General features: G+C 41.6%; 3 protein-coding genes across 6 annotated transcripts in view; 1 reads left to right on the top strand and 2 right to left on the bottom strand.

The window, feature by feature from the left end:
- Positions 1–2735: 2735 nt before the first annotated feature.
- cnsta (consortin, connexin sorting protein a) lies at positions 2736–64886 on the bottom strand. 3 transcript variants are annotated; one of them, XM_041175663.1, is made up of 11 exons: positions 64810–64886; positions 42450–42914; positions 39792–39991; positions 35565–35595; positions 31543–31629; positions 28733–28844; positions 23787–23808; positions 21716–21812; positions 18246–19189; positions 8308–8437; positions 2736–5890 (listed from the first exon to the last, which is right to left on the bottom strand). In XM_041175663.1, exons 2-11 carry the CDS (start codon positions 42844–42846, stop codon positions 5685–5687), a joined length of 2226 nt encoding a protein of 741 aa, XP_041031597.1. In that variant the 5' UTR covers positions 42847–42914; positions 64810–64886; the 3' UTR covers positions 2736–5684. The 3 variants fall into 3 exon arrangements, with proteins under 3 accessions (XP_041031597.1, XP_041031592.1, XP_041031607.1); XM_041175658.1 differs by lacking the exon at positions 64810–64886 and adding an exon at positions 64612–64741; XM_041175673.1 differs by lacking the exons at positions 21716–21812; positions 23787–23808; positions 64810–64886 and adding an exon at positions 64612–64741 and having other exon boundaries at positions 28737–28844.
- A 10324-nt stretch (positions 64887–75210) lies between these two features.
- Positions 75211–97212, bottom strand: tfb2m (transcription factor B2, mitochondrial). The gene is made up of 9 exons (XM_041183019.1): positions 97194–97212; positions 89272–89707; positions 89096–89187; positions 87398–87551; positions 84626–84774; positions 84434–84523; positions 81430–81492; positions 80586–80734; positions 75211–75869 (listed from the first exon to the last, which is right to left on the bottom strand). Exons 2-9 carry the CDS (start codon positions 89693–89695, stop codon positions 75677–75679), a joined length of 1314 nt encoding a protein of 437 aa, XP_041038953.1. The 5' UTR covers positions 89696–89707; positions 97194–97212; the 3' UTR covers positions 75211–75676.
- Positions 97213–109137: 11925 nt separating this feature from the next.
- smyd3 (SET and MYND domain containing 3) overlaps positions 109138–144179 on the top strand; it is a 921006-nt gene continuing 885964 nt past the window's right edge. For both annotated transcript variants that reach the window (XM_041182999.1, XM_041183000.1), the window contains exon 1: positions 109138–109317. In XM_041182999.1, the coding sequence (XP_041038933.1) occupies positions 109157–109317 (161 nt within the window). In that variant the 5' untranslated portion in view covers positions 109138–109156. The remainder of the gene's footprint in view (positions 109318–144179) is intronic.

Consider the following 144179-nt stretch of genomic DNA (forward strand, 5'->3'; position numbering starts at 1 on the left):
TAGATACCATTAAAATCATGGAGCTATGTAATTAAGTCTCTAATCCAGTCCTCGAATGTGTATGTAGTAGAGAACATCTGTGTGATCTCTAGCAGAACAACATTTTTCTCAAAAAGATTCTCATACCACACTGCTTGAGAGGGCAACAAGCAACATGTCTCTAAAATAGTGCGTAGAACAGCCATAAAGAGATTGTACAACAGCAGCTTGGAGTGAATCAGCTACTTATGTTTTCTCTCTGGTGTAATTCACCTTCCCACTGTGCAGCTGATGATTGCAGACATATTTGAATTGCAACATTTTGTATCGAAGCAACATTGCACTTTCACTCCAGAACAGAATTCCTACCCTGAAAGGTGGAAGAATCTGCAGCTGAAGTTCATTTCTAACTTTAAGTATCATCCCCTGCACCCAGCCCACACAAGCAGAAAATGTTGCAGACTCAAGCCAAGCAAGATGAAATTACAGGGTTGGCCTTGGATCTGTACCAACCCCCTTATGAGAAAAGCGAATTGTGCGTGTTTCAGATGGAGAAGCATAAACTTGTACATCTTGTGACACCTTAAAGACTGCAAACTAAACTTCTATATGCTTGCACACTATTTCCTTACCAAGGCCAGAAACACAGGTGGTGGGGCCAGCTAGCAGAAAGTACTTCTCTGCAGTCACAAGGATCAATGGATGGTGTTTCACTAATCTGAACCTCAAATTACTCAGGATGGTGTTTGGGGTCAAGTGATCACATCAGCAATGATTGATGTGATCAATGAGAACAAAATCATGGTAAAATTATTTCTTGGATTGAGGAAAACCGGCAAATTAAATAGGAAAACCATGAGGCAGTAATCGAAATACTATCAGTGTCGGATCATGAAGTTGCACACATACAGGGTGGAATTTAATGGGGCCCTTGGGAGGAGTTAGGGAGGCAAGTGGTGCTGGAGAATTGGGAGCTTGGAGTACCTGTTAGAGTGCTAGCGTATGTAGCGGTGGGAAGGTGGATGATGACCTTCCTGCCTGGAGGCCAGTTGAGGCCCTTACGTGCCAATTAGGGGCCTATGGTCCCTGCTGCTGACATTTTACCAGTGGCAGAGGGGGGACCCTTTGCCACATGGGGAAGATCACTAAGTAAGGCCTGATGCCCTCCTATACAGTCTCCAGTGTGGGATTTCCTGATCCAGCACCCATTGGCAAAGAGTGGCACCGCCGCCCTCCCCTCCCCCCCACCCCCCCGCAACAAGTCACCCCCACTTGTCCTCACAAACTGCCTCCACCCTGCCTGCCCTCACGGGTGCCTGTAACCCAAACCCCACTTATGTTGGTCTGAGGGTGGTGTCCATGCTTGGCCAGCAGCTCTGGAGGTGGGCTCCCATCCCTTAAAAGGATGAGAGTCCCAACAACAGCCCTTTAGCTGCCTGATTGCCCAGAATCTGCTCAGGGCTCCCCAAAACGGCCAAGATGAGGCCCAGCGCTGTCCCAAAAAGATTCATCCTGCAGTTTCTCAGCTCCAGTTGATCAGTGTTGCTGTGGAAGTTAAAAGGGAGAAAATATTTAAAATTAGTTTAAAAAAAAATTTCTCAAATTGAAAAATGGGCAACAAAACATAATCTACATATCTACAAAGAACAATTTTGCTTTTACTTGTTGATTGCAGTATCTGAGGGACTTACTAGGAAACCGAGACCAGCAGCTGTGTATAGCCAGCTATCCATGATGTATTAAAATACTTGCATTTAGTATGCAATTCCTATGTAATGATTTTCCCATTCTTGTCCATGTTTGAGCCTCACATCTGAATATTAATCCTAACTGTAAAATATTATACACCTGCAAATGGGTATGTTTTTCATTAGTTAGCTTTTATTCCTCCCAATGTTATGTGGTGTGGCGGCAATTCCAAAACCTATTTCCGAGGTTTTTTTTTTACTGTGCTAGATGGCAAGTTGCCTTTCCCAGGTCCACCAATGAACCTGCAGGCAAGATTTTAATTTTTAAGTCCCAGATTTGAACTAATTCTTCCTTCAGTTTAGAACCTCTGCACATCCCACCACAGATATTCCTTGCTGCCGCCATAGTTCCCAGGTCACTGCTGCTTCTCTTGCCCTTGGGCCTTCTCCTTTTACCACTCCAATCCCTTTGAGTCTGCAGCCTGTTTTTTGGCTCCCCTCCTCTATCTAAACTTTCAAGAGGGAAGCAGCACTTTTTTTTAAACCACTATTTTAGGTCTTGTGCCAGCCACCTGCTCTACCAAGCATGCTCTTTGCATCTGGCTCCTAAAGGAACCAACACCCTACTACCACTGTTTCAGGCCCCAGGCATCTGCCTGGCCACCTTCAATTCTTCCTCTCTACCTCACCATGTCCTATTCTGCCAATATCCTAACAAGAACAGGGAAGACAGAGACTTGACAAGATAATATTGAACTGGATTAGGTTGCAATTGGACATCACACTTGAACAGCCTATTGACATGCATTGTCTACTTGGGCAAAGTACGAGAGAGGGTGGTTGGTGCCCATGGAATCATATCCCAGCTGGAGTCATCACCATCAGGAGGTTTAGAGACAAATAGGAAAATTAAAAAATAAGTCCATTGCCAGTTTATCGAAGCTTGTGACCTATTCAGTTGCATATTTGTTTTTAAACAGTTGCAATTAAAACAATTTAAAGATGATTCTGTAAATAAACACACTTAAAAACAATTACCTTAAAAGAGGGCAAATTCAAACAAAAAGGTTTAACTCATGACTTTCTATTTAAGAACAATGTAAATCACAAGTTGCAAACGCAAATACATGGCTAGTGATGGAAATTACATGATTCACTTTACAACAGATAATTCCATCTTCAAGTCACAATTTTGTGTACAGGTTTTACATTTTAAACCAATACTAATAAAATTACTATACAGTGTATTCCATGACATTATGGTGGACATGTTAAAATATTTCTGGTGAAGAATGCAATAAGTATGACATGATACAAAATGAGTAAAAACATTTAACAATTCATACATTAAGCACTCAACTCAAAAGAGGTTTAGTTACCTCTAATACAAGAGCACAATCTTACAGATTTCTAAAACGTTAACATGCCAATCATTTGAATTTACAAAAGCAGAAGGAAAATAAAGCCGAAATGATTTGCTCTACATACAGCATAATTTACATTAAATAAATTAAATTTCCAAATCATTAACTTTTTATAATCGTGTACTGATCCAGCCAGTAACACACAGCTAATGTATTGCGCCCTCTATAATATAATCATGCGCCATGATACAGCTCAGGTTAAAAGCTGGCAACTTTATAGATATATATTACTTAAAAGTTGCTATGCTAAAATTTAAGGCCCTTTTACAGAAATTTTTAAACTGATGACATCATTCAGCCTGAGGGATAAACTTACTGGGAAATCCCCTAATCCAACACGCCAGAGCATTTTTACAATATTCAACACAAAACAGTAATATCAAAGGAGGATAACTGTGATTGCTCACTCCTATTGAGATAGACAACTTGTTAAATACAGAACTAATGCCCACAAAGAAAAACAAAAACTGAAAGCTTGAAATAAAAACTCAATACAGCACAGCAAAACAGGTCCCTGCACCTTAAAGTTTAACCTCTCTTTTTCTGATATGCTGAGCAATCACCTGCATAATTGTAGCTTTTTTTTTTACAAGAATCAATTACACACAATATTTGCAGCTGCCTACAAATTAGAAAATAGAGGTCTGTTATAGAAGCAAGGCTTAAAAGTGCTATGCAATGACATTAAGGAGGTGGTAAGGTAATGACTCAATTTTCTGCAACCAATTTGAGTAGAGACCTGCTCTTTTCTTAACAAAATGTTTTGCAGTTTTCTCAAAAAAATAATTATATAGGCTTGAATTAATAATTTCTCTTAAGATCAATATTTCACATCTCAAAGTCAAAATTGATACACATTTGTAAAATGTAAAAGCACATGCATTTTGCAATGTTGTGTGCGCTTTGTGACGCAGAAATCAGAAATCAATTCCTTTACAGTGTACATAGCATTCTCCTGCATCCGTGTATCCCAGTAGTAATATATCACTAACTTCTTAAACACATTATGCTATAATGTCAGTTTACCTCAAACTTGCAAAGAACTAAGCAGCAGAACCTTAGAACACAATATACAAACAGCTGCTGGCAGCAAAAGCAGAAGCCTGAGCGTAGATCAGGCTTCCAGCTTTTGCCCTTCTCAGCTGGGGTACCTAGAGGGAACAGCAAAAAGAAAACAAAACTCAAGATAACATCAATTTTTAAACCTCAAAAATGCCAGCTTGAAAGATAACATTTTACATAACAAGGACAGAAATGTTCAGCATACTTTATAAACAGTTGAAAGTAATTATAAGGCTGTAAGTAACCAAAGGCTTCAACAGCATGTACCCTACTGCTGATCTGTGAGGTGGCAGACAAACTAATTGCAAGTGCTGGAAAATGTTGCTCAAAAGGGTGCAAAGAATGCTCAGGGGGATTTGACCAAGTTCCCTTCTCTAGATAAAATTAGCCTTTATTTAGAGACTGTCCCTCACTTCCAAACACCTTTTTTCCTAACAGAACCTAGATAGGGGTAAAAAATCACAGACGTTAACCTAGATCTTAACTCTGCATAATATTATGCTACAAACCAACAGCCACACTAAGAAACACTAATGCATTACAAAGTAGGACCAGCACTTAGATTTTTAAATAATTGTTTTGACAAATAATCTAAAATGAATAAAAATGAAACTTAATTGAACCAAACAAACTCAATAACAAGGAGGAACAATCGGTGAAATTGTCTCACTGCCTGATAAAGTCATCTTGCTCACTAAGACACCTTCAGTTAACAGTAAATCATTGATTTGCAGTGAATTACCCTCAGATATGTGATACTCAAAAATAGCACTGATAATATATACATTTGAATATTAAATCAAAAATAGAAAGTTTTACCCTTACAGTAACAATCTGCTCAAAAACATTCATTTGTGTGCTTACACTTTTTTTTAGACTGAGCCGCAAAGATAAAGAGTTGGAACAAGATAAAAAGGTTGACGGCGATAAAACCAGACTAATTTTTAAACACCCCAGTATCACTGCCAAATTTGAGGTCTGTTGTAAGTTATCAATGAAAAACAAAGACCTGTGGCAGCAAAGGAACCTGAACACAATTGTAATGGTTTTGAAAGAAAAACTATGTAGAATATGACATGCCATGATTTTTAAAAGAAATGATGGCAAAACTGACAAGTAAAAACTATTAGAAAATCAATGTAAAAATTGTCTGTTCACATTTAAATGATGAATTATTCCATGACCTATTATAAATTCAAATTATGTGCAGATTGCCCTAAAAGGTAAATTATACAAAAGCCATTTTTCTCAAGAAGTGATTGGCAAGCTTGCTGTCCTCCCACAATCTGCAAACAGTATTAGTGGAGTTGCATATTTATCCTTCTTTGTCTTGTCAAGCTATGATTTGTTTTGTTGAGGTCTGAAACTCCAGCTCTGAAGTTCCTGTGTTGTGGCCTACTGACAGTTGTATTCCACAGCAGTTGCTGCATTGCAGCAGGAACAGTAAGACAATCAACTGTTCAATGTGGTCCTTCTGAACGCTGTCTTACACAATGACGTCAATTCTATTTTTGCAGATATAGATGTTATTTTAAGAAAATAACAGCCAGTGCTTTGCTTTCTCAATGCCCTGTTGGAACTGAGCATAGTAAAAGTTCATTTGTGTTGTGAAGTCTCTGCATACACTGGACTCCAGATCACCAAATGCGCAATAAAGTGCTGTCCCTCCGACACTCAAAAGTACTGTGACAATGCACAGCAGGACTAAGAGGAGGCAGGAGTTTCCATTTACTTCATCTAAGGGAAAATAATAAAAATCGAGTCAGTGTAATGAAATGTGACAACAATGAAGTAAGATGTATTAACAAAGCCAGTCCTACTAACTCACTTGATATAAAAAAGACAAGACAAATTGAATTTGCATATGTTTCTAATTGACCTATTGCTCATACTGTCTATAGATTTGGTATTTCAAACCATCAGCTAATATTATTTCAGTGTCATTCATAACAGTTTATTTTTGAGGAAAAGATCCATTCACCTTCCAAAGTTGTGTAAAACCACAACAAACAAGGCAGCTGAGTGACCAGCTCCCAGGCCTGCACAGGAACACATGAAACAGGAGGAGGAAGAAATGCAGCCCCTCAAACCTGTTTCACTATTCATTAAGATCATGGCTTGGTATTCTACCTCAATTCCACTTTCCTGCCCTACTCCCATATCCCACAAATGAGTTTCCTTCAATTTCCTTTGCTGTTTGATGGACCTGACTTCTACTCTGTATGAGGAATATTTACTGAACCAAGCACAGAGTAAAACTAGAAACAGTGCTAAATGTAGAGTACAACAATTTTGATCTTTTCATGATGCATCTCTACCAAGGAATTGAACCTTGGTCCATGTGATACAGTGCATCAGTTAAGTATCCTAACAAAATAACTCAACTGAAAATGTTATATTCATATTATGTTGAAGGATGGAACAAAGACATTTGATTCAACCTATTTCAGGTTGATCTCAGATTCCTACACCATATGAAAAATTTGGGAAAACCTATGTCACAACTGTCATATTTTCTCTATTATAAAGTTTCCAGCTGCACAACTGGAGCTACTTATGTTCACTGTGTATACATTAAGAATTTAGTACTAAATTTTGCCCAATTATCTTCCTGCAAAGCAACAGGGTATTTTAATGTTAAAGGCAGTATTGAAATGCAAGTGCTTGTTGGTTGCGAGCTGAGAGGGAAGGGTGTCAAATTTGCATATGAGATCAAATTTCTTTAGAAGACCAGTGGGATATTGATAAGATGATGAAATAGAGTAAAAGTGGCAGATGGAATTGTGAAAAAATTGCAGCATTAATGCTATGGAAGAACAAAGGGACTTGTGGTTACAGGTTCACAGCTTATTATGGGCAGCAACTTTAAGGCTTTAGAAGAAAAACTTTAGGAATTCTAGGAATTACCAGAAGAGATAAAAAGATATAAAAACCAAGAAGTAATGACCAGCCATAATATGAATAAAAAATGGGAATAGAGGTTTGAAGAGAGGGTTCACCAGGATTACCTGTTATGAGGAAAGATAGACTCGAAAATTACTTACATTAGATTAAGGAGCAGCACGTGTTTAAAATTATGTACAAGTGGGACGGACAAGAAACACAATCAGTAGTTGAGGATGTAAAATGAAGTGGGTGGGATGAGCCATAGATACAAACTTTGAAAGCAAGAAACTAAACTTTCAAAGGGTAAGAAAACTTCTATGTATAGGGAGTAGTGAGGCTGTGGAATTCACTCCCAGAGTTGGTCAATTAACAGAAATTACATCACCATTCAAGATTTGATCGCTAGGTGGTTAAAAGAAAAGGAAGAAGGGGATATGGAACAGGGTGAGCAAATGTAATTACAACTATGGAGGCTAAACAAACCAAATGGCCGGTTTCTGTGTTGTAACTGCATATCAAATCCCTAGTCTGTTAAATTTAGTTCCAAAAATATACTGGATGACCAATGAAACAACAAGGCTTTCTCAGTTATGATCAGATCAACAAGGTCCGTTTGTAACTATTCTGTTTCTAGCAAGCAAATATGTTTATAACCACAGCACACCTCCTTACACCAATGGCCCTAAAATGCACAAGCTGGCAGGACAGACAATACCTGTTACCTGTTATATTATTATCTAATTGGGTGTTACATTACTACTACTTTCAAGACGACCAGATGACTTATGAAAGCAACTGCCAAGCAGAGTGCAAAGATGGACAACAATTACTTATCAGTTAATTTGTGCATTGTTTCTGAAGGATGCTTGATTTTAATAACAAAAGTACAAGAAATTCCTAAAAGAATAGATGGATAAGTGGCAAACATTTTCTGGTAACATGGGAAGGGGGCAGGAAGAGGACAGGTACATTTACATATTGGAAAAATACAGGCTTACCAATTAACCTATATTTTTTTGCAGTCTGGTTCTAGGTACTTCATTATTGCACTGATCAAAATAGTACTTTAAATTCTGCTATTCTGCAATGCACGCAGTTTTTGACCTTTATTTAGTTTTTATATCAATCCTGTAATCATTAAAGTCCTGTAGCAATTAACACAATTAATTCATTTTATTTAGAGTTTGAGGTCTTACAACCCAGTCTTTTAATGTTTACATCAAAAATGTGTACAGGAAGCACCCAGGAATGCTAAGTCACCATCTTACCCTGCTCCAGTGTGTCTTGGGGTTCCTGAAATCTTACTCTCCTCTTTGACTGCTTCTGTTGCACCCGTGAGACGACTTTGTTTGGACTTCCTTTTTTCAGAATGGATACAAGACCCTCTATTTGGGTGTTCTGTATGAAAAGGAGCAGAATAATTTACATAATAAGATATTTGTCTATATATCCCAGAGCAATCTCTATTCTAGAATAAACGATGTGCACTCCAAACCAATGGTCCTCACTTTGTCACTGCATAAAGTTGAAAATAATTGTTAATATGTTTGGCAACCACGGTATCAGATTTTAGTCCCTTAATCTATTTTCTATGACATTAGTGTAGTACTGAGGGAGTATGGCACTATTGGAGATGTCATCATCCAGATCAGACGTCAAACCGCCAGTCCTGTCCATCTGCTCAAATGGGCGCAAAATATGGCATTGCATTGAAGATTAGGGACATTCTCCAGGTGTCCTGGCTAAGTTATCTTTTAAGCATCATATAGAGATGATTTGTCGTTCACTTTATTGCTGCTAATGGGACATTGATTTGCATAAACTGGTTACTCAGTGGCTCAAGTACAGCAACCACACTTCAAAAGTAATTTGTTATGAAGTACTTTGGGATATAAAAGGTAGTGGATAAATGAAGACTTCTGTTATCCTTCAAGACCCATGCAGAGTTTGGCAACATGACCAAAGTGGAAAATTTACAAATGTAATAATGGAAGTCAGTTAATTTTATACCAAATATTAAGAATTAAGATAGTAGCTTTTAATCCCGTTGTACAAAGGCACTAGGAGGAACCCATTTATTAACGTAAATGCTATTGGAACACAAGGTGTTTTATAATGTCTTGATTACCTGAGCCAGGTGTAAATTGGCATTGGGGAAATAAGATTAGAGACACAAATGCGTGACTCAAAGACTGATGTGAAGAGAAGTGGGTTCTAGTTCATGGGGCACAGGCACCACAGTACTGGGGAAAGTGGTGGCTGTACCGTTGGACAGTTTACACTTGAAGCATACTGGGACCAGTGTTCTACTGAGCTGCATAACTTGAAAAGTGTTTTCAACTAAATAGAGGGGGCAAGGGATCAAATTTGGGAAGATGTGGTAAATCAAGAGTAGAGACAAGGCAGGAGAGAAAGGTATTAATATAGGAAATGATAAACAGACTGTGACAGGAAGGGACAGAGTATAAATTTGAAAATATATCAGCAGATAAGGCTAGAGGTTACAAAAATAATAAAAAGGACAAAACTTAAAGCTCTGTATCGGAATGCACGTAGCATTTGAAACAAAACGGATGAACTGATAGCACAGAGATAAATAAGCACGATCTGATAGCCATTAGAGAGACATGAAAGTAGGATGACAGATTGGGACCTGAACATTGAAGGGTACATGACATTTAGGAAGGACAGGAAGCTAGGAAAAGGTGAACGGGTGACTTTGTTAATTAAAGATGATAATAGCTCAATAGAGAGGGATGACCTAAGTTCAGAAAGCCAGGATATAGAGGTAGTTTGGGTAGAGATGAGAAATGATAAAGGCAAGAAGTCACTTGTGAGAGTGGTGTTCCTGCACCCTAACAGTAACCACATGGTAGGACTGGGTATAAAAGAAGAAATAACGGGAACTCATCAGAAAGGTACATCAAATAACATGGGGATTTTAATCTACATATTGACTGGAAAAATCAGATTGGCAAAGGTAGCTTAGATGAGGAATTCATTGAATATTCTCGAGATAGTTTCTTAGAACAGCACGTTCTGGAGCCAACCAGGGAGCAGGCTATACTAGACCTGGAATTTTGCAATGAGATAGGAATAATTAATGACGTCATAGTGAAGGCACCTTTGAGTGACAGTGATCATAATAGGATTGAGTTTTACATCGTTTGAGGAAAAGAGGAAATCCAAGACTAGTATGTTAAACTTAAATAAAGGCAATTATGAGGGCATGAAAGCAGAGCTAGCTAAAGTGGACTGGCAAAATAGGTTAAGCAATAGGTCAATAGAGATGCAGTGGCAGGCATTTCAGGAGATATTCCAGAATATGTAGAATAGATATATTCCAACAAGAAAGAAAAATTCCAATGAAAGGACCCACCATTTGTGGTTAACTAAAAAAAAATAGTATCAAACTTAAAAGAAAAAGCAAATAATTGCACAAAGATGGGTGGCAGAAGATTGGACAGAATATTTTAAAAAAGCAAAGTATTACCAAAAATTAAGGAAAGAAAAGTTAAGAGTACGAGAGAGCTAGCTAGAAATATAAAGTCAGATCATAAGAGTTTCTATAGAGTTAACAAAGTGAGCATTGGTCCTATAGAAAGTGAGTCTGGGAATTAATAATGGAAAATAAGGAGATGGCAGATGAATTGAACAGGTATTTTGCATCCGTCTTCACTATGGAGGATACAAGTAACATCCCAGAAATAGCTGTAAATCAGGAAAGGAGGGAGGATCTCAAGAAAATTACAATCACCAGGGAAATAGTACTTAGCAAATTGTTGGAACTGCAGGCTGACAAGTGCCAGGGTCCTGATGGACTTCATTCTAGAGTCTTAAAAGAAGTGGCTAGTGAGATAGTTTTAGTTTTCCAAAATTCATTAGATTTGGGGAAGGTTCCATTAGATTGGAAAATAGGAAACATAACTCCTTTATTTAAAAAGGGGGCTGGAAACTAGAGGCCAGTTAGCTTAACACCTGTCATAGGGAAAATGTTAGAAGCTATCAATAAAGATTTAACAGCAGGGCACTTAGATAAATTCAAGGTAATCAGGCAGAGTCATGGCTTTGTGAAATGGAAATCATGTTTAACCAATTTTTGGAGTTCTTTGACAAAGTAACATGTGCTGTGGATAAAGGGGAGCTGGTAAATTTCCAGAAAGCATTTGATAAGGTGCAACATCAAGGGTTATTGCTGAAAATAAAAGCTCATGGTATAGGAGGTAACATATTGGCATGGAGAGAAGATTGTCTAGCTAACAGGAAACAGAATAGGCATAAATGGGTCATTATCTGGTTGGCAAGATGTAACGAGTAGTGTGCCACAGGGATCAGTGCTGGGGCCGCAAATTTTTACCATTTATATAAATGATGTAGATGAAAGGACTGAAGGTATGGTTGCTAAATTTGCTGATGAAACAAAGATAGGTAGGAAAATAAGTTGTGAAGAGGACACAAAGAGTCTACAAGGGGATATAGATAGGTTAGGTGAGTGGGCAAAGGATCTGGAAAATGGAGTATAATGTGGGAAAATGTGAAATTGTCAATTTTGGCAGAACGAACAAAAAAGCACATTATCTCAATAGCAGAATTGTTACAGCACAGGAGGCCAGTCAGCCCATCGTGTCTGCACTGGTTCTCCAAATGAGCATTGACCCAGTGCCATTCTCCTTCCTTTTCTTCTTAACCCTACACATTATTTCTATTTAAATAATCAGCTAAAGGCCCCCTGAATGCCTCGATTAAACCTGCCTCCACTACACTTCCAGGTAGTGCATTCTAGACTTGAACCACTCACTGAGAGATAAAGTTTTTTCTCACTGCATTTGCTTCTTTTGCAGATCACTTCAAATCTGTGCCCTCTCGTTCTCGATCCTTTTACAAGTGGGAACAGCTTCTCCCTATCTACTCTGCCCTGCCCCCTCATGATTTTGAGCAGCTCTATCAAATCTCCTCTTCAAGGAGAACAGCCCCAATTTCTCCAACCCATTTTCATATCTGAAGTTTTCATCCCTGGAACCATTTTTATAAACCTCTTCTGCACTCTCTCCAATGCGTCCACAGGGTGCCCAGAACTGTGCACAATGCTGCAACTGAGGTCTAACTAGTTCCTATACAAATTCAGCTCTTGTACTCTTTGCCCCTATTAATAAAGCCCAGGATACTGCATGCTTTATTAACTGCTCTGCACCTGTCCTGCCACTTTTAATGACTTATGCACATGTATACCCAGGTCCCTCAGCTCCTGCACACCCTTCATAGTTGTACCCTTTATTTTATATTAGCTCTCCATGTTCTTCCTACCAAAATAAATCACCTCACATTTCTTTGCACTGAACTTCATCTGTCACTTATCTGCCCATTCCACCAACTTGCCTATATCCTTTTGAAGTTCTACGCTATCCTCCTCACAGTTTACAATGCTTCCAAGTTTTTTTTAATCATCCGCAAACTTTGAAATTATCCCCTGCACACCAAGATCTAGATCATTAATATATACGAGGAAAAGCAAGGTTCCCAATACCGACCCCTGGGGAACTCCACTACAAATCTTCCTCCAGCCCGAAAAATATCCATTAACCATTACTCACTGTTTCATTTTACTCAGCCAATTTCATATCAAAGTTGCTACTGCCCCTTTTATTCCATGAATAAATGGTGCGAGATTGCAGAGCACTAAGCTGCAGAGAGATCTGGGTGTTCTAGTGCATGAATCAGTTAGTATGCAGGTACAGCAAGTAATTAGGAAAGCTAATAGAATGTTATTGTTTATTGCGAGGGGAATTGAATACAAAAGTAGGGAGGTTATGCTTCAGTTAATCAAGGCACTGGTTTCCGAAGAATACTGTGTACAGTACTGGTTTCCTTATTTAAGGAAGGATATGAAGGCATTGGAAGCATTCAGAGAAGGTTTACCCGACTAACACCTGGAATGCGTGGGTTGTCTTACGAGGAAAGGTTGGACACGTTAGGCTTGTATCCAGTGGAGTTTAGAAGTGTAAGAGGCAACTTGATTAAAACGTATAAGATCCACAGGGGTCTCGACAGGGTGGATGTGAAAAGGATATTTCCTCTTGTGGAAAGAACTAGGGGTCACTGTTTAAAAACAAGGGGTCACCCATTTAAGACAGAGCTCTGGAGAAATGTTTTCTCAGAGGGTTGAGTGTCTTTGGAACTTTCTTCCTCAAAAGTCAGTGGAAGCAGGGTCTTTGAATATCTTTTAAGGCAGAGGTAAATAGATTCTTGATAAGCAAGGGGGTAAAAGGTAATCGGGGTAGGCAGGAGTGTGGAGTTGAGGTTAAAACCAGATCAGCCATGATAATATTGAATAGTGGAGCATGCTCAAGGGGCTGAGACCCCTATTCCTGCTCCTAATTCATATGTTTGTATTAGCCTGCCACTTACAGGAAACCCAGCTATCCCAATTGTTTCATTGGATACAGGTTGTCACAGATAGAGTTGAAGTGGATTTGCTGTATATTTATAGAATATTTCTTACTGTGGAAACCATCAAACTATCATTATAGCCCTTTTGTTATTGGTATATCTACCTGGGGAAAATCACATTACCAGCATGGGAATATTGAACTGCACAGTGCTCTAACAACCAACACCATGTTCCACTTGGCTGCACAATCAACACTGGTGTGCAATGATACAGCAAGTGACTTTTGAAAAATAAACTCGTCTTGGTGTACAATAAAATCAACAGATTTCTTTTTTACTTTTATTACACAGAATGAAATATATATATTTTGTGTCAACACTGTATGGCTTAACCTTGTACTTTCAGGAAAATGTGTGTTCAATGCATCAGTTTATATAATTAAGTGAACAAGGGAACCACGCACTTTTAGATATTCAGAGTAATTCAATGGCATTCCTCAGGTTTGGACAAATTAGTCAGAGTGACAGAGAGGGGTGTCTGCATTTCTGGTCATTGTTCCATATAAAGAGTGAGGATCCATTACATTGGTGCAGTGCTGATGGAACAGAATTTGCCCACTCAGGTGGCCATAAAAGATTCCATGACACTATTTCAAGGTGTTCTGCCCAGACTTGCTCCGCGGATGGCCGGACTGTCTTATGAACAGAAATTGGGCAAACTGGGCTGTATTCTCTACAGGTTCAAAGATGAGAGGTGATCTCATTGAGACCTACAAAATACTTAAAGGAATAGACAAGTTAAATGCAGGTAAGATGTTTCCCTTGGCTGAGGAGTCTAGAACCAGGAGACACAATTTCAAAATAAGGGGGAAGCCACTTAGGACCATGATGAGGAGAAGTTTCTTCACTCAGAGGGTTGTGAATCTTTGGAATTCTCTACTCCAGAGGGCTCTGGAAGCTGTCATCGAGTGTGTTTAAGGTAGAGATTGATAGATTTCTGATTAACAATAATGTAAAGGGTTATGGGGATAGTGTAGGTAAAAGGCATTGAAGTGTTCGATCAGCCATGATTGTATTGAATGGCAGAGCAGGTTCAATGGGCTGAATGGCTTTCACCTGTTCCTATGTTCCTCATTACCTGGCCAATATTTTTTCCTCAACTGACATCACTAAAACAGATTACCTGGTCATTATCTCATTGTTGTTTGTGGATGACTGGAAGAGTTTCACTAAAATAAGCACCCTACAGTGAATCAGCAGTTGTCAAGTTTTATAACGTTGCTTTGGTAAAAGTAATGTGTCTCCCTCATACCTGGTAGGGATGGAGAATGGCAAGATGCCAGGGAGCTGAAGAACATCTGAACAAAGATGTAACATCATTGAGTTCACTGACCAGTATTTCTTCAGCAACCTAAACTCAGTGCTAAATATTAACTTTTGAGTCGGCTGTTGGTTGATAACACAAGTTAAAATGTACAAAACAAAAGTACATGTAGTTGCATTAGTTTATTATCACTTGCATTGTTCAGCACATTATTTCACAGGTCAGATAGCAGCCATGCTTCAATGATGCAGAAAAAGGCTTTAAATGCAGTTTAATCTTTTGCTTCATTTTTAATGTCCAACCAATTCTACAGTAAAACAAAAACACCACCGTCAACACAAACTCAACTAGCCAAAAGGATAGTAATAACAAGTCTAAATTTAGTTTGGTTTACAAGAAATGTCTGAGCAGTTTAGAATTGGCTTGACTGCAACATTTCCACCAGTAAATTACAAGTTGGCAAAGGTTCTAGTTATTGTGAAGGTAGTTCTGACGACTTTTCCATTTTGCAATTTGGCTTATTACTGACATGCATCCTGTTTATATATATTTCTTCCAAAGAATACTACATTTGGTACAGTTTTATTTTATTGTTTAAACATGTAAGGACTGAAATATAATGTTCATAAAATCCAGAGTGCAACTGGTTTAAATGAAAATATAGGTTAGGGCTAATGTTCAAGTTATATATCTTCTGATGTATGTTTTCAATATTTTAATCTTGCTACATTTTAAAGGAACTACTTTTTATGATGGACCATCAGATAGGACAACAGCATTTACTGCAATTTTCAAGGTCCTTTCTTTTGCAAATCAGTAGCGGTCCAATACTTCCGACATCCGAGAAAATAAAAATAAACCAATACGTTCATTATATCTGAGATCAGACTCCATCTCCCCACTTACTCAATGCTAAAAGCAGGTGATGCAACTCACGTAAACTTATGACACTCGTACTGATCTTCGAACATGCCCCATAATGCTAGTAAAGGGAAAAGAGGAGTGTGGTATTTGGTGATAGGGTGATCCCCATTTCAAAGATTTTCCCTTTGAAAACACTTTTATATTAACACTGAAGGTGCCAGAGTGCATACTAGCTAGCTCCATATTATTGTTTTTTGCATTCTGGATCTTCCAAACTGCTGGTTTTACATTTTGTAGAATGTGAATCTCCACTCAGATGCATTTACAAATATTTTGCCACTTGGTGAACACGTGCCTTCTTGGGATCAATGTGAATTAGTCACTTTCTCCCCTATGTTTTTCAAAGTACTTCTTTTGCCCCCATCATAGATTTATTTCACATAACATCTGTTCATTTTATAATCTGTTCCATCACCTCATCCCAACTATCCCATCTTCTCTGGACAATCCTCATTGTGCCTCAGTTCCGCTGGTGTCAGCAGCCTCCTGGTATTTTTCCCCAAGAAACCATTGATCTGCTCACCATCATGGGTAGGTTAATGGTCCATGCAATGCACCACAGCTAAATCCAATTCTGTCCTAGTCTGATGTCCACTTAAAGACTTTCCAGCAGAATAACAAGGAAGACCAGGAACACTTTTTTTTAAAAAAAGCCCTACCTACACAAACACTGAAGCCAATTAATGCAGCTTTCAAAAGATTGTGACCCAAAGGTAGGACATACTTAAAATCCTCAGAATTTAATGATGGTGACAGAGTCCCATAAATATGCTAGTGCCTCGTCAAGCATATCACACCTACCCTTTTATCAATGTTATTAACTGGTAAGGTGGTACCAATGGTAAAGTTGGTACATACAAGAGACTTAAATGAAATAGAGAGATTAAAAACTTCAGTCCAATTTTGGTACTTGGTGTCAGCTCATGCAAATAATAGTGTAGGCTCATTGTGACATTACTCTCCACACTCTTACAATCTGGTGAATAGGTTTGGTGTAGGCCAAGGCTGTTGTGCTGCTGCCAGTTCAATTCTTGATAGGAGGTGGTGTCCACCTGGCACTTCATTGCATAGTAAACCATCATTAAAGCACTTAACATAAGACTTATTTAAAATTTTTCAAAAGTTAACATTTTCTATTTTTACCAATAAAGGTCTCTTCTGTGTTTCTACTTCATTGACCAGTGATTTCTAAACTTCCTTTTGAAATACCATTAAATGTTTTTCCTGTATTCCCAAAGGGATCAGTCTTTTGAGTACTCTGTACAGTTTTGGTTGTCGTACCTTAGGAAGGATATACTTACCTTAGAGATGGTACAGCAAAGGTTCACAACTATGGTTCCTGGGATAAGAAGGTTATCCTATGAGGAGGGATTGAGGCATTTACAAGAACACAAACATAAGATTCTGATGGGGCTTTATAGAATAGATACTGACACGCTGCTCCCCTGCCAAGTAAGCCTAGAATTAGGGGGCATAGACTCACGATAAGGGGACAGCCATTTCAGATAGATGTGAGGAGAAATTTCTTCACTTAGGTTTGAGAATCTTTGGTAGTCCCTACCCCAGAGGTCTGTGGATACTCAATTGGAGAGTATATTCAAAGCTGAGATCAATAGATATTTGGACACTAAGGGAATTGAGGGATGGGAGCAGAGGCTTAATGGGCCATATGGCCTATTGCTGCTTATGTTTCAGATCAAGTGCCCTAGCAGCTGTTTCAGTGCATCTTTAATTTTAAAAATAATTCCAAAGAAATCATTTCTGCTGCAAGCACTAATAAGCTGTTAATTGCAATGACTACACTATCTATTTTTTAGTAGCCATCGATACAACACTCTCAGAATATCTGTCGTTTAAAAAATACAACTATTCAACTATCCAAGATCTTGCTTCTTTTTATCAACTTTTAAAACACAAGCTTGGCATTTCCCAACCACATCATCTAGTTCATTTTTGCTCTTTTAAACCTCGATTATATATATTTTTGGACAATGCTATTGGTGCTTCTCTTCTCAAAGAGGAGCTTGAATTCATATTCTTAATCATGTATCGTATTATGAAATGCCCACAAGTTTTTAAATGAGCTATATATTTCAAGTCACTTTTCTGTTGCATTTTAATAATTTAATGTCACTGCTTTTCCTTAAAATAATTTAGTAATGGCGGTGACTGGCAGCAGTTTGGTATAACCAATGTGAGGATAACCAGTGTGAGCTGTACTACAGAATGACAGGGTATGGGAATATATTAGCTTTGGACTATAGTCGTGGTCAGTGGGTTTAAACTGTTTGCCTTTTATTTCAAATATATATCAGCTTTGTCTGGAGAGTTGTTTTACAAACCAAAGCAAGCAGTTCAGAACTACAAATAAAAGTGGGCAGAATTCATCTCATCTGCATAGTAATGCTAGAAGAAAGGTAGAACTATATCTGTAATGAAAACACACTCCATTTGTGTTTTGATTTTGAACTTGAGTGCAAATTATGCGAAAAGTGTCATTACCATATATAACCTCATCAAAAATAAAATAAAACAAACATGATCCTGTGAATAGTTCAAAATAAACATTACCTCTTCTATCTGTATCCTTTTTGCAAGTTCATCCAAGGAAAGTGAACTGTCATTGAACTGCATTGAAAACTCATCAGCATCATTCTTCTGTCTGGATGAGACAGCATCCCGTATAGAGCTGCAGAGCGCTTCAACATTCTCATCCTCCTCCTCCTGTGTTTCCGAAATTTCATTTGACATCTGATTCTCATTAAACTTCTCACTGCTCTGAACTTCCTCCTCCACTTTTGAACCTACTTTTTCTGACATCTGTTCACATCCATTTATTTCATTCAAAAGACCTGTCTGGTTTTGCTCTGTTGCTTGGTCATCTATCCTCATACTTGCTTCTGAATGATCTGTATTCTGTCTAGACATGGCCTCCTTATTTACACAATCATTAGAATCACTTTTAACATGTTTTTGAAATGCACGATTGCTTTGTTTGGACGCAGCTTGGCCATCTGTAATGAATTGGATAGTTTTGTTACATTCCAACAAATGTGTTTGCATATTTTCCTCGGTTTTGCCAGCAAACTTCAAATCATGATGTAGGTTTTCAGTTTCCTCTGCATGAAATAATGAAGTAGTCTTTATAACAACTTCTATCTCATTAGAGAAATCCTCTGTCTCAATTGTTTTTGCAGCAGTTAGCATGCCCTGACAAGGCGTTGTGGCATGTGGTTGAAAGCAAATTTCATCTGTTACAGTGTTTTCAGAATACAAATGTTCTCTCTCAACATCAAAGTGCATCATGCCCTTTGCTCTTGCTGCTTTTACTCGTCCCTCCAGCGATGATTCAGCATCATACATTGCAGACTCTCCCTTAAAGCTTTTATCAACCGTTAATGCAATCTGTACAGATTCAGTAGGATCTTTTTTTCTCTCCTCGGTGACTTCCAATGATGCATCATCACATTTTGCACTTTGTAGTCTTGTTGTAGCTAGAGGCTGGTCTGTAAAACCTAACAATAGAGCACAGGAATATACTTTTCATGAGCAATTTAAGATATTTGCTGCAGAGCGCTTTAAAAATTGATATGCTTTGACTTTGGATCTCCACTGCTGAGTGAAATCCCATCTGCCAATCCTGGCTCTGTTCCACTCAGTAAGCAGACATAAGTGACATTAAATTTTAATGGATTTTTATACATTATCCATTCAGGATCAGGCGGGCAGTCACATGATGACCAAGGCTGATGTACACTTACTGATAATTACCTACTCACAGTGAATCCGACTCACCAAAAACCTACAATTAATTAGATGAAAACAGAAATTTCACCACACTTTATGAACCTTGAATGGAATAAACAAGTTTCAGAGTTCTGTTCAGCTAGAATTGCAAGGTCAGGACATAGCATTTTAAATAACCAAAACTAAAAAAAAATTCCATACAAATGACAGTTTTTCCTGTCTTTACTTATTAAAAACAGCAAAATACTTGTTCTGACAAGCAGTAAGAAATAAAAATCATATTCAATGTTTAAAATTGACAAGTGCATAAAGAATGGGATTTTCCGTAGTAAATTAAAACTTGAGCAAAAACGTGTGTGTTTGGCAGTTGTCCCTTTCCATCCTTTAATTTCTCACTGCTATTTCCAGTTAAAGCTGCGCAAATCCTTGCAATCCTTTGTGGCCGAAGGGTGGCACAGTTCAGGCTACAATTTACTGGAAATAAAATATTAAAAAACAGAATATGAAGGTCATAACTGCAATATTACAATAACAAAGCTAATCTCCATATTTACATATATTGCTGTGAGACTTGTTTTGTTTAAATTCTATAATGAGTTGAAAGCTTAAAATATCTTGTCGTTTCCCTGGATCTGCAAACAGTCTAAAAGTTAAACATTTTTACTGGTATTGTCCCATTTTTTCATATTACATTATCGGCATATTAGAATAGCGTTCGCCACAATTGTACTGTTCATCTAAAAAAAAAAGCTGATCTTTGCATAATTCGCTTGAGCCATATATGAATGCTTTCCTTTTTGGTTACTGATTTTACTCGTAGTTAAACTGCTCCTGCTGACCTGATGGTTTTGTGAATAGGTGACTGACCTGCAGCAGCTATTAAACTAAGTTACTGAAAGTGAAACTGAATAAGAGACATCTGACTCAGCATGCAAGAACCTCCAAACATTAGTCATGATTTGGTAAACAAATTTAATGTTTAGTCTCAGAATACACCTTTTCAAAAAGTGACATACCCTACTTTCCTCAGTTTGTTGTTTTATAATAAAGATTTCAGAAAATTGAGGCTGTTGTGTGCACTTCATAGAAAATCAAGATAAATGTTTACAAAATTAAAGCTCATATGATGAAAGGGACAGTGGCAGTATGGATACAAAATTGGCTAAGGGACAGAAAGCCCAGAGCAATAGTGATCAGTTGTTTTTCAGACTGGATAAAAGTATACTGTGGTGTTCCCTAGGGGTCAGTATTAGGGCCTCTGCTCTATTTGATATGTATTAATGACCTGGTCTTACATATACAGAGCATAATTTCAAAATTTACAGATGACATGAAACAAATGAGGAGTATCTCCAGAAGGACATGGAGTAATGAAATGGGCAGACACATGGTGCATACATACCTGTAAAATATGCTTTAACTGCTTGATTTAAGAATAAGAAAGGGGGCTCTGCCATTTAAGGTAAAAACTGCTTATAAAGATAAGTTTTTAGTTATTAGTGTTTTAGCCATTTGTTACAGTAAATGTCTTAAAACATGAAATCTCGACATGCCATTCTTTCAGCTATTAACTGGAAGTTCGATGTTTTTTTAAAAGTTATCAATGTCTACAGGGATTGTAACACTTTTCTTGACTTGAGAATCCAGCTCTGCACTATTAATTTCTCAAATAAAGGTACTTATAGCTTACTGAGGGAATCTTGCCTATTAGAAATTATGGAGTGGTGTGAAGGAAGCTCAGATCACAAGCAAAGTAAGCTAACTGACAGCATAAAAATAAACGTATAATAACATTTCCTTAACTCTGCATGCTAAAATTATGCAATAGAGTGGATACCATTACCAAAACTTCTGCTTGAAATCTCAGTCTCCTCTGGATATCACAGAAAGTGTGAATTTTGTTAAGGATATAATTGATAGTTTACAACCACAACAAAGTTGCAGTCACACTGGAGGTTAGAATAGGGGGGAAATTTTTAAAATTCAACTCTAGTTAGTGAGACTGCCTGTCGTCAAATGCAAAGTATTGTGACTTCTGCATGTCCATAATGATCTATTACGATCCAATGCAACACATTTTAACAATGGACTATATAACTCAACAATTCACAGAATACAATGAACATTAAACATTAGGCATTGAAAACAAGGTTTTCACAGGCTTAATGCAATTTGCTTCCTGCCCGTATTCAATAACAAAGGAGTGCTTGCATGATCTTGTTATAATCTTCAGTTCTTTGTTGAACAACGGTAATTTAAACAAACATGAACAGTTTCAATCATTCCACACTTACTTGAGTTGTACTCTGCAGTAATATCTGTACAAGCACCTCCTCCCTTTGAAGGAAGATGATATTCATTTTTGTAGAAGCACTCTGCTAATACAGAAATCTGAAACATTAAAGAATATTTAGGCTTGCAGAAGAATCACATTAATTTCTTATTATATACAAGACTTTCTCAACACTGTCCTTTCACCACCAAATTTTTGTGCAAACTGCAAATACTGCAGTTTGGTTCTTTGAAATATCAGTTTCCAGAGGCAAACACACCTCACTCCACAAAAATTCAACACAATGCCTTTTTGGCTATGCAAACCTCAGTGTAAAACAATGGGTCATATTAGGCAGTCACTTCAACAGGTTTTGAGCTACAGTTGCAATCAACATAGCAGCTGTTCGATCTCCCCCAACAATACAAATTTTCAAATTGTTTTTTTGAGTCTGCTGGAGCATGACAAACATGCTTAGTAATGTGTCTAAACCAAGCAACTGAAAGTCAGTATCTGAATAGATCTTTTATTTGCTTGATTTTTTTCCAAAAGGATATAATCCAATAATGGATATCCAGAGAGTTTAGGTACAATATTCTCCTGGGTACTGCTAAAAGACAGTGGTTGCTGGGTCCATGAAAGTTTGAAGGCTGAGGTTGATGGATTTGTGTTAGACAAAACTATCAAGGGATATGGAGCAATGAAGACTAAATGGGAAACAAAAATAAAAAATACCTGGAAAAACTCAGCAGGTCTGACAGCATCTGCGGAGAGGAACACAGTTAACATTTCGAGTCCGTATGACTCTTCAACAGAACTAAGGCAAAATAGAAGAGAGGTGAAATATAAGCTGGTTGGGGGTGGGGGTGTGTGTGTGTGTGTGTGTGTGTGTGTGTGTGGGGAAGTAGAGCTGGATAGAGGGCCGGTGGAGATTGCCAAAAGATGTCATAGACAAAAGGACAACCATGACCTAAGAGAACAGACTTGAAGGGCTGAATAACATATTCCTGATACTATTTTTTCCAAACACATTGAACAATTCACAGTGTTCAAACTTCCAACATCCACACCAGACACAGCAATTTGTATTAACATTAGAGCCAAGTTATGGGTTTAATACTAACACTTCAACTTGCTCCATTAGTGCTGTTCACATTAGTTAAAACTACAAAATAGTGTAACTAATAAATCTGGACTCGATTTAGGTCAAAGCCACGAGATTTCTCAAAACCTGATCCAGTGTCCACTGAATAAACTAAATAGATTATATAGCATCATACGACAGTGCATGTCTCAAACTGTGAAACAATGGAGTTTAACACCTTTGGCATTCCTACAGTACCTTCACATGCAATTGAATGATTCAAAGCACTTTACAAGGCAGTGGACAAAAGAATGTCAGAATGAGAAAGATAAGGGAGGGATACACAGGGATACAAGGCTGAAGGAAATCACGGAGTAAGGCTGGGGAAAGGTAATGGATGATTTGAAGTTGAGGACAAGGAGATGAAAATCCCTATTTACAAGATCATAAAAACTACAGCCTTCATATTATATCCAATGGTCAGTGCATGACACTGTAATTGGCTTCTAAGTTAGCAGATCTCAACAAACAAAAGAACGTGCATTGACCCACCATACTCTTTCAAATTTCCACTGTCCATAATTAATGACAACATAACATCCTTGCATTGGGATCTGTGTAGCTTTTAACATATCCTTTCAGAAAGTTAAACTCTTTCCTACCAAACAACGAAAACTGCACAGGATTAAAAATACACGCTGCATATTAGCTTGAAATATTAAATCTCATTGAAACATGATGTTAGTAGACAATCAAGCACTTCAGGTAGCTAACCTTCACAAACACTAATTCTGCAAATTGCTACTGCATAAGTTCCGAAGTTGTAGATAGCAACGTATCCCTGTGTGTACCCTCCACTTGTCCAACAGAGGCCAACTCCTTGTTCTCTGTTCCACCATCAGCAGCTGCTCGTTTTTTCATTGTGTTTTGCTGCTTTCTGCACTTGTCTCCTCACACAACTCCACTTTGCATTAGCTATCGTTTTTCAAAAAGATGTTAAAATTCTTACCTCATTTACTGGTACATTTGGTCTGAAAGAACAAAGAAAACCTCCATAAACATTGATTTCACAAGTAAAATTTGACTGAATTAAAATAAAAGTTAAGCCAGGCACCTGCGTTTTAACACCGGATTCTTAACAGTACCTTTCAAAATAATGAATGCAATCACTTTCCCAATATGATGCAAGTAACTACAGCAACATGTGTTGTGCTTGATGAGCAACTAGCTAAGTATTCCAATTAATGCATGCATTGTACTGGAGACAGATAAATTGGCACTGATGGCATTGTAAGACTAAGTATTTCTGGCAACAAGTTTTATTACAATGATTTTGATATGGGTCTAGTGGAAGTGGTGTTGAAATTCATGGACAATCCCAAATTAGGAGGAACTTTTAATTCTTTACAATAGCAAGGGAAGCTGTGAAGGGATATTCATAAAATGAGAAAACATACTAAAATGTAGTAGATGGAATTCAATGTCATTCGGAGTATAATTACTACCAAAGAGTAAGTGAGTTTGGTGTGATGGACAAGCAGAGATTTGGGGATACACATCCACAGGATATTAAAGGAAGCATCTGGGGTTAATAAGACCATTAAAAAAGTAAATAGATTTCTAGGTGTTAATACGAGGTACAAAATAAAAGTCAAGAAGCAATGATCAGCTTGCATAAAATTTTAGCGAGACCTCAGATGGGGTACTGTGTGCAGCAGTATTGGCTTCACATTGTGCAAAAGATATTGAAACTTGAGGGAACAACAGATTCACTGGGATCTGCCTCGTATTAAAAAATTATAAAAGATAAAGACACTTAGAACAAAAAAATCATGAAAGAATATGACAGGGTACTTTGCTTCCAGTCTAGGTTCTAGAACTTAGGGTCATAGATTAAAACTTTAAATGAAAAAGATTTAGGGCAGAAGACAGGAAAAACTTCTTTACACAAGCAGTTGAGAGACCAGGATCAGTTATTGAGGCAGAAACTATATCAACATTCAAGAATAAATTAGATAGCTGGATGATGAATAAAGGAACAAAAGGAACATGGGAGGCAAGTATGGTTAGGACTCACACATACAAGTTTTATTACTGACAATGAAATGAGCATCTTGACCAAGAATGTGTGTTAGCGGCCAAGTAATGATGTTCTCCAGGTGGCCGGCAGTGATGTTATCAAGCAGGAAAAGCAGGCAATCACTTCGAAGAATTTTCAGATTGGAAACCAGGAAGTAAAATACATCGATTATCCTTACTTTTTAGAAATTTTGCAGAGTGTGAAATAAAGATTGTGACATACACATTGGAGGCTGTAATATCATAAACGCTAAAAATATTAAAAAAACAATTATCATGATGGAAAAAACTGACAAATATAAAACTAATTTTCCAGCGCCAGAGAGGCTGCTCAAAAGTAATTATGACTTAGTACTCTTAAAAACCCAGCTATACCTCATTAACAGGACATAACATTTTCAGGATTTTTAACAGGACTATTACAGAGTAAAAAGGGAAGGTTCTCATTAGTTCAGTAATTTCTAAACATTGCCCTCCCTGGAGACTTCAACAGTGCAATCTGTGGAGGAACAGGAAATCAGTGACAGCAATTTCTGGATTTCTGTGTTTAACTGTATATGATTTTCCTAGGCAAACATCGACAGTTCCGCTGTTATTAGTCCGCAATTCCTTAGACAGCATCTTCCAAACCCACAATCATTGCCACCTAGAAGGACAAGAGCAGCAGACAGGTGGGAACACCACCACCTGGAGGTTCCCCTCCAAGTCACTCACCACCCTGACTTGGAAATATATCACCGTTCCTTCACTGTCGCTAGGTCAAAATCCTGGAATTCTCTTCCTAACAGCACAGTGGGTGAACCTACACCACATGGACTGCAGCGGTTCAAGAAGGCAACTCACCACCGCCTTCTCAAGGGCAACTAGGGATGGGCAATAAATGCTGGCCCAGCCAGTGAAGCCCACATCCCGTGAATGAATTTTAAAAACTTATAATCGCAAGTTTCAAGTCAATATATGCTAAGTGTCACAGCTTCCTGTTCACAAACTCCAAACAGCTGTAGTTACAAAGCTGCAAATGACAAACATTGTTGTCTTAAGTATCTACTCAAAATACAACATTCCCTCTCCCTTTCTTAACTGTTTGAACTATTTCATGCGCATGCGTTTAACCTGCCTTTGGATTTATATCTTGGAAATCTTTCACCTCAATTTTGCACTTTTATTTCAACTTATACTTCAATTAAATGTGTTTTTTCTTACACTATCCTTTGACTGTATTTTTCTTGTTCAACTTATTTGATTTCCATTCTTCTTTTTATAGCTTGCTAATCATGCTTCTTTTAGTATGTTTTTGATTCCATTTTTGTCCTCTTCTAAATTGCTTCTAAACCTCATTCTGTCTTTCCTGTAAAAGCCAAGGCGGCAGGCAGATGGAAGAAGTGCACTGAGGTGAACCTAAGGAACATAAGACAGCCAATATATTGGCTGATGAAAGGAGCGATTAGTGGTCAGTCTGAGACAGCTGCACGCTACTCAAATATCTAGTTCATATCTTTTTGAAGCCCACCAATCAAGTACGAAAACAAGAATAATACCATTATTTAATATTTGGCCACATCTATTTTTATGGCTAACCAACAAATAGCCTCAAACTTAAAATGATAATTTTTTGTAAGTGATTGAAAAGTATGGGTATTGCAACAATAACTTGACAATAACAGTCACACTCTCAATATTCCCATTACAAAGAATAATTGTTTTGCATATTGCTTGAATATTTGTTTGAAGGACAAGCTCAATGGGAAAAGAAATTGGCATCGGTCAGTTACTGAATCCTTCAAAAGTACAGATTTAGTGCACACTGTAACTGATACGCAATTTTGCTCAAGCATTTAAAGTTACAATGGATTTCCCACAGCTCATGGTGCAGCAGCAAACTTAAAGGCACATGTCAATTTAACGTCAAGAAAACTCTAGATCAGGAACCAAATGTGCAATTAATAACAGCAATAAATATCAGAATAAAGTTCAAATGTTGCAAACACTGTATGCAATAGATTCAAAAGTATCTGAGAGAAGACCGGTTAACATTTTGACTAAACTTTGATGAAAGTGCTCGATTTAGAATGTTTACCCATCTCTCCCTGATGAGAATTCTGGATCTTGTATTAATTTCCAGAATTTTTTTACATTTGAGATTACCGACCACACTTATTAATGCAAATGTTTTATTTTTATCTATGCTGGAGTTGCAATTTGCAGAAACGATTATCAAAAGGGAGAATGTGTGACAGGAACAAGACCACAAAAATCAGTTTTGGTAAAGGGTAACTCAGCATATATCACAAACCTGCCTCTTAAAAAGGGAAACTTCGTTCTCATTACTTAGAGCAATTTTGATAGAGCTGAATCAATCTGGCAAATAGAACTATTTCTTTGTTAAGATCAGATCTAAAGAGAAGAATCTGAATGAATCATGGCTGAAAAGCTTACCTTGGTTAGCTTAGTGCATGTAATTAAAACAGCACAGTCTCAAGTAAACTACTTAGACGAGGCTTGTCTGATCTGCGGGCCAGATGAAGGCATTCTACATGGCCCCTTGGGGTCACTGTTCAAAATGCCAGTAAGATGGTGAAGTTGAAGATTCTGCAAGGGACTGCTCCTCCAATTAGGGACTGTTTCTCTGCCATGTTTGCGACTAATAGGCATAGGTAGGCACGAGGGGGCATGGGCAGGCGATGCGAGGGAGTGGGTGCACGTGAGAGAGAGAGCATGCAAGAGTGGGTGTGCGTGGGCGTGAGAGACTGGGTGTGTGTCGGTGTCAGAGAGTGCGTGCCCGTGTGTCGGTGTCAGAGAGTGCGTGCCCGTGTGTCGGTGTCACAGAGTGGGTGCCCGTGTGTCGGTGTCAGAGAGTGGGTGCCCCTGTGTCGGTGTCAGAGAGTGGGTGCCCCTGTGTCGGTGTCAGAGAGTGCGTGCCCGTGTGTCGGTGTCAGAGAGTGCGTGCCCGTGTGTCGGTGTCAGAGAGTGCGTGCCCGTGTGTCGGTGTCAGAGAGTGCGTGCCCCTGTGTCGGTGTCAGAGTGCGTGCCCGTGTGTCGGTGTCAGAGAGTGGGTGCCCCTGTGTCGGTGTCAGAGAGTGGGTGCCCCTGTGTCGGTGTCAGAGAGTGGGTGCCCCTGTGTCGGTGTCAGAGAGTGGGTGCCCCTGTGTCGGTGTCAGAGAGTGGGTGCCCCTGTGTCGGTGTCAGAGAGTGGTGCCCCTGTGTCGGTGTCAGAGAGTGGGTGCCCCTGTGTCGGTGTCAGAGAGTGGGTGCCCCTGTGTCGGTGTCAGAGAGTGCGTGCCCCTGTGTCGGTGTCAGAGAGTGCGTGCCCGTGAGTCGGTGTCAGAGAGTGCTTGCCTCTGTGTCGGTGTCAGAGAGTGGGTGCCTCTGTGTCGGTGTCAGAGAGTGAGTGTCTGCGTCTGTTTTACTTCCACTCTCAGGTTTCTCACTCACCCTCACCCCCACACACCAGCACATACTTTCACCCACTCACACAGTGGGTGTGGATGAGTGAGTGAGCAGCCTATGACTACACGCTGACCCTCTCACACTCTATTGGTCATTTTTATGAATTACTCTCTTTTTACGATTAATTTATTACTTCGACTTTACTTTATTTGAGCTGAGCAAGTTGTTTCTTTTCTTCATTCGACCTTTTCTCATGAAATTCAGTTTAAAGTGTGCCAAACCTTATATTTCTGAAATTTACTCATCGGTCCCTTGAGTGAGAAAAAAATGGAAATGAAGCCCTCCAAGTGAAAAAGTTGGACAAGGCTGGTTTAAACCATGCCAATTTCCAAAAATGAGACAAGAGAAAGCTGCAGACTTGCATTGTTGAAGGATTTCAATATATTAAACTTACATATTGTTAATATAAATCAAAAATAATGAACTTACCTACAGTGTGATGTACAGAATTCTGTAAGCTTTACTATTTTGTCATCATCTAAAGTTTTAACAGGCCTCCCTTCTGAAGTTTCCCTTGTGTTTGCTGCCTTCTGTTTCACTTCTGCAAGAAAAAAAGTCAGCTGTGCAGTAATATTTCCCAATAAAATTAATGCTTCAAAGCCTTGGCTGTTAAAATCAGCCATTATGGTTTAACAGGCATATAATTAAGTGGGAATCAAATCTGTCAGTTATCCAGCCAGAACAGGTCACGCTCTAGTGGTACTTAATCCCATGTGTCCCCCCTTCAATATCACAGCAGTTAGTATTTGTTGAACATGTGTTTCAAATGTATGCTTTTTTGCATTACATCTCAGAAGACATGCACACATGATCTTGCAATGATTTTTAAGTCATTGGTTCTCCCATGTTCAAGCGTTTCTCACTCTTCTCTCACTGCCCTAAAGGGCAATTACCTGTTAACACCAATTCAGTGACGTCAATAAGCAGTGATCAACAAGAAAATTGAGAAGTCACCATTGACATAAGAGTATCAGATGACGTGAAGATGGCTCAAAGCACTTAGCATTGAAGAGGGAAAGGGCAAGGAAAAATATGAAACAAGCATGTGTATAGGTTTGCATGAACATCAAAATGTTGCAGGGAAATAAATGATTTTTTTGCTGCTGATTTCATCTGTCCTTGACTGTGCAAGGACAAAATTATGAAACTGTGCCTGGGTGTCCTTATTAATAATACCTTAAAATAGTACAGTTCTATCCAGAACCTCTAAATGTTACAATCCCATTAAAGCTGACACAATTTGGTGAGTAGTTTCCTACATTTGAATTTTGTTAATATTTTTAACCTCTAATTGTATTCTTTAACATAGAATTAAATAGGATGTACAGGACAGAACAGGCCATTTGGCTCAACGGATCCAAACCTGTGTTTAAGCTTCACATGAATTTCCTCCTACCCGACTTCATCTAATCCAATCACCATACTCTATTCCTTTCTCCCTTCTCATGTGTTTCTTTGGCATTTCCTTAAATGTATCAACACCAGTCACGTCAACTACTCTTTGTGATAGCGAATTCTACCTTCTAACCAATCTGGATATGCAAGTTTTGCCTGCATTCCTTATTGGATTTATTAGTTACCATCTTATATTTCTGATCCCCAGTATTGGTCTCGTCCACAAGTAGAAACATATTTTCCATGTTTCTTCTGTGTGGTGTAGTGGTAATGTAACTGGGGTGAGTAATCCAGAGGCCCAGGCCAATGCTCTTGGGACATGGGTTCAAATCCCACCAGGGCAGTTGATGAAATTTAAATTCAATTAATAAAATTAGAATCTGGAATATAAAACTAATGGTGCCCATGAAAGGATCATCAATGCCATAAAAACTCATCTGGCTCACTAATGACCTTGTAGACTAATGGTCGACAAATGACTCCAGACCCACAGAAATGTGGTTGACTCTTAACTGCCCTCTGAAATGGCCTAGCAAGCTACTCAGTTCAAGGGCTATTCAGGTTGGGCAACAAATGCTGGCCTTGCCAGTGATGCCTACAAACCATGAATGAATAAATAAAAAAGTACACTTCTAAGCTGTACTTAACAACTTACTGACTAATTAAATAAGTCCATGCTAACAGTTCGCAGGTCAAAAGGGATACTATTACACATAGGTACAACAAACCTCCTGAAACTTGTGCATGAAATTATTTGAATATTCTTAAGACATAAAGCCCAGCTCTTCTCCCTTCTCTCACTTCATTTCATAAAAAAAATAAAATGGTTACTTGCTGCTTACATAACAATACTCCCAGTTGGAGAACTGGGGGAGATGACAAGAGATTCCTTTAGTTACAGCTCTACACAACATTCATTTGGGCTAAAACAAAAACAGAATTACCTGGAAAGACTCAGCAGGTCTGGCAGCATCAGCGGAGAAGAAAAGAGTTGACGTTTCGAGTCCTCATGACCCTTCGACAGAACTTGAGTCTAGGCACTTTACAACCTTCAGGACTGAATATTGAATTCAACAACTTTAGGTCTTGAGCTCCCTCCTCCATCCCCACCCCCTTTCTGTTTCCCCCTTCCTTTTTTTTCCAATAAATTATATAGATTTTTCTTTTCCCACCTATTTCCATTATTTTTAAATATTTTAAAATCTTTTATGCTCCCTCAACCCCCACTAGAGCTCTACCTTGAGTGCCCTACCATCCATTCTTAATTAGCACATTCGTTTAGATAATATCACCAACTTTAACACCTAGGTGTTCTTTTGTTCTATTGTTGGTGACATCTTTTGATGATCTGCTTCTATCACTGCTTGTTTGTCCCTACAACCACACCGCCCCCCCCCACCTCCAATTCTCTCTCTCTCTCTCCGCCCCCCCCCCACACACCTTAAACCAGCTTATATTTCAATTCTTTCTTGGACTCGAACTCAAGTTCTGTCGAAAGATCATGAGGACTCGAAACGTCAACTCTTTTCTTCTCCGCCGATGCTGCCAGACCTGCTGAGTTTTTCCAGGTAATTCTGTTTTTGTTTTGGATTTCCAGCATCCGCAGTTTTTTTGTTTTTATTCATTTGGGCTAGCATTACTGAAACCCAAGTAAAAGAAAAAATGATTTAAAAAAAAATTAAACTGTAACTAAACCGTTGCTTGTTCCAACCCAACTTCAATACAAATTTAAAAACACTGAACTTTCAGTGAATTGCAGCTGGCAGATTTTTGGACCTCAAAGAATATCAAAAACATAGTTCATTAATGATGGTTTTCATTGTGGATATATATTCCATACATACCCCAGTGCTCCTGAATAGCAACAAGATTTGCCAGTAATTTTTGATGATACAGCTTTTCCAGCTGAATAAACTGTATTGCTTTCTCATCTAGGCACAATGTGAAGGAAAATCACTTAATACTCAATTATCAAACTAAATGCAAAATGTTGCTAATTCAAATTGTCATGTTAATAGCACAGTATGTACACAGAACAAAATCCATTCAGTAGTTGAGAGATTCCAGGATGCTACCTCAAATATTGCATTTTTTTTTTTAAGGATGCCAAAGTAGGATTCCGTAAACAAGATTTGTCCTAATGTTTCAGCTAATGTAAAAGTGAAATTAATTCAGTAGCAGTATTGGCAAACAAAATTTAGAGAACTACTTTATGACATTTAACTATAACGTATGGGCCAGTCAAGCGTGTATGACTCAGAGGCTGTGGGGTTCCAATCGAAGTGTTATTTCTGTTCTCCTTGGTAGTAGAGGTGCTGTCGAACCTCGAGTTATTGCAACACGTCCTGTAGGTCAAAAATATTGCAGTCATTGTGCACTGGCAATGGAATAGATTAATACGTTGTCCAATGGCAGTGGCACCAATTAAAGAACTAACAGAAGGAGGCTCCACAAATATCCCCAACCTTAATGACAAAGGAGCCCAGCACATCAGCACAAGTGACATAGCTGAAATATTCATAGCCATCTTCAGCTAGAAGTGATGATCCATCTCAGCCTCCTCCTGAGGTTCCCACCATCACAGATGCCAGTCTTCAGCCAATTTGATTCACTCCTTGTGATAAAGACACAGCTGAACCTATTGGATACAGCAAAGGCTAAGGGCCCTGACAACAATGCAGCAGTAGTACTGCAGACTTGTTCCAGAGCTAATCATGTCCCGAGCCAGGCTATTCCAGTTCAGCCACAGCACTAAAATCTACCCAACAATGTGGAAAATTGCCCAGGTATGTCTTGCCCACAAAAAAAGAGCAAATTCAATCTGAATGAATTGCCACCCATCAGTCTTGCTCTCAATCATCAGCAAAGTGACGGTAGCTGTCGTCAAACTTGCTCAACAACAACTTGCTTAATGAAGCTCAGTTCATGCTCCCCCAGGGCCACTTAGCTCCTGACCTCATTGCAGCCCTGATCCAAACATGGACAAAAGAGCAGAACTCCAGAGGTGAGGTGAGTGTGATTGCCCTTGACATCAAGGCAGCATTTGACCAAACGTGGCACCAAGATGCCCTAGCAAAATTGAAGTCAATGGGAATCAGAGAAAACGCTGTATTGGTTGGAGGCATAGTCAGCACAAAAGATGATGGTTGTGGATGCTGGAAACCAAACATCTCAGGCCCAGGACATCTGTGTAGGTGTTTCTCAGGATAGTGTCCCAGGCCCAATCATCTTCAGCTGCTTCATCAATGACCTTGCACCCATCATAAAGGTCACAAGGGGGGGTGTTTGATGATGATTGCACAGTACCATTCATAACTCCTCAGATATTGAAACAGTCCTGGGCTACATTTGGCAAGATCTGGACAACATTCAAGCTTGGCCTGATTAGTAACATTCACACTACACAAGTGCCAAAACCATCTCTAACAACAAAGAATCTAACCATCCCCCCATGACATTCAATGGCATTACCATCGCAGAATCCCCCACGCTGGACCAGAAAATGAACTGGACCAGCCAAATAAATACTGTGGTTTCAAAGGCAGTAAGAGGCTGGGAATTCTGCGGCAAGTAACTCAACTCCTGGCTCTGCAAAGTCTATCTGCCATCCACAAGGCACAAGTCAGGAATGTAATGGAATACTCTCCAGTTGCCTGGATGAATGCAGTTTCAACAACACTCGAAGTTAGACACCCATCTGGCTCACTGTCCTTTAGAGAAGGAAAGCTGCCATCCTTACCCGGTCTGGCCTACATGTTACTCCAGACCCACAGCAATGTGGTTGACTCTTAAATGCTCGCTGAACGAGGGCAATTGGGGATGGGCAATAAATGCTGGCCTAGCCAGCGACACCCACATCCCATGAATGAATTTTTAAAAACCACTCCGAACAAAGCAGCCCGCTTGATCAGCACCCTATCCACCACCTTAAACATTCACTGCCTCCATCATTGGCATATAATGGCAGCAGTGAGTACCATCTATAAGATGCACTTGGCTGAGTGGCAGGAAGCAGAGGATGATGGTCGAGGGGTGTTTTTGTGTCCAGTGGGGTTCCACAGGGATCAGTGCTGGGTCTCTTGCTGTTTGTGGTATATATAAACAATTTAGACTTGAATGTAGGAGGGTTGATCAGTAAGTTCGTGGATGACAGGAAACTTGGTGAGATGGTAAATAGTGAGGAGGATAGCTTTAGGTTACAGGAGAATACAGGCGGGCTGATCAGTGGCAAATGGAATTTAATCTGGATAAGTGTGGGGTGATGCACTTGGGCAGGACAAACAAGGCATGGGAATACACGATGAATGGTAGGACCCTGGGAAGTGCCGAGGATCAAAGAGACCTTGGTGTACATGTCCACCGGTCCCTTAAGGTAGAGGGACAGGTAGATAAGGTGGGTAGGAAGGCATATGGGATACTTGCCTTTATTAGCCGAGGCATAGAATAAAAGAACAGGGAGGTTATGCTGGAACTGTATAAAACATTGGTTAGGCTACAGCTAGAATATTGCATGCAGTTCTGGAATCCGCATTATAGGAAGGATGTGATTGCACTAGAGAGAGTGCAGAGGAGATTTACCAGGATGTTGCCTGGGCTAGAGAGTTTTAGTTATGAGGAGAGATTGGATAGACTGGGGTTATTTTCCCTGGAGCAGAGGAGATTGAGGGGGGACATGATTGAAGTGTATAAAATTCTGAGGGGCATAGATAGGGTAGGCAGGAAGGAACTTTTCCCCTTGGTGGAGGGATCAATAACTAGGGGGCATAGATTTAAGGTATGGGGCAGGAGGTATAGGTATGTGAGGAAGAATTTTTTCATCCAGAGGGTGGTGGGAATCTGGAACTCACTGCCTTAAAGGGTGGTAGAGGCAGAAACCCTCGTAACATTTAAGAAGTATTTGGATGTGCACTTGCGATGCTATGGCTATGGGCCTAGTGCTGGAAAATGGGATTAGAATAGCTAGGTACTTGTTTGACCGGCACAGACTCGATGGCCCGAAGGGCTGTAGACCTCTATGACTATGACACCGTAGCAACTTGTCAAGCTTCCTTCAACAGCACCTTTAAAACCCACAACCTCTAACACCTAGAAGGACAAGGGCAGCAGCGCACAGACACATCACCACCTGAAAGCTCACCTCCAAGCCACACACTATCCTAACTTGGAACAATATTATTCCTTCACTGGACTGCTGTGATTCAAAGCGGTGACTCACCATCACCTCCTCGAGGGCAATTGGGGATGGGCAACAAATGCTGACCTTGCTAGTGATGATAACATCCCAGAAACAAAGAGAAAAGAAAATCAAGTAAACTGCCCTACCCTAGATATTGCTGGGCTTCTTGAGTGCCGTTACAACTATATATATCCATTACAGTCCTGCTGTGCAGAGGCTGCAACAAGTCAAGAAGTGCGCCAAGCATAGCAGAGTACCTAGCCTTTGCTTTGCTTATAGTCAGGATGTTGATATGGCTGGACCACTTCAGTTTCAGTGTAGCTTATGATGCTGAAATTGGAAACTCAAAGCCAAGGGAAGATGGTTGGGATTTGTACAAAACTCTACAGGACTATTTCTTTCAGGTAAACTTGGGTTTCAAAAGGGCTTAGACCGACAGATTGAGGAGAGGAAAATTAATCTGGGTTCCCATGACTTATTATTCAGTGACTCTTGTTGATATTGTACATCTAAGTCACTGAGTGAGGAAAGGATAAAGTTCACTTGTGTTGGCCCCCATTGGTGCCCTGCAATATTTCAGATCTAGATTTGCACAAATAGCCATTTGGATCAGGTATCAGAGGACTAAAGCTAATGAAATTGTAGAAGGAGAGGGGAACTGCTTAAGAATGTAGAAAGATGAAAGGATACATTCTTCTTCTTCAAAATAGATTTCTGCAATCTGTAAATGAGAAAATAATAATCAATGACAGTCAGACTGCCACATTTATTGTACAGTTGTATGATAGAATATAGCAACTGGATTATAAAATGTTACATTGTATGAATTTGTTTTGAAGCCACTTCACAGCACTGTTAAAACATTGCAGAGAATTACCAGGATTAAATAGATTGAAACTGTACTCTTTACAAGAAATGCACACATAAAACAAAAAAAATCTCAATCTGAGGAGTTTTGGTCCCTTTATTGATTTTTAAAATTATTTGTTATTTAGTCACTTCTTACTCAGTGATTAACTAGTTGGCTGCAATTAACTTAACACATCATAAATTGTCCAGCATACAACTAATTTGATTGAAATGCTATTTGCAGTGCAGCTTTCGAGGAATTTCAGACACATATCCTATCATTCATTATCCCTTAACTGAAACGTTTGCCAATTTTACCTTTTTAATATTGAAGCCTTTGCCCAGCTAGAGTTAAGAACGTAACTTTTTTTAATAACTTTGGGATTATTCAAGTACAAAGTTTGTGGGTAGTGTGGGGAATGTACAGAGACTAAAAATAAGCAGACTTCACTCTATTTAGGTAATATAAGCAAAATCTTTTTACCCTGATGCACCCCTTTTATCTAACCTATGTAAATATGTAGGAAGCAGAAAAGACGATTTAGCTCATCCTAAAAATGCGCTGAACATCTGAAATAAAGAACAAAAAACACTAGAAAAACTCAGGACAGGCAGCATCTATGGAGAGAAACAGAGTTAATGTTTCAGGTCGATGACCTTTCATCAGAACTGAAGATAGAAAGACATGGAAGAGTTTTTAAGCCAGTGTAAGGGGGCTAGGGGGCAAAAAGAACAAAGGAAAAGGTCTGTGATAGGGCGGAGGCCAGGGGAGTTTAAATAACAAAAGAATTCATAATGCAACGGCCAAAGAAAGTGGTCATGGATAAAGTAAAGGAACAAAGGTTGTGTCCAAATGAAACTTGATTTGCTATATAAAAACCATCTGAACACAGCATGAAGGGCTAAAGAAAGAAACAAAATGAAGACTGATCCAGCAAAACAAAAAAAGTAAACACAGAACAAGATGGAGGCAGAGGTTATGATCTAAAGTTGTTGAACTGCCAATGTTGAGTCCAGAAAGCTGTAGAGTGCCGAGCTGAAAGATAAAATGCTTTCCTCGAGCTGGCATTGAGCTTCACTGGAAAACTGTAGCAGGCCAAGGACAGAAAGGTCAGAGTGGGAGCAAGGTGGAGAATTAAAGCAACCAGAAGCTCAGGGTCATGTTTGCGGACTGAATGGAGGTAATCTACAAAGCAGTCACCCAGTCTGCATTTGGTCTCCCAATATAGAGCAGACCACATTGTGAGCAACAAACACATTATACGAAATTGAAAGTAGTACATGTAAATTGCTGTTTCGCTTCGATGGAGTATTTCGGTGCAGCTTTGGACAGTGAGAAGGGAGGGGGTCAAGGGGAAGGTTTTGCAGCTCCTACATTTACACAGAAAAGTGCCGCAGGGAAGGGATGGGGTGTTAGGGGTGACTGAGGAGTGGAATAAGGTGTTGTGGCGGGAACAGTACCTATGAAATGCTGAAAGGAGGGAGATGAGATGATTATGTGTTTGGTGGTGGCATCATGCTGGTCCTGGCAGAAATGACAGAAGATGATCCATTGACCGGGGAGGCTGGTGGAGCGGAAGTGAGGGCAATGGGAACCCTATCATGGTTCCAGCAGGGAGGGGAAGGAGGTGACAGCAGAGATGTGTAAAATGGACTGGACACATTGGAAGGCCCTCTCAACCACGCTGGGTGGGAATCTTCGGTTGAGGTAAAAAGAAGACACGTCAGAAGAGTTGGTGTGGAAGGCTGCATTGTTGGAACAGATGTGATGGGGAAGAAAAATCCAGGAGAATGGAATCAGTCCTTACAAGAAGCAGGGTGTTAGGAAATGTAGTTGAGGTAGCTGTGGGAGTCTGGATTTGTAGTGAACTTTAGTAGATAGCCCATCTCCAGGAATGGAGGCAGACAAGTCGAGGAAGGCAAGAGTCAGAGATGGACCAGGTGAAGGCGAGGAAAGGGTGGAAAAAAGAAGTCAATGAAATTTTCCAGTTCATGGCACGGGCAGGAGGTGGCACTAATACAGTCTTCAATGCACTGGAAAAAGAGCTGAGGAAGTGGGCCTGAGTAGGACTGGAATATTAAATGTTCCACATCTCCCACAAAAAGGCAGGCATGTGGGTACCCATAGCAACACCTTTTATTTGGAGGAAGCGAGTGGGGTTGAAGGCAAAGGTGTTCAGAGTGAGACCAAGCTCAAGCAGGTGAAGGTGGGTGGTGATGGATGGGGATTGGTTGGGCCTCTGTTGAAGGAAGAAGCAGAGAGATCAGAGACCACACTGGTGGGGGATGGAGGTGTAGAGGCATTGGACATCCATAGTGAAGAGGAAGTGTTTAGGGCCAGGAAACTGCTGAAGTGATGTAGCACATCAGAAGGGTCATGGATGCAGGTAAGAAGAGACTGTACAAGGGGAAAAAATATGGAATCGAGATAGGAAGAAATAAGTTCAGTGGGGCAAGAACAGGCTGGAAAAAAAAAACTGGGTTGACCAGGCCAGCGTAGTTTATGGATCTTGGGAAGGAGGTAGAAGTGGGCTGCTCAGGGTTAGGGAACTGAGGTTCGAGGCAGTGAAGGGAATAGTTCCAGAGGTTATGAGGTCAGTGATGGTCCTAGACACAGCTTACTGTTGAGTAGTAAGAGGATCTGTCAGAGAGTTGGCATTCAGCCTCTGCTAGGTACAGGTCAGTATGTTGGACAACAGCAGCGTCACCCTTGTCAGTGGGTTTGATGACAATGTTAGACTTGGACTACAGAGAATGGAGTGCATCTAATTCAGAAAGAGACAGGTTAGAGTGAGCAAAAGGAGCAGAGAAATTGAGACACCCAATGTCACACCGGAAGTTCTCAATTAAGAAATCTAGAGAGGAAAGAAGGCCAGAAGGAGAGGTCCAGGTGGAGTGAGAATGTTGGAGTCAGATGAAGGGATCTGTTAAGTCGGGGGAAGACTCCTGGTCAAAGAATTGGGCACAGAGGTGACAGAAGAAAAACTCAGCATTGTGCTGAGCTCGAAATTAATTGAGGTGAGGACTAAACGGATTAGTTGAGGCCTTTGCTAGGGACAAAGCATTCAGAGTCAGAGGGGAACATCAAGAGGTATCGTGAATGCACGGCAAGGGGTGAGGCTCACGGAAGAGAGGGGGTTGGAAGGAAGGGAAGGGCACAAAGAATCCGGAAGGTTGTTGGTACCCATAAGTTGGTGAAGCTAGCGATTCTCCACACCTGAAAGGAAGATAAAAAGTTTTTTGTTAGTGTCAAATGAGCAAATGATTAAATCAAGCTGTGGACGAGAATAGCTTTAGGGTAGGGTGAGCTAATGTTGCTTAAGGGAGAGACCGAGTGTGTGCATGTGGCGGCGCATGGCATTGAAAGTGCATCTTAGGATGAGGTGAGAACAATTTGAGCAGTTTTGGATGTCTTGGAGATACTTGATCATGAAAAGGGTGGAATTTAATCTGGAATCCGTAAGGAATAAGGTGAAGCCAGAGACAGTTGCTGATGAAAGAAATGTGGCTGCAGAGGTGAGTTTTTTTCAATACCTGATCAAACACAAGAAGGGAAATAGAAAACAATGAAAATGGACAAGGTAGAAGAGCCAAACGGAAATAGCATCGGAGAGGAAAGCAGAACTGCTTCAAAGGTAGGCATTCCTGGAAGAGAAGTGATAGTGAATTAAACATTAATACAAAAGCAAAATATTTCAAATTTCCAGCATCTGTAGTAAGAGCAAAAAAACTAGAAAAACTCAGTAGGTCAGACAGCATCTGTAGAGAGAAATAGAGTTAATGTTCCAGGTCAATGAACTTTCATCAGAACTGAAGATAGAAAAAAATGGAACAGTTTTTAAGCCAGTGTAAGGGGGACGGCAGCAGGAAGAACAAAGGAAAAGGTCTGTGATATGGAGGACGCCAGGGGAGTTTAAATAACAAAAGATTACATGATGCAACAGCCAAAGGAAGAGGTAACTGATATAGTAAAGAAGCGAAGGTTGTGTCTAAATGAAACGTGAATTGCTACATTAAAACCACGTAAAAGCAAGATGGGGGTGGGGCAAAAAGTAGAATCTGTTGTACCTGATGAAGATAGTGTGGCAGGCTACTGGAATCATTCAACTCTGTTTCTCTCTGGATGTAGTTGAGCAGAATCTGAAGTCGTCCTTTCCTGTCAACATGCTGACTGCTTACTTTCGACACAGAACTTCTGTCATATACAACAGTGTTCAGTGACTTAGATAAAAATTCTGAAGAATCTTCTGTGGCTTCCTCTGAGGTCCCTGTAAACCCACAAGAAGTCTACTTGACATAAATTATATAATTCAGAAAAATAAAAACACAGAAGCTTTGAACATTCAAAGGATAAACAGCACCCATTAAAAATTAAACCAAACTGCGCGGTACATGGTATTAGCAGACTCTTCACTTCTGGGACGAGAGCTCAGGTTTTAGTAAACTGTCTTAAAAAAAAAGTTCAAAGATAGAAACTGAGGCTGAATCAGACTAATCACAAACTAGGTGTGTTTGACTCAGAGCTGAACTTCCGACCACATATCTGTACCATTCAGGCTGCCTACTTAAAACTCCAAAATCACCCTACTCCAGAGATAAAAACAAAAAACTGCAGATGCTGGAAATCCAAAACAAAAACAGAATTACCTGGAAAAACTCAGCAGGTCTGGCAGCATCGGCGGAGAAGAAAGAGTTGACGTTTTGAGTCCTCATGACCCTTCAAAACGTCAACTCTTTTCTTCTCCGCCGATGCTGCCAGACCTGCTGAGTTTTTCCAGGTAATTCTGTTTTTGTTTCACCCTACTCCAGTCCTGCCTCAGCTTATTTCCTACTGAAAATCTCATTGATGCCTTTGTTACCTCTAGACTTGGCTATTGCAAGACCTGGCTGGCCTCACATCCTTCATCTGTATAAAATTAAGCTCATCCAAAACTCTGCTGCCAAAATCCTAGCTCACACTAGTTCTGTTCAAACATCACCCTTGTTCTCGCTGACCTACATTGGCTCCCAGTTGAGAAATACCTTGGTTTTAAAATTCTCATCCTTGTTCTCAAATCTCTGCTGGACTTCAATCCTTCATAGCTCAATAGCATCCTCCAGTCCTACAACTCTTAGAGATATCTGCACTTTTCCAATTCTGGCCACTTGCATATCCCAAATTTTAACCATTTCCCCTTCAGCTGCCAGGGGCTTTAGCTCTGGAATTTCATTCCTAAACCTCCATCTCTAAAATGTTTCTTCATAAAGCCTACCTCCTTGACTTACCTTTTGATCATCTGCCCTGATATATATATTGTGGCTCAGTGTAAAATTTTATTCATTAACATTCCTGTGAAGCACCTTGGAACTTTTTATTACATCAAAGGCATTACATAAATGCAAGTTTTTGTTAAAGAGAGATCAACACACACTATCTGTACTTGTCTTCTTTTTCAAACAATCCTTCACCACCCCACTTGAAGTAATCAGTCTATTGTTTTCTACTCCTTGCTGGGTTATAGTTCCATGGGGCTGGCCCATGGAATTATCTCATCCAAACACCCAAACTTTATCCAGGGGAAAAGGCATTGAGTGTGCATGGGGTATTCAACTACTGAGAACATTATGCCTGAGTGAGATCCTATACTTGGCTCAGGTCCACACTTGATAGAAATCAAGAGCAGGATCTCACATTCATTCATTCAGAAATATAGAACTCAACAATAACTGAGATCAATCAATATTAAAGATGACAGGTTTGCATTTATATAGCACCTTTACAACTGTTGGGTTTTGCAAAGCAATTCAAAGCAAATTAAGTACTTCTGAAGTGAAGTCATTGCTGTCACGCAACAAATGCGGCAACCAATTTGCAGAGCAATGTGATAATGACCAGGCTTTGATCGAAAGATAAATATTGGCCAGGGCACTGGGATGCTTCTTTGAAATAGTGCCATGGGATCTTTTGTTTCCACCTGAAAGGGCACACAGTCTCGGTTTAACAACTCATCCAAAAGACAACACCTTCAACAGTGCACTTCCTCTGTACTGCACTGGACTATCAACCTTCATTTTTGTGCTGTGTTCCTAGGGTGGGACTTGAACTCTCAATCTGCTGACTCACAGGTGAAAGTGTGACTGAATGAGCTGTGGCTGGTTGTGGCACAGGTCATGGATTATATTTAGGATCTTTTGGTTTGAATAATTCAGGTACTCACTGCCTTAAACACCTAGATCACCAGGCAAGCTTTACTCTCTTTAAAAAAGGTGAAGAACATTAACTTGCTGTATATAATGATTTAAAATGCTTTTTAATATTGGGACAGTAAAGTGGTTATGGAGGTAGGGTTGCTAAGGGGGTGGGGATGGGGGTGGGTGCGATGAGCAAGAGCTTTACATTGCAGTTTACTGACCCATGTTGGTACAGTGGTTAAGGTTAGAATGCAACTAGAAGATGTATTCCACTGTCCAATCATTTGCGTTGGCTCACTGTATCAGACTCAAACATGATAAATGTCAACATGACAATAAAAGCTGACAGTTAAAGCTGGAACTGTACCTCCGCAAACGTTGCCATCTTTGGGAGAGGTGAGAATAGGGAGGAAAAAATGGCAAGTAAATTTACTACTTAAACACCAAGAGACTGAACCATTCTTTTTCAAGGTTGTTACTTGCACGCTTCTCAGTTTCAAGTTCTCATCTTTTTTGCCTTGCTTAGGCAGCAAAAGAGCCAAACTGAAAATTTACCAGAAGAGGCGGTTTCCATTTTTCTTTCCATTTCTGAATCCCAATTACTAACTGTTTTTACCCCCAGTTGCAGTTCGGCACTAGGGTTTGTAATGCTGTTCGAAACCTCAGATTCATCATCACAATTGGCTTTCATGCACTTATTTTGTGTAATCTCAAAGCCAGTTTTGTCATGGTTGTCTTCATTGTTATTGATTAAATCTTGCTTGCTCCACTCAAATCCTCCCATTCTATCATTACTGCACGGTGATATCTGTGCTTCACAAATCCGATTTTCATTCTCATCTGAAATTAACGGGGAGGGATGACTAATTGCATTGGGCTTTTCCACACTCTCGTTACAGCTATTTTTCTCTGTTGTACCAAGTTCAGTCGCAAGTGAGCCTCCTTCATCCATGAGAATCTTCTTCTACAGCCCAGGATGAGACCATCAATTTTCTTCAGTTTTTTAAAAATACAGTATACCTGGTAAAAATAAAGTTTAAAAAAGCCAATAAAGAAAAGGAATTATTAAATTTCAGATCAGTGCCATATTAGATTTGTAATGACAAAGTATTTTCAAGATATGACTGACATCCAATTATGCAGTTCAGATAAACTACAGCATTGAAAATGAGATTTACACATCACAAAGAACTGTCTTTTAAAAACTTCACATGGCTCTCATTTAATACTACTATACTAGATCCTGTCACATTATGTCATCTAAAAGCAGCCTTTTATACAGCACAATTTTTGTTTCCACATCCCAAAGGACACCAGCAGGATTTTGTAGAAAGTCAGAACAGTTTCATAGAATCTTACAGCATAAAAGTGCCTGTGTTAAAAGAATATAATAATGGATAACCTCATGAAACGTAGGAACAGACTACAAATTCAATTTTCACCTGCATCTAGTAAACCTATTGGCAATAGGAATACATGATGAATGGTTGGACCCTGGGAAATACCAAGGATCAGAGGGACCTTGGTGTGCATGTCCACTGATCCCTTAAGGTAGCGGGACAGGTAGATAAGGTGGTTAAGAAGGCATATGGATTAGCCGAGGCATGGAATATAAGAGCAGGGAGGTTATGCTGGAACTGTATAAAGCGCTGGTTAGGCCACAGCTGGAGTATTGTGTGCAGCTCTGGAATCCGCATTATAGGAAGGATATGATTGCACAAGAGAGTGTGCAGAGAAGATTTACCAGGATGTTGTCTGGCCTGGAGAGTTTTAGTTATGAGGAGAGATTGGATACATGGGTTATTTTCCCTGGAGTACAGGAGATTGAGGGGGTACATGGTTGAGGTATATAAAATTATGAGGGGCATAGATAGAGGGGCTGAGGGGAAGAATTTCTTCCCCCTAGAGGATGGTGGGAATCTGGAACTCACTGCCTGAAAGGATGGTAGAGGCAGAAACCCTCATAACATTTAAGAAGTATTTGGATGCGCATTTGCAATGCCATGGCATACAAGGCTATGGGCCTAGTGCTGGAAAATGGGATTAGAAAAGTTAGGAACTTGTTTGACAGGCGCAGACTCAATGCGCCGAAAGGCCTTTTTCTGTCCTGTAGACCTCTATGACTCTACAATAGCTTCAATATACAATTCACTTGTTGGAATGATACCCATTAACTTTAATTAGTTTTCTTAAGTGCAACATAAAATCATATTTAACATTGTAGCCACAGTAAAAGATGCCAAGATTGATGCAATTTCCTATAAGCAGCATGTTTCCGTGACATGAAAATAAAGTGGTTTTCTTGGTTGTCTGAACTGCAAATTCAGAAATTAATTTAAGAATTATACAAGAAATCTCAGAAGAAAATTTTTTTAAACATTGAAAACCTTAACTCAAGTGCCAATTCTTTTAAGTTCCTCCAGAATCACCAGTGATAGAATTCGTTAAATATACACTTAGTACCTATTCTGGAAAATTGGGACTATACCATTTAACAACTAAGATCACCAGCTCCCACCCTGTATCTTGGTCATCAACGATGGAATAGCAAATGAGTCATACTACCAAATTTCCCTCCACCTTTTGGGAAGAATTATGGCCTCTACTTAACATCAATTTTGAACATGGAAGCAAGGACTGATAATCTGGCTTCAGGAATTGTGTACATAATTCATTTTCCTTTCATACAGAGACGTGTAGCAGCATTAAGCAAACCTATTTTATGGCCAGAAGGTTGTTCTAGTGGCGTTCCACAGGGCTCACTACTGAGTCCCTTGCTTTTTGTAGCATATTTCAATTATTCAGATATAATGTAGGGGACATGATTAAGAAGTTTGTAGATGATACAAGAATACAGTGTGGTTGAGAGGGAAGAAGGAAGCTACCAATCGATTGGTCAAGTAGGCAGAAAAGCAGCATATGCAATTCAATCCACAGAAGTGAGGACAAAGCATTTTCCAATCACAGAGTTGAAGAGCGGTTATGCTGGAATTATATAAAACATCAGTAAGGCCACAGCTAGAGCACGGAATACAGGTCTGATCATTGTGTTACAGAGAGGATGTGACCACACTAGAAAAGGTTAGAGGCGATTTTCGGGTCAGGAATGGAGAATTTTAGCTACGAGGACAAATTCGATAGGCTGGGGTTGTTTTCTTTGGAAGTTAAGAAGCCTAAGGAAAAATTAGTTGAGGTATATAAAGTTATGAGGGACCCAGACAGACTGAATAGAAAGGACCTATTTCCCTTGTTAGAGGGATAATCAGGGGGAATAGATTTAAAGGAATTGACAGAAAGATTAGAGTGGAGCTAAAGGAGAAACTATTTTCCTACAGGGTGGTGGGGAATTGCAACTCACTGAAACACTTGGATCTGTACTTGAAGCGACCTATAGGGCTACAAACCAACAGCTGGAAAGTGGGATTAGGCTGAATAGCTGGTACAGACATGATGAGCTGAATGGCCTCTTCTGTGATATAAATTTCTATGTACCTATATGGCATGACTATGACTTTTACAACTACAAAATGACAAAACATTCCTATAGGTTTTTAAATGCTGAACAATTTGTCACCAGAATTATGATAAACATGAAAGTTTGCAGACGAGTGCAGGGAACCAGCATGGAAGTAAACCAAGTTAAGGGCATTAGTTCATAACATTGTTTACTCAATGTTTCCTATGTTAAACAGTGAACGCACTTCAAAAGTACTTCATTGGCTATAAAGTACTTTTAGACATCTGATGGTCTTCAATGAAATAGGCTCTGTGCTGATTCCATTGGTGAGGATAAGAGCTTGGATCTCATTGTGGAGTAGGTGAAGGATGGCGACAAATTTCTGGGAGCAGCCAAATTTGAGATGACGACCTCATAAGCCATGGCTGACAGGGTCAAAGGCTCCATTTCTCAATATTGTGTCAGGCTCAGTCTTGGCACACCCTGGACCTGAGCAAAGCCATTTGACATCTGAAAAGCAACAAAGCCTCTGAAGCAGATGGAATCTTTGCCAAAATTCTGAAGCATGGTGGAGATACGTTCCTGATATGGCTACACAACCTCATATCCCTCATCTGGGAAGGGGAGCATATGCCAGGGGATGTCAGTGATGCTGTGATCGTGATTGTATTACAAGAAGGGAGACAAGATAACTGCAGGAACTGGAGAGAAGTCTCTGCTGTCTGCTACAGGGAAGGCTATTGCAAGAATCCTCTTCAGTTGCCTCTCCACAGTCGCCAAAGAGCTCCTTCCAGGGATGCCGTGCAGTTTTTGCCCATCAAGAGGCACCAAAGACACAATCTTCACTATGCAGCAAATCCAAGAAAAATTTGAGGAACAGCATGGTCTTAGTTGACCTCACAACACGGTGTTCTGAAAACCTAAGTACTTTAGGTGAATTTGACTGTTGTTGTTCCATTTTTAATTTAAATTATGTCACCAAATGGTATAATCACAGATATAGCACAATCTCTGCTACAATTAGAAATGTCCAATTGCTTGAAAAAAAAAATGATCAGAAATATTCTCAATTATATTTCCAAAGGTAACTTTGATTGAAACATTAGATCTAATTTAAAAAATTGTGCACAAGGTTATTATTCAATAATATGCACATAATGAACTGAGAAAAATAGGAAAGAGTGATAGCCTTCTGTGGAACTGTAGCTCTAACGATATTCTTGCCAAAGTCCTAGGAGACAAAGCACTGTAAACAATTGTCGGTTTCTATTGCCTTATCAAACAGCGGCTGTCTTTCACAGGGCTTCTCCAACTCAAGTTAGCAGTATTGGGGGGTGGGGTGGGGTGGTGGGACGTGCAGCCGAGAAGTGGGTGGAAGGAAAGGGAGAAAAATAAGCCTGTGCCTTTTACTGCCATGTCTGTACACTGGTCCTTCAAAGCAGTATACTAGTTCCAAAAAAGCAATCACAATTCCTTTTCAGGATCATTCTGAAGTTAATAATTCAAGATCTCCTCCCTTTCAATAATTAGCTTTGTTTTTTATTCTCTGCATTCTACACAAAAATGTTTCTTCAATTTGTTGGTTTTGTAAGGAATGCCAGGAAACAAGAAGAAAATGCAATTGAAAACTTAAGTAAGCAGTGCTTGGCCAATATGTATGTCTCTGAATTTCTCAAAAGATAGTGTTTACCTGCTACAACACATTCATCACTGGAGGGGTAGACATGCAACAAAGCAAAAGGAAAAGAAAAACTAATTAAGACACATTTAAGTGTCTCTCTCAGAAACATCTCAAAAGTTTTTTTTTCCAAAAATAAGTGAATTGGAAAAGCAAATGGCTCATTTATGCAATGTAATAATTTTACTGACAGAAATTTCAACAAATAGAAGTGAGATGAATCATTAGGTAAGGTGATACTGGTCAGGGCAGAATGTTAGCTAAGATACTTTGAGAACTCAATAGTCTCCAGGGAGTGTTGTGGGAGCTTTGGAATCCTCCTGAATCACTGGGCCAAACAGACAGCCAAGAGCACGACCAACTTACTAAATCTAAACTCTAAATATGCCTTAACAAAAGCACCATGCACCTACATTTCGGTAATTATCTCTTTTTGTCTTCAAACGCAATCTTATTTCTAGCTTTTTATTACATTGTGATCTTTTTAATCATGCTTGTATTTGACAAGGAGCTATATTTAGGAGGGCTTTAACCTCTCCTTTCCGCCCCAAAGAACTGCAGTTTTGACTTTTTATATCTAATGGTTGTCACTCAACTACTTCATTAAAGATAGCGACTGTAAGGCACTTTCACATAAATTATGACTGAATTCCACAAAACCAATAACTGATCAGAACATGTTTTAAACAGAAAAATTCCAGGAATATTTACAGAAAAGGCATTAATAGACAACTAAGTATTACGGGTTTATGACAACGGCACCGTTGTGCAAAGATCTGACAACAGGCATGAGCTGACAATTATTTAACACAGAAATTGAGGGTTATTCTATCTACCAGAGTTAAGCGCTTTTGATCATTTGCACCAATGAAACTGAAGATATTTTTTCTGAAAACTGCTTTATATTCCAAACCATTGTGTGTAAAGTCATGAGAAAAGTGATGCATGAATGGAAAGATACACATATCAAATAAGATTTACCCCAAATTCCCTATGTGATCGAAGTACATTGATTCCTTGCATCCATACACCACCCATGCTGCCGCCTCGCCAGCCACTCCAGTAAAAGCAGAAGTTTTACCTCAAAGTGCAACAGATTCAAATTTCAACTACAATTTTGCACTGGTCCCAAATCTTCTACTCACCACTGTTTTTTTTTTACACAATTGCAAGGAATCATCCAACAAGACACCAAAAATTAGCATATCTAATTAAATATGTACACTCATTTGATGCATATTGATCACATCAATATCACGAAACATAAGTGACTGGAAGCTGGAGCTCAATGGTCGACAGTGCAATAGAGACAGGGCAAGGTCCAGGAACACAATATGTTGCCATCTGCCCTATGATTCAGATGCAAGATGACAATCCCTACAGTGACTTAAGTTCTTCCCTTCATATATTACTTTTGATCATCAACAAAGCATTGTAAGCGCATCAATAGTACTACTAAGCTGCACTTACACAGCAATAACCTGCTCAATGGCACCCAGTTTTTGGTTCTGGCAGAGTCACTCAGCTCCTGACCTCATTACAGCCTTGGTCCAAACATGGACAAAAAAGCTGAATTCAAGAGGTGAGATGAGTGTGACTGCCCTCGACATCAAGGCAGCATTTGATCAAGTGTGGCATCAAAGGGCCCTAGCAAAACTGGAGTGAATGGGAATCAGGGGGAACACTTTCCTCGAAGCTAAGTCATACCTAGCACAAAGGAAGATGATTGTGGATGTTGGAGGTCAATTACTTCAGTTCCAGGACATCAATGCAGGAGTTCTGCAATATAATGTTCTAGGTCCAACTATTTTCAGTAATGTCCTCTCCTCCATCACAAGGTCAGAAGTGGGGATGTTGACTGATGTTCAGCACCATTTGCAACTCCTCAGGTACTGAACTAGTCCATGTTCATATGCAGCAAGGCCTTGTAGATGGTGGAGAAGAGCAAAGTTGACGTTTCGAGTCCTCATAACCCTTCAGTGCTGTTGAAGGGTCATGAGGACTCGAAACTTCAACTTTGCTCTTCTCCACTGATGCTGCCAGACGTGCTGAGTTTTTCAAGGTATTTCTGTTTTTGTCTTGGATTTCCAGCATCTGCAGTTTTTTGTTTTTATCACCAGGATGTTGCCTGGGATGAAACATTTAAGTTATGAAGAGAGGTTGGATAGACTTGGGTTGTTTTTGACAGAGCAGGGAAGATTGAAGGGCGACCTGATCGAGGCATACAAGATTATGAGGGGCATTGACAGGGTGGATAGGGAGCAGTTGTTCCCCTTAGTTGAAGGGTCAGTCACAAGGGGACATAAGTTCAAGGTGAGGGGCAGGAGGTTTAAGGGGGATGTGAGGAAAAACTTTTTTACCCAGAGGTTGGTGATGGTCTGGAATGCATTGCCTGGGAGGGTGGTGGAGGATGGTTGCCTCACATCCTTTAAAAAGTACCCAGATGAGCACTTGGCACGTCATAACATTCAAGGCTATGGGCCAAGTGCTGGTAAATGGGGTTAGGTAGTTAGGTCAGGTGTTTCTCATATGTTGGTGCAGACTCGATGGGCCGAAGGGCCTCTTCTGCACTGTGATTGTGTGTGATTATCTGATGTGCCATCTTTCAAGGTCCAGCCAACTGTTTTGATGGACATAAAGGACCCCTTGACACGTTCATCTCATTGCTGTGTCCAAATCGGTTGCCATGTTTGCCTCCAATTCTATCGAGTACTTTAAAATTAATTTGTGGGCTGAAAAGAGCCTGGGATATACCGAGAACTTGAAGGGTACTAAACAAATGCAAGCTCTTTTGTTCGACAGTATACTAGCTAAAATATAACACAAGGAGCAGAAAACAAACATATTTAAGAGTGGAGATAACAAATTTATGAAAGAAAGGAAAGTGGTTATAATTAAATTTTAAAATACAGCTGATGGCTTATGGAAAATGTTACACCCAACAAGTTAGCAATGTTCCAGTTGTTGAACTTGTACCACCACACTCAAAGGAATCAGCTGAGAGTATAGGGTGGGGAAAATAAGGCAAATTTTATTCCATCTGTTCTGGTATTGTATTTTCCATTTCTCCACCAAAAATTTGTACCTTGTCTTTTCTCTCATTTAGGCATCGTCATTAGTACATGTATTCTTTTTGCAATCAATTGTTTTACAAAACCAGCAGACTCACCAAAGAGCTTTGTATGCTTTAGGCATGGAAGGAATTACAAAGCACAGCAAAGATATGTAATTCCAAAATCATACCCCCAAAGTTGATTAAGCAGCTGAAGAGTTATACAGATATTAACAGTGCGGCTTGTTTTTTGTTCCAGAGAGATGACATTGCTTATAAGTTGTTTTTAAGATTAGGTTTCTCGTGGTGTTTTTTTCTCATGCAGCCAACATCAACCCTGATGTAAGCTTGCCAAATCCAATAAAGCAGGGACCAAGACGACCCAGTAAAAACAAATTTTGCAGCCCTTAGCAAGCGGACCCCTAATTCAGAACTGTCACTAATTGAACGAGACCCTCCCACCTCCCCAGCAACCCTGACCCCACTAAACCAATATAAACGCTTTGACTGTTGACAGTGGGAGGATAGTCTAATAGAATAATCACACATGGACTCTGGATGGAGAGAATTTGATGGGCAGAAGACCTCTTGTCATTCCAGACTTTTGTAGTGATCGAATCTTTAATACTTTAAATAAAGCTACTACTCCTTTAAAGCCTTAGAAGAATTTGTACAGAACAAAATAAACCTCTCTAATTCCCCTGAAGCAAGCTCAAATTGTTACTGTTTAAAAATTATTGCTTTAGAAAGATTACAAAGAGAACTGGCAAACTTCACTTGCAGCTGAAACTACAAAATATGTAGAGCATACAACAGCTTCCAACTTGCAACAAAGTATTTAAATGAGATTTTCAATTATATACATATTAAGTTATGTAGCTGCATCCAAAGTACTTCATAAACGTACACCTGGGGGAAAAAAAGTGCAAAAATAGCACACACTAATACCTGTAATATAAGATCAAATTCAGTTATTTTTGAGTGCAATTGATACAAAATGCAATTTTCAAACAAAGAATAAAATTCACTAAAACTCAGGCAGAAACTACGATTGATGTCACTTCATTAAGACATTCCTTAGTCCATTATTTTAATAATAGTATTAACCTGATCATGTTTATTTAACATGACATGATGCCATCATTAAAATAGTGGAGAGGGAAGTGACAGGAACACAAGCAGTTGCAGTTACTATCATCAGTAATTTCACTTTATCATTTGTGCACAATACACCTTTACCACACAAAACCGCTTGCTTGTAATTAACAAGAATAACTTTTTTTTATCTTAGCTATCGAATTGAGATTCAGCAAATTTGGCTGAACAGAAATTTAGTTTCATATGAAAACCTATTATTAGACTTCAAAGGGTATTTTGGTTTATTACAGTAGAGCTTCAACAGTCAAAATAATTTCAAAAGGAGTTACAACACCTTAGCAACCTTCATGGATCTGTTCAAATGCAATGAACAAGCAAGTCTGATATTGTGCAAAACAAATGGTCCAGATTTTGTGGTTGCAGTGAAGGTGAAACTGCCAGTTTGCATTGTCATCACTCTGTGAAACTGATGGCAACTTCTGACACTCTGACACAACTAAGCGCAGAATGAGTCACTGCAGCTGCTTTTGTACACTTTTCTGAAGCTCCATCCACGAAGACAAGTTGTGGCAGGAACACACTATAAAATAACGGCGTCTTTGCTTTCTTAATATATTGTTCAGCAACTCCCAAAGGCATCCGCTACAATCACAACCTTCTCTGGCACAATTTTCAAGACAGTTTTTTTGTTTGACTCTCCCTTGCTCATTATGGATCTGGTCCACACCTTGGTCACTCACCTTTCCCAAATGAGCTAACTTGGTGCTGGTCCTCTCAATTCCCACTCATGGAACTGACAGGCTATGTGCTGCAATCTCACCACAGGGATATGTCCGCTTACCAGCTCTGTATTTGAGCACTAGCTCAGCGCTGTGTCTCCAAAACTTTTCTTTGCAGTCAGCACACTGTTTCCAATACACTCCAACCTGCGACTTTGTTGCGGTTTGACCAAAGCATTAAGGGTCGTCTCATGCCATGTGGCGCAATCTAAGGCTTATCACCATGTTGTAGCTGTACTTAAACTTGCTGCCAACTGTCTTCACCACAACTCATTAGCCAGCTATTATAATGATATATCTTGGGCTTCTTTACTGTACAGGACACCAATCACTCATAAGGGATTTGGTAAACTTGTTGTGGGTTAATTTATTTAGACTGGGCACATGAGAACAGTTATACACAGGTAAAAAGCTAAAGTCATCAGATCTATGTGCACCTGTGCTCTGCTCAAAGCAAAAGTGAAAATAAGACTGGATCACATGACATGTTGCCCTTCTAGTGGTGTCATGGAATTTTTTTTTTTATTTGTTCATGGGATGGCATTTATTGTCCATCCCCAAGTGCCCTTGAGAAGGTGGTGGTGAGCTGCCTTCTTGAACTGCTGCAGTCCATGTGGTATACGTACCCCCAAAATGCTGTTTAGGAATGAGTTCCAGGATTCTGACCCAGTGACAGTGAAGGAATGGCGATATATTTCCAAGTCAAGATGGCGAGTGGCTCGGAGGGGAACTTGCAGGTATTGGTTGCCCTCGTCTTACTAGATGGTAGTGGTCCTGGGTTTGGAAGGTGCTGTCGAAGGAGGCTTGGTGAGTTTCTGCTGTATATTTTGTTGATGTGCACACTGCTGTCACTGTGCATTGGTGGCGGAAAGAGTGAATATTTGTGGATGGAGTGCCAATCAAGCGGGCTGCTTTGTCCTGGAAGGTGTCAAGCTTCTCGAGTGTTGTTGCAACTGTATTACAACACCAGATTGTCTGGGGCTGTTTCTGGAGACCCACACAATACAAAGTACTGCCTTAGCATTGTATCCCATCCATTGGTCAAAACGGGCTGATTTTGTTTAGTCTATGTGATAGTAAGAATCTGTATTCTGCCACCATCACATTCACGTAACTTAGGTAAAAGCAATAGGGTAGCCAAGTAATTCTATTGTTATCAACGACTTCTATCCACAGTAAAAATTACAGACAGCTTTCAATGAAGTATAAAAGGTGAATTTCAATCATATGCTCCAATACCCATCAGTGACCGCAATCTGCTAACATACCAAAACAGAAATAAAGATCTGCAGACTGGGTGACTGCTTTGCAGAACACCTTCAGTCTGTCTGCAAGCATGACCCAGACCTCCCTGTCGCTTGCCATTTCAACACTCCACCCTGCTCTCATGCCCACATGTCCGTCCTTGGCTTGCTGCATTGTTCCAGTGAAGCTCAACGCAAACTGGAGGAACAGCACCTCATCTTCCGATTAGGCACTTTCCAGCCTTCCGGACTGAATATTGAGTTCACCAATTTTAGATCATGAACTCTCTCCTCCATCCCCACCCCTTTCCAATTTTCCCCCTCCTTTTTGTTTTTTCCAATAATTTATATAGACTTCTCTTTTCCCACCTATTTCCATTATTTTTAAATGTATTTCCATCCATTGTTTTATCTCTACCTTTTAGCCTTTTTTGATTCCTTCACCCCACCCCACCCCCACTAGGGCTATCTGTACCTTGCTTGTCCTGCTTTCTACCCTTAATCAGCACATTCCTTTAGATAATATCACCACCTTCAACACCTCTTTGTCCTTTTGTCTGTGATATCTTTTGGTTATGTCCACCTATCACTGGCCCTCTATCCAGCTCTTCTTGTCTCCCCCCCCCCCCAACCAGCTTATATTTCACCTCTTTTCTAGTTTTCCTTAGTTCTGTTGAAGAGTCATGCGGACTTGAAACGTTAACTGTGTTCCTCTCCACGGATGCTGCCAGACCTGCTGAGTTTTTCCAGGTATTTTTGTTTTGGATTTCCAGCATCCGCAGTTTTTTGCTTTTAATAAAGATGTCTCCTGGCTTCAAGAATCCACTACACATTGTGTTGTTGTGGATGGTGAATTTCTGGGGATACACGAAGTGCGATACGACCATTAGTCAGTGTCTGGGAGACACAAATTCCTCTGTCAATCCATGTATTCATCCAAATACTCTTTATTTCTGTGTTATGCATTTGTTTTAACCTGTTACTATATTCCAATATTCTGTACTGTTCCTGGGGCTGTTTCTAGAGGCCCACTCAACACAAAGTACCTCTTTAGCATAATATCCCACTCATTAGTCAAAATGATCAACAGTCGGCAGGACCTTGTCCTGCCAAAGGTCCTGCCACCCATAACACAAACACACACAATAACTAGGAGCCAAACAAATTGTCTTAATCCCCTAGCACAACTTTTTTATTTTAAAAATGCATCAAATTTTACGTAGCAGTGTGTTTTCAGTGTAGAATGTCTAACCCATCAGACAACTGAAGTCATATTATTTTCTTTGGCCTTCCTTGGGTCACCCTATTGCTCCACACCACCTTTAACTTGGAAGACATGTAGATCATCTGATCTATGGACCTCACGAAAGCCAACTCCGAAACTAGTTATCAATGCTAGCCTCTAATCACAACAGTGCTATTGGCATTAGCCTAAACAGCTTGCAGCACAAATGCCTAGATTAAGTCTCCATTTTATGGCCTGACTATATATAAGCTGACCCACAAGACAATGATGTCAGTGCTACATTACTGATCTGTAATGGCACTCCCCAACCTCAGGCAAGATATAGAGCCAGACAAGAAAATCACCCAATGTCATTTCGCACTATCTACACATTTCATAATGCTAATGACATGTTTGAGACTTTAGAGAAACTACATATGTTTGAATCTCAAAACCAGTTTCCCTGGTTAAGAATTCAAAAGTGTTGGTATAATTAGTGTAACAGGTCTGCAAATATAACGCTTGCTATGATTTCAATGCTGACTTTTATTCAGCAACTTCTTACAATCGCACGGCTGAGATCATATGGAGATCAAGAACATAAACCTAAATTGTTAAAACCAACCTGCAACACACTAGAACCACAGCATGTAATTCTGTTTTAAAAAGAGAATTCTAAGTCAGCAAGGCTGAAGCAAGAGTTAAATTTGGATATTTCTGCAGTCAATAAACAGACACATCCCTTCCTGCCGGTCTGGCAGAGACTATTACTTGCATTCTGGTCAAGTACCAAAACACCACATTAATCTACTGCAGCTGCAGGACAAAGAACACAATGTGTCTCCTCCCAGTAAATAAATCCCCTAAAGAGATGAAGGGCAAGGGAGATTACCACAAGAGGAAAGGGAAAATAAAAACATAAAAGGTACCCTGTGAGCAGTTTGCAGTGCATAAAGGAACTGGTACAAAAACTTTAAAAACTACAATTGCTATGCAAACTGTAACTGCTTAACAGTTAAATGGACACATTAATTCCATTTTCACAGCCCAATATTCTGGTTAAACAGCAGTATTAGATTAAGTTGCAATGAACGGCATGCTGCAGGTTAAAGCTCTACTGTAGCTTTATCCCAAAATGTGTAAAATAAAAATGTGTTAACCAGGATAATTCCAATAACTACAACCTTCATTGATTGCCTCAATCAGTAATACTCCTGCTTTTACATCAGAAGGCTGTAGTGCCAAACCTCACGATTGATTTAAACAATGAAAGGAAGATTGTAAGAGGTATTATCTTTTAGATGAATTGTTAATTTAAACCCAGTCTGCCTGTTCAAGTGGATGTAAAATCTCATTTTATTTGTGTTATGTATTTGTTTTAACTTGTTACTATATTTCAATATTCTGTATCTGTACCTGGGGTTGTTTCTAGAGACCCACTCAACACAAAGTATCTCTTTAGCATAATATCCCACTTGTTAGTCAAAATGATCAATGACCTTGTCCTGCCACCCGTGACACAAACACAATAATTAGGAGCCAAACAAATTGTCTTAATCCCCTAACACACTTTTTATTTCAAAAATGCACCGAATTTTATGTAGCAGTGTGATTTGTGTCTGTCTCACCAGAAAACTGAAGTCGTATTTTCTTTGCCCTTTCTTGGGTCACTCCTTTGCTTTATGCCACCCTTAACCTGGAAGACAGGTAGATCATCTGGTCTACGGACCTCACGAATTCCACTCTGAAGCTAGTTATCAATGCTAGCTTCTAATCGCAAGAGTGCTGTTGGCATTAGCCTAAACAGCTTGCAGCACGAACACCTAGATTAAGTCTCCATTTTATTTTTAAAAATTCATTTATGGGGTGTGGGCTTCGCTGACTGGTCAGGATTTATTACTCATCCCTAACTGCCCTTGAGAAGGTGGTGGTGAGCTGCCTTCTTGAACCGCTACAGTCCATGTGGTGTAGGTACACCCACAGTGCTGTTAGGAAAGGAATTCCAGGATTTTGACCCAGCGACAGTGAAGGAACGGTGATATATTTCCAAATCAGGATGGTGAGTGACTTGGAGGGAAACTTCCAGGTGGTGGCGTTCCCATCCTATCGGCTGCCCTTGTCCTTCTAGATGGTAATGATCGGGGGTTTGAAAGGTGCTGTCGAAGGAGTCTTGGTGAATCCCTGCAGTGCATCTTGTAGATGGTACACACTGTGGTACTATGCGTCGGTGGTGGAGGGAGCAAATGTTTCCAGATGTGGTGCCAATCAAGTGGGCTGCTTTGTCCTGGAAGATGTCAAGCTTCTTGAGTGTTGTGGGAGCTACACTCATCCAGGCAAGTGAGGAGTATTCCATCACACTCCTGATTTGCACCTTTGGGGAGTCAGGAAGTAAGTCACTTGTTGCACGATTCCTAGCCTCTGACCTGCTCTTGCAGCCAGAGTACTTACATGGCTAGTCCAGTTCAGCTCCTGGTTAATGGTAACCCCCAGGATGTTGATAGTGGGGGATTCAATGATGCCATTGAACATCAATGGGTGATGGTTGGATTCTCTGTTGTTGGAAATGGTCATTGCCTGGCACTTGTGTGGCGCAAATGTTACTTGCCAATTGTCAGCCCAAGCCTTGATATTGCGCAGGTCTTGCTGCATTTGAACATGGACTGCTTCCATATCTGAGGAGTCGCAAATGGCGAACATTGTGCAATCATCAGCGAACATCCCCACTTCTGACCTTATGATGGAAGGAAGGTCATTGATGAAGCAGCTGAAGATGGTTGGGCTGAGGACACTACCCTGAGGAACTCCTGCAGTGATGCCCTGGAGCTAAGATAACTGACTTCCAACAACCACAACCATCTTCCTTTGTGCTAGTTATGACTCTAACCAGCAGAATTTTCTCCCCCCAATTCCCATTGACTCCGGTTTTGCTAGGGCAGCCTTGGTGTCAAGGGCAGTCACTCTAACCTCACCTCAGGAGTTCAACTCTTTTGTCCATGTTTGAACGAAGGCTGTAATGATGTTAGGAGCTGAGTGGCCCTGACAGAACTCAAACTGGGTGTCAGTAAGCAGGTTATTGCTAAGCAAGTGCTACTTGATAGCACTGTTGATGACCCCTTCCATTATTTTACTGATGATTGAGAATAGACTGATGGGAAGGTAATTGGTTGGGTTGGATTTGTCCTGCTTTTTGTATCCAGGACATACCTGGGCAGTTTTCCACAGAGCCAGGTAGATGCCAGGTTTGTAGCTGCACTGGAACAGCTTGGCTGGCACAGCAAGCTCAGGAGCACAAGTATTCAGTACTGTTGCCAGAATATTGTCCAGGCCCATAGATTATGCACTATCGAGTGCCTTCAGCCATTTCTTGGTATCACGTGGAGTAAATCAAAAAGGCTGAAGACTGGCCCGTGATGCTGGGGACAGGACCTCCGGAGGAGGCCGAGATGGATCATTCACTCAGCACTTCTAGCTGAAGATTGTTGCAAATGCTTCAGTTTTATGTTTTGCAGTGAGGTGTTGGGCTCCTCCATCATTGAGGATGGGGATATTTGTGCAGCCTCCTCCTGCAGTGAGTTATTTAATTGTCCACCACAATTCTCAATTGGATGTGGTAGGACTGCAGAGCTTAGATCTGATCTGTTGGTTGTGGGATCGCTTAGCCCTGTCTATGTTTGCTGCTTGGCATTTTTAGGTGTACCTGGTACTGATCCTGGCATGCCCTCCTGCACTCTTCTTTGAACCAGGGTTGATCCCCTGGCTTGATGGTAATGGTAGAGTAGGGGATGTGCTGGGCCATGAGGTTACAGATTGTGTTTGAGTCCAATTCTGCTGCTGCTGATGGCCCACAGCACCTCACGGATGCCCGGTCTTGAGTTGCTAGATCTGTTCGAAATCTATCCTATTTAGCATTGGTGATAGTGCCGCACAACATGATGGAGAGTATCCTCAATGTGAAGGCGGGACTTCATCACCACAATGATTGTGCGGTGGTCACTCCTGCCGATACCGTCATGGACAGATGCACCTGCGGCAGGGAGGTTGGTGAGGATGAGGTCAAGTACGTTTTTCCTTCTTGTTCCCTCACCACCTGCCACAGACCCAGTCTAGCAGCTCCAGCAACTTGGCCAGCTCGGTCAGTCGTGGTGCTACTGAACTGCTCTTGGTGATGAACATTGAAGTCCCCCATCTAGAGTACATTCTTCTCCCTTGCCATCCTCAGTGCTTCCTCCAAGTGATGTTTAACCTAATTGCCATCACCTAATGCAGCTTATCCTGTACTTGGATGTAATTTTCTGTACTTATTTATCCAGACTTCAAAACAAAATTTAAGCCAGAGGTGTCAGCTTTCTTCATATTTTCAATATTTGTGTGATTTCACAGGTCTGTCCAGGTTGATAGGCCATCCCATTAGGGTAACTAATCCAACAAACCCAGTTCTCCATTATCTAATTTCTTATTGTGGTTCCATATCACCTCGTGGTAATCAGCAGGCGGTTTCCTTGCCCTTAACAAAAACAGAATTACCTGGAAAAACTCAGCAGGTCTGGCAGCATCGGCGGAGAAGAAAAGAGTTGACGTTTCGAGCCCATGTTTGACATGCCACAAGACTTCATAGGGTCCGGAGTTGATGTTGAGGACTCCCAGGGCAACTCCCTCCCACCTGTATACCACTGTGTCACCACCTCTGCTAGGCCTGTCCTGCCGACGGGACAAGACATACCCAGGGATGTTGATGGTGGTGTCTGGGACATTATCTGTAAGGTATGATTCCGTGACCATGTCAAGCTGTTGCTTGACTAGTCTGTGAAGCAGCTCTCCCGATTTCGGCCCTCGCCCCCAGTTGTTAGTAAGGAGGACTTTGCAGGGTCAACAGGGCTGATACTGCCATTGTCATTTCTGGTGCCTAGGTTGTTGCCGAGTGGTCCATCCACTGTGGGCCATTAGCAGCAGCAGAATTGTTTCATTTTTTGTGACTTTGTTTGTTACAACTGAGTTGCTTTTAAGAGTCAACCACATTGTGTGGGTATGGAGTCGCATGTAGGCCAGATCAGGTAAGGATGACAGATTAGTGAACCAGATGGGTCATCGTCAGACTTTTAATTCTAGATTTTAATCGAATTCATCTGCCGTGGCGGGATTCGAACCCGGGTCCTCAAAGCATGTGGAAGAATAAAATACATTATACTTATAAACTTCAAATCCATGTATAATGAAGTTACTGTAGAAAGTCCCCAAACAGTCACGCAGCCAGCACATAAATTAGCAAATCAAAGGGCCAGTGTTACCTTCCCAGACTAAGGGGCTCCGGATGTCAGATACAGTGGCAAAATCTAAGAGAAAAAACTATTGTGTGTGCATTGCCCAGGATATGTAACCATTAACACTACGTATTTGCTAAACCATTGACATTGTCTTGTCTACCTGCTAAACTATTGATAAAAACAAAAAAACTGCGGATGCTGGAAATCCAAAACAAAAACAGAATTACCTGGAAAAACTCAGCAGGTCTGGCAGCATCGGCGGAGAAGAAAAGAGTTGACGTTTCGAGTCCTCATGACCCTTCGACAGAATACTCAAGTTCTGTCGAAGGGTCATGAGGACTCGAAACGTCAACTCTTTTCTTCTCCGCCGATGCTGCCAGACCTGCTGAGTTTTTCCAGGTAATTCTGTTTTTGCTAAACTATTGACATTGTCCTGTCTAATTGTTAAATCATTAACACTGGTCACTATCCTTTGAAGCCATTTGAAACTATTGTAATTGCCCAAGTTTCTGTCACAAAACTTTTGCTATATCTATGTGTGTAAAGTGTTAGTCAGTGTCAGCTAGCTCCACTGTAAGCTGCTGGGCTCTCCGTGATATCACGATTTTAATAAAAGGCTTCCGAGACAAACCTCCTGGGTCTGAGTGTTCACTCCGATTTCCGCGACAGAGCATTACCCCGGATTGTTTCTGGAATACTAGTCCAACGACACCACCACTACACAATGGTCTGACTATAGGCTGACACACAAGACAATGATGTCAATGCTACATTACTGATCTGTGATGGCACTCCCCAACCTCAGGCAAGACACAGAGCCAGACGAGAAAATCACCAAATGTCATTTTGCACTATCTACACATTTAGTAATGTTAATGACATGTTTGAGACTTTAGAGAAACTACATACGTTTGAATCTCAAAAACAAACAAGCAAAGTATTCCAGTCAACATTCCCTTCAACCACAGATTCTTAAGGGGCTTGACAGGGTAGATGCTGATAGGTTATTTCCCCTTGTGGGAGAGTCTAGGACCAGAGGGCATAATTTCAGAATTCAGTGGTCACCTACTTAAGACAGAGATGAGGAAGAATTTCTTCTCAACATGGTAGTGAATCTGCGGAATTCTTTACCACAGGGGGCTGTGAAGGTTGGGTCATTAAGTATATTCAAGGCCGAGATAGACAGGTGTGTAATCAGCAAGGGAATCAAGGGTTATGGGGAAAAGGCAAGAAAGTGGAGTTGAGGATTATCAGATCAGCCATGATCTCATTGAATGGCGGAGAAGACTTGATGGGTCGAATGGCTTACTTCCACTCTTACGTCTTATGGTCTAAACAGCTTACATATAATTATATAGAAATTACAGCATTGAAACAGACCAACTGGTCTATGCGCCATACAAGCCTTCTCACACTGATCATTAATTTGTAGGCTGTTGTGGGGAGTGATACTTCCTTGGTATTGAGGGTGGTTGCGGGCAGGAGGGGAATTGGGTGGAATGTCACAAAATCATGGACTGTTCTGAAGGTTTTGTAAGTTCCTTAGTTGGCCCATGCATTGTGATTTGGTCATTCACAAAAATTTAATTACAAAACTCTTGTAGCACAGAAACAGGCCATTCAGTCCAACAGATTCATATCAGTGCTCATGCTCCACTTATGCTGCCTCTCTTCTTCATCTAATCCCACTAACATATTCTTCTATTCCTTACTCCCTCATGTGATTATCAAGCTTCCCCTAAAATGTATCGGAGCTATTCGCCTTAACTAGACCTTGTAGTTGAGAGTTCCACATTAAAAACACTCTGGTAAAGAAGCTTCTCCTGAATTCTTGTTGGGTTAGTGACTATCTTATATTAATGGTCCCTAGTTCTGGTCTTCACAAGTGGAAACATCTTTGCTACCTCTACCCTATCAAACCCTTTCATAACCTTAAAGACCTGTATCAGATCAGTTCTGAAAGGTCATTGACTTGAAACGTAAACGGTTTCTCTCTCTACACAGATGCTGCCTAACCTGCTAAATGCTTTCAGCACTTTTTGTTTTCATTTCAGATTACCAACATCCATATGAGCCACTGTTCCTTGAACATTAATGTTCCAATGCTGCTTACACAAAATGGATTGCACGGTATTAATAAACATAATTCTTATTATTGCGTGTCTGTACTGTAAGACCACTTGAGCTGGGAATATGTTGGATAGACAGTGGTCCAGTGATCATTCACAACTAAGTACAGTGGTAGGATTTACAATATTAGAATGAATGAGTGTATGCTTGGGAGAAGCCAACAGTTTAGCTTAGACAATAGCCAGTATTCAGAGAAATAAAATAGGCACTTTTTGTTGCCCAGAGTAATGATATCAAATGATAGACCACTACCACAATATTAGAATAATTTTCCCAGGCAGTATAAAATCATAAAACATATAATTAAAAACCACAAATTTACTGGATCAATTATATTGTGAAGGGACCAGCCTGTATAAATTAGAGGTAAAATGATAACGATCTCAGCATACATGATTGCCAGATTTAAAGGTAAAACTAGGTCAATTATTTCACCAATTCCTCTTCCAATATACATTGAATAAGTCCTATTGTCAAAAATTTCAGACTGAGAGCCTGAATTACATTTAAAACAGTATAATTACAATATGTCAATCCACTCCAATTTAGAAACATAACTCAGAAGTGACCTGACAACTTTTAATTCCTTATTTATAATGTTTGATAGATACTGGTGGTTGTGTCACTTATTGGCCCCAAAGCAGATTCAGCAGAGCACCAGTGATTAGTTTTGTAAGAATTCACCGAACTGATACTATGCATTATTTGTAACAATTATAAACACAGCACATGGCACAAATTCAAGGCATTCTTGTTTACAAATAAACCACAATCACAAACTTGTGATAAAATTGGATCTACCCAACCAAAACAATGACCTACTAATGCAAATGGTTTCCCAGTAATGCTATGCTGTTGGTGATGCAATTAGTCTTAGCTTTGCATCAATTCAAATTGTGCAATACAAGCCAAAAAGAACAAGAACTCCAACAGAAGGTATAAGATCACCTCAAAGGAATATTCTCAGGTGACTTAGCTTTGCAGTCAAATTCGAGTCTGGAGATTACAAAGGCATGGATAAAGATTTGAGCAGCAGCTGAGTACAGGCAAGGGGCAAATATGGACAATATTACTGAGGTGAAAGTGGGTGCGCTTAGTAATGGAAAGAACATGGGGTTGAAAGCTGAGCTCAGGGTCAAATAAGACAGGGGTTGCCAACAGTTCAGTTCAGCCTTAGATAATGGCCTGAGTGGGATGGGGATGGGGAATGAGGTAGCTAGCAATAAAGTTAAAGCAGGGGCTGAAGCCAATAGCATTAGTCTTCCCAATATATGATTGGGGGAAATTCTGCTCATTCAATACTGGATGTCAGTCAAGCAGCGTGACAAATCATAGACAGCTGACGGTTTGGGAGAGTGGGCAGTGGGGTGGAGCTTGATGTCATCAGCATACATGTGGGATCTCACAATAACATATAGAGCTAGATTTTATTTATCATAAAGATATTATTTTGAGACCTGGCTAATACCCTGACACATTAGTGAAAGTGAGAAGGTAAAATTGCAAAAACTCAGGCAGAATATGATATTGAAATGGAAAATTCTCACAAAATTAAAAAAACCCACAAAATCAGATGGGGGAGGTGGGGGGGAGGGGGAAAGAGTGAGGGTAGGCAGCTACATTAAAATGATTTAGCCTAGGGATAGAATTCAGCCTGGCTACTGCAGCATATGTGAGTGATACTGCATGGAGAAATTTTAAAAAGAGATTTGCAGTTATATAGTGCTTTTCATGACCAAACATCTCAAAGTGATTTTACAGCCAATTTTGAAGTGTAGTCCCTGTTGTAAGAAATATGGCAGCCAATGTGAACACAGCAAGCTCCCGCAAACAACAATATGATAATGACCAAATGATCTTTTTTGTGATGTTGATTGATAGATTAGTAATATTGGTCAGGTTTGTCATGGCACTGGGGATAACTAAGATAAAAACAAAATACTGCGGATGCTGGAAATCTGAAATAAGAACAGAAAATGCTGGAAAGACTCAGCCGGTCTGGCAGCATCTGTGGAGAGAGAAACAGAGTTAACGTTTTGAGTCCGTATGACTCTTCTTCAGAGCTGGAGAAGACTCAGAGGAACTCAAAACGTCAACTCTGTTTCTCGCTCCACAGATGCTGCCAAACCTGAGTTTTCCCAGTGTTTTCTGTTGTTATCACTGGGGATAACTACCCCCACCCCACCCCCCACCCCCACCCCCCGTGCTCTTTCTTGGAAGAGTGCCACGGGATCTTTTAACGTTCTGGGGCTTCGGTTGTAAGTCTCATCCGAAAGACAGCACCTCCGACAATGCAGCGCGCCCTCGGTCCCACCACTGGAGCGTCAGCCTGGACATTTGTTTGGTTCACGTCCATGAATGACGACGTTGAACAGCTGTTAAATCCTGGGATTTAAAGCCAGACCCTAGTCGAACTGGATGAGGAGTCGAAGGACAGAGATACAGAAGGCAGAGAGAGCGAGAAGGGTGCACACACACAGGGAACAGGCTAAATTAAACCATTCCTGCCCAATAAAAACTACATTGAGGAATGGCACCGAGCAGTTGGGGATGAGGTGGACGATGTTGCTCTAAGAACCACATCAGAGGGCAGCTGCCCTGCAGTCAACATTCACAACACACAAACCGCGGGTTTGGGTGAAGATCGGCCTCCGGCACCGCCATCTGACTGAGCTCCCAGCGCACTGACCGGCCCGGGATGGGGGAGGAATATAGAAAAACAACAAAATATGTCGTGTTTAATGAACAGTCCGGAAACAAGAGCGCTGCCAGTCACGGAGAGACGGGACTCACCCGCAGTGAAAGCGGCAGTCGGCATCCATCGCCCGCCCAGCCGCCCTTTGGGCTCAGGCCTTCACCCTCCGGGACAACGGTCCCCGCGCGAGCCGCTTCTGAACAATTGCTTTTTTTTTGGGGGGGGGGGGGACGCGGTGCAGTGGTGAATGGATAGAGTAAGGGGAGCGCGCGCGCTCTCTCTCTCTCTCCTCTCACCTGCTCGTTCCTCAGCTCGCGCGCGCCAACGACCAGGCGGGCTCCAGGCTCGCGCTGTCGATTCTCCTCGCTCGCTCGAACATCCGGGTATCTCAGCGCCTGGCGCCCGCCCCCACCCCCAACAAAAAAAAAACGCAGCGCGCAATCACGCGCGCCCGAGACAGAGCCAGGTAACGACCAAAGAGAGGGTCTCTTACCTGCGCGGCGCTTCTACAGTCTCCCCCGCTGCTACCCTCAACGGGGGGCGGAAACAGCACATCACCCGCACTTCATCTCATTTCGACATTCAGGTGCCAAAATTGTACTCGGTGCTATTAATAAGCTGGATAAGAACGAACATTAGAAATAACAGCTGGATTAGGTCCAGCTCCGCCTTTCAATATCATTAAAGCTAGTCTTCTACCTCAACTTCATCTTCCCCAATTCTTTAATTCACTTAGTACCCCCAAATCTTGGGATAGTTGTATGAAATTCTTCTTTTCCCTCTATTTCAGCAGGGGTATTTTGTAGCTTGGCTAGGCCAGGCCAGTTATAGTACAGGTGGCACTTGCCCATTATTGGGCTTGTGACATTGGGATTATGCCCAGTATGACTATCAGCCCAGAGAAAATTGGGCACACTTAGGTATCAGTCTGGAATAAACTCTAAGGAAGCATGAAAGGGGAACAAGCTAACCATTTTTTTCCCATAGTTTTATCCAGTTTATTTAATCTTTTCAGCCCAGCTGGGGGCATTACCATTTGAGCCAGAAAATTGAGTGTGACATCTTTTGGTTCCCAGAGTATGAAATAATTAGACTTTTAGACCTAACAATGCTGGAGCTTCATCAAATATATTTCCTTCTGCTCCCCATGTGGCTGGTAGACATTGCTATTCGAGCAAATAACTGAAATGCAACAATGAAAATGGCACCTTGCGATTTATAATCAGTTCCTAGCACTTTACGAATACCATAACAATGCAACAGGTAGTTTAATTTCACTCCCAAAAACTTCAGCACTTACTTGGTGAGGGTGACACTGTGGGAAAATATCCTTCAAATTCAACATTAAACTGAGTTTCTGTTCAGATGGTAAATATTAAAGAGCGCATGATACTATCAAGGAGGAAACACTAGGTGCTATTTATTAGATCTTGCTTCAAATATTATGCAACAATTGGAGAAGATTCTAAGAGTCATATTAAGACTGTACCTTTAAAAAAAAACTTCATTGCTGTTCTCCTGAAGGTAAATCAAGGAAACCCAGGGAAAAAAAACAATGTTTTATTTGATCATGGGACAGTACCATCCCCCGTTCTCTAGGTGCTGGGCCTTCTTGAACTTCTGGTGATGACACTTTCATAGTGAAAGAGATTTCTAGTATTTTGACCAACAGTGAAGAAGGAATGATGGATGTATGTCCAAGTAAGAATGTTGTGGGACTTGGACAGTAATTAAACCATTATTAATTACCCTTCTGCAATGGGTGACCCAGTCACAGTATGTGTCAATTACATTGCCATTCCTCTTCAATCTGCTATATGTCACAGCAGCAGACATAAAAGACCCTTGATTATAATGGAAACCAGTGATGTTATCAACAAAGAGAAATCTGGTAGAAACATGCACCATCCCAGAACCCACCTACAAAAATGTTGGTATGCTCAAAAGTAAATTCATGGCATTACCAGGTCTTGGATTGACATGCCCAGCAATTCTGCTCATTCTCCTTGTAGGGAAGTGCTAGGCCTTCATTCAGATTCTGCTTGAGGCTAGGCAGATTGCCACAATCCTATGCCCTAAAACTTAATGATACCATGCAACTTGCCCAGTTTAATTTGCAAGTACTCCTTTGTTTCTCTGGGGTACATTAACCTCCAATGGGAGCATATGCTCTTTTGCTTCCGCCTCATGCCTCAGAGTGCATGAGGTGTGCTGGGGGGGAATATAGGGGTACAATAAAAACTTATTGAAAGGGAATTAATTACTTAAAATCTCCAGGCAGCCAGTGCTACCAAGCATATTGGCAGTTAAAAGGTTACCAGGTGAACCTTCCACAGCCTTAGGGCCTGCAAACAACAGAAAGGCCTTGGGAGCCGGACTGGAGTCAGAGCATTGGCAATAACAACTAAGATTAAGTGTGCTCTTCAACAGCTAAGGGAAGAACAGATGGTCCTAGTTTAGGTAGGAGGGAAGGTCTCTGCTTGGGTGAAAACAAATAGGGAAATAAGGCGCATGTACTTGTTACCAGAGATGTCTGTTTAATGTAAACCTATATGTTGACGAGATCGGAATCTGGAAACTGTTCTTGTACATGATCAATAATGTATAAATATACTGAATACTTGTAATTTAGCAGAGTACTGTCTCAAGCTGCATTGAGATGGTTCTCTCCTTGCAATGCTCAAATAAAATGATCGTGACTTGTACCTGAGACTCTGTGGTCTGTTTGTCAAAGTGACCACAACAGGAGTTATATTTCTTACGCTGACTTTTCCTGTTGCTAAGAGGGAAATAAATAGAGGTTCATCATTGATCTCACTTTTCACTATCTGCAAGTAGGAATGCATCCTTTCCTTAACCTTAGTGCCCCTGCCCTACTCCAACTCTGAATAAGGGGTACATCGCAACTGCATATGTCTCTGCTTGGGCCTAAATGGAATAAGCTCTTGATAATGTCTGTATATGGTAATAGGACTAATGTGGTTTTTAAACTATGTAGTAATGCTGATTCTTTACTTTATTGGACATAGCACCCTGCTATCTCTCAATGATTATTGCCAATTGTAAAGTGTTCATAATAAAATACACAATTTTCACAGCTGTGTTTTGTCTCTTTCACTCCACCCCTACCATTGCTATTAATTATGAATGCAATTTAGTTTCAGTTTTGGAAACCAGAACAAATTGGAGTTTTGAAAGCATAGCTGGATGACATAAACACACTGAAGTGAGACAGTGTTTCTTGACATTATTAATCAGTGATAACAAATAGAGTCATTCACATAACTAAAAGCAGCTGTACAAACAATAGAAATTCCGAAGTGATGGGAGCACAAGTGGGTTATATGGCCCCTCAAGCCTACTCCTCCATTCAATAAGATCATGGTCGATGACCTGCCTCAACTCCCTTCCATGTTTTCTAAAAATCTCTCAACCACAGTTTTGAATATACTCAACAGCTGAACATCCATAGAATTTCAAAGATTCACAGCCTTCTGAGTGAAGAAATTTCTCATCTCAGGTCTAAATGGCTAGCCCCTTATTGTTGAATACAGTTGAATGCAACCATGTCAGGTTGGATTATGATCCTGTAGTGCATTATTCTCAGATTTTGATTTAATTCCTCAAATGCACAGGCAGAAATTTAAGAAACTCAGGAAATTCTTGCAGATGAATGATTATTCAGCTCAAAGAGGAGGCAGATTTAGCTGGAAAATTATGAAGGTCTTTGCCATTTCTAATGCTAGCAGACAAATTACTGGAAATATTTCCAAACAATTTTTAAAATCTGGTTATATGATCTGGTGTGTAAAACTCTAGCAGCTCCACACACGTTCATAGAACGTGAGCACAGAACAGCAGTCACACAGGTGGGATGAGTTTGATCACATTGTTCACAGTTGAGTCACTCAGCAAGCCAGTTACTCTCACTGCCCTGGTTAAAGAGCCAGAAGCTGGAGAGAAATGTAGCAAGGCAGACCACAGGGTAAACCACTGACTGTCTCAGAAATCCTGCAAAGTAACCTAGGAATCCTTGTAAGCCTCCAAGGTACGATAAGGCAAGTTGTGCAGTAACTAGTAATGTAGGTAAATTGCCCCTTGCCTTCACAGTTTGAATATTACACATATGATGGGCTTATGTGATGAAGGCTGCTCATTCACAACAGCACATGGCATCCTGTTGAAGAATTACCATTGTGAACAGCAATGTTACCCACATTTGGCGAATGTAAATGACCACAAAAGGTATTCGTGACCAGAGTTTAGCTGGAATATTTTAGTTAAATAGAATTCAGGGAGGTGGGAGCTTATTCATCCTTACCACTTGAGCTTTTATAATGAAACGACACTGAAATGAAAGGCATCATCGATGGACAGTTTGGGAATGAAGAGATCAGGACTTGCTGGTTTAGCTTTGAGCACTGCAGAAGCAAGGACACCATCACATGATTCTCAAGGCTCCACAATGCAGAGAGGCCTGGACAGAATGTGAAGCAAGTTACAGGAGGGGCAGCTTGTCACACCAAGTATGAACGCTCAAGGATAAGCAGATAGAAAGCTCAGGCCTCACATACTATAGCTTAGATAGGGATGTGACCTGCCATCCAGCTGGCACAGGATGTTTGGGAAGCTGGTTTGCGCTGCACATCACAAGATGGAACCTTACCTTTTCTCAGAGGAGAAATAAATACAAGTGGTACACCACTCACTGCGGCTAAGGTGAACTGTTGATTGGGTTAAAAACAAAAAACTGCGGATGCTGGAAATCCAAAACAAAAACAGAATTACCTGGAAAAACTCAACAGGTCTGGCAGCATCGGCGGAGAAGAGTTGACATTTCGAGTCCTCATGACCCTTCAACAGAACTCAGTTCTGTTGAAGGGTCACGAGGACTCCAAACGTCAACTCTTTTCTTCTCCGCCGATGCTGCCAGACCTGCTGAGTTTTTCCAGGTAATTCTGTTTTTGTTGATTGGGTGCATCTGCCTTGTCTAGCTAGTAGAGCCAGTTTTGTGGAACCTACAAGAGTTTACAGCTATAGCCCCTCAGTATAGCAGGGGTACACAGTGGACCAGCCACAGCGACAACTTGGAGCATGTCAGCTGACACTTGCCCAACAATAAATAGAACTTGATTACGCCTCTAAAACAGATGGAGACATTTTTCTGCATTAAAGGCGCTATGTAAATATAAGATAAAAGCAAAATACTGCTGATGCTGGAAATCAAACAACAAAAATAAAAATAGCTGGAAAAACTCAGCAGGTCTGACAGCATCTGCGGAGAGGAACACAGTTAACGTTTCGAGTCCGTATGACTCTTCATCAGAACTTCTGATGAAGAGTCATACGGACTCAAAACATTAACTGTGCTCCCCTCCACAGATGCTGTCAGACCTGAGTTTTTCCAGCTATTTTTGTTTATGAAAATATAAGATATTGACTGATATTGAACAGCAGTTGACAATATCTGATGCATCAAACAGAAGGTATTGTCTGTCTCTTGGGCAAGCTTGTATGCAGCATAGGAGAACATAACGTAAGACACAAGAGGAGTAGGCCATTCAGCCCTTGAGTCTGCTCCACCTATCAATAAGATCGTAGCTAATCTAATTATGGCCTTAACTCCACTTTCCTGCCTGCCCCCCATAACCTGTGACACACTTGTCAATCAAAAATCTGTCCAATATATTCAATGACCCAGCCTACACTGCTTTCCAGGGAAGAGAATTCCAAAATCTAACAACCCTAAGAAATTCCTCCTCATTTCCATCTTAAATAGGTGACCCCTTATTTGGAAATTGTGCCCCCTAGTTCTAAACTCCCCCACACGGACTCCCCCTTTCAGCATCTACCCTGTCAAGCCTCCCCAGAATTTTATATGTTTCAATAAGATCGCTTCTCATTCTTCTGAACTCCAGTGAGTATAGGCCCAACCTGATCAACCTTTCCTCAAAAGACAACCCCTTCATCCCAGGAATCAGTCTATCGAATCTTCTCTGAAATTGCCTCCAAGGCAAATATGAAAGTTTGAGAGTTTCCAAGGTCTGGGAAGATTGGCATTAGGGGTCAGTGAGGATGTGGTCAATTAGCCACTGAAAGCATCATGGCTTAATGATCATCGTGAGGTGCTGGAGGGTATTTAGCAGCGAGGTCTAGGCATTCCAGCTAGGCATATTTTTAGGGAGGGAGGGAAAAAAAACGATGGCTATAATCAGATTTCACTGCTCGTAATTTCTGAAACCAGCACTTATACTAAATGACCTTTCACCAGGTCTACTTATAACATGTGTAGAACTGAGTTTCCTTTGAGAACTACTCAGCAGAAAAATTATAATGTTTCATTACACAACACTGGCAGCACAGTGCTGGCACTCAGAAGAAAAAACCTTGATTGAACTTCTACGGATTGGAGTTCTGTGCAAGGTAAAACAAGTCCTTGGCTAGAGTTAAGCTGCCGCCAGAATTAACTCTGCCACTAAAAAGAGGCAAGTTACATTTAGTATCATGGATGTAAATTTTCCTTAGTATTTTGGGGAATAAATCCTTCTTGATTAATGGCATCACTATCCAATCATCCTATGTGGTTCAAGTTCTGATATTGCTGTGGCAGCAATTGCACAGTTTCATCAAATTGGTTTGGGTTTATTCAGCATTAGATATTATTTCACATTTTTGGCTGTGTGGTGGGATAAAATGCTTTAGTGCACAAGCATTAATCATGGTGTCCTTTTTCAGGTTTGCAAGAGTGGAAGATGTGTGGGAGATCATTCTCCACTCCTCTCCATGGCTATGCTCCAACATGAGAAGCAACGGTGTTTCTGATCGAGGGATTGCATTAGAAATTTGGCACGCTGGAAACAATCCGACCTCAGGATTCGAGCAACGTAATTTTACCATGTCTTCGAATTGTCTCAAATCTGCCGGTTCAAAACTATTTCCAGTGAGGAAAAACGAGTAATCACTTTGCATGATGTGCAACCCCAGCTGTATTCTGCCCACTGGTTTACAACCCTTTTGACCATTTTTCTTTTCACTGGATGAAGCCCTCCCCCCCATCCCAACACAACTGCTGATTGCTACCAGGATTACACAGCGCGTTATATTTTGTTTCATCAACTCAACATCACGCCATTTAGGAAGCGGTACTTCTCATTACAGCAGAATAACATGTGTTTTATGAGGGTGGAAAGTGAGGGAAATGACACCAAACAGAAAGAAATTCAGATCAAGTGACCAATGGCATGTTGGAAACAAATTGTAAGCATGCTTTTGAAAGCAGGGAGGAGGTAAATGCTGACATATCTGATGATGAAACTGAATATCTACTCAATAACGAAAACCTTCAGGAAGGGATATCTTTGCATCAGTCATCTATGTCTGATCATTCTGTAATCCAATATAGCAGCGTTTTACAGCCTCCAGTTAATATATTTAAATTTAGTATCAATTAACCTTTCTAGTGCACCCTGTGTTAATTCAAGAACCTTAATTTTTCATTTCCCTTGAAATGTTAGTCTATCAAGGTTTTTTAAATTAGCTTGAGAATTCAACAACTGTTTTGCTGGACCCACATTAGTTTTCCAACTTGATATTATTCTTTGGAAGCTTGAAGTGCACTTAAGTGGTTTTACCTTTTCCAACTGCACAGAAAAGTTTGAATACCAGAAATGTTAGTAGGTGTACTCATCAAAACAGTCCTGTGTTCTTACTGGTACATGTCAATCCATGTTAAAGACAGTGGAGTTGTTTGTGGGACATTAAATTTGTTTATTTTGTATAACAATTTGAACAATTATCATACTGAAGTAAAAGTAAAACTAGCAACATTTCGGTTCCCAACAGGTTGCAATACTGTTTGAATTATATCAGACACCCTTTTTTAACCCTTTAGCTTGCTCTGCTTTCTGCGTGAATAGAAATCCCTGTACTTACTGGTACCCACTATTAAATACTACTAACACATTAGTACCATGACCTAGGGTGAATGAGATTTTATTGAATACATCAGGAAAGTTGCTGTACCAAAACTAAATCTACCAAGAAATAACTGGAGCAGTCAACATGCAGTCATCGGGTCCCATGCAGTTAGTATCTTCCCACGCCAAATCTGCACTGATTTTTATGCCTGCCCTTCTGCAGTATCATACAGGAATTCTTATTACTTTAACATAAGATAATGTTTGCTCTTTGATTTGCGATAAAAAAACAAACCCATACTTTAATTGTAAGATGTGTTAGAGTATGCTGAAAAACATTTCTGTGCAATTTATCAGTTTCTCATACACAGGCTACCAAAAATTAAAATGATATTTAAAGACAACATTTCACCACAATTTGTAAATAAATTGTATAGAAATGAAAATCTCTCCAACTCAAAATAGTATCAAAGATAAAAGCAAAAAACTGCGGATGCTGGAAATCCAAAACAAAAACAAAAATACCTGGAAAAACTCAGGTCTGGCAGCACCTTCGGAGAGGAGCACAGTTAACATTGAGTCTGAATGAGTTCAACAGAACTAAGTAAAAATACAAGAGAGGTGAAATATAAGCTACTTTGGTGGTGGTTGGGGGGGGGGGGGTGTGTGGACAAGTAGAGCTGATAGAGGGCCAGTGATAGGTGGAGATAACTAAAAGATGTCACAGACAAAAAGGACAAAGAGGTGTTGAAGGTGGTGATATTATCTGAGGAATGTGCTAATTAAGGGTGGAAAGCAGGACAAGCAAAGTACTGATAGCCCTAGTGGGGGTGGGGTAGGGTGAAGGAATCAAAAAAGGCTAAAAAGTAGAGATAAAACAATGTATGGAAATACATTTAAAAATAATGGAAGTAGGAGGGAAAAGAAAAATCTATATAAATTATTGGAAAAAAAAATGGGGGGGGGAAATCGGAAAGGGGGTGGAGATATAGCTGAAGGAACAGCACCTCATCTTCTGACTAGGCGCTTTACAGCCTTCCGGACTGAATATTGAGTTCAACAATTTTAGATCATGAACTCTCTCCTCCATCCCCACCCCCTTTCCGATTCCCCTCCCTTTTTTTTCCAATAGTTTATAGATTTTTCTTTTCCTACCTACTTACATTATTTTTAAATACATTTCCATCCATTGTTTTATCTCTACCTTTTAGCCTTTTTTGATTTCTTCATCCCACCCCACCCCCACTAGGGCTATCTGTACCTTGCTTGTCCTTTCTACCCTTAATTAGCACATTCCTCAGATAATATCACCACCTTCAACACCTCTTTGTCCTTTTGTCTGTGATATCTTTTGGTTATCTCCGCCTATCACTGGCCCTCTATCCAGCTCTACTTGTCCCACCCCCACCCCCCCTTAAACTAGCTTATATTTCACCTCTCTTCTATTTTTCCTTAGTTCTGTTGAAGGGTCATTCGGTCTCGAAACGTTAACTGTGCTCCTCTCCGTAGATGCTGCCAGACCTGCTGAGTTTTTCCAGGCACTTTTGTTTTTGTTTCAAAATATTATCTGTTGCTTCGCCTATCCATCCATTCTTACCTCTGTACTACATCTGGTGCTGTCTCATACAGTTGCACTTTCCACCAGAGCACCTTCTATTTGCACCCTTCCCTTAGTCTGTTATTTCTGCTTTCATCCTGCAAATCAGAGGCAATTCTGTGGAACAAACACAAATTACTTGAAATTTCTTTGTGGGACACCTTAAGATCTCATCGGCACCGAGAGACATCAGTATCTATGCTTACAAGATTAAGAATTCATTGAAACATTTACTTTATGTGCCTTGAGGTTTTCTGATGAAAGTAAATTAAGCTTGTGCAAGTAACAAAAAAAAAACTTGAGGACTCGAAACCCTTGTTTATTTGCTCCCTAGTAAAGCCAATATTAACCACTTGTAATATTTAATATGGATCAGATCCTCAGTTACTATCACAGGATAATTAGGTGTACAAATACAGCAGTGTGAGATGTGCTATGAATCACATACAAAGAAAGCTTATTGCTTAACATTTAAAAGTGCATGGGAGCAAGATGCCAGATATTATCAGATCTTTGAATTAAAATAAAATGGAATTAGAATTTACCCAGCTGAAAACATTGGTGACCACAAATGAAGAGAGAATCAATTTAAAATAATTTGTGAACTCTGATACTTAAATACAAGACCAAAATAATCAGCGCATTTGAGATTGCATCAAAAACCAAGCCATAAAGTTACGGAAGGCTATAGATCTTCAAGAACAGATTTACTTGGTATTAACCATTGTGCAGCAAATGTGCTAAATGTTTGCTCATTAACAGTGGTGTAATGTGATAAGACTCTTAACTGCCCTAAGAAATGCCCCTAGCAAGTCACTCAGTTGTCAAGAAAGTAGCTTGCCACCACCTTCTCAAGAACACAACAAATGCTGGCTTTGCCAGAAACACCCATATTGTGTGAGTGAACAAACAAACTACACATGTCCAGTTAAAAATTAAAATGCCATTTGCAAGTCACAACCAATAAGTAACATGCACCACTAGCCAATTGTTCATCTGATTTGTTTGCCATATAATGGATTAGAAAGTAATTCAGTTTTCATTTGTTAATCCTCTTGCTCATTATGATCTTTTGCTCCTGAGGCATTTGACCTTCCAAAACCATAAAATGAACATGTACTTTATCAATAGAGTACCCTCCTAACCAAAATCTAACAGACTACACTTTAAAAAAAAACTTCAGAGCTGAACAGAAGCATTTAATGATAATTATATTTCATATTAGAACATTGCTTCAATAAAAATATTCATTTGAATAAAATTCAGTCTTTGGATAAGTTTAAACAGCACTAATTGCTACAATCTGTATTTCTGTACAACATGTACTCTCCACCACGGAGTTTCATTCCATATTTGTCAATTGAGCTCTGTGCAGGAATTCGAATGGCCTACGTCAAGATCAACATTCCTTGTAATCTCCATAAGGAAGCATTGGTGAGTGGGGTCTGCAACATCAAGATTGAAGCCAACATGAAGATTTCACTGACTGGGTGTATGAAACAAGATTTCAGAAATGGACCATATTTTTAGTTAAACGCATAAAAGCTCTTGAAGGTCTCCCAATGATTTGGTTGCAGTTGCAGCTGTGTAACATTCAAACAGCCATGAGAGCGATCGAAGAATAGGACAGTTTTATTTGAAGTTATGCATTCAGATGTGCGATAATGTAAAATTCATGTTCTCCAGGACCTCATCATAGAGCCAGCTTTGACTGAAATCCTGAGAGCGCTCCATTGCTTCAAAGAGTTCCTTGTACTCCTCTGGATGTACATCACCTGTTAATACATCCTTTGGTAAATCTAGTTGCATCAATAACTTCTCTCCACTTCCAGGACACCAGGACCTATGTAATGATATTAAAAAAACATTACTTTCTTTAATTTTAAAAAAATCTTTAAAAGGCCTTTTGACATTCATCATGGTTGATTAAACCAGGTTCGGTTTTATTATACAGGGGAACATAAATTCAAAGAGGTCCATAAGACACATGGGTAAAGCTCAAATTGTTTTGAAACTGAAGTGTTGAAGTTAGATTGGATTACTTACTGCTTAAAATTCACTGAGCAATATCAATAACTACATGGTGTGTAGGGAAATTTTGATTTTTGAATTTATAATATAGTTTTGTTGCTGCACTGTGTGGAGAAAAATTGGCTTAAATGTCTGGATTCAGTAATCAGGCTGAGGTTATATAGCTGTAACAGACAGATCCAAGTGTGGTCACTTCAATGTTCAAGTTTCCCAAAGATCAAGGAAGGCGAGATTAAGCAGCTACATAATGCAGAGGATGAATTTACCAGAAGAAGAGCATTTCGAAGAAACGCATAGCACCTTCACAGATGAGGTGCAAATGCAACTTGATTTAAATTGTGTCTTTTATGTAGAAAAATTGAGATTTATTGTTCCTGATGTCTCAGAAGGCTAACACCACACTCCCAGATGAAGAAAGAAGGAAATTAATTCATAAAGCAGATGATTGTGAAAGGTCTGGAACATTGCTAAGTAAAAAACTGAATCTATTCAATTGACCAATCAACTATTGCTGTTAACTTGTCAGCTATGCAGTCTATTCTTAAATTAATTTCAACAAATTTTCACGGAATCAACGTTAACTGTGCAGAAGGAGGCCATTCGGCCCATCATCTGCGCAATGGCTCTACAAACGAGCATTATGACAGAGCCATTCTCCTGCCTTTTCCCCATACCCTTGCACATTGTTTCTATTCAAATAATCATCTAATGCCCTCTTGAATGCCTCGATTGAACCTGCCTCCACCACACTTCCAGGCAATGCACTCCAGATTCAAACCAGTCACTGTGTGAAAAAGCTTTTTCTCACATCACATTTGCTACCTTTGCAAATCATTTTAAATCTGTGCCCTCTCGACACTCAAAGGATTGAGAACAACAGTTTCTCCTTATCTATTCTACGCAGCCCCCCATGATTTTGAACACATCTATCAACTCTCCTCTTAGTCGCCTTCTCTCCAAGGAAAACAGTGCCAACTTCTCCAATCTATCTTCATAACTGAAGTTTCTCATTCCTGGAACCATTCTTGTAAACCACTTCTGCATTCTTTCCAATGCGTTCACATCCTTCCTATAGTGTGGTGCCCAGAACTGTACACAATATTCCAGCTGAGGTCTAACTAGTGTCTTATGTAAGCTCAGCATAATCTCCCTACCCTTGTACTCTATATCAATTTCAGACTTAATTTAAAAACAGAAAGCAGTCAGTGACTAATTACTTCATATAACTGAACTGCTTTTGTAACCCTTTAGTCAATTACCTTATCTACTACTTACTTGTATACTCATTTAAGTGCTACAACTAGCATTCCAAAGTTAACAAAAGTTGGTTAGTTAATTAATGACTTCTTTGTAACTCTTTCGAGTACAAACCCGTTTCCATCTGTTTCAGATGAAGTTACATAGTTTCATAGTTTGCCATTATGAAATTTGAACTCTTGATCTTGGGGTTACAAACCCAGTACCATAACCACTTGGTTATTTAGGCCAAGCATGACTTCTTTGTTATGGCACAGCAGATGGTAAATGCTAAATTGCTCAAATCCCAAAGGGAAACTTGAAACAATTGCCACAACTGTTTTGCAATTTGTATATTTATCTCAAAATGCATGCCTTGACCACCAAGTCTTGTAGGGTTTTTATAAAACTAAGTTAAACATTTATTAATATAAATAATTTTAAGCACATACATAGGTCTACAAATTGCTATTATGATAACTCCTCGCTCCCCTAATTAATCAACTCCCAGTTGCACCTCCATTAAGGCAACAGTAAAAATACAGATTTTAAAAGACCAGGCAAAGTAACACGATACTCTGAACTGTCGAATACAAAGTGAGTTTTCTTAACTTCAGTTCTTGCAGACAACAGTTTGGGTACAGAGGCCGGAGGCTATTCACACTTGTTAGATCTTAGAAATCCTTCCCTTGCACACAGCCTTCTCTCCTTTATGCATATTTTCCCCTTTGAATGTAAATTCCCATTGTTTCACTATGTCTTTGGACTTTGTCTCTCTAATGATAAAAATCTATCATAGTACCAATTTTACCAGTAAGCCTTGGGAAAAATAAACATACTGTTTGACTTAGCCTCTTTTGGCTAGGTGTAACACCTCTTTGAAATTCACTACTCTAATTTAACTAAAAATGAGAATGTTCCCTTTACACCTTACACTCTAAAACTCCAGCCATGTTTACCTATTTAACATTTCAAACTTAGCTTCTCTTCTTGATACGCCCAGACCAGCTGACTGTAATTCAATTAAAACTCACACACACACCCCCGCCCCCCAACTATTACACTACAAAAAATTCCAAAAACATTATGAAAATTATTATATCTTCCTGACATTCTTTCATAATAAACAAGGAAGGTTAGCTAATAGGAGGAAAGATCTTGTAACAGTCTCTACCATGAAGGACAAAGTATTTAACAAACTAATGGGAATAAAGGCTGGCCAGTTGTCAGGATCTGACGGCCTGCATCCAAGGATTTTAAAGGAAGTGGCAGCATAGATAGTGGAAGCATTGGTGGTAATATTCCAGAACTCACTGGATTCCGGAAGGGTCCCAGCAGATTGGAAAACCACTGATGTGACCCATCTGTTCAAGAAGGGAGGGAGACAAAAAGCAGGAAACTATAGGCCAGTCAGCCTAACATCTGTCGTTGGGAAAATGCTAGAATCCACTACTAAGGAAGAAATAGCAGGCCACTTAGAAAAGTTTTACGCAATCAAACAGAGTTAACATGGTTTTGTGAAAGAGAAGGCATGTTTAACAAATCTGCTAGCATCCTTTGAGGACATAACAAGTAGAGTTGATAAAAGGGAACCGGTAGATGTAGTGAATTATGATTTCCGGAAGGTGCCACATAAAAGGTTATTGCACAAGATAGGAGCTCACAGTATTAGGGGTAATGTACTAGCACGGAATGAGGATTGGTTAACACACAGAAGACAGAGTCAGGATTAATGGGTTTTTTTCAGGTTAGAAAGACGCAACTAGTGGAGTGTCACAAGGATCAGTCCTAGGGCCTCAATTATTTACTATCTATATTAATGACTTGGAGGAGGGGGAAGAGTGTAATGTATCCAAATTTGTTGACGATACAAAAATAGGTAGGACAGCATGTTGTGATGAGGGACATAAGAAATCTGCAAGGGGATATAGGTAAGTCGACTGAGTGGGCAAAAACTTGACAGATGGAGTTTAACGTAGGAAAGTGTGAGGTCTTGCGCATGAAACACAAAAAGTTAGCATGCAGGTACAGCAAATAATTAAGAAGGCAAATGGAATTTTGGCCTGTACTGAAGTTTAAAACTGGGAAGTCTTGTTACAACTGTATAGGATGTTGGTGAGGCTGCACCTGGAATGTTGTGTACAGTTTTGGTCCCTGTATTTGAGAAAGAATATACTGGCACTGGAGGCAGTTCAAGAGATTCAGTAGGCTGATTTCTGGGATTAAGGGGTTGACTTATCAAGAACAACTAAACTTAGAGTTTAGAAGAACGAGGGGTGATCTTATTGAAACATTCACGATTCTGAGGGGGCTTGACAGGGTAGATGTTGAGAAGACATTTTCACTCGTTGGGGAATCTCTAACTAGGGGACATAACTACAGAATAAGGGGACACATTTAAAACTGAGATGCGAAGGAATTTCTTCTCTCAGTGGGTAGTGAATGACTGGAATTCTCTACCTCAGAGTTGTGGAGGCTAGGTCACTGAAAATATTTAAAGAGGAGGTAGATAGATTTTTGAAATATCGAGGAGTTGAGGGCTACAAGGAGCTGGCACGAAAGAGGAGTTGATCAACCATGATCTTACTGAATGGCGTACTCCTGCTCCTATTTCTTATGTTCTTATGTAACTCAAGAGCTTGTTGTGAATCCTGATGGTAGGTCGGTGGTGCAATTGTTAATATAATCCCAAATGATGAAAGCAAGACAATTTGGCAGCCAAATATGGGCATCATTAACTCAGAGCCATAAACTGAGTTCTGAATTCCAGATGCTTCCTTGATGCAGATTTAAGCACGTCCTTGATAAATATCTCGCTAGGGTATTAATTTTGTTTCTCTTATATACACACACCATCAAATAGCACTGGTTACACAGTGTCCAATTATACCAAAACATTCACAATGCCTCAGAATATAACCCTATTTAGGAAATGTAGACAATGAATATACACTATATTTATTTTAAGCTCAATCAGAATTTCAAACCTGCAAAATCCTCTAGTACAAGGTGATCAGTTAAGATGGTAATATGAATCTGAATGCAAGATTGAGGGGGAAAAAGACTCTGCACTTCAAGTTTAGCCAACTTTCAGCTTCAAGCAATATTTCCCTCCATCAAAGACATGCCAGTCTCACTTAAGAGTGAACTGATAGCATTGAAGAGTCTCCCTACTTGACAGCTTGTGCAGGGGGTGGGAGGGGAGATAAAGGGTAAACAGCAGACAAGGGGAAAGAGAAAATTGAACAATCCTCAAGGAAGGTCCCAACTTGATGAAATGCTGCATACTTACTCCAGTCGGTTAATTAGTTTAGCTTTACGTTTTGCAAGGCACTGCTTTAGCATCAGAACCAATGTGGATGAATTGGCAGCTGTCAAAGTCTGATTGAATAAGTCTCTGCGTGGAGTCAGTCGCACAAGACACAAATGATCATTTGTTAGCTACAGAAATTTCAAGAGATAATATGGTTAATTTCATTCTTAAATCTAATTTTTTTCTCAAAAAGGCAATACTGTTAAACAATGTGAATAATTACAAAGCATGCAGAATTATAAAATTAGCTGAAATACCAAAGGAACCCTTTCCAATTGGTTTTACCATTTTCAACATACATTTCAAATAACATGAACATTAAAAATATAAGCTGAGCACCACTTAATTACATTTTTACAAGTTAAGTGGTAAACATGTATACTAGGAAGTAGGCGGAGAGGAATTCCCTTAGGTGGGCAACATTTGGGTAATCCAAATACCATCGACATCAAAACAGACAACAATTCAATAGCCTAAACCTCCAAAAACAGAATACCCAACCAAGTATAAAACAGACAGACATTCTTTTCCTGATTCACAGATGACATTGAAAACCAATGTCTGTTATATGGAAAAGGAGATTTAGGATGTGATTCAAAATTACATTGATATATTAACTCTGTTATATATGATATCTGAACATGGTCACTCTTATGTGACCACCAATTTGTTTCTTTAAAAAGAATGGATAGCGCCCCAGCTGTTTATTCCTGCGTACAATCTGGAGAATGTGAGTTCTATGTAATCATTTTGAACAATAAAGATGTCGAAATTATTTGAAGAATTTATACTTCACGACACTCAAGACAAACTAAAAGCTTACTGAACTCCGTGGTATAGCACATCCTCCATTTTTAGAATTTGTAGCAAAAGATGACCAAGGTTCCTAAAACAAACAATAATTTGTTTAGAAATGATATTTGATATTTCAAAGCAATAGATATTAGCTATAGTATTTACAATATAAATACTAACTATTCAACCTAATGTCTCATGGTGCACAGAGGCACCAAATAGCTCCATAACTAGGAACTATGACTATGACTGCATTTATCCTATTTCATCACATTTCCAGGACTTCACAGCCAACGGGTTGCTTTTAAAGCACAGTTACTTTTCCAACAAGCTTCAACATAGCAGTCAACTGGAGTAATCCAAGATCTCACAAACAACAAATTAGATGGTAAACCGACATATCTATTTTCCACTATTTTTTAGATAACTGCTTGGGATCTCAAAAGACCCCTTGAAAAGGAAGAATTTGGGAAATAAATTTATCGCCCTGTTCAAATGCCAATGCAACATCCCCTCAGCCCTGTACTGGAATGATAGCTAAGCTGACTTGTTTAAACCCTGCAGAAATTCTTGTGGCCATAGCCTTCTGATTCAGGCAAGTCAAAAGTCAAATTTCAGTTTATTTTTATTTAAGTTAGCAGGTTATAGATATCAGGAAAAGATCAAAATTAATACACATTTTCAACACATGCCAATGAATTATTGCACAATCAAGGGGTGTTTGCTGAGCCAAAGCTGCTCAAATACACCAGTAATAGAAACTGTGCATAAGCATTCACTTATCTCAAAGTATAATTTGAAACATGCTATAGCCCTAAGGTTCTTGTTCTTAGAAAAATGCCACTTTCTTTACATTCCTGAAATTATTGCAATGCATCACCCTCACCGCTGCCATCAAGGTTCACAATGTGGCACAAGGCAGATTTAAACATAGAAATCAGTTTACCTGCACACATGTAACAACTACCTCAGCATGAGACTAAGGAAACCTGAGACTTGAATGAGCCTCTTCTCCCCTCCGGTTGTCTCTTTGTAGTTTAAGGGCACCAACTCCCTTCCCAACAGCATCATTTGTTTCATGAGTTTGCATTTATCCTATTTTGTCACATTTCCAGGACTTCACAGCCAATGGGTTGCTTTTGAAGCGCAGTTACTTTTCCAACAGGCTTCAACATAGCAGTCAACTGGTGTACTTACACCTCATGGACTGTAGCGGTTCAAGGCAGCTCATCATCACCTCTTCAATAGCAATTAGGGATGGGCAATGAATGCTGGCCCAGCCAGCAACACCCACATCCCCTGGAAGGATAAATAAACTGCTACAGCAATGTTATTCAACCAGGTACTAGAGAAATCTAGTGCATAAACAGCCAAATTAGCACAGCATCAAAACTTTAGCAGTGCTGCAACAAAGCAAGAATCAGAGAGGGATTCCCAGCATCGTGTGGGTGGAGGGTTACTGAACACTTAGGGTAAGAGGAAAAGATAGGCAGACAGAACAGTCGAACGGATAAATTAAAAACAGACTTCTTTGGAAAACGAAGACTGCACACCTAGTTATACTTCAGCTTGTTCAAAGCCTAGAAGTGCAAATGCACTTGCAGAACCAGACAGCCACTTCAAGAGTGATTCAACTTTCACAATTGTTAACATACGGCAGGTGGTATTTGCCAGGCTCACCAAATCCACAAGGGAAACTTGGCCACGCAATCACAATGGTTTTGCAATTTGTATTTATTCCGAGAAGGCTTATGCACTGAAGTTGGAAGTAATGAGTCCACTACCACTTTTAGAGATTTTAAAGGTTAAATTAAAACATTTAATAACAAAAGAAGAACAAACTTAAAAACACGCAAGATTACAGTTACACAGTTATAATAGTTCCCAAAATTTCTACTTAACCAAATTCCCAACTACATGTCCTTCTAAAGGCAACAGTCCAAATAGATTCCAAATTCATAAAGTCATCCAGCAACTTTACCACAAGTGCCCACTAGACAATGGATGGACCTCAAAGGCTTTTAACACAACTTTAGTTACTGGAAGAAACAACTTTGCAGAGTCGCTAGAGGCTTCCCCCACCCCCTCCACCCCCACCCCAAGTCTGTTTCACACAGTCACCTTTCCAGGTCTCACATGACCACACCTCACACAGCCTTCCATCCTTCTCTAAATATATTTTATCCCCCTTTGATTTGTAAATCCCACTGTTTCTGCTCGTCTTTAGAAGTTACTTTTCCCAGAATATAAAAATCTTTCATGTTATCATTATGGCCAGCGCTTTTGGGAAAAATCAACATAATAACCTTGCCTTCCTTATCTTGCCAATTGTAAAAATCTTGCATGTCCCTTTGAAAAATCAAACACTGCTCCACTTAAAAACGCAAATTTCATTCACACCGTATCTGCTAACCTTACCCTAGGTCTACTCATCTCCATTTCAAACACCTGCTTTACACCTCATTTTTTTGATAATGTAAACCTTGCAGTCTAACCATCTCTAGATTAATTAATTTAGCCACACACAGAACTACATATGCACACACGTGCCTTCTTTGAAATATCCCACAATAATATTAGGAAAAATATGATAGATTCTTGACATGATTTTGATTCATTATTCTAAATGGCTACAAAAGTTGGAAAAACAATCAATTTTAAACAATTCTAGTGACATTCACTAGATTGCTTCCAACTCAGACCCTTCCATCCACATGTTGGTGATTAATTTCAAGGTCCACATGGAGCAGGATATAAGGCTACATAAGGATCATTTTAACCCTAGTGTTTTCATGATAAATGACATTCCAAACTCTGGAAGTGGATCCTCAAGTAGTCAAATCTCAACAAAGCCAGTGTGCAGCTGCAGTTTGTATTTTTAACATCTGACACAGTGATGTGATTTGTACTACATATGACCACTGGAAATAGTATCAGCGTTACACACACTTAAAAAGATGAATAGAATAAATGCAAATAAAAACAGTCCACAATTCACAATCATAGCATTAAAAAGGGAAACAAATTCTCACCTTGTGCAACAGCTGTATTTCACAAGCAATCTGGCACAGGGCTGTCAATGCCTGATAGTGTTTCAGATTTCCAGCCTCTGCTGTCAGCTTCTACATGTAAAATAATAAGATGCTCAATTTGAGCAACTGAATTCAAAGTACAAGTCACAATGTAAACATCTCAATCACTTCAAAAAGAGATTACTAACACACCGTGTATTCTTTCTCACTCATAAGCATATTCATTTCTATTCTCCCATGTTGAAACACTGAAATCCGTTCAAACATAGCATAAACAAGCTTCCATAGCATGCTTCGTTCATTTCTTTGTGGGATGATTCCAACTACTCTTGCTGGAATATCTAGGAAAAGAGAATCATAATTTCTTAATACATTAGTCAACACTTAGATTTTATAAAAGTAACAGAATTTGATACTTAATTTGTCTAAATCATGAATCAAAATCTACTCATGCCATGGCCATAAAAATGCCTGTACCTTCCCAACCCCCATTCTCTTCTGCAGATACTAACTTCTCATTGAAGTATGTTCTATGACTGTAATGCTACCCTATACTGCACTCAGGTGGTCAGTCTTCATCTGTGAGCCTTCACCATTGCAGCAGGATCTCATGGTATTGGGTCACTAAAGTTAATCTAGATCCTGTCCTCATCCATCATCCAATTTGGGGGTGCTGATGCCGACTGCAGTGGCCTCAACTCAATATTTCTCCAAAATATTGGAGAAAGGGCATGTTAAAAATAATGCACCAGATAGGTAGAATAGTGGTGTTGGATAGAAATGATATGGCGGGGAGATAAAAACTGTTTCTTTTTTCCAAGTCTTGAAGAATCCACCAAGGTGTTTGTCTAGTTAAAAAGGTGACTCACATACCCATGTTTATGATGACTGCACAATGTTCATCACTATTTGCTTCTCCTCAGATACTGAAGCAGTCCATGTCCAAATGCAGCAAGACCTGGACAATATCCAGGCTTGGGCTGACAATTGGCAAGTAACATTTGTGTCACACAAGTGCCAGGCAATGACCATTTCCAACAACAGAGAATCTAAACATCACCCCTTGATGTTCAATGATATTACCATTGCTGAATTCCCCACTATCAACATCTTGGCATTTACCATTGACCAGAAACTGAACCGGACTAGCCATATAAACACAATAATAGCAGGTCTGTGGCTCGGAACCCTGTGGCAAGTGACTCATCTCCTGACTCCCCAAAGCCTGTTCACCATCTATAAGGCACAAGTCAGGAGTGTGATGGAATACTCTCCACTTGCCTGGATGAGTGCAGCTCCCACAACACTCAAGAAGCTTGACACCATCCAAGGCAAAGCAGCCTGCTTGATTGTTTGTGGATGGGGTACCATTCAGTTCCTCCACCATCAACGCACATTGGCAGCAGGGTATACAATCTACAAGATGCACTGAAGGAATTCACCAAGACTCCTTAGGCAGCACTTTCCAAACCCATCTAGATGCTACCATCTAGAAGGACAAGGGCAGCAGATACATGGGAATACCACCACCTGGAGGTTCCCCTCCAAGCCACACACCATCCTGTCTTGGAACTATATCGCCGTCCCTTCACTGTCACTGGGTCAAAGTCCTGGAACTTCCTTCCTAACAGCGCTGTGGGTGTACCTACACCACCTGGGCTATCACCTTCTCGAGGGCAATAGGGAGTGGGCAACAAATGCTGGCCTGGCCTGTGACGCTCACATCCCACGAACGAATAAATAAAAAGGTGCAAAAATCTCATTATCAAAGCACTATTCAGAAATGATGAATTAGATCTAAATTCTCCAACTGATAATCTTTATGCAAAAAGGTCAATTCAGGGTGCAATACACAAAGTCAAACTGACGAAGAAATAAAAGACTTGCATTTATCCACCACCTTTCATGCTTAATGACGCCCCAAGTGCTGTGCAGCCAATGAGATTCTTATTAAGTGTAGTCATGGTCATCATTCAGGAAATACAGCAGTGAATTTGCACACAATAAACTTCCCCAAGCACCAAAGTGATAATGACCAGACAATTGGCCATTTTTAAAGTAACATCGATTGAGGAATAAACATTGGACAGTACACTGGGACAGCTCCCCTGGCCTTAAAAGCATGCCATGGGTTTTCTTTTTTACATCCAGTTGAGGGAGCAGTTAGGGTCTCGGTTTAACATCTGATCCAAAAGTCAGCACCTCGAACAGTGCAGCACTGTCTCAATACTGCATTGGGGTGTCAGCCTGGATTTTCGTGCTTAAGGTTGAACTCTCAACCTTCTGACTTAAGTGAGACTGCTACCAATTGAGTCATGCAGACACTTAGAGTGCACCACCTCAACCTGTCCAGTTTAACAGACTAAATTGATATTTCAAAAACGTTTGCAAAAAGTAATGTCGACAACACAACGTTGCTCTTAACACCATCTAGTGGATTTTTAACCAAATTACTACTCAGTTCACCTTTGTTGAAAGTTTAGGGAACAGTTATAGAGTCAGAGTTATACAGCACAGAAACGGGCCCTTCGGCCCATCGTGTCCATGCCAGCCATCAAGCACCTATCTATCCTAATCCCATTTTCCAGCACTTGGCCTGTAGCCCTGTACGCTATGGTGTTTCAAGTGCTCATCTAAATACTTCTTAAAAGTTATGAGGGTTCCTGCCTCTACCACCCCCTCAGGCAGTGAGTTCCAGATTCCAATCACCCTCTGGGTGAAAAACTTTTCCTCAAATCCCCTTTAAACCTCCTTCCCCTTACTTTAAAATATGCCCCCTGGTTATTGACACCTCCGCTAAGGGGAAAGGTTTCTTCCTATCTACCCTACCATCTATGCTCCTCAATTTTCTATACCTGCAGTTCTTCACAATATAAACATTATTAGAACAGATTCAAACATCCAAACTGAGGATTGCTCAACTCAATTGTTGAAATAGAGAGAAATTTCTAAAGAAATTATCACCTTCAGTCCAAGCAACCGGTGATATTCCCAGGTCATTGAAGAGTTTTTCAGATAACATGGCAGGAGGCCTCACTAGGCCACGACCAATTGGATCCAGTCTGAAGAAATCACAGTGAACCACCTCCAACTGTCCATTCAAATGCTTTTCTAGGGACTAAATGTTCATTTCAATATTTTAGAAAATGCTTTCAACGATATTTCTCAAGTGCTGACAACTACCTAGCTTTACTTTAAAGGAACTATTTACCATGGTACACAGAAATGGAATGGGAGTCTGCACCATCAAATACCAACTGGATTAAAATGTTAACCAAAGTAACATAATTGCTTGAGGAATTTGAAGGAAGAAAGAGTAGGAACACAGGGGTAGGCAATTTAGCCACTCAGTCTGTTCTGCAATTCAATGTGATCTATCTCCTTAAACCTGCCTTTATTCCATATCCCTTAATACCTTTCATTAACAAAAATCTTAAAATAGTCATTTGGTAGAACAAAACTTGAGTACTGCTGAAAAAGAAAGACTTTTTGTCGAAGCTTTTCTCTTGCACTCATCAGGACAATTAGCAAGAAAATGCCAATGTCAGGGGAAACAACTTTATACGGTAGGAGAAGACAGTGCTGATTGGTTGGCAAGTGGATTCTGATTGGTAGAGGTGTTACCATGGAGAATACATTAGTTGATTGCGACTGACAGTTAACTGGCAAGCATTGTTTGAAATTTAAACCAGGCAGCTTGATTCTGATTCGTCAAGACATTGCCCTTGGGAATGAACCAGCAAATGGCTGTCACTTATTTTGTTTTGCTGAAACAGGCTTAAAGTGTGTACATGCTCTTTCTGTCGGCAAAGAACAGAGCCCTGTGTATTAATATATGTAGCTTCCAGTACACACAAATATGTAGCTTCCAGTACAATGCGAGACTGACAAACTTAAATTGTCTGCGTAATTCTTAGCACACTGAGGATTATTTAGTAAATGTTGTCCAATCAGGAATCACGTCTAATGTTGGACACCATGTTTGAGTTTTGCAAGCACAAGCTACTTGGGTATGGCCTGTACCTTGCCTGTTGTGAACAGTGGCTGGGACATGCTGTTTGATATAATCCGCCAGTCTTTGGGACATAGGGCCTACATATCTAGCATCACCCTGGCACTGAAATTCATATGCCACATTACTCATTTGTGTGATAGGCAGAATGTCTTTTTGTCTTGACGGCAGCAGCCTGTTAGTGTCAAATACCACTGTGACTTGAGGTAGCATCTACTATCTTTGGTTAAAGAGGGTTCCAAAGTTCAACCAACTTTTTGTGTAGAAATGCTTCCTAACACCTTTCCTGAAAGATCAAGTCCTAGACTCCTCAACTAGTGGGAAGAGTTTCTTTCTAGCTACCCTATCTGTTTCCCTAAATAACTTAAATACTTGGATCAAATCAACACTTAACCTTCTAAATTCCAGGGGTTGCATAAACTAGGCCTGTAATCCATTTCCCTTAGTAAGTTTGCTCTTGGAGTAGAATCAGTCACCCAATCTTTGCACACCTTGGACTGGACACAAGATTTTAGCTGAACAAGATGGTATATAGCAATATAAACTTTTTAATCTACCATTATATACATTTTAGACTAAATTGTGATGAGCTCAGTTTCTCAAAATTTATTAACGTTGATCAAGTAAATGAAAATTAACTAAGAATCTACCTGTAATGCAGGGAGAAACTGCTTGTCACGCTCCAGAGCCACCACTCTCTGTGCTCCACCATTCAGCAATGCACGTGTCAAAACTCCAGGCCCTAAGGATGCAATCAAACCAAACTAATCATCAAAGGAGGGGAAAAGATCCTTAACCAAAGTACAAACATTGTACTTACACTTACCCGGATTGCACTCAAAAATTACTGCATTATTTTCAGAGAGGTCACCATCAAGGCATTCCACGATGAGATTTGCCAGGTCAGGATTGAGAACAAATCTCCTTAAATGTTTGCTGCTCTCTGCCTTGATTATTATTTCTTCAACATCCTCCATGTCCAGAAAGTCAAACCTGGATAATAGCCTCTGCTGTTCTTTTTTGAGTACTGAACTGGCGACTGCCGACAAACATCTCTGTGTCCTGCCACAATAGGTTGAATATTTCGCAAGCTTGTTTAGAGGCTGAGATTTTGGTGGGCTACCGTCTGGAAACTTTGTGTCACGTAAGTACGATTTTAGTAAATGCTGGACTGGTTGTGGACAACCGCAGGCTCTACAGGAAACAGTCCTTAGTGTGAAAAGTACAGTCTTGTAGCTTAATAACGCCATTATGGCTGTGATCTAAAATAAAAGGGAGAAAATTGATGAAATCAAAATCTTATCCATATACAAATAAACAATCACGTTACTAATATCACTAAAGTCAGGATATCATTCTGTATTCTTGTGGGTGAAGATTACAAACAGCACTTTACACAAATGGCTGTTATCCTTGTACAAGAATGGACAGAGAATTTCAATAGATCCATGAACTGAAGGGTGAACAGTGCTCAGGTCACATTCCAGCTTCACTAGACGTTCACACTTAAAAAGCAAGCTTTGCTGAATAGCAAAATGAATCTCTAATTCTGTCCAATTTTAATTCACAAGAACATGAAAGTCAACTGTAGTCCTTCTGTCATCATGTTGACTGAAATGAAACCTCAACAATGGCCTTGGTCATTCTGCATTATTAGCTCCCATAGTTCAGCTCAGCTATAGTGAATGACATTCATGATGGCTTTAGAAAACATTGTAAACACAAATCCAAATTTCTTACATTGTGTTCTACCAAAGTTTAACAATAATTTCATACTTAACTGAAATGATTCACCTGCAATTGATGATTTTATTTAAAAGCTGCAGCTTTTGTTTGTGAAGTGACATTTTCAGTCCGCCACAGTTAACAACTCACTCATATATGCTTAATATGATAAACACTTTTTTTAAATAAGGTAGGTTCCATCAAAGTGCAGTTAAAGACAATGTAGATTGGGCTCGTTCCGTCTCTCAAATGTCAGTGTCATCATTGATGATACAAGTAAAACAAATATAATCCAAAAATTGTCAGCTTGGGCAGAATAATTTTCAAGTACAATGCTTTAGATATGACAAAGGTCAATAATGTCTCAATGTCATTAGAACTGCTTTTGTCAGGCTGCTTGATCACCTACTTCGCAAGGGGTGCAGTGGGTAAATGGGAAGAAAAAATGCTCATGAAAAAGGTACACAGTCAATATACTGGAACTTGTCATTCCTCCTTACAAATGGAGATGGAACTGCTCGGTATTCCCTCCATTTTCTGTTTTTAAGTTCAAAAAATAATGGTATTAACATTTTTTTAAGCCAAGCCAATTATCCTGCCTTTTTTTTAAAAAAAAACTATTTCCCATTCCTTTCTTTGGTTTCAGTAAATCATATGCTACACACACACAAATGACCACTCACTCTACCAATGGGCTGAAATAGGAGAAAAGAGGGTCGCATAGCAGTCAAGATGCAGATAACCTATAGGCGCAAAGCACTAGCAAAAATATTATAAGTTCAACTTGAAGACATTACTTAAAAAGGGATATACTTGCATTGGAGGTAGTTCAGAGGCGATTCACTGAGTGGTTCCAAGGGTGAAGGGGTTACCTTACGGGGAAAGGTTGAGCAGGTTAGACCTTTACTCAATGGAGCTTAGAAGGAGGGGTGATCTTTTGAAACATAAGATCCTGAGGAGGTGTGACAGTTAGATGATGAGAGAATGTTTTCCAAGGTGGGGAAATCTAGAACTAGGGGGCACAGATTCAAAATAGGGGTCTCCCATTTGAGGAGGGAATTATCTCTCTCAGAAGGTTGTTAATCTTTGGAACTCTCACCTCACAACAATTAGTGGTGGCTGGTTCATTGAATATATTCAAAGCTGAGTTAGACAGATTTGAAATCTACAAAGGAATCACGTGTTTTGGGAGGCAGGCAGAAAAGCTGAGTTAAGGCCACAATCAGATCAGCCACGATGTTACTAAATGGTGGAGTCAGCTCGAGGGGCCAAATGACTTATCCCTTCTCCGATTTCTTATGTTCTTATTTTAACTTTCAAGAAAACTCATCAATTTTTTCTAGAAGGAGTCAGGTGGAATTAATACTGCATCTGCAGTATTTTGCTTTTATTTCAGATGGAATTAAGCATTGGCAGAGCTAACTTCAACAGCATGTCAACAGTGTATATGAAAACACAGCTCCCTGCTCAAGGCTTAAAGACAACAATTTACAGTGCAAAGGGTGATAGAAGATGCCATATTAAAATGCCATAAACACCAATGAAAAGGAACAGCATGACATTGAGCACATATTATACCTGGCATATACAAGTGACAAAAAAATACAAAAAAAGTGTGATAACAAATGGAAATAGAGGCATATAAATAATGGTGCTGCCAGTCCTGCTGAGTTTTTCTAGCATTTTCTGTTTTTATTTCAGATTTCCAGCACCCGCGGTATTTTGCTTTTATCATATCAATCGTATTCTAGGTTAATAGGCTTGCAGCCAAACCAAACTTTAGGGCATGGTAGTCTATGCATAATGATGCTGGATGAGTAATCCAGAGTTTGAACATAGATTCAAATCTCACTAAGACAGGTTGAGAATCTGAATTCAGTTAAATGGAAGTTAAAGGCTGGTATAGTATAAAGGTCTGGCACATAGAGGGTTAACAAGAGACTGAATACAGTATCGCGCATACAGTGATGTAAGAGAACACATGACCCACACCTGGGGTCAGTGTAGTGTTGGACAGAACCGTGTGTAGAAGCAAGCATGGAGACAGCTCCCAGCTTGGACTTTTACTGTACACATGCGTATAGTTTCTAGCAGTTACTGTTGAACTACTCAAGACTGCAAATACATTAATGAGATCTACTGAACTACGCCCAACATCTTACAACATGGTCGCAACAAATGGAACAACTCAAAACCTCACAGAGACTGCAGAATGAAATCAAAGTCCTGGAAAACTGAAGGAAAAATATCAAAGGCGCATTGTGTCCTGAAGAAAAGCTCAAGAAGCGAAGGCACAGGAGGAAATCGCCAGAGAAAAGCTCCAAAGGAAAGCTTGGAAGCTGAAGGCAGAAATTAAATTCCTCACTGCAGCAGAAGACTACAGTGAATCCCATGGAAGTCCAGCTTCAAGATCCAGAGTGTGCAGATTCAGCAGACCTAGAAGGGGTGAGCTAAAAAATTTAAAATTCCTGGACAACACAAGTCCGGAAAAAGGTTAATTACGGCAGCTGTCAGAAATTGCTGTTTAAATCGCAGACGGAGTAACCCGATTCCCAAGTCGGCGCCTGAGCATGTGGTGGCCAAGCTCGTTCCGTACAAAGGAAAATAATTGAGAAGTAATTGCAACTGAGTAGGCAGCTTAAAAAAAAACAGCAAAACCGGGATTCAACACTTCCAAGACCTGAGAAGATTGCGCTAAAGCGGGGAAGGCTCTAACCAGCCAATCCAGCCAGCCATTGTTGAAAAAAATTCTAAATGCTGAGATTGTGAACAGCATTATGCGAGAGCCTGCCAAAGCCAAGCGTGGAAAACCCTTTGTGAAGATGCGTTATGACTGTACCATCTTGGATTTTCGGGAACCTCTTAAAGCTGAACCTGCAGTTTAAAAATTTTAACCAGGGATCAGAAACCCACTCTTGCACGTCAATTTGGACTTATCCAAGGCCTAGATCAATCATGAAATTGACCTCAGCTCTGGATAAAAAGGCTAGCTCAACAAATTAACACACTGCTTTCCTCAGCAGGCCCAATAGTTGACAATATAATAGCAAGACAAGGAATCAACAAATCATCTACAAAATTGATGAAGTTTTAAAATCATTCGTTTATTTTCTTTTATTCATTGACGTTGGCATCATTGGCCAGGCCAGCATTTTTATTGCCCATCCCTAATATCCCTTGAGAATGAGTGGCTTTCTTTGAAGTGCTGCAGTGTATGCGGTGTAGGTACACGTACTGTGCAGTTAGGAAGGCAGTTCCAGGATTTTGACCCAGTGACAGCGAAGGACCGGCAATATATTTCCAAGTTAGGATGGTATGTGGCTTGGAGGGGAACTTGCAGGCAGTGGTGTTCCCATGTGTCTGGTGGCCTTGTCCTAGGCAGCAGAGGTCATGGGTTTGGAAGGTGCTGTCGAAGGAGTTTTGGTAAGTTGCTGCAGCGCATCTTGTAGATGGTACAAGTTGCAGCCACTGTGCACTGGTTGAGGAGGGAATGAATGTTTAAAGTCATGGATGGGGTGCCAATCAAGTGGGCTGTTTTGTCCTGGACGATGTCGAGCTTCTTGGATGTTGTTGGAGCTGCACACATTCAGGCAAGTGGAGAGTATTCCATCACACCTCTCATTTGTGCTTTGTAAATGGTGGACAGGCTTTGGGGTGTCAAGAGGTGAGTTTCTCACTGCAGAATTCCAAGTGCCTGACTGCTCTTGTAACAATAATAACAACAACAATAATAATAAAGAGCATTTATATGGCTGGTTCAGTTCAGTTTCTGGTCAGTGGTAACTCCCAGGATGTTGATAGTAGGGGATTCAGTGATGGTAATGCCATTGAATGTCAAAGGGAGATGGCTGGATTCTCCCTTGTTGGAGATGATCATTGCCTGACACTTGTGTGGCGCGAATGTGACTCGCCACTTGTCAGCCCAAGCCTGAATATTGTCCAGGTCTTGCTGCATATGGACATGGGCTGCTTCAGTATCTGAGAGGTCGCAAATGGTGGTGAGCATTGTGCAATCATCAGCGAACAACCCCACCTCTGACCATATAATGGAGGGAAGGATGAAGCAGCTGAAGATGGTTGGGCCTTAGATACTATCCTGAGGAACTCCTGCAGTGATGTCCTGGGACTAAGATGATTGACACCCAACAACCCAACCATCTTCCTTTGTACTGAATATAACGCCAACCAGTGGAGAGTATTCCCCCTACCCCTGATTCCCATGAACTCCAGTTTGGTTAGGGCTCCTTGTTGCTACATTCGGTCAAATGCAGCCTTGATGTCAAGGGCAGTCACTCTCACCTCGAGTTCAGCTCTTTCATCCACATTTAAACTAAGGCTGTAATGAGGTCAAGAGCTGAGAGTGGCCCTTACAGAACCCTGACTGAACGTCAGTGAGCAGGTTGTTTCTGAGTAAGTGCTGCTTGATCGTGCTGTCAATGACACCTGCCATCACTTAACCTCAGAAGTAACAAAATCATTGAAAGGGCTAAATTTAATGAACACATCCAGCAGCCAGGATAGCCTGTTAACTCCCTCATTAATGAGTTGTACAGGCTAGCTGAAGACGGTGATTACAGTTACCTGAAATCTCAGCTAATCAGGGATAGAATAGTTGTAGGAATGACAGATGCACTCTCAGACATGCTTCAAACGAAAGAAGATCTAACCCTTAAGAAAGCAATCCAGATTGTCAGGCAATCTGAAATCGATTTGTAGCACAGATCCATGTTAAGGGGAGAAAGCAAACCGTGGTACAAAGTTAATCCAACTATCCAGCCAGTGAAACAGAACAAAGACACTCCAGGCCAAGGGAGGCACTCCAACCATGCCAGTACCGAGGTGCAAAGCGCCCCACAGGCAGGATCAATGTATGGTAATTTCAGCCCAATGCTTTCAACGTAACTGAATAGGACACTGCAGGAAGCTGTGCAAAGCCAAAACATCAAAAAGCACAAAAGATCCCAAGAGGACTCATGAGGTCAAGAAAGCACACCAAGTAGCCAGACAACCATGTTTCTTGGGTGAGGTCATAGATCCTGGATTTTTGTTCTGGAATGCACACATTTCAGTTAATGGCCAACTCACAAACTTTAAACAGGACACGGGAGCCAGCGTCACAGTCTACTGGAAAAGAACCATGGCTGAGACACCTCTGGTTACGAACAACAGGCACACCACTTTATGGGCCCAGAGGAATCCGAATTCCAATGATAGACATGATTCTGGAACCGTTGAGGTTTAGCGGCAAACAAATCTGCAGTCTGATGTACATCATCCATAACTAGTCTTTCTCTCGAGCAGAGATGCCAGTGTAGCTCTGAATCTTCTCAAAACGGCACATGTCAAGACAACCACTATCGTAAATCATACAGAACTGCAAGTTCCTGACAGCTCCAACAAGAAAGATTCTCTCAACTGGGACTTTAGCTCTGAATTGTCTTCTCTCTTTGCAGGTTTGTCCACTTCTGTCACAGGTGCCATAAGCACCTCATTGGTCAGACCAGCCAACCACTCAGATAGTTACCACAACACCTCGAGTAGATGACAGTCAAGAGAAGAACCGGAGAAAAGCCTCAATCTTTGACTCCGACACCAGTTGGAGAGACAAACTCCAAGACCATAGAACAGTGCCGGCGAGATGCATGAAGGAAGAGGAGAAAAAAACACTATAGAGATGAGCCCAGAGTTTGTCTGCCCTGTAAACCAATCATCATCTATCACTACAATTGGGAAATCATCAAAGAGCAATTCAATATCAAAGAATGCAAAAAAAAGGATGAAAGGACACCCAGATGCCAGAACTTGCAATTCAAAAAAATTTACCTGCAGCAACAGAGCCTACCACTCGCTCCGACAGGGGTGAGAACACAATATGGAAGGGTGATAAGGTCTCCAGACCACCTAAGCCTATGAACTCAGAGACTTGAGGGGGAAGATGGGGTAGTAGTAATCATGTAAATTCATGGAGTAAATGAGGATAACTTGTAAATATATTGGATAAAGGTTTGGGGGGGATGTAACATAAGGGTCTGGCTCACAAAAGGTTAATGTTGTACTGAGTATAGTACTGCTCACACAGTGATTTAAAAGAACTTGACCCACACCTAGGGGTCAGTGTAGTGTAGGACAGAGCTGCGTGTCAAAGTAAGCATGAAGACAGCTTGGACCTTTATTGTACCTATGCATATAGTTTCTAGACCACAGAGCATCAACCTAGGCATCGGAAACTACAGTGGCAAACCCAGCCCTGTCAAGCCTGCAAAGTCCTCTTTACTAACATCTCGGGGCTTGTGCCAAAATTGGGAGAGCTGTCTCACAGACGCGTCAAGCAACAGCCTGGCATACTCATAGAATCATGCCTTACAGATCTAGTCCCAGACTCCACCAGCAACATCCCTGGGTGTGCCCTGTCCCACCGGCAGGATAATGAGGCTAACAAATAGCTCTAAAATCCCAATGTCCTATCGTAAAGGAAATCTGACGCTCTTACCTGGTCTATACTGTGATTCCAGTGCCGACATCAACCTAGTTGACTCTTAATTGCTCTGTAACCCTGCCGAGCAACGAATGTCAATCATGCATATACCGCAAGAATGCGCTTTTTTAAAAAAAACGCTGGAAAGCTTGCTCACACGTTGTCGTGCAAACAGGCTGCAGTGCAGCGACCTTTTTTCTCTCTCTCACTCACTTCCTCTCTCTAAATGTACCTAGTGCTCGATTAAACTTTTCTCTTAGGAGCAGTAGGCTATAAAGTGAAATGCGATGCTGAATGCGGAATTTCCGCGTTGGGAGTGGGAGACCGAAAAAGTTGAGTCCACTCTCTCCTGAGCACCCCTCATGCGGTGGTGAGATCAGTCTGGCCCCGGTTTTAAACATCAGTCGGTCGTCCTGGCCCCACCGGGACACCGTGCTTTGCCTCCATTACCAAATGTCACAGTCAATCATCATTGCGTAATTCTGCATTGCGAAGAATAACATACGTTAAATAAAAAAAGACGTGCAAAAGATCTCATTTAAGCTGACCTGAGGGGGTGGGGGGGGGGGGAAAGAGGGTGATGATGAAACGAGGTGCCACCTGTAGGGTGAGTTCAATCACCGCTCATGTTGTTGCTGCCACTGCTGCTCAAGGAACCGGCTCCCTCAAGCACGCCGCCGCCGCCGCCGCCGCCATTGTGACATTGGACCCCACGTGACCGGCGGAGGCACGTTGCGACCCCGACGTCCCATTACGTCTTACGTCCTTCCGACCGTTGGCCCTGGCAACGCTCGAGCCCTCCCCTACGCAGTCAGTGATCCGAATTGTCCATTTTAATTTAAAAAAAACACAAATCCCCTCAATCGGAGCCATTTCAAACACACCAGAGGGTGGAGAATGATTACCTCCGGCCCCGCGCCTCCAACAAGCCACGAATCTCCGCCTCGATCCATCAAAGCCGAAGCCGGCAATCCGCCTCCGCCTCCTCAAACCCCGCCCCTCGTCCCCTGGCCGCCGGCGAACGTTAGGGAAATTTAAACGGCGCATGCGCATCCACGGCACCAGCCATACCGAGTCAGGCGTGCGCATGTGTAACATTGTCATCTTTCCCCCATCTTCTCTCCCCATCCCCCCATCATGGTTTTTCTCAACCTGTTCTGCTGCCTCCAATGATTTGTGCATATATACCCTAAGCTGTCAGTTCCTGCACCCCCTTTAGAATGGCAGCCTTTATTTTATAATGCCTCTCCTCATTCTCCTTCTCAAAATGTCCCACTTCACATTTCTCTGCATTAAATTTCACCTGCCACTACTTGGTTATTCCCTTGCCTTGTTGCACCTCCATAATACCTCATACTTCTCTGGATTGTATTCCATTTTCCACTTTTCTGCCAAACGGGCTAAACCATTTATATCTTCCTGCAGTCCTGCATTTTATCAAACCATATACACTCTATTACCCTCAGCAACCAACCTCTTAAAAATTCAGGGCGGGATTTTTCACCCCCGCCAATGGCGGCGATCATGGCAGGCCGGGGCCACAAAATTTGGAGTGATGGCAAAACTCTGTTTTCCCCCAGCAGGAAAATAGTATGGAATTTTTCCTTCCCAACTTTCACGGCGGATCACGTTTCTCTCCAGAAAGTAAAGGCAGTCCTGGGGCAGAGTACACCATGCTACAAGGTTGTGCATGCATGCATGCATGTCTTGGTCCCAGTCCAGGGAAGGGAAGGGCCTGTTTGTGCTGAGTCGGTCGTGCACGGCATGGTGTGCAGAGTGTGGTCAGTCTCCCACACATTTGGGTCCTGGGGGTTGGTGGCTTCTTACTGGGCGGCAGATAGCACAATCACTATCAGGAGAGGCATCTGCAGCCCGTAAAAGGGGAACTTGAAAGTAAGAGGGGGAATTGTTTTCTCTCATGGTGAGGGGGGTGGTCCTGGTAGGTCACTGTGCATAGGACCTCAAGATGGGGAGGGGTAAGGTGAACATGGGGCATGGAGACATCCACAGAAAGTGGTACAGGGACGAGGACAGGGATATCGACTATAATAATGATAGGGTTAAAAGGGGAGGCAGGAGAGTGATTGGATGGAGAGAAACTTGCACATGATGTTTTCCCAGGACAATAGGAGGTACTTGGACAGTGTCGGGAGATGGGGCGATTGGAAGCTGGTCTCGCAGTGGGAGCGCAGCAGCACCACTTTGAAAGCAGATGCAATGATGCAGTTGAAAAATAACCTTGGGAAAAAAATCACTAGGGGTGGGAACTGAGGACTTGTGGGGGGAGTCAACTGCCACACTTTTGCGCCTATTGAGGGAACACCCTAATAATTTCCACCTCAGGAGATGGAGAGCAAAGCTCAGCAGAAACATGTTAGGAAGACTCAAATGCCAATTGAAGGATTTGGGCACCTTAACTCATGGTGCATATTCTTACGAGAATCCACCCAGGCTTGGGCAACACTTGATCTGGTATGATTGACCATTTTTCCTTCTCAAAATGAAAAGGTCAGAAGGATCAAACTCTTAAGGGGCTACGCTACAATACATATGTAAGATGCTCCAGGCAACCCTAAATATTGCAGTTGGGAGGCTCGGAGTTTACTTGGCTCAATGATTGCAGTCATTGCATTAGTGAAAGGCTTAGCTCTAGTCTACTCCAGGAGATAGCCTGATAGTCCCTGACTGAGGTTGATAGTGCCTGGCTGTACCCATTCAGATCCAACCTCCTTTGTGAAAGCACTGTCATGCCTGGTGCGGTGGGGGTAGTTAGATGGGGTGAAGCTCAGCTACCAGTGATTCTTAAGGCTGTGCTTCAGCCGCAAGGGAGGATCTGGGGAAGCAATATCTGGAATGAGGGCAGCCCAGGGGCTTCACAATGACTACCTAGCTTGGTGATGGAAGGTGGTCATTGCAGGGTAATGTTCAATCATTTCTCTCAACTATTTTACCACAGAGACAAGGAGGAGTGCAGAATGGAGGCAGCAGGCAACGCTGCCTTCTTCATGGCTCTCATGCAATTGAGGAGGAGAAGAAGGGCCTGTCACCGTGAAGCAGAGCAAAGGGAAGAGCCTCACCCTGAGGAACGTGGGCCAGCGGGGCCCCATGAAGACCCACAAGCTGAGGAGGAGACACCACTTCCATGGAGGTGTTTGTTACGGCCCAGGGTGTGCTGAAGATGCCTCTCACACTCGCAGAATAACAAGAGACAGTGCTGGAGATGCCTTCGCTTATCAAGGGATGTGGTGACCCTCATTTGATACATTCTTCAGGAGGATCTGATGCCCCTTGGACTGGGAGGCTTTCCATTGCCACTGGCTCTAAAGGTGACCATTGCACTCGACTTCCATGGCTCCACTGGGGACTTCTGCGGAATATCACAATCTTCCACTCATAAATGCAGATGATGCCCTGTTCAGTAATGTACACAATGATGTCTAGTTCTCCCTGGATGAAGCCAGCCAGGCTGCCAGACAGTGGGATTTGCAGCAATCTCCAGTTTCCCACAAGTGCAGGGTGCCAGTTACTGCACACATGTGACATTAAGAGCTCCCTGACAGCAGCCAATAATATTTATCAATAGAAAAGGCTTCCGCAATGTGCAGTTGATCTATGATCACTGAAAGCAGATTATGCAAGTCTGTGCAAGGTACCCTGGAAGCTCGCACCACTCTTACGTCTTGAGTGACTCTCAGGTGCCACAGTTCTTCGAGGGCCCTCATTACATTCAGGGTTGGCTCATTGATGATAAAGGCTACCCCCAAAAGAATGGCTAATGACACTTCTTCAGTGGCCACAGAGTGCTTCAGAGGAGAGGTACAAAGTGGCTTATTCTGCAACACACTCTGAGCTTGAGCAGACCATTGGCATGCTGAAGATGCATTTCAGATATCTGAACTGATCAGGTGGCGATCTCCAGTACTCGCCGTACAACGTGTTCCCCATCATCCTGGTTCACTGTGCACTACACAACCTCGTGCTCCAAAGGGGGGATGAGTTGCCACATGGAGAGATGGAGGAGCTGCACATCTCCTCTGATGAGGAGGACATCGAGAGGGATGACCTCTGACTCATGAGGCTACATTTTTTGATCTTTGATGCAAGTCTTACATATGCATTGTCCAATCACCATGTTCATAGCAACTGGCTTTGCTCATGTTGCTTCTGTGGACATAAAGACTGAGCTGAGGTTGAGCGAGACACTATAGGTCTGAGGGACACGATGGGAGATACTTGAGGCAGGGGGGCGTCTGTTACATGAAAGTGCCATCCACTAGCTGAGACTTTGAGGCAGGAAAGCAAAATATATTTACACATGTGCAAAGTATATACAGTGAGTTAACACCCGTGCCACCATTGTGCTCTCAGTACTTTGTAATTTTTCTAACCCGAACGCTATATGTAGGTGCATCCCCGACATCCATAGCAGAGGTGGAGGCAGCCTGCTGACTGCCATACCCTGTTGTCTGAGATGACCTTGGCGGGCGCCCTATGGAGGCCTGAGAGTCCTGGACTGCTATGGTTCTCCTGCTGTGGCGTCTCCTCCTCGGCCTATCCAACTGGAGTTTCTGGGGTCACAGGCAGATGGGGCTTGGAGTGGCTGGACACCCTTGGACAGTCCTGGGTGGATTGCTCCGGGGTGTCCGGCTGATGGAGGATGCAGGTGAACGTAATGGCGGGCCTTCATTGGATGTTTTCTCAGGATCCTCATCCGAGGTGCTCAGGAGGCTGAGGCTGATGGGCTGGCTGGTGGCGTTCCTTCACCTTTTCTTGCTGGTGGCTGTAATAGAGATAAGAGATAATTAATGATTGGTTGGAGACTTATCTGCATTAAAGAGCACTCATAGTGTCTCATAGGGTAGGCGATGATTGCTGGATGGACCTTCGCTGGCTTGTTGGGTGATGCCGATCTTGCCTTTGGTGCAAGAATGGTCCCTGTCCTTGCCAGCCAGCTCTGCCACCTGCTCCTCAAAGTGAGTGAGTGGCCTCAACTCCAGCTTCCACCCTCCGGTCTGGGATCTCTCCATCTTGTCATGGGCAAGATCTGTCCTGCATAAAGACAGCCAGATAGACTGTGAGCAGCATGGATGCTAGAGTAGATCATAAACATGCATGCCTGCTGTGTGGCCTGACAGCTCCCCAGTAAAGGCTGAAGGCATGACTTATGCAGGGTGTCACAAGAGATGAAGATGTTAAGGTGTGTTTGAGAGTATCTGTGGTGATGTTCCTTCTGATAGTAGTGTGTGAAATCGCTGTCACTGTAACCGGCAGATGCCTGATGGTCTTATGAGAGTCTGAGTTCAGAGTGAGGACAAGGTTGATTTATAATGATGGAGTTGATGAGATCATTCTTCCTGCACTGCATGGTGGTCCTCTTCTGAATTCCACAGGCATTGGCATGGTGAGGTTGGTGGACCTCCTGTTGCCATCTCTGGGATAGAGGACCTCCCGTCGACCCTGGACTGTCTGGAGGAGTCTCCCTAGCACTTGTTGCTGACCTTGGGGGCAGATGTTTTGGATCTTCTTGGACCATTGCTTCACTCACCACACGTTCTGGGCCATGAGATAGCTGCGGGGCAGACAAATCCCAGCCCACCCCGCCACGAGATTCGAGGAGCTCCTTGTTGATGTATAAACGAGCTGAAAAGCGGATGAGCTGACTCAGCAAACCACCCCACTGCCCAGCAAGAATAACGCTGACCTTTCTACCCACCGCCGCACTTAGTCTCCAGAATGGAACATTCTGCCCTCAATCAAGTTAGTTAAGCACGATTTACCTTTAGCAAACCCATACTGGCTTCCCCTAATCAATCTGCATTTGTCCATGTGACTGTTAATTTTGTCCCAGATTACCTTCTCTAAAAGCGCTCCCACCACTGTGGTTAAACTGATTGGCTTATGGTTGCAGGGTTTCTCCTTCCACTCTTTTTTGAACAAGGGTGTAACATTTGTAATTTTCCAATCCCCTGGCATCGCCTTTGTACTGAAGGAGAATTGGAAGATTATGGTCAGTACCTCTGCAATTTCCACCCTTACTTCCCACAACATCCTCGGATGCATCCCATCTGGTCCTGGTGATGTCACTTAAAGTAAAACCAGCTTTTCTATACCCCTTTTTAAATCAATTTTTAGCCTATCCATTACCTCAACTACTTCTTTTCACTTTTATTTGGGCAATATCTTCCTCCTTGATAAAGACAGATGCAAAGTACTCATCTGGTCTTCTGCCTCCATGCATAAATCCCATTTTTGATTTCTAATTGACTCCACCCTGTTACTATTTTTATGCTCATTGAAGACCTTTGGAGTCCCCCTTATGTTAGCTGACATTCTTTTCTCATACTCTCACTTTGCCTCTCTGATTTCCTTTTACACTTCTCCTCTGAATTTTCCATATTTAACCTGATTTTCACTTGTATCCTCGACCTGACATCTTTCATATGCACCCTTTTTCTGCTTCATCTTCCTCTGTATCTCTCTCACCATCCACGGAGCTTTGCTTACCCTATCATTCCCTTTCATGACATATAACCCAAATTATCTCCTTAAAGTTACGGCTACAGTTACAGGTTTGCCTGCCAATCTTAGATTCCAATTTATCTAGGACAGAACTGTTTTCACCCCACTGAAATTGATCCTCCTCCAATCTTGTGTTTTTATTTCAGATTGCTCCTCTTCCTTTTCCATAACTAACCTCAACCTTATGATCCTATGATCACTTTTGCCTACACGTTCCCTGACTGACACTTGATCCACTTGACTCACCTCATTCCGCAGGACCAGATCCATCAATGCCTTCTTCCTCGTTGGGCTGGAAACATACTTTTATGTCTTGGGTAAATGAGTTTGTTGGCTAATCAAACTCTAACTGTATGTCTTCCTATGTTCTCATCATTGCTGCTTGCAATCAATAATGAGGAGAGACTGATGTAAGGATAACAGTGATGGTTTATTGAGGCATAGGGCAGAGCACCAGATCATATGTGCTCACTCAGAAACCTCCAGAACTAGACTTCCAGTTCTCAGTTGCCCATGCTGTACAGTGATACATCAGTACTGTCACACAATCAGTACACTTGCATTCTCTTAAAGGTACAGATACCTCACTTTGCCACACATACTGATCAAGAATATTCTCCTGAACACACTTCAGAAAGTTTTCCTCCACTAAAGTTTTCCTTTTCGCTATTACTATCCCAGTTTATATTAGGATAATGAAAGCCCTCCATTGTCACCCTATAGTTCTTGCACCTCTTTGTAATTGCCCTGCAAATTTACTCCAACAGAGGATGTGCTGACAATATCAGCAAAATAGACCAATGCGAGAGATAAATGTTTATGTGATAGGATAAGTTCAGAAGAGACGATTAAACAAAAGCAGGTGCTCAAAATCTGAAATAAAAACAGAAAATATTCTGATGAAAGGTCATTGATCTGAGAATCTGTTTCTCTCTCCACAGATCTTTTATTTTATTTTTATTTTATTTCATTTTTATTTTAATCGGGTACAGAATAAAGAAGCTGGTGTAACCCTATATGTTATAGGCACTTGGGAGGTAAATTAAGTTTACTCTGTTCAAGGTAGAAAACATAGAACAGAAGTAGGCTATTCAGCCCTTTGAGCCTCTTCCACCATTCAGTGAGATCATGCTGCTCTGTATTCTAAATCCATTTACCTGCCATGGCTCCCCAGCCCTTAATACCTTTGGCTAGCAAAAACCTATCATGCTCAGATTTAAAGTTATTCATTGAGCTGGCTTCTGTGACCTTTTGTCGGAAAGATTTCCACGCTTCTACCACCCACAGTGCAAAGAAATGTTCCCTAAGTTCTCCCTTGAAAGGCCTGGCTCTTGATTCCAAGGCTGTGTCCCCTTTGTCCAAGATTTCCCCAACGGCAGGAAAAAAATCTCTCTTTACTCCATCAATTCCTTGCCAACCCCAAAAGCTTCTATTAAATCAACCCTTAATGGTCTCTATTCAAGGGAATATGACAACAACTGCTTGCATTTATTTTGCACCATAAACAGAGTGAAACATCCCAAGATGCTTTAAAGGAGGGATCAGAGTTAGAGTTGGAGAGGTTTAGGGAGGGAATTCCAGAATTTTGAGCTTGGCATTGAAGGCATAGGTGCCAATGGTGGATTGACTAAAATTGGGATTCGCAAGAGACCAAACTTATGGAATCACACTTCATAATTTAATCCTTGGAGCCCCGATGAATATGCATCTCACTTCTTCCAAATTCAAAAACAACTAGTCTAGTTAGAATTCCCAGATGTAAAAATAAATCTAAACTGATACAATAAGTGTTGTGTAGACCATCATAAGGTCAGCACTCGGAGGAGGAACATTTGCTCATAAAGAGATTAGGAGGGCATTTGAGAACAAAATTGTTCTAGTGGGAAAGCACAACCAACCCAATATAAACTAGAAAATCTCAAGTGGTTTAGAGTCAAGTTGGTAAATCCAATGCATGACTGATGTTTGGGCTAAATGTGTGAAGGAGGTCACAAGAGATAATGCTCATCTTGACCTGTTATTTGTAAAATACCTGGAAAATATACAGAAAATGGAAGTTGTACCTTTGGGGGTGCAGAAACCACAGAATGCTATTACACAATTCATTCTCCAGGTGTGGGCACCACTGGCAAGGCCGCCATTTAATATCCATCCCCTGTGCCCAGAAAAAAGTGGTGCTCAGCTTCCCCCTTGAACCTCTGTAAATTAAGTATTAAGTAGGGAATTCCATGATTTTGACCCAGTGATGATGAAGGAGTGGTGAAAAATGTAACATCAAGATGATCAGCAACCTGGAAGGGAATTTTGAGATACTCGTTTCCCATGCACCTAATCCTTATAGGTTGCAATGGTTTTGAAGGAGCTGCTGAAGAAGCCTTTGCGAATGCATCTTGTAGATGGTACACACTGCAACTACAGTGTATTGATAGTTGGGCTAGTGGATGAGATACTGATCAAATAGACTGATTTGTGCTGATTGGTGTCAAGCTTCTATAAAACTCATTAATAATTTTAATAGGCTGATTTGATAACCCCATAATGATCTAAACTTAAGGGAAGACACGCCAAGTTTATACAACTCATCTTTATAATTTAACCCTTTAAGCCCTTGAGAATCTGTGCTGTACTCCTTCCAAAGCCAATATCACTCTTCTGCAATCACTGTGCAAAGTTATATTGAGCGCCAGTTTTCCTGGATTAGGCAGCTCTAGATCTGCTCCCAGGCCCAATTGCAATCTGCTTTGGGATGTCTTCCTGTGAGTGGCACAAGGAAATCTGGCACAATGAAGAGAACTTTGATATGAAAAAAATCAATTCTATTGTAGGTTTTCATTCATAGTCCATTTTATCATATCTCTCAGAAACATCTCAAAACACGTGTAATGAATGGGCAAATATGACAACTGATTTGCAGCCAACAATAGTTGCTTAATCCTTTAGTCTGGTTTTGTGATTTTTGTTGAGTTGAGAACGTTGGCCAGGCCAATTTCCTGCTCTTTGAATAATACCATAGGATGTTTTACATCCATAGGAGGACAGTAGATTGTGTTGTCAGAGGAATACCTCACATCTGCAACAATGGAACACAGCCTCAAGGGGAGATGGTGGTATAGTGATAATGTCACTGAACTAGTAATTCTAAGGTCCAAGCTAAATCTCTGAGGACACAGGATCAAATCTCACCACAGCATCTGGCAGAATTTAAATTAAATAAATTTTAAAATCTGGAATTAAAAGCTCATCTCAGTAATGGTGACTATGAAACCATTGATTGCCATTAAAAACCCATCTGGTTCACTAATGTCCTTTAGGGAGGGAAATCTGCTGTCTTCACCTGGTCTGGCCTACATGTAGCTCCAGACCCACAGCAATGTGGTTGACTCTTAACTGCTCCCTGAAATGGTTGAGCAAGCCACACAGAACAAGGGCAATTAGGGATGGGCAACAAATGCTGGTCTTGGCAGTGACATCTACATCCCATGAAAGAATTTAAAAAATGCTGGCTGTATGGAATACATATGTGTTCAAGTCCTGACCTTCTGCTTACAAGAAGCAAGAATAACATCAACTGAGCTAATAGGTGTCAACATTGTAGAATAATACTTATGGGAGCAGATACAATGTATATGTTAATGAATGAATTTGCTTTGAACAAATATCACATATTTCCAGATTCAATGAAAATTTTAATGAATGAATTCACTTTGAACAAATATCTCATATTTCCAGACAGTGAATATATTACCAAATAAGTTCACTTTGAAAAATATCACATATTTCAAATATTTTTCAAATATAAAATATTTTTCTTTTTTTTGAATAAAAACAGCAAACGTATGCCCATCCTGTGCTTACACCTTAACTATAAAATCCAAGATAAACTTTGCAATAAAGTAGTACCAAGATTATGAGAGATTTAATGGTTGGTTGACATATATACTGTTGTACATAACAGTCGCATCAAATATTCCTTTGTGCTCCCTGTCAATTTAGACAAAAAAAAGCAACGAATCTCATTTCTTATAGCATTATCCAATTGTTCACCCCAGCATTTTGTAAAATTTATATTTTCCGTATTTTGAAGAAATGATCATACCAACACCATACTTTGATATTTGTACTTCAAGTATTGAAACACATGTGGTGCTGTACTGCATTTTAGGGCAGAGTAATGAGCCCTGTGCAACTCTTTTGAGCTCCTGGAGCACAGCTGCAGTTGAATGAGCTCCCATCAGTAGGGGGTCAGATTAAACATGACTACAACATTGAGAACTGTAGTTTGAGATTCCTCAAACAGATCCCCACTGGAGCGACGCAACAATGCTGCTGGGAGCTAGAGGCACATATGTTCCCATTGAAAACTGGCATTGTTGCTTCTTTGTTATTTCTTGCAGTTTCTACAGGTGGATCTTTTTTCAAACAGGATTGACTTGAAGGACTGTTTGACATGATAAAGCGGGCCCAATTTGGCCCCGGCATTGTGAACCAAAATTTAGATCACTGAACGCTGTTTGGGCTGACACATGAAGAATAGTGCATGGATAAAGTCACAGAAGGACACTGTTCGATCAGGAATTGTACCTCAGAAAGGAGTTTGGGTAAAGTGGTGTAACAATCTAACAGTCTGCCTAAGTGTTATTCAGTAATGCATTTAGTCACTTTGCAAGTAAAAATGTAAAAGTACCTAATGGCCAATTAGGCATGTTGCAGTCATCCTCTGTAGAACTGGTTTTCTCACTAAGCAATTTCTAGCAACGAATAAAACAATTAAATTCTACCCCAGCCTTGCAATGCTGAGTCAGCATGAAATAGATCAAGCATATCTCATTGATAAGTACATAGATATTAAAAATACACTGCACATGATTTGAAATCAACAGATTTTCCTATCCATTGCATCTTAAAAGAAAATCTTAGGGCAGAATACTGGAACATTTAGATGTTTTAATTGAATGTTCCAAAACTAGAGGCCAGAAATATATAACAGTTACTGATAAATCCAATAAAGAATTCAGGAGAGGTTTCTTCACACAAACAGTAGTTAGAATGTGGAACTTGCTACCAGATAGGGTGGCTGAGGCAACTACTTGGATTAATTTAAGGAGAAACTAGATAAACACATGAGGGAGAAAGGAAAAGGATATGCTGATAGATTCAGTTGAAGCAGGGCAGTGGAGACTTGAGTGGAGTGTAAACACTCGCATAAGTGAATTGGGCTGAATGGCCTATCTCTCTACTATGAATTCTATGTAATGAATGCATTCTGTTTAGCACTATAAATTGTGGAGTTAAGCAGTTGCAGAGCAATGAACATTGGGAGGAACTGCAGGGATAAGATTAAAATCAGGTTGCAAACCCATTTAAAATATTGGAGGTGTGTTTAGTGGGATGCACTAACATAGATTAAGTATATCAATGAAAATAAATGGATCTGACTGTAAGTGATCAGGGGGACCATAATGCCCAATTGCAACACCAAGCTGAGGTGCAGAGAGGGACAGGCACATTGGATGACCTTTCTCATGGGTCTCCTCCTGAGCCTGGCCAAAGTAGCGGTCTACAGTTCAGGTCAGGTGCAGCTAGCTCTGCCTTCCTCTCTTCCATGCATGGCCCTGGACAATGACCAGGCAGTGTTCATTTCAGTCCTTGTTGTGCCACAGGTGGGCACTGCCAAGGTCTGAAGGACATTTTTAAAAATCTTTCGTGGGATGTAAACGCCTCTGGCAAAGCCAGCATTTTGTTGCTGATCCCTGACTTATGCAAGTTTCCTTTATTTTTGCAGCTTGTCCTGGGTTGGATGACATTGGAACAACACATGGTGAGGGGGAGGGTGGGAGATGAGCTGGAAAGGTAACACAGTGAGTGGCAGGTCACGTGACAGCGGCGATTCCGACGCCGACGTCTGACGCAGGTGTCGGTGGGCGGGGCGAATAACGCATGACGTCGGAGAACGTGCCTGTCTCCAGATTCCAAATCAGCTGTGCGGGGCCGGATGGCGCGCCACTTCCAGAGGAGCGACTGTGGACACAGGGGAGAAGGATTGAAGGCCAGCAGGTCTGTGCCCCCGGGGCAGCTCCTCTACTCCACTTCGCCCTACACGTGCATCCCCTCCAAGAAAGCCAGAGGCTCCGTCTGCGAACACTGCTTTTCCAGGTACCAGTCAGGTCTGACTTGCTGCATGTTGCCCATTGCTGAGTTGTGTCCTGTACCTGTCGCTATGCCTGTAGCAACTGTCAAGGAGGCGGAATACACTGTACACACCTTCACATTAGGACCGGACACCCCGTGTTTAAGTTTATTCGTCATCTGTATAGCTCTTGATTTAAAGCTTTAGCATTCATGATCTTAATATGTTTGATAAGCAGCGCAGGAGAGATTGACAGTTGTAAGAAGGTGCTGGGATAACCAGGGACACAATCCCCCTGCTTCAGGAATAAAAACAGAAAGTGCTGGAAAACTCAGTAGGTCTGGCAGCATCCGTGGAGAGAGAAACGGAGTTAATGTTTCCACTCCAATATGACTCTTCCAAAGAAGACTCCTCGAGGAAGTTTGTAATCATTGCCTTGCTATTATCTGAGTACATTATCTGTGTATTGTTTACTCATAGGTCGAGGGGAAAAAAAAGACTTTAGCTTGTGTAGCGGCCGTAGGAAGTCCGTGAAGCACTTTTCAAATATAGTCACTGTGAAGTGTGGTAGCCAGCATTGTGCTGAACAAGCATCCCCAGACACAAATGTAGTCATGATCAGAATCTGTTGGTTGAGGGATGCTGTAGTGTTAATATACGTTCAAAAGCAAGTTTGTTATGTTGTCTGGCAATATGAGGCAGAAGAGAGGATTTGGAAGAACCGGTCCGTTTGAACGGAAGTGCAGTGAAGTTGGGTGGATTCACGGGGCAAGGTGATGCTGTCGGCTTCATGTGTGATTGGAATTGCGTTGAGATTAAACCCGGCTGGCACAGGGTAGATAAACTGTATTTACATCTGGTAGGTATAAGGAGATTTGCTGTTAATGTGGAAGACGGAATGAAAGCTGTTTGAAACCAGATGTGGAAAATGTAAAGACTCAGATTCCTAACAAAAGCAGAAATTTGAGGTACTTTAAGGATATGAAGATTAAGTAAAACCATGTTAATCAACCCATTAAAAAACCCCTGATATCCAGATAAGGAACCTGAGTTTTTTTTCATTTCTGGGGTGTGGGCATCACTGGCAAGGTGGCATTTATTGCCCTGCCCCAATTGTTCCTGGGAAGGTGCAAGGGTAGAGGTTTGGTAGGAGTAAGTGGTTTGCTAGGCCATTTCAGAGGGTAGTTAAGAGTCAACCACCTTGTTGTGGGTCTAGAGTCACATGTAGGCCAGACCAGGAAAGGACAGCAGATTTCCATCCTTAAAGGATGTTAGTGAGCCAGATTTGGTTTTACACAATCTGATAGTTTCATATTCACCATTACAGATACTAGTCTTTGATTCCATGGTGAGACTTAAACTCACAACTCTGGATGATTAGTGCAGTCATCTGGCTTACTAGTCCGGTAACATAACCATTATGCTACAGTGCCTGTGTTTATCTGAATGCCCGAAGCATTGGGAATAAACTGGAATTATCAGGGAGGTGGTGGCATTGTGGTAATGTCACTGAGCTGGTAATCTGGATGCCCAGACTAATGCTCTGGGAAAGTGGGTTCAAATCCCACCACGGCAGCTGGTGGAATTTTAATTCAATTAACAAATCTGGAATTGAAAGCCAGTCTCAATGATGGTGATTATGAAACTATCATCGATTATTGTAAACACCTATTTGGTTCACTGATACCCATTAGGGAAGGAAATCTGCCATCCTTACTTGGTCTGGCCTACATATGACTCCAGACCCCGCAGCAATGTGGTTGACTCTTAACTGCTCCCTTAAATGTTCAGTTCAAGGGCAATTGGGGATGGGTAACAAATGCTGGCTTTGCCAGTGGCACCCACATGCTGTGAAAGGATAAATAAAGATCCGGAGGAGTTCAACATGGACACATCAGTTGTTGAGAATAGATGGCAATTATAAGAGGGGTAGCTTTTAGCAAGTATGGATGGAAAGGAAGTTGGAAAAATATTTCATGAGAGAGAGGAAAAAATAAATTAGATCAGATTATCTTTTGAGAGTCAAAGAATTTGCACGGCACAGGAGGCCATTTCACTGTTGCATTTTGGCATTGTTTCCTGCCAGAGTGATCTAAAACACATTCATAGAACAATTACATGGAGTTTTACGGTGCAGGAACAGACCATTTGAGCCAACAGGTTTATCCTGGTTCTTATACTCCACATGAGTCAATATCTCCTGTCTTGCATCTCTCTCTGCTTAAAATATTCATCCAATTTTTCTTTGAAAAGGTGGAGTGGTCTTTGTTTGCACCATCCTTGTGACCCCTGCTTGAACAATTCTGTGCAAAGAAATTTTACCTAATACACTCAGTTTTAAAGTGACGAGTATTCATTGCTATCTCCCCCCCACCCCCCCCACAACCTACCCATCAGCGGAAATTGCCTTTTTGTTTTTCATCTCTGCAAAACCTGTCATAGCTCTTAACTTTCCATTAAACCTTCTTCTAAGCCTTCTTTGACCTCATGGTAATAATCACACTGCCTCAAGTATCCCTCTGATCGATAGTTTCCCATCCCTGGCATCATCATGGTGAATCCATTTTGTATGCCCTGTGTGGTTTTAAGGCACTTTCTCCAATGAAGCACACTATGATCTAACCAATGTTTTGCACAAATTCAGCATTCCACCTTTAAATATTACTGAAAAGAGAGATGTGTTTCCAAAGCTTTCCATCTTGCAGCCATCAGGACAAATGCAAGAATGCCAAATTTCTAATGATCACAACAATTTATACTACAGGAGAAAAAGGCGCTGACTGACTGTGGCATTGCCATGGAGAAAGCAACGGGGAACTGTAGGCCCTCCCACCTTCTGGGTAATTCAAAAAAGGCACAACGCTTGAACTTATTTCTTTTGTTTGCAGAGAATGTGTATGAAAGCATGTCGCTTCTAGTTTGTGTGAATGAGCCAATTTGTGAGCTAGACTGATTATCTTAAATTGGTTGTTATTGTAGTGCAATTTCTCTAATTTCTAATAATTAATTACTAACTTCCTTCTTTACTCTTGTACTCTGTTCCAATTTTTTGACGTTTTTGTGCCTAGGCTACAAGCACTTGCATGTTCAGACAGTTCTGTATTTGATCCTCTAGATTTCCTTGTTTATACATCCATTTAGCATCTTTCCACTATATATTTTTTCCCATTCCTTATTTTCACTGACATATCATGGAACACTTATCCACATTAAATCATATTTCTTTGTTTAAAAAAAACATACTTGAGATGTAGGCCTTTGTGGCAAGGCCAACACTTATGACTCATCCCTGGTTGCTCTGACAACTGGGTGGCTTGCTAGACCAGTTCAGTGGACAGGTAAGAGTCAATCACGTTCGGGTGGGACTGAAGTCAGATTATGGCCAGATTATGTATGGATGTCAGGGTTCTTTCACGAAATTAGTTTGGGTTTTAAGTCAGTTAGTTTGGGTTTTAAATCACATTCTGACAACTTTATGCTCACTTTTACCATTAACCCGCTTTTTGTTTCCTGTTTTTTTTTAAGAACTGAATTCAAATTCTCAAAATGCTTAGATGGGATTTGAACTTGTTCTCGGGGTTTATTAGTCTGGCAACATAATCACTACACAACTATTTGCCTGCCTCCCTCCGCCTCCACCTCCCACATGCATTAACCAACAAAAAAAACAAGTGCTAACTCTTGGGGTTACCCCACCTCCAACCCTTCCCTGAATTGAAGCGATGCCCATTCACCTTGACTTTTTGCTCCTCATTTAGCACCAATGAAATTTCTCTCTGTGCTGCAACATTTCCTGTTGTAAAATGCACTTGAAGTTTTTATTTAAATGAACCTCTTATTAGGCACTTTCTTCTGAAAATCCAAGTCTATACTGAATCTACCATGACAGAGTCCTTCTCCCCCTGTAGGAAAGGTAATGGTAAACTAGAGTTCTCCACATGCACTGGGGTTTGTGCAATTAATAAGAGAGATAATGTCACCTGATGCAGTGTAATGCCCAAATGGTTTGAGAAGCAGTGTTCCAATCACACTGTGATCAGCCAATTAGCATTCTCTTCTCATGTGGTATAAATTGTTGTTCTCTTTGCATTTGGTACACTTGTGAATTGTCCTGATAAGTGTAAGGTGAAATGCTTCGACAACAAAAGCTTTCTTTTTCCTGCAATGCACTAGGTGTTATGCATCATGTTTGGACTTTTTTATGCCTGGAGAGAAATCAGAATGACATCTATGATTTACAAGTCATGGCAGCATCTGGAGGTGAAGGAGTAGAAAATAACTCAGAATTTGGCCCTGAAAGGGACAATGGGAGCTAATTCCTTATTAACTTTCAAAAGGGAATTGGATAAATACTTGCAGAGAAAAAGAATTGCACAGCTAAGGGGAAAGAGTTGGGAAGTGGAATTAATTGGATAGCTCCATCATGGAGCTGGCTTGGGCACAGTGGGCTGAATGCTCTCTCCATCTCTCTATTTCTCTCACTATAGCTATCGTTCGCGCGCTATATCTATCGCTGGCTATATCCCAGCAAAGACCAAAACTTCAGTCAAATAAGGGATGAACTAATTGTGTGCATGTTGCACACGCTGTAGATATTCAAATTTCGGTCACTGATGACCTGAGATTTTGTACTGATTAGGCAATGCCAAGCAGAGGTTTTAAATTGCCATGGATATTTGTAGCAGGAATTGCAATCTGCAAGTCCTACGGAAGAAGGTGCTGGTGATGGAGACTTTGGGGTTTGTCAAGGGTTTCAGGTTACGATGCAGCTCTATGGGGCTCATCATCCTTTCTACCCTCTGGCTTGTGTTAAATGCAGAGAGAAGGTTCTGACTTTACTGGGTGTTTGCCAATGGCTCTAAGGAAGCCAATCATGCTTGACCTTCCTGTTCTTATAAAGTGTCAGCTTGGCTCAGTTGGTAGCAGTGTTTTCGGTCAGTCAGAAGGTTGTGGGTTCAGGACCTGAGCAATCCCCTGTGGTACAGAACATGTGCGGCTTTTGTGGAGATGCTGTCCTTCATGTGAGACATGGAACCGAGGCCTGAAGCCTGGGGGGAGATGGTAGTGTAGTGGTAACATCACTGGGCTAGTATTTCAGAGGCTCATGCTAATGCTGTGGGGGAATGGGTTCAATTCTGGTGGAATTGAAAAGCTCATCTATGAAATGGTGACCATGACAACTATCAACGATTTGTTGTAAAGACCATCTGATTCCCTAGTGTCCTTTAGGGAAGAAAATCTGCTGTTCTTACCTGATCTGGCCTATGTATGACCCCAGACCCAAAGCAATGTGGTTGACCCTTATCTGCTCTTTGCAATGGCCTGACATCTACTCAGTTCAAGGGTAATTCGGGATGGCCAGCAAATCCTGGCCTTGCCAGTGACATCATATCCCTTGAAAGAATTGAGATATAAAAACGCACTTGTTGCGGTGAGTGTTAAAGGTCCTGTGGCACTATTCAGAGAAGGGAAGGGAGTTCTCATGATATGCTAGTCAACCTTCTGTTTATTCAACTAGTCATTTTATTTAATTGTTGTTTGTGAGGTCTTGTGTGCAAACTGATATAGTCACCCAAATGACAGTAGCTGCACAATGTGTGAAATGCATGGGGATCTTTGTTGTGCTTTTTCGAGAGCACCTACCAAACCTGTTTCCTTCACACCTCGAAGGGCAAGAGCAGAAGCACAGTGGAGCACGACCAAGCTAAGTCACAGATTACCCTGACATGTATCGTCATGAGCTCAAAATCTCAGAATTCCACCCCCCGCCCAGCCCCAATAGCACCGTGGGAGTCCCCTCACCACATAAACTGCAGTGGTTCAAGGCGGCAGCTCACTGTCATCTTCTCGAAGGCAGTTAGGGATGGGCAATAAATGTTGGCCTAGCCAGCGATGCCATATTCCCAGTTTAAAAAAAATGTAAAAATTGAGATGAGATCGAGGCACTTAAAAAATCATCCAAAGAATCGGCTTTGAAATGAGTGCTCCTTTGTTAACAGGTGAGGTGGTAAGGCTACTTTTATGTTGGATGGACATAAATTGAGATTTTTGCAATGGGATCTAAGTTGAGCTTTAACACTTTTTTAAATAAGAGGCAATTGCATCCTTTTGTTCTCTTCGTAGAATCGCATAGAATTTACAGCACCAAAGCTCCACACAAACATTCTGTTCCTCCTCCCTGGGTTAACCCTTTTAAATTCATCCATTATTCACCTCAGCCACTTCATGCGGGATCAAGTTCCACATTCTAGCCACGCAAACTGTAGCAGAAGGATTAGCGATTCCTAGATCGCTACCCAAATTTGGTACATCAGGATTTGTACAAGAGGAATGACTGGGCCATTGTGGAGGGTTAATGCAGGCAGAGGAGAAGAACACAGTGTTAATCAATTCAATGTTTAACTCCTTGGAATAAAATGAAACTGCTGCAATGAAACTACATTTTTATTTAATTAGGCAATAGTGAAAATTATATCAAAAGGGATCGTTTAACAGTGCCTGCCAGATTTATTGTACAACTTGATACAGCATAGGAGGTTAACATGCAGGTACAGGAAGCAATTAGGAAGACATTAGGCATATTGGCCTTTCTTGCAAGAGGGTTTGAGGACAAGACTAAGGAAGCCTTATTGCTTATTGCGTAGGCTTTGGTGAGACCACCCAGAGTACCTACTGAAGGAACAATATACCTGCCTTGGAGGGGGTGCAGTGACCAGATTGCTTTCTAGGGTAAGAGTATTGCCCTATGACGGGGCTCTGCAAGCTGTGGCTCAATAAGGACCCTTGCGGCTCCTGAACGTGACCAGTCGCATCCATTTTGATAATTTAATGGCTTGTTTCATTTTTATTAACTTTTTATTAACGTTGTACTTGTGAGAAAGCATCACGCAATTAACAACTTTTCTTTTTGCAGAAACCTTTCATATGTCACTGAAATGTGTCAGTCCAGTTTTTCATTATTATTGGCATTTAGGTAACAGCATACCCGTGTCAGCTGTGGCTCAGCTGGTAACACTGTCGCCTCTTGAGTCATAAGGTTCCAGGTTCAAGTCCTGCTCCGGATCTTGACCACAAAAAATCCAGGCTGACACTCCAGTGCAGTAATGAGGGAGTGTTGCACTGTCGGAGGTGCCATCTTTCAGATAAGACGATAAACTGAGACCCTGCCTGGCTGACTGGATAGGATCCCATGACACTATTTTGAAGGAGAGCAGTGGAGTTATCTCTGGTGTCCTGGCCAATCTTTATCCCCCAGTCACCAACATAAACAGGTTATCTGGTCATTATCACACTGCTGTTTGTGGGATCTTGCTGTACACAAATTGGCTGCCACATTTCCTACATTACAACAGTGACTACGCTTCAAAAAGTACTTCATTGGCTGCAAAGGACTTTGGAACGTTCTGTTGTTGTGAAAAACGCTACATTATTGCAAGTACATCTTTGTTTCTTCATTCTTAAAATATCGTATTTTTGGCTAAAATTAAAAAAAGGTTCTTTTTATTAAGGTTGCAGGTGAGGAGAAATTTCTCCATTCAACGGGTAGTGAATCTTTGAAATTCTCTATCCAAAATGGCTGTGCACGCTCAGCCATTGAGTATATTTAAGACTGAGTTCGATAGATTTTTGGGATTTAAGGGAATCGAGGCTTATTGGGATCGGACAAGTGGAATCAGCTAGGATCTTCTTACATGGTGGGACAGGCTCAAGGGGCCATATATTCTACTCTTGCTCCTCTTGCATTAGCACATGAGAGAGCACTCTGTAGTTTCAGTAAAGACCTTGATTGGCCAACAGATGGGGGTCCTCAGAGTCTCAGAAATAGCTGGAGGTTATAGCAGGCTAGAAGATGTCAGTGGTAGCAAACCTAAACCACTCTTAACACTCTCATCTACGACCCCCCACCCCCCCCACCCCCCGCCCCAACCCACCCCCACCCCCACCCCCCATAGCTCTCTACTTTACTCTGCTTCAAATATCACCCCACATTCCCTTTAAGCAGATTAATGGTCTCTGCTTCCACCACTCCATGTGGACAAGTACCCTATGCTTCAGAACTCTTTGCTGAAGGAAATTTTGCCCAATCCCTCTTCCCCTCTGCCAAATTATCTAAATGTGTTTTTAATTTAAAAAGAAAATTTGATATGCAAAAATCCCCTTGACCTTGGATTATCAACATCCTTCCATCGATGGAAGGTTAGGAGTGTGATGGAATACTCCCCACTTGCCTGGATGGGTGCAGCTCCAACAACACTCAAGAACCTCTACACCCTCCAGGTCAAAGCAGCCCGCTTGATTGGCACCCCATCCATAAACATTCACTCCCTCCATCACTGACACACAGTGGCATCAGTATATACCATCCACAAGATACACTGCAGGAGCTCACCAAGGCTACTTAGACTGCACCTTCCAAATCCACAACCACTACCACCTAGAAGGACAAGGGCAGCAGATAGATGGGAACACCACCACCTGGATGTTCCCCTCCAAGTCACTCACCATCCCGACTTGGAAATATATCGCCGTTCCTTCACTGTCGCTGGGTCAAAATCCTGTAACTCCCTTCCTAACAGCACTGTGGGTGTACCTACACCACATGGACTGTAGTGGTTCACGAAGGCAGCTCATCATCACCCTCTTAAGGGCAATTAGGGATGGGCAATAGATGCTGGCCCTGCCAGCGATGCCCACGTCCCATGAATGAATATATATAAAAAAGTAAGGTGATGGGGATGCTGCAAATTGAATCCATTTGGGTAGCTTCACATGGTGCATTTTGCTAATGGCTGAAAAGACCAAATTGATGAAAAGCCGGTTTTGTCACAGATGTGAAGTGGTCATCGGGTATCGTTGTGGGTTGTTGTTTTTGGTGTTGGTGCCAGTTGCCAAGCCCCCATAGCCACTGATTGGCATGAAGGGGCACTCTGACCCACAGGTGATGTCACCATTTCCCTCTGTCATTAGCTGGTGCCTCCAAGGTTTAAAAAAAAATCAATGTTTAGGGCCTTCACATCACACTTGCAGGCATCCTTGAAGCAGAGCTTTGGGCACCTGCACTGCTCGCCTGGCCCCAGTTACCTCATCTGCAGAAAGTCGTTTGGTCCGGGACCATCTTCTATCAGGTGAATGTGCCCTGCCTAGCGAAATTGCTTCTGTTTGAGTGTCTTAGTGATGAATATTTTAACAAATGAGATCTAGAACTTATGAAATGTTTAATCACAAAAATATGAAATTCTACAGAAAACTTGCTTGGATTAAAAGCCTTAACATTACAGCCATACACTCGATGTTATATGACATCATTTTATTGATGGCTTATGCATCACCCACCAGCTAAACTCACAGATGACGGTAACGAAAAGGCTTGTTTTGTTTAAAAAATTTTATGAACATTGTACTTATGAGAAAGTATCAGCAACTTTTGTGTGAGAATGTTTTTAAATGTCAGTAGTCAACAGCCCTTTTCCTTGATATTAATACATGTAGATTTCTGAGTGCCAGGAAATTGGTGTTGCATAGAAATCTATAAATGTGTCTCCGTCTTGTTTTTATTATTGCCATTTTAACAGCATTGTGGCTCTTAAGGTATTGAAGTTGTTTCTGGACATTGTAGCTGGCGGGGCGTTACCCCAAAGATGCGCTGCGAACCCCCCTCCCCCAACCCCAGGAAGTCCCAGGATAAGGTTTGCCCTGGGAAGTTCAAACTTCCGTTGGGGAATTGCCCTACAATCAGAGCTGCCTGAAAGTATGATATAAATCACAAAATTTGAATGGTTCTGACTGTCTGACAGTAATGGTTACCCAGGAAAATTTGGAATTAAAATCACTTCTAACGCCTGGGTAAGGGAAACCATGGTCAAGTGACAGTGTTGCTCCATTGAGACCAACACTCACTAATCTTGCAACACAGCTTCAAATCTCATCACAGCAGCTGGTTGGAGATAAATTCACTTAGTGCTTAGAAAGAGTGTAGCACTGACTCCCCCCACCACTGACCACACCATACCACACCACCCCACTGACCACCCGACATCACCGCACCCTCCCACAACACCCAACTACAATCCTCCCCGATTACCTTACAGACCTGCCTTTTCCTTCTCCCCGATTCCTAAAAGTGGCTGGACATTGCAATATACCTGCTCTGTGGTAGCTAGTGTTGTTTTTAAAAAAGGGGGTGTGACTTCCTTACCTCTGACTCTGCAGCCCTTGACTGAAGGCTTCAGGAGCGCATTCCCTTATGCAGTTCTTGGCTGGCCTGAGCTGGAAGGCCAGGTGAGAAAGGGGCGGCCGGATTTCCCAGGTAAGTAACGAGGATGGAGTGGAAATCCAACTTTGCCACTCTGTGGAAATTCAGGCCATTGTGCTTTTGACTGCATTTTAAAAAGTCGTTCTTCTTTTTATTAATAAGGTTGTCGAACCCTGACCTAGGGGTTCAAACACTTTACAAACGTGAGCGCCAATATATGTAATCCAGGAGAATTTTTGAATTTTTTTGAACAGTGGCATTGACTACAAGAAGTGAGGATGAGAAATTGTTCAGAAGGAGAAGCTGGGGCCATTCTTGGAGAAGAGAAGGCTGAAAGGAGATTTGATAGAGGTGTTCAAAATCATGATGAGTCTAGACAGAGGGAGAAACCGTTCCCATTGGTGGAAGGGTTGAGAACCAGTGGAGCTCGCTTAAACTGATTGGCAAAAGAACCAAAGGTGACATGAGGACAAGTTTTTATTTTGCACAGTGAGTGGTTAATATATGGAATATACTGCTTAAGGGTGGTGGAGGCAGATGTAGTATAAGGACCTGGCACATATAGAGTTAATGTGGGACTGAACACAGTACCTCCCACTCAGTGATGTAAGACAGCACATGACCTACACCCAGGGTCAGTCTAGTATTGGACAGAGCCATGTGTACCAGCAAGCATGGAGACAGCTCCCAGCTTGTACCCTTTACTGTATATTTGTAATTAATTCTAATAGTCAATAAAGACTTACATATGACTATGAAGACTTCTTCAGACCTACCGAACTCTAGCCAACACCTTACAAACAATCGTGGTTTTCAAAAGCGAATTGGATAATTACCTGAAGAGAGAAAAGTTGTAGGGCTGTGGTGAAAAGGTGGGGGCTTGGGACAAGCTGAGTTGCCCTCTCTTTTGTAGAGGACTGACATGGACACAGCATGCTGAATGCCCTCCTGTGTTTTAACCATTCTGATTCTATATGTGACGTATGAACTGTGATCCTTAGGATTTACCCAAAGCTGTCACTTAATGGCTGCTTAATTTGAGTTTTGTTTGTGGTCAAGGTGAAAATTATTGCTGCAGGACAAATCTTTGACTTTTCACACTTCTTTTTCTATGTGTGTGAGTAGGTTTTACAGCAAAAGTTGCAGAGGTTGAACTGGCTGAAAAGGAAAGCTGGAATCCTTAAACATCAGGTAGATTATTTTCTCAATAGCTCATGTACAGCCTTGAGATGATGGGCTAAGACGTAACATAGTTTAAATTCGGGGCTGGTTCCCAAACTAAAATGTTGCCCCCCTTGTTGGATCACCGACTTTGGTGATGTGTAGCAATCTGACTGTTGCTTTTCCCACATTGGCTGCCCTTTAAACATGGGCTCAGAACCAACGACTGAAGCTCATTTGATTGGATCCCTTTTAAGGAGGTCTTGTGGCGCAGTGGGTAGCGTTCACATCCCATGTCAGGACTTGATGGCTGTGGAAGGTGCGTTTATAACGTGTCCAGATAGGTTGTAGCCTGTAAATCCTTCCAATACGCCTGGTGGCAGGCGGTAAGAGTGAGAGAGTTTCCTGGTCAGCCATTCTGGCAAACTGCTGCTGTGCTTTGCCAAGCGTAACAATGGAAACCCGTGATCACCAATGCCCTTTGGAAAGAGAAACAGAATTAACACTTCGAGCCAGTATGACCCTTCTGAAGAAGAGTCATATAGCCTCGAAACGTTAACTCTGTTTCTCTCTCCGCAGATGCTGCTGGACCTGCTGAGTTTTCCAGCATTTTCTGTTTTCGTGTCAGATTTCCAGCATCTGCGGTATTTTGCTTTTACCATTAGTACCTACTTGGGTTATGTCACCTGGAAGAGGAGGAACCAGTTCCAATCACAGTTTAAGTTTATTTTCATTCCATGTTCTGGCAGTGAGAAGACTGTAATTCCTTCTGAAGGTTGCTCCAGCCTCTATTTTGGTAATCCATGGATTGGTTTGCTTAAATTGCCAGAGCTAGCAGAGGTATGTCTGTTGGAATACTCCTAAACCAGGATACAGCTGGTAAAACCATTGAGCGGGTCTCATTATACAATTGGGTAACGCATGATCACACCTCAGGCACTGCAAGCAAATCCGCAACTCTATTTTTCTACTACCACCACCACCACCCCGCCCCCTCCAAAATCAGTCTCGTTTAAGCCCAAAAGCATGACCGCCTCAGACTCTACATCCTGGGGCCTGGACAATTGAAAAAGGCTGCTCCCTGATTGGTCAGACTCTGATCATTTTCAGCCCACAAGCACATAAGAATGGTCCAAATTTGCAATATTTATACTTGGTGTTGAAGTTGAGGGAAAATGCAACGTTAGGAGCAGGTTTGGCCGCTGCGAATTGGATTGAAAAGGTTCTTGGTCAACATTCGACCCTCTTGGGCACTCCTGCCTAAAGGAGACTTATCCTGAATCTCTCCCTATCAAAGACATGCCGGTTTCCAGTAATCTAGATGAGGAAGTGGAGCATAAACCCTAGCATGGACTGGTTGGGCTGAATGGCCTGTTTCTGTGCTGAATATTCCATCTCATATTTTGTTGTTTGTACCAAGTTTAGAAAGCTTTGCATATATGGCATTATTCTGCCTCACTAATGTCCTTCAGGGAATGAAATCTGCTGTCCTTACCTGGTCTGGCCTACATGTGATTCCAGGCCCACAGCAATGTGGTTGACTCTTAACCCTCTGAACAAGGGCAATTAGGGATGGGGAATAAATGTTGGTCTAGCCAGCGATGCCCACATCCCATGAATGAATAGTAAAAAAAAGAATATGAGCTGTGTTGAAATGCAGTGGAATTTAGGATGAGGCAGATTGCTTTGGCCAGGGCCGGCTGGATGGGACGATTGACTTGTTTTTAACCCAGGCTTTCTCTGGAAATGGTTTTGAAGTCTCTCTGGCAATTGAGAAATCAGCCTTACCTTCAGCGTTAAATGGCTGTGGTGAGGATAACCGTTCTGTGGTCTCAACTGACCTCTGTGAGAAGTGGCAATACCACAACCTTGAGCCTCAGCTCGCTGACCCCAGATGTGATGTTTGGGCCTATGAGACATGTGAGAGCTCGATCCTCTCATGCTGGTCTTGATGGACAGTAGCTGAGTGACCAATATTGACCACATCCCCAGTAAGGGTGTTGAGTCTGGAGAATTGACATCCACCACAGTGCAGGACAGTTGCCCTGTTTAGAAATGATTCTATTACAATAATGCAGCAAATTTTACAATACACAGAAGGTGGCCATTCAGCCCATTGAGTTCATGCTGGCTCTTTTGAAGAGCAATCCAGTCAGTCCCACTCCCCTGCTCTTCCCCATTTCCTCCATCAACTAATTATTCAATTCCCTCTTCACGGCTACTAATAAATCCGCATCCAGCACCCTGTCAGTCAGTGCACTTCAAATCCTTATCACTTGTTGCATAAAAAAATTTCTTCCTTATGTTACTTTGGGTTCTTTGGCCAATCATCTTAAGTCTGTGCCCTCTTTTTATCGCCCCTTTGGCCATTAGAAACAGTTTCCTTCTATTTACCCGATCCAATCGCTTTGTAATTTTAAATAACTCTACCAGTTCTTCTCTAAGCCATCTCTGCTCCAAGGGAAAAGACCTCAGCTTCTTCAGTCGAATCACGTGACTGTGATCCCTCTCAAATTCTACTTTCTTTTTAAATTGAAGGAGCCAGTTTAGGTTGGTGAGGAGTAAAATTCTCAAATCGACTGCATTAGCCTCAGATCCCTGGTTAGATAGTCATAATTGTTCACTTAACATTGCACTTGTAACATCTGGACACCGACCTGGAACTAAATGAAGCAGTTCAATCTGATTTGGTTTAAAGCATTTTAAAAGGTCAGAATGTGTGTGTGTCCTGGTTACAGTAAGGCTCCAGTGTTTGTTTCCACCCTCCCCCCTCCCCCCCTCACAAATAACTAAACTGTAAATTGTTATCCAATGTTTTATGTTAATTGGGGAAAATTTCTTTGTTTGAATCATAGTTGCGTTTATTTTTTTAAATGTGACCTTCAATTACAGTGGGAAGAAATTTTGTATCTTGAGCTTTGTTTTGAGAGTAATGCTCCCTCGGATCTCTGGCTGCATTGCGCAGGAGAGACCTGGGAGTCCATCCTAGCTGAACTGAAGAGCTCAGGACAGCAGGAAGAGGTGTGTCTCGCACCCCCCCCACCCCCCACCCCCCCACCACCACCACCACCACCACCACCACCATTCATGGGATGTGCGCTTGGTTGGGCACCATTTAATGCCCAGCCCTTACTGCCCTTGCCAAGGTGGTGGTGAATCGCTGTCTTCAACTCTTGCAGTGCGTTGAAGGGGCTGTCATGGTTCTGTGAGGGAGAGAGTTCAGCGTTCTGGTCAATATTTATATACTCACCACTATCTAAAACTGATTATCTGCTCATTATCTCATCCCTGTTTGCGGGAGCTTTGTTGGCACGCATTGCCTGCCAAGTTGCCAATGTTACAACGGTGGGTATATTTCATTGGCTATAGGATGCTTTAGGACATCCTGAGGTTATGAAAGGCGCCATACAAATGTGTAAGATCTTTTGTTATTTCATATGGTGAGGATTATGGAAGGAGGTTACTTGGAGGATAAACTGAAGTGTCTCCCCATGGCCATTAGATGGCAGCATTGCCATGCATTATGACGGTAGGGTAGGAAAAGCCCTGCATAGATTGCTCGCACTGGCATATCATCGCAATGGTTTTGATTGTAATTATTGAGCATAAGGGTGAAAAAGATGCACAAGTGACCTATTTCACTGCAGTCGGCCATGGGGTCTGATGTTCAATGAATTTGATAAGTGCTCTTTGACAGGAGGGGAGAAGCAAGTTTAAAAACCCATCCATACAACGAATAGAACTGTCAGCAATTTCGACAATACTCATTCCTCCGAGGAGCTATCCACTGTAATCCTGCTCTTACCCTGTACCCTTTTTAATATGTTACTTGAAGCAGGCCCAGTTCCCTCCCCCGCCCTTCCAATCAAATCTATTTCAGTAGCCACTTGTAATACATTCAAAATCCAATAACCCTTTGCAAGGAAAATAAACTCTAACCAGCCTCCCCCCCCCCCGCCCCCTTTACCCCCCCCCCCCCCCCCCACCCCCCACCAGCCAGCCTTGTTTCCAGGATTAATCCTCAGTTTGACTCATTTTTGGCAGAGGGCTGGGAACAGGTCATCTGTCTGCTGCAGCGTGATCTGGTGTCTGGATCACAGGTCGTGAGAGAGAGAGATGCGAAATTTTAAAGCCGGTTTTTAAATCACCACTTTGCCCTTGCATGAAGCTTTCATAAAAAAATGGCTTTAAGCCATCGGAATGAAGTGCTAAAAGTTTATTTAAAGATGAGTCCTACCATTGTATGTTAATGATCACACTGGTCCAGCTGAGATTGTACTGATGGTAGAAATTTGCTCCATCTTCTGTTTTCTATATTTTTATATTCCTGGAAGCGCACTTCACTCCATACGTTCCTGAGAACCCACTCCCTAAATCCCAAAGCAGCAATCCCTGGGACAGCCCACTCAGCCTATCTCCCAACACTGATCCCCGTAATATCTGACTTGGTACATTTTCCAGACCACTGGTCTCTGGGACATCCGACTCAGTCCATCTCTTGGCACCAGGCCCTGGGACACTCCAGGTCAGTAATTCTCCAAGAGTGGATCCTCAGACACTGCATTCAGCGTATCTCCCAGCTCCGATCCCTGGCGTGATCCTCAGACACTGCATTCAGTGTATCTCCCGGCTCTGATCCCTGGCGTGATCCTCAGACACTGCATTCAGTGTAACTCCCGGCTCCGATCCCTGGCGTGATCCTCAGACACTGCATTCAGTGTAACTCCCAGCTCCGATCCCTGGCGTGATCCTCAGACACTGCATTCAGTGTAACTCCCGGCTCCGATCCCTGGCGTGATCCTCAGACACTGCATTCAGTGTAACTCCCGGCTCCGATCCCTGGCGTGATCCTCAGACACTGCATTCAGTGTAACTCCCAGCTCCGATCCCTGGCGTGATCCTCAGACACTGCATTCAGTGTAACTCCCAGCTCCGATCCCTGGCGTGATCCACTCAGTAGACCTCCCGAACGCTGATTGCTGCGACACTTCACTGACGTGTTGCCCTGCACCTATGCCTGGGCACTGTCTTCTCCTGAGGAAAGTTTGGGAAGCCTGGCCTGTATCCATTGGCGTTTAGAAGAATGAGAGGCGATTTGATTGAAAAATATAAAGCACTGAGGGACTTGTCTAGGGTGGATGTTGAGAGGATGTCTCCCCTTGTGGGAGAGACTAGAACTAGGCGACACGGTTTACAAATAAGGAGTCTCCCATTTAAGATGGAGATGGGGAGAAATGTTTTCCTCAGAGAGTGGCGGATGTGGTGTCATTGAATATTTTTATGGCTGAGTTAGACAGATTCTTGACAGACAAGGGAGTCAAAAGGTATAGAGGGTAGACAGGAAAGTAGGCATTAATAGTATGTTGATAATATTGTTAGGATACACAGGTGAAGGGCCTTGTTTAATTAAGTACTTTAAACATATAAAAACAGGGGACAGCTGGGACACTGGGTGTGGGAGGAGAGCTATGAGACTAAGCTCTCAGTAAAAGAAAGCCCTGTCTTGCTTTTGACTTCACCCGCCGGCTTGAATTCTATGATCAGCTGAGGCCACAGTCAGATCAGCCGTGATCTTATCAAACGGTGGAGCAGGCTTGATGGGCTGAATGGCCTACTGCTGCCCCTGTTTCGTAAGTTCGTATGTATTTTAGCAAGGTTAAGGAGGAGATTGCATTTTTCTTGGAAATTAAAAATCTACATGCTGCAGAGGAGCAAAGGCATCCTGGGAGAACAAATACTCAAGCCATGTTAAGGTAGTGACACATCATAATAATAAGGCCAGGAAAAAAAAAACATATCAAGCAATAGGATTTATCGCTTGATGGATAGGATTGAAATGTAGAGCAGTTATGCTAAATTTGTATGGAACCTTGGTTAGATCACACTTGGAATACAGTGTACAGGTCAAGTCACCATATCATAAAATCTTGAGGCACTGGACAGGGTGCAAAAGAGATTTATAGGGTAAGATATCAGGAATGTGGGGGTATACCTACCAGGAGAGGATGAATAGGCTGGGCCTCTTTTCTTTTCAAAAAAAGGAAGCCTAAGATTTGCCCTAATAGAGACATTTAAAATTCGGAAAGGTTTTGGCAAAGTGGATACGGAGAGAATGTTTCCTCTTGTGGGGAAGAGCGAACTAGAGACCATCAATATAAGGTAGTTGTCAAGAGATCCAGCAGGGAATTCAGAAGAAACTTCTTCACCCAAAAAGTGGTGAGAATGTGGAACTCAACTACCACAGGGAGTGGTTGAAGCAAATAGTATAGACACATTAAAGGAGAAACTAGTCAAACATATGAGAAAGAATAGAGAGCTATGATGGGAGATTTAGATAAGGAAAGCTAAGAGGAGGCTCAAGAGGAGCATAAGCACTGGCCTAGACTGGTTGGGCTGAATGGCCTGTTTCTGTGCTGTAGATCCTCTGTAATATCTTGAAGTGGATTCTGTCACCACTGTGAACTTGATGTTTAACTGCTGAGACACCAGATGAGAGGTAGTGAGATGAGGGAAGAGAATTTAACAGTGGAGATGTGTAAATCTAGCTGAAGTTATCAAGTGTCAGATCCGAACCAGGCTTGTCTGGTCAATAGAGCATCCTATGTGTCAAAGTCCCAGGTGAGACCTCCACCTGCTTTTGGAATAAAGCCCCAAGATTCCATGGGATTTGAACTTGAACACCCCATAGCGAACATCAAATGGCAGATGCAACCAAGACAGAATCCTTTGATTTCTCAAGAATCCACTCTGACGTTAGTCAACTAATCTCACTGAATCTTTGTCTTTCTCTCGAGGGTTTCCCATCTCCACCTTTGAAGATTCTGTCTTGGAATTCTCTTCAAAAGTACCTTCCTTTGCCCCAGTGGCCTACAGTACAGCAACTCTTTCTTTAATTTAACCTAGGTGGAACGTCGGCCAGTGCCCCAGTCTTGTCTGTGACACTCCCTGGCTGGCTCCTCTGAAGCCCATTGACTGACTGACTGACTGACTGATCCTTGTACTGCTCTTCACTGACCCTTGAACTGCTGTGGGGAACCTCTAAGCACACTCAGAGAGGGTCCCAAACTTGTTCCTAAGCAGGAACCACTGTAACAGCATTGGAATATGCTATATCTTAAATGTCAGGGACATGCAGGTCAATGGATTTTCTAACAAATGGAACTGGTGAGATGCAGTGGATACATAATATGTTGTTTAATGTTTCTTAACTTGGGTGGGTGCTTGGTGAGAGCAATGTTTCCATCTGACTACAGGGTCTCGCCCAGTTTCTTTTCTTGAATATGTTGGTCCTGTTGCACCGCACCCCCCCCCCACAACCTTGTGACTTACATTGTGAAACCCCAGTGCTGACCATTAAATATTATGAGCACTCTGAACTTGGCTTTGATTTGACCCAACCCTTGTGCTTCATCTTCCTGAACTCGGATGGAACCGCAGCACACAGGGAATAACCAAAATGTTGCAACAATTTTTGGCCAAATAGTCAGTGATCATTCTCTTCAATCTTCAGAGGCCAGTTTCAGAAGATACAGGAGGGTATGTTTGATAGCGTTAGAGGGGGGTGGGAGGATTCTTGTGTTTTTAAAACAAAATTCTTTCACGGGACATGGGTGTCACTGGCTAGGCCACCACTTGTTGCCCATCCCTAATTGCCCTTAAGAAGGTGGTGGTGAGCTTCTTGAACCGCTACAGTCCATGTGGTTTAGGTACACCCACAGTGCTGTTAGGGAGGGAGTTCCAGGATTTTTGATCCAGCGACAGTGAAGGAATGGTGATATACTTCCAAGTCAGGATGGTTGACTTGGAGGGGAACCCGCAGGTATCTGCTGCCCTCGTCCTTTGAGACTTGGAGGTTGTGGGTTTGGAAGGTGCTGTAGAAGGAACCTTCCTGAGCTGCTGCTGTGTGTCTGTGTGCAGCATAAATGCTGAAATAGACCAGTGGGGGATAAGGAGGGCTGATGGACTGTTTCTGTGCCGTGGTCTCTAATATAACTTTATGTATGAGGCTGATTGCTGTAATGACCTGCAGAAGAATGGCCAGTCTGTTCCTTGAAAGTTTTCTGAAAGATTAGCCTGTAACAAGTGGAATAATCTGACCCTAGCCTCTGAAACAGTTGCACCAAAGATGGCTTCTGTTCCAGAAATCCAGTTGGTGAAGGATGATACCAGAGCCAATCTTTTCTCAGTCTTGCGTTTATTTGCAGAGTGAAACATTAGAAGCACGTATCTCCTAACTCAACATTTTCAGTCAGTGCTTCTATATGTGCTCAAGTGAAACACCAATGAACGCTCTCTACCTGCATATAATTGATGTACAATTAACACATACCTAGGTAACACATACTGACGTTGTCTGTAGAATTGGGCCTGAGTATTGGCAGCAACAAACGCACACCCGAAGGCCCCTTCAAACTCAAGCACAATTCCCATGAGTTGGTTCCCCTCATCCCATTGGTGCAGTGCTGGTGCCAAAAAAAGAAGTGCGGCTTTGACTAGAAATGACCCTTTTCTTGAAAGTTGAAATGAAAAATGTTTTTAGAGCAATCATTTTAAAAAAAAAAAATGATTAAGTTCATGTGTGAGAAATTTCTGGAAAATGAGATTGCAGTCTTAATGGCAGTACAAGCGGTATGCTTCATTAGCTAAGCTGTTTAAGATGGTGAACTGAGTTTCTGTGGTGGGCAGTTGTGACTTTCAGGAAGAAATAAAAGCAAGGGATTAGTTTAGTGTTTAAAAGTGAACTTCCTGTGCATTTGTTGAGCCGTCAGGGTCATTTTTTTTTTTACCTAGTTAGGGGGATAAATTTTTGGTTTGTTTAAAAGCGCAATGCAACTTATTGATGTGCAGTGACTGGGCTGCCTCACTCCTTGAGGTTAGGGACAGGGAATAGCGACCCCTCTCCATACGCTTTGTGCCCGCGTCTCAAGAGGACAAATGATTTTTTTGGGTAAGTGATAGTGCACCGTTTCCCTTTTAATTCCTTTGTCCACCGTGGCTCAGTTGGTAGCGCTCGTCTCGGAGTTAGAAGGCTGAGGATTCCAGTCCTATCCCGGAGGCTTGAGCACAAAAGTCTTGGCTGACCCCTCAGTGCAGTGCTCTCGGTTGCCATTGGCTGTCCTGCGATTTTAGGATGACCTCTGCTTGGACGCGGGTTTCTGTCACGGGTCTTCTGTCGTGACCTTTGGGCACACGGGGGCAGGATATCCCACGAGACACCGGGATGCGGTGTGCAGGATTTGCTTCCTCCTCCCTGCCCACCACACTACCTCGTCGGATTTTTAACTGAATTCCTGTCTGCTCCTCCCAGGTGGACGGAGAATATCCCTTTGCACTATTTTAAAGAAGAACAGGGGAGTTAGCTCCAGCCTCGGGAGGTGGTGGCGTAGTGTTATTGTCGCTGGGCTAATAATCCAGAGCCCAAGGGTAATGCTCTGGGGACCCGGGTTCGAATCCTACCATGGCAGATGGTGAAATTTGAATTCAATTAAAATCTGCAATTAAAAGCCTAATGGTGACCATGAAACTATCTTCAATTGTCGTTAAACACTTACCCCCCCCAACCCCCCCCACCCCCAACCCCCGGCTTACTAAAGTCTGCTGTCCTTACCTGGTCTGGCCTACATGTGACTCCAGACCTACAGCAATGCAGTTGACTCTTAAATGCCCTCAGAACAAGGGCAGCTAAGGATGGGCAATAAATGCTGGCCTAGCCAGCGATGACCACACCCCATGAACCAATAAACCAATTATACAGTCATTATCACATTGCGCACAGCAAGCTCCCACAAGCAGCAATTTGCCTGCCCTGTTTCCTGCATTACAACAGTGATCACATTTCAAAAGCACTTCAGTGGTTGTGAAGCATTAAGAACGTCCTGAGGTCATGGGAATTCAGGACTATTCTTCTTGAAAATTGAGGTGCTTGCTGAATCTTTAAAAATAATTTTACAGGATGTGTGCATTGCTGATTAGACCAGCATTTATTGCCCATTCCGAATTGCCCTTGAGAAGCTGGTGGTGAGCCGTCTTCTTGAACCGCTGCAGTCCCTGTGGTGCAGGTACACCCATAGTGCTGTTAGGGAGGGAGTTCCAGGATTTTGACCCAGTAACAGTGAAGGAACGGTGATATATTTCCAAGTCAGGATGGTGAGTGACTTGGAGGGGAACTTCCAGGTGGTGGTGTTCCCATCTATCTGCTGCCCTTGCCCTGCTAAGATGGTAACAGTTGTGGGTTTGGAATGTGCTGCCTAAGGAGCCTTGGTGAGTTGCTGCAGTGCATCTTGTAGATGGTACACACTGCTGCTACTGTATGTCGGTGGTGGAGGGAACGAATGTTTGTGGATGTGATGCCAATCAAGTGGACTGCTTTGTCCTGGATGTGTTGAGCTTCTTGTGTTGTGGGAGCTGGACTCATCCAGGCAAGTGGTCTATGTATAAAAACAGAATTACCTGGAAAAACTCAGCAGGTCTGGCAGCATCGGCGGAGAAGAACAAAGTTGATGTTTCGAGTCCTCATGACCCTTCAACAGAACTAAGTAAAAATAAAAAATAGGAGAGGGGTGAAATATCAGCTGGTTGGGAGGGAGGAGAGGGGGAGGGGGGAGAGAGCGGAGAGAGGAGAGAGAAGTCGGGGGGGTGTGTGGTTGTAGGGATAAGCAAGCAGTGATGGGAGCAGATAACCAAAAGATGTTTTTAAGTGGTCTATGTACCTGAGGGAGGGACCTAAAAGAAAAGCTGAAAACAACTGAGTGGATGTTACTTAGAGCCATAGTGCCCTATGGCACAGAAGGAGGCCATTCAGCTTTTTGAGCCCATGACAACTCTCTGTGTACAGCAGTCCAGTCAGTTCCATTCCTCTGCTCTATCTCCACAGCCCTGCCAGTTTACTTTCCTCAATTGCTCATCTGGTTTCCTTTTGAAATCACTGATCTCTTCTGCTTCCAGCGTCCTCGTGGACAGTGAGTTTTGAGTCATACAAAAAAAGTTCTTTCTCATTTTCACCCCCCACCCCCAACATCTCTTGTCCAAAGCCTTAAATCTGTGTCCGCCTAGCTACGTGTGATGGGACTAGTTTCCAGAGAGGGCTTCAAACATGCGTTAAGATTGGTGAGAGAGAGGGGAGATCAGATCAGGTCATTTTGAAAACACAATCTATAATGCATGTCAAAAAAAGTTGGATCTGGGGGGAAGTAGAGTGAGGTTGAGGGGAGGGGTTGGTTGGTCTAGGGTGTGGGGGTGGAAGAGAATGTTGGTAATGGAAGGCATCCCTCCTTTTGCTACCTCTTCTCACCCCCTCGGTAGACCTGTGTTTAGCAATACAAGATAAATCTCCTCCTTCGTTGATGAAGAGATGAAAACGTCGGCTGCTTTGCAATGCACAGTGGAAACACTGCTACAATTCTATCAGCATGGAGTTAAGAACGCTGGAAAGCTGAGGCTGTTGTAGAGACACTCTCCAAGGGTTCATTCTTGTCTGTATTGTATGAAAAAGCTATTTTACGCAGCGTAGCTCAAGGGATCTCACAAATCACATCAAGAAATTAAAATTACTTGGGAAAAATGCCATTGGAATTTAATTTTTATGAAAACCATTAAAATTTATAAGCCTCTCTTTGGGGATGGTGATGCAAATATTTAGCTGAGGAAAAAAATTCTGTAGGAGGCAGTGACTAGCAAATAAAGATAATTGGAAGGAAATCTGAGGTTAGTCAGAAGCGTTGCCTATGGGAGATAAATTAAAGTTAACCTGTGCTTTATTGCTTTCTTGTGAAACTTGCATCCAGTTTAATCTATGTAAGATTGCAGTGTGATCGTCAAGACTGTGGTTGAAAACTGAAGTGAAATTCCCTCTTAAAGCTTTGTTTTGTCTTCATTCCGGTTTTTATTTTCTCCATCTGGATTCCCGTCAACACCTCTACCAACAAGCCCCACCCCCCCGCCCCCCCCCCCCCCCCCAAATCCCCACCCAAATCCCCACTCCCGCACTCTTCCACGGCCCACAGGCCTATGGTAGCATGCAGTTAGCACAGTGGAGTTGACGAATTGGTGTTGCCTGGATCTGTTTTAGGCAGGCCCTTTAAAGGTGAGGTATCTTTTTTTAAAAAAATGTACATAATTTGTTTTAGCCCATCCCTTGTTCCCCTAAGGGTATGAGTGTCAAACCACAGAATGTGGAACCGGAGTCATGTATACACCACTGGTGGGATGGCACACACCTTCCCTTAAGAATTTGAGTGAATCAGTTGGGTGGTTACTACAGAACAACAGCTTTTGTGTTTGCCTTCTCTCTCTCTCTCTCCTGTGCCAAACCACAAACTATCAGATTAATTGAATTCAGTTTCTCAACTTAAAACATGGTTGGGACTTGAACTCATGATCTCTGGGTCGTCTGTCGGGCACCAGAACTATTAGACTATCGTCTGGGCCCCCTCGTGATGCTTTCAGTTCGTGGTTGATGCAAAAGTTACCTTACAGGAGCAAAAACATAGGTCTCTTCAAACATCAACAACGGCTATATTGGTGTACTGGTAATGTTGCTGGACTAGTAGTCCAGAGGCCTGGGCTAATGCTCTGGGGGCATGGGTTCAAATCCCACCACGGCAGCTGGTAGAAGAATTTAAATTCAATTAATTAATAAATCTGGAATTTAAAGCTACTCTTAATAATGGGACTTACAACCAGTGGATTGTCGTACAAACCCATCTGCTTCATTTTAGGTGAGGAAACCTGCCATCCTCACCTGGTCTGGTCTACGTGAGACTGAAGGGAATAGGCAGGTTACTGATCAATGACAGAGCACCCAGACAGAAGGCAGGCATTTACCAAGGGGGTGTTTCCACTACTTGGCCCAGACATTAGCTTAAGGTGGAGATTTACAACAAAAAATAATCCCTGTACGTTTTTGACGATTATCTGATGTTTGTCAAATTTTGGGGACTTGAGCACAAAATCTAGGCTGACACGCCACCCTGTTCAGTACTGAGGGCCTGCTGCATAGGAGCTGCTGCAGTTTGAATAAGACGTTAAATGAAAACCTTGACTGTGGCCTCAGGCGGGCGAGAGCGATCCCATGGCCAACTCTTTTTTATTTCAGTTGACACTTCAAAAAAATCTTATTGGCTGTAAAATGCTTTGGGAGTTCCTGAAGTCACGCAAGATAAATGCAACTTTTTTCCCCTCTTTGATTTCCTAAACCTTTGAAAATGCCTCTTGCTTCCATTCCAGGTGGATGAGATTTTGTATAACCTGCTGGGATTCACAATGTTGTGCGTGATGTTAGATCAGTCCTGGAACAACACTGGCTTTTCCCCCATTTAACTCCCAGCAGTCTGGTGGATTCACAAACCAGGCTGTTCTTTTTGTGTTCTCTGGAGAACGCAGAGAGGAATTTGCGCTTGCTTATGTCCTGAAAAGGGGATGGGGTGTACGAGAATATCTCGATCACTGTGAAAGCTCCCTGTGGATCCTGTAATTATACAATTGAAGGATTGCCAATAGTCTGTACTGCAGGCAGGAATTGCAATGAGTTGTTCCAATATCTAAACGCTGAATACATCAAATGCCCCCTTTTGATTTTTAAAATATATTCGTTCATGGGACATGGGCATCGCTGGAAAAGTCAGCATTTACTGTCCACCCCTCGTTGCCCTTGAGAAGGTGGTGGTGAGCTGCCTTCTTGAACTGCTGCGGTCCATGTGGTGTGGGTACACCCATGGCGCTGTTAGGGAGGGAGTTCCAGGATTTTGACCCAGTGACAGTGAAGGAACGGCGATATAACTCCCAGCCTCTGACCTGCTCTTGTAGCCACAGTTTATATGGCTGGTCCAGTTCAGTTTCTGGCCAATGGTAACCAGTGATAATGATTTAAAAAAAAAAAAGTGCTGCCAGTTCGGAAATGGGTTTGGACCTGCTGGTTTTCTCCACTCTTTCCTCTATTACCCCCATCTTTACATCTAAAATATTATGGCTGTTGCTGTTTCTATCTGATCGTATGCAGCAATGAGATTAAATACTGTGGCAAAGCAGTTTATATTACCGTACCCACAATACAGGTGTAACATTTCCCTGACTCCCAAAACAGATGATTTTGTCCTTTGATGTGAGTGGAAAATTGTGCAACAACACTGCAAGCACTCATGTATAAAGTTCAACTAGTGACAGGTACTTGAAGCATTTGGGTGAAGAAGATGCCTTTGTTGCCTCTAGAATTGACAATTCTAATGCATTCCTGGCTGGTCTCCCACATTCTACCCTCCATAAACTTGAAGTCATCCAAAACTCTGTCTTAAATTGAGCTATGTCCTGTTCCCCTAGCTCACCTTTGTGATGGAATGGAGATGCTGTGTGCCGGGTGGACCAAATCCACAAGATCGCACTATCACAATGGTTTTGCAATTTGTATTTATTACGCGAAGCTGTGTGCATTGAATTCAGAAGTGATGAGTCCACCAAGACCTTTACAGATTTAAAAAATAATTAAATTGAAATATTTATTAACAAAATAAAAGATTTTAAGCACATACATACGACTCCAATTACCACCATAACAAATCCTAAAATTCCTCTCTGACCTGATTCCCAGTTACACACCCTCTTTTAAGCAACAGTCTAAAATAGATTTTTGATTTTAAAACAAGCCCAGCAAGTTAACACAACAACCACTTGACAGTGGAGTTTCAAATAGTTTTTCTCCAACTTCAGTGACTCTACATAGCAGACTTTTGCACAAATGACAGGAGGTTTCTTGAAGGCTGTTTCACATGCTCCTATTAGATCTTATATGGCCTTCTTTCACGTAGCCTTTCATTCTCCTTTATATATGTTTCTCTCCTTAATATGTAAATTCTATTGTTCCACATATCTTTGAAAAGGTATCTTCCTCATAACATAAACACTTCCATGTTGCCAACATTGCCAGCAACCTTTGGGGGAAAATAAACACACTCCTTAGCCTTGCTTATCTAGCTACTTGTAAGCAGATAAACAGCCCTTTGAAATCCAACAATCCCTTCATTTATTTAAAAATACAAATTCCCTTCACACCTTTCATGCTAAGTCAGCATCCATGTTCACTCATTAGCATGTCAAGCACATTCCAGACCTAGCTTTTTTTGATGATTTCAAGCTTGCAGTTTGCTTGACTGCAAATAAATCACATGGACAGACCCAACTATAATCACACCCATTAACCTACTTCACAATAAACCAGAAAAATATTATGAAAATTATTATACTTTCCTCACCCCTTTGCTTGCTGATCTGTATTGGCTCCCAGTCAAGCAATGTCTTCATTTAAAAGGTTCTCACCCTTGTTTTCAAATCCCTTCATGGTCTCATTCCTGCCCTATTTCTAATCTCCTCCAGCCCCACAACCCTCCCGAGACATCTGCACTCATCTGCCTCTGGTGCATTGCCAACTTTAATTGCTCCACTCTTCTGCACTTTCAGTTGATTAGGACCTAAGCTTTGGAACACCCTTCCTTCAACTCTTTGCCTCTCTACCACTTTTTCTTTCCTCTTTTAAGGCACTCCTTAGAACCTACCTCTTTGACCAAGATTTTGGTCACCTGACCTAATATCTCCTTATGTGCCTCGGTGTCATGTTTTATTTAAGAATGCTCCTGTGAAGCGCTTTGGGATGTTTTATTGCTTTAAGATGCTATATAAATATAAGTTGCGGTTAACTGCGAAACTAAATGATCTTTTGTGCTTCAGTGTGGGTATGTGCTTATCACCCCTCTACGAGATCTTGTCCCTAAGCCATTGCCTACATGTCTAAAGATGTTCCTTCATGAAGTCCTCATGGTTATGATGTTCCTGTGATGGTTTAGTTGGATGGGAAAGCTATACCTGCAGTGTGGTGTTCTGTCTTACGGCATTGAGTTGTTATGCTTAGACTGGCATCTTTGCACCCTCTAGACACTTTGCATTGTAGTTTCTGATGACGTTATGGAAACGCATCTGGCTTTGGTGTGATGGTTTATTAAGTGACCATAATTCTGTAAGATTTAAGGTAGTTATGGAAAATGACAAAGATGGACCAGAAATAAAGACACTGAATTAGGGGAAGGTCGATTTCAATATGATAAAGACAGGATCTGGCCAAAAGTGGACTAGGAGCAGCTACTTGTAGGAAAGTCCACATCAGACCAGTGGGAGTCATTCAAGAAGGAAATAGTGAGAGTTCAAGGCCAACATGTTCCCGTAAAGATGAAGGGTAGGACCAACTAGTCCAGGGAACCTTGGGTGTCAAGCGATATAGAGGATTGGATAAGGTTTAAAAAAAAAAGGAGGCTTATGGCAGATACAGAGGGATGAAAACAGCGGAATCCCTAGAAAAGGGTAGGGGGGTTCTTAAAAAAAAACTAATTAGGAGAGCTAAGAAGGGGCATGAAAAAATACTGGCGGCAAGATGAAGGGAAATCCCAATGCATTTTATGAATACATTAAGAGCAAGAGGATAACCAGAGAAGGAGTGGGGCCCATTAGGGACCAAAGCGGCAATGGGGCCGGAGGACGTGGGTGAGGTTTTAAATGATTACTTTTCTTCTGTGTTCACAATGGAGAAGGATGATGTCAGTGTAGAAATCAGGGAGGGGGACTGTGATATACTCGAACAACTTAGCATTGAAAAGGAGGAGGTATTAGCGGTTTTAGTGGGCTGAAAAGTGGATAAATCCCCAAGCTCAGATGAGATATATCCCAGGCTGCTGTGGGAGGCAAGGGAGGAGATTACAGGGGCCCTGACACTAATTTTCAAATCCTCTCTGGCCACAGGAGAGGTGCCAGAGGACTGGAGGACAACTAATGTAGTACCATTCAAGAAGGGATGAGCCAGTTAATTACAGGCCAGTGAGTCTAACATCAGTGGTAGGGAAAGTATTGGAAAAAATTCTGAGGGACAGGATTAATCTTCACTTGGAGAGGCAGGGATTAATCAGGAATAGTCAGCTTGGCTTTGTCAGAGGGAGATCATGTCTAACAAATTTGATTGAATTTTTTTGAGGAGGTGACTAGTTGTGTAGATGAGGGTAGTGTAGTTGATGTAGTCTACATGGACTTCGGTGAGGCTTTTGACAAGGTCCCACATGGGAGAATGGTCACGAAGGTAAGAGCCCATGGGAGCCAGGGCAATTTGGCAAATTGGATCCAAAATCGGCTTAGTGGCATGAGGCAGAGAGTGATGGTCGATGGTTACTTTTGGGATTGGAAGCCTGTGACGAGTGGTGTACCACAGGGATTGGTGCTGGGAAACCTTGCTGTTTGTAGTGTACATTAATAATTTAGACGTGAATATAGGAGGTATGATCAGTAAGGTTGCAGATGACGTGAAAATTGGTGGTGTTGTAAATAGTGAGGAGGAATAGTGAGATTACAGGATGATATAGATGGGCTGGTAAAATGGGCAGAACAGTGGCAAATGGAATTTAATCCTGAGAAGTGTGAAGTGATGCCTTTTGGGAGGACTAACATGCAAGGGAATACACAAAGAATGGTAGGACCTTAGGAAGTACAAAGGATCGGCGGGACCCTGGTGTACATGTTCATAGATCCCTGAAGGCAGCAGCACAGGTAAATAAGGTGGTTAAGAAGGCATGTGGGATACTTGCCTTTATTAGCTGAGGCATAGAGTATAAGAGCAGGGAGGTTATGTTGGAACTGTATAAAACGTTAGTTAGGCCACAGCTGGAGTACTGTGTGCAGTTCTGGGCACCACACTATAGGAAAGATGTGATAGCACTGGAGAGGATGCAGAGGAGATTCACCAGGATGTTGCCTGGGCTGGAGCATTTCAGCTATGAAGAGAGACTGGATAGGCTGGGGTTGTTTTCCTTGTGAGCAGGGAAGGCTGAGGGGGGACCTAATAGAGGTGTACAAAATTCAGGGGTATAGATAGGGTAGATAGGAAGAAACCTTTCCCCTTAGCAGAGGTGTCAATAACCAGGGGGCATAGATTTAAGTAAAGGGCAGGAGGTTTAGAGGGGATTTGAGGAAAAATGTTTTCACCCAGAGGGTGGTTGGAATCCGGAACTCACTGCCTGAGGGGGTGGTAGAGGCAGAAACTCTCACAACATTTAAGAAGTATTTAGATGAGAACGTGAAACACCGCAGTATAGAGGGCTGGGGGCCAAGTGTGGAAAGTGGGATTAGAATAGATAGGTGCTTGATGGCTGGCATGGACACGATAGGCCGAAGGGTCTGTTTCTGTGCTGTATGATCCAATGACTCTAAGAGCGGACTTTGTGGATTATCATCGTTACAAACTTGCTTTGGATAAAGTGTCAGCTAAATTACTATAATAATATTTAACAATATAATATTCAAATACAGTCATTACATTAAAACAGCGGGTGAGTTGAATGTTTCTGTATTGTCTCTTTAAAAATCAACTTAATTTAGTTTTTAGTATGGCCCACGACTGATTTTTTTTTTTGTCCATGTGACTGGCCTGTGATTAGAATAAGGTTCCCCACCCCTGACCGAGAAGGACAAGGGCAGCTGATGCATGGCAACACCAGCATCTTGCAAATTCCCCTCCAACCTGACCTGGGGCTGCAGCAGTCCAAGAAGGCGGCTCACCACCAAGTTCTCAAGGGCAATGGTGCTCTTGCCAGCAACACTTGCATCCCATGAAAAAATTTTTTTTTTTAAAAAAAGGGACTGTATCGTGGCTGTATCTGTTCCTGATGTAACTCCAGAGTCGTGGTGTGAGACCCATTTTGCTGTGGAAACCTGTATTGCATTGCCCGAGCTTGACATCGCATGAGCATAACGATATGGTACATTAAGCCGGGTTTTTAAATAGTAGGCCTCCGGGGCACGTTAAAAAGCAGAACAGTTATGGGTTTTTAAAAAAAAAAAAGGTTTGTTTGGAAAGGTATACTCTACGCCCCCCGCCCCCCAAGATCAAAAATTTATCGAGCAGGAGTGGAGCATATTTGCCGTTTTGACATCTCTGCTCAGCGAATCACTGGATGGCTGCCAATAGCATAGGAGCTTCTATCATTGGAGTATTAGGCTGTTGGGGAGCAAAGTAAATATTGAAAGCAACTTCAAATCCTCTGCTTAAATTAAAACTTGAAGATGGATCAGGGGCTGTTCTAAGGTAAACGACCCCTACATTTGTTGTTCATTAGTTTTCCTAGGCACAGCCCCGCTTATTTCACCCATTGGAAATGTTTTAAAGTGGAATATTGCTTTGGGGATGCAGTCCAAAAATAACAATTTAAGAATTCAGTTACAGCTTTTTCATGGAGGAATGTAACTCCATTTACTTTGATGTCGTGCTCACTGCTGCCTCTGTTTCATAAAAACTTTCTTGTCAACTTTTATCACATTATGGATTTCATCTGGTTCTTGTAAACCAAAAATTAAATTGACCAGAACATAATCTGATGGAGGGGATGTTTTTTTTTTAAAGGACTTAACAATGCAAATCGTTACAACCCTGTAAAAAGTCATAAAATACGTGATGGTGTTTATAATGCCGTGTATAATTGAAGGATAGCAAATTCTTCACTTTTTCATGTTTAAAATTGCCAGCTCCTTGGACTGGCCAATGTCTCCATTCATGCTTTGGCGTGACTTTGGTGTGAGATGTACTCTTCGGCTCAGTGTCACTGTCACTCTGGTCAGCAGGCCCCACATCCCCTATGCTCAAGCGCACCTTATCCTGCTGCTCAATAGTTAGGCAATCAGTACAGACTGAGAAATCACAACAGATGAATCCTTATTCTGTTTATAGATCACCAGAACATTTCCACATGAATTTCCCACTCTCTCTCTCTCCCTCTCTCCTCTCATTGATCAGAGGTGCTCAAAATCATGAGGGGCCTGGACAAAATAGATGGGGAGAGAATATTGCTGTTGGTGGTAGAGTCGAGAACCAGAGGGCACTGAATTAAGGCGATTGGCAAAAGGAACAATGGTGGCATGTGCTGGAATGTTTTACGCAGCGAGTGGCTACAATCTGGAAGGCACTGCCCCAGTGTGGTGGAGGCAGGTTTGGTTGTGGCTTTCAGGTTAGCACCTGTAGATAAGTTTGCAGGGCAAGGGGGGGAAGGAGCTGGGAAGTGGGACAATGATGAGCAGCTGTTGCAGAGAGCTGGTAAAGACATGTCAGGCCGAATGGCCTCCTGTGCTGATACTGTCCTACAATTCATATAAAGGTTGAGACTTTTTGTCTTTCTCTCTGCTCTCCTCTCTCTCTTCCTCCACTTTCTTTTTTTTTACCCAGGTGTTCTCGCATTCCCTTTCTCGCTCGCAGGCAATGCTCTTGTGTCTCTGTGTCTCTCAGAGCTGGTTTGTAGCATTGGCAATTAAACCAACTTAACTTGATTTCTTACCTCAAACAGTTCCCACAGTGACCAGCCTGCGGGGTGGCTAGTATTGGTGCATCCTCTGTGTGATGGCACAAAAACGGAATAAATGCTGGAAATACTCAGCAGGTCAGGAGCATCCGCGGAGGGAGAAGCAGGGTTAACGTTTCGGGCTGGGATGACCTGTCATCAGAACTCGGCCTGACTTGCTGAGTGTTTCCAGCGCTTCTGTTTTTTCTTCTTTATTTCAGATCTCCAGCCTCTGCTGTATTTTGCTTTTTGTACCGTGTGGTGGCTCACTGCTGTACCCTTTTACAGGTTATGGCTTTCACACAGCAAAATGGAACAATGCATTCCTTTCCCAGTCCCGTTTTCCCCCTTTTATCCCCTGTACCCCCTTCTGACCTGCCCCCTCAAGTTTCAAATCTTTTAACGTCAAGGAAAACCAAAATAACCCAATCTACCCACCTTTCTGAAAACAAAAAAATAACATTCACCTCTTTTCCTCCCAAGTCCCAGCTTAGGGACACAGCTAAGTTGTTTGTTCGGTGCCTCAGGATTCCCTGTGTAATGAACCACCTCACAGTCCTAATTCTGCAGTACATTATTGCCAGCAGTTCCCTGCTAATTCATCGGCTGGTGCTGGTTCACACTGTTCGGCATGTTGTGAATAAGAATGGCTGAGTTCTCCCTGCGAAGTCATGAAAATGTTTGGGTGGGCCAGCTCGAATTTAAAATTCTCAACCTGGGGATCAAATCCTTCCATAGCCTCGCCACCCCCCACACCCCCACACTCTGTCTCTCTAACCTCCTCCATCCCTAAAACCCTACAAGTTGTCTGCTCCCCAGCTGTCGTTTCTTGAGCATCCTCGAATTTTTTTTCCATTGCTCCATCATTGGCAGCCGAACCATCACCAATTTAGGGCCTCGGCTCTAGAATTCCCTCCCCCCAATCTCTCCTTTTTACCTCTCCTCCCCCTTTGACCAATGGTTAAGACACCTACCCTGAAGAAGAGTCATGCGGACTCAAAACATTAACTCTGTTTCACTCTCCATAGATACTGCCAGACCTGCTGAATTTTTCCAGCATTCTCTGTTTTATATTCTAGATTTCCAGCATCTGCAGTATTTTGCTTTTACCCCTTTGCCTTTTCCTATGGCATGATCTTGCTATGCTTCTGTGAAACGCCTTGGGACAATTTACTATGTTAAAGACGCTATATAAATGCAAATTACTGTTGTTGTTTCCAGCATGAGCTGGAGAATAGCTGCATCACTGACCATGAATGCTGTTTGCAGACATACCATTGAGTGCTAATGGAAAATTTCACACTCCAATTCGGGGGGTTTATCAAAGTCTTTTGAAAAGGGCATGTTAAGAGCTTTGATTGTATTGTGTACCTACTTTCTGACTGCATATAATGTGAATTATTGCTATTTAAAGAAACCCTTGTCACATGTTATTAATATATGCACAGCCACAGCATTAAATATTGAAGGCTTGACCTTCAACGATATTGGAATGCCATGGCTGCAATTTTTATTTTGGCTGCCCTAACAGGAGTTGAACTGTTTTGGGGAAAAAAAGCTCCTTTATTCCTCTTTTATTAAACAGAGGGAATTGCTGTTCTGTACCTGCCTGGAGCTGGTTCATGTGTAGATTGGCCTCCTCCTGCTCCATATATACCTCTTTCAGCCCCTTGAGCCTTTGTCTCCACTCAGTCAGATCCTGCCCGATCTGTATCTTAACTCCATCTATCCGTCTTGATTCTATAACTCTTAATACATTTGCCAAACAAAACTCTCTCAATCTGTGTTTTGAATTTTTCGATGAACTTAGCCTCAAGAGCCTTCAAAACAAAAGGAAGACTTGCACTTATATAGCGCCTTCTGCAACCATCGGACATCTTAAAGCACTTTCCAGCCAATGAGCTAATTCTGAAATGTAGGTGCTGTTATAATGTCGAAAATGCGGCAGCCAATTTGCACACAAACTCTTTCAAATGGCAGTGTTATGATGCTCAGATAATCTACTTTTGAGTGTTAAATATTGGTTGGGACACTCGGATAACTCGCTTGCTATTCTCTGAAATAATGCCAAGGGATCTTTTACATTCGCCTGAGGGGGCAGAAGGGGGCCCAGTTTAACATGCTATCAGAAAGACGGAGCCTCTGGCAGTGCGGACCTCCCTCAGTACCGCCCTGGAATGTGAACCTTGATTTTCTTTTGGCACTCAGGGCCTAGAGTTGGACTTGAACCGGGTATCTTGTGACTTGGAGGCAGAAGTGCTACTAACTGAGCCACGGCTGCCACTTGATGGAGAGAGTTCCAGATTTCCATTAATGGCTCCGTGAAGTGTTTCTAAACGTCAACCCTGAATGGTGTAGCTCTAATATTAAGTTTATCCCCCCTTGTTCAGGCCTCGCACCGCTAGAGGAAATCGTTTCAGAGAAAGGTGGGCTTTTGTAGACTTGAAGTGCCGGTGAAGGGGGTCAGCGTTGTTCCTGGATGTTCTTATGCTGCGTTTTTGAAGGGGAAAGGAACCTGTCTGAATGAAAACGTTTGGTCCCTCAAGCAGCAAAAAATTAATGGGTAAAAGTTTTACCTTGGTGGGTGGGCGCGCACCTGACCATAAAATGACACAGGATGATGTCAGGTGAGCGTCCCGATGTCATTGCCCACTCAGTCGGCGGGCGGGTGCCGGAGACGGCAGCATGCCCACCAACAATTAAAAGACCTTTAAAGGCGGTTTAAAAATTGAGAAGAATTTTTTCACCACCCATCCAACCTATCAAGCGCGCACTCGTGTGCATGCGTGAAGTTTGCACTTGCCCGGTTCTCACTCTTTCCCCCACCCCAACACCCCTCCTGCACAGGTAGCACTGAGCGCTGCCACTTGGGTTTCACACTGGGCCAGCGGGAAATCACCTCCTGGCTTCCCGACCACCCACTCCCGCCGAGCCCACACGCCAAGGGCAAAATTCTGCCCAGCGTGTACTTTGATTTGCAAACCTTCACAGCCTGGAGAGTCAGAATTCTACCATCATTGGTCTAAACTTGAGCCTATCTTTTGGATAGGAATGGCAGTTTTGCCAGTTTTATTTTTGGGGTGGGTAGGCTGTTGGGTATATGGCCATTTGCAGCCTTCACACAAAA

This window comes from Carcharodon carcharias, chromosome 2, assembly GCF_017639515.1.
Source record: "Carcharodon carcharias isolate sCarCar2 chromosome 2, sCarCar2.pri, whole genome shotgun sequence".
Taxonomy (NCBI): domain Eukaryota; kingdom Metazoa; phylum Chordata; class Chondrichthyes; order Lamniformes; family Lamnidae; genus Carcharodon; species Carcharodon carcharias.

Excerpts from the sequence above, each read along its gene's own strand:
- cnsta (XM_041175663.1), bottom strand. The coding sequence starts at position 42,846 with ATGGATGAAGGAGGCTCACTTGCGACTGAACTTGGTACAACAGAGAAA. Across the intron at positions 28,845-31,542 it reads TGCTATTCAGGAGCACTGGG|AAGTGAAACAGAAGGCAGCA; the intron begins GTATGTATGGAA and ends TTTTTCTTGCAG. Across the intron at positions 19,190-21,715 it reads TACTGCAGAGTACAACTCAA|GTTTTACAGACCAGCCTCTA; the intron begins GTAAGTGTGGAA and ends CTCTATTGTTAG.
- tfb2m (XM_041183019.1), bottom strand. The coding sequence starts at position 89,695 with ATGGCGTTATTAAGCTACAAGACTGTACTTTTCACACTAAGGACTGTT. Across the intron at positions 84,775-87,397 it reads ACCGGTTGCTTGGACTGAAG|ATATTCCAGCAAGAGTAGTT; the intron begins GTGATAATTTCT and ends CTCTTTTCCTAG. Across the intron at positions 81,493-84,433 it reads AAATACAGCTGTTGCACAAG|GAACCTTGGTCATCTTTTGC; the intron begins GTGAGAATTTGT and ends TGTTTGTTTTAG.